General features: G+C 31.4%; 2 protein-coding genes across 2 annotated transcripts; both read left to right on the top strand.

The window, feature by feature from the left end:
• Nucleotides 1–3914: 3914 nt before the first annotated feature.
• LOC137931692 (uncharacterized) lies at nucleotides 3915–90108 on the top strand. The gene is made up of 22 exons (XM_068775175.1): nucleotides 3915–7951; nucleotides 28130–28177; nucleotides 52237–52436; nucleotides 53797–53959; nucleotides 57537–57623; nucleotides 58634–58785; nucleotides 59175–59241; nucleotides 59337–59372; nucleotides 60315–60537; nucleotides 61869–61983; nucleotides 63965–64059; nucleotides 64599–64768; nucleotides 65548–70128; nucleotides 70330–70389; nucleotides 76647–76810; nucleotides 81783–81833; nucleotides 82385–82639; nucleotides 83338–83578; nucleotides 84555–84716; nucleotides 85633–85756; nucleotides 86423–86568; nucleotides 87501–90108. Exons 1-22 carry the CDS (start codon nucleotides 4264–4266, stop codon nucleotides 87521–87523), a joined length of 10851 nt encoding a protein of 3616 aa, XP_068631276.1. The 5' UTR covers nucleotides 3915–4263; the 3' UTR covers nucleotides 87524–90108.
• Nucleotides 90109–91008: 900 nt separating this feature from the next.
• On the top strand, nucleotides 91009–110948 carry Cep290 (Centrosomal protein 290kDa). The gene is given in 32 exon segments (XM_068775347.1): nucleotides 91009–91191; nucleotides 92648–92723; nucleotides 93142–93320; nucleotides 93649–93784; nucleotides 94350–94483; nucleotides 94581–94688; nucleotides 95386–95670; nucleotides 95752–95939; nucleotides 96007–96288; nucleotides 96360–96475; nucleotides 96548–96725; nucleotides 96801–97630; nucleotides 97856–98021; nucleotides 98256–98394; nucleotides 98866–98975; nucleotides 99760–99936; nucleotides 100015–100276; nucleotides 101354–101585; nucleotides 101668–102340; nucleotides 102599–102742; nucleotides 102811–102916; nucleotides 103315–103488; nucleotides 103837–104033; nucleotides 104103–104252; nucleotides 105197–105331; nucleotides 105556–105710; nucleotides 106260–106435; nucleotides 106960–107120; nucleotides 107816–107943; nucleotides 110285–110376; nucleotides 110588–110725; nucleotides 110867–110948. Coding segments are annotated over 32 exon segments (6276 nt in total). The 3' UTR covers nucleotides 110933–110948.
• Nucleotides 110949–116374: the final 5426 nt, after the last annotated feature.

Consider the following 116374-nt stretch of genomic DNA (forward strand, 5'->3'; position numbering starts at 1 on the left):
AGCAATGAGCATTACATTGCTTTCGCATACGTTCTACGCATATTTTGTCACCTTGTTGCATACTTTTTTGTATTTTAATTATATTTATTCAATGCTTAATCTAAAAAAAAGTATTAGCATACGTACATAACAAAAAATGCCATAGCAATTTTGATGGACATTATTCCCAAGTGACAAATTTCACACGAGTATAAGAGAATATGATAAATCGTATCCGTAGGCCATTTTTATTAGCAAGTAAAATTATGTGATTTGATATACAATGGCCTGGTTTCTTTGTGACCCATTCGATGGTCAGGTTATTAAAGTTAGAATACCATGTCAAATAAAATTTGATATTTGTTCATTTTAACATACATCGTGATTAGTAAAGACTATAATGATTGTTTAACTCCCAATACTTCACATTTTTATTTTGTCTTTTGGTTTCAAATATGAAAAGTAGAAAGGATTGAAAAACATCTTTTAGTTTTTACTACTTGTTTACAAATTAAATATTAATTTCACCATTATCTTCGTAATTTTCATAGTACGTGCATTGCTGTATATAGTCTTCCAACTTGGATTTCCAATAGGATCGGTCTAAAGCGGCCTGCTGTAAGCGCCACCTGATTATGTTAACAAGACATTTCAGAATTTTAAGACCTCAGCATTCATCTGTTTTGCGCCATAATTGACTTGCCTACTACCATTTTTTCGTTATTCTAAGGATCTGATTACTGTGTTTATTCCATTAATTTTAAAAAGTATTAAAATTTATTTTTTGTTGATAAATCCTGTTGATTTAAAAATACTATTTAAATAAAATTTTATATACTAAATTATGTATTCACATTTTAATGGTTTTATTTTATGCTTATTATGCCTTATAATTGTTATGCTATAATTTAATGCTATGTTATGTAAATATATCTTTTTTATTGTGAAATTATTGAGAAAAATGTATAAGCATATTACTAAAACTTAACAGAACGCCAAACATAACTAAATTTCAATGAATTAAGAAGGCTTTAAGAGTATCACAAACAAAACCGGAGGACATGATAAAATAACTTTTCCGTCGCACTGAAATACACGTATTACAATTTAATAGTTATTGGTTTTAGATAGGAAAGGTAGAAAGGTTATCATTTAGTATATGACACGTGTTTGTTTCATAAACGTAGATTAATAAAAATAACAGTATTCCCCTTCATAGTCACGCAGTCGTCACGTTCACCTTATAACCCATTGAATAGCTGCCAAAAAACTCGCTGCCGGCGCTATCTACGGCCGCTTTGGCACACTAGCCCGGATCTATGTGGCGATTATGTCATGCGTTACAATACCGTGCATCCGTTTATTTTTCCACGGTCCTCGTGCAAACAAATACCATCAGTTTTATTGTCACGTTAAAAAAGATGCACGATTGAATTTGCGCGATATTTTTGTAAGGTCACCTCTGCAGTTCCCAGTGTTTTACAAAACATATTTATACGGTTTAATGCAGTTATTGCCGGTGTTTATTATGATACGTCATGCGCTGTACTGATTTAAATTCGCTTTGTAGAAAGGCATCTTGACCTATATCTGTTTCAGAGAGCATAATTTATTTTCGCGAAGCTCTGTGAAAATAATTTTAATATTTTTATAAAAGAACATTCAAGCGTAAAAAGAAATCTGTGACTTCATCGTTGTTATCTTTCATCTGAAAGTATTTATAAAAACAAGAATTTATACACGTCATCGTAAGCAACTTGTATATAGATGCGACAACTATATTTGAAGGTTAAAGTTGTATCACGCTTTTAATTCAAAAAAACTGTTTGTATTTTGTTGCAATAAATTACGTATTTCATTTAACTGTTTTAACATAAAATTTAAGTGACTATTGCAGATTTTACGAAAAGTAGCAAAAAAGTGCAAAGTTTATTGATGTATGTACGTTCTTGTAATCTATAGACACGAAAATTTTCTTGTAATAGACCAGGTATATAAAGATAAAATGGAATTAGCGGTATGTACTTGGATTGGCAAGTAGCAGTGGGCAGGCCACTAAGCGTGGAACAGTTGGCCGTTGGGTCTTTGACGACTTGGAATGGAGAACACGGATTGGTAAGCAAATCATGAGACATCCACACACAAGGTGAACAGACGACCTTGTTAAGGTCATCGGAAAAACTGGATACAGGTTCCGGTTTCAACCGGTCTTATCGAAAACTGGAGGAGCCTACTCCCACTAATCGACGTGCAACGGCTGAAATAGTAATGATGATGACGCTGCCTCACAGAATGCTGGACGTGTTTCGAGTGACAACCCAAGCCAAGATACTTTCCCAGAGCCCTTGCTCACATTAATTCCTAGGAGTGTCTGTCTATGCTTTTCATAAGTTTTTCACATTCTAATTCGGTGAAATAAAAGATATAAAAGGGGTCACGGACATCACGCTTTGTTAGCCTCCCGATGTACTAATTCATAAGGTTAAACCTTATTAATAAAACTTTAATTCTATTCTGAAACGATGAATGAAATATGTGTACATATATAGATGGATTTTTTATATTTAATAATTGTGTTTAAGTTGAATTTTAGTTTTATAACATTAAATATTTTTATAGTTTTCTAAAACAAAATTCAACGATGATAAGAGTGTGTACAAGAAAAAATGTTACTTGTTTAGAGACAAACTTTAAAACAACAGTTGCCATGTATTAAGAGAATATTATCTCAGTTTTGCATAAATAAAGTTATATTCTATTAAAAGACAAACTAAAAATGATGAAAGATAGAGTCCACTCGGGACTTTCACAAACGGGGAAAAATCTAATCTCAGCTATTTTTTCTTTTGCGGGCACTTATTTATCAGTATTGTTGACATTAAAAGTTGTAGTTTTAAAAAGAACTTTCCGGTTATTTTTCCGACTTGCGTCTTCAAAACTTAACGAGTCTTAATTTTTTCAGACGATCGTTAAGTTAATACTACTTTCTTTAATAAGCTTATAGTCAGCGGTCTTCATTTAGTATATTTTCTATCTCTGTAGTTCTGTTTAAATTTAATTGAAGAGCTACCTGTTTTTCTTGGCGATCTGAATTTAATTGGTTAGTACCCCGTACCGCTAAGGTTTTTTTTCTCTGTCTAAATCTCGAATAATTTTAAATTTCTTTAATGCTACAATATTCAAACGTCAGGAATATTTTTAGATAGAGAAATTTAAAATACCGGTAACAGTACTTTTTTATTCAGATATATATTATCTACATATATTGTATTTAAAATATTGACCGGTATTCCTCTGTTTCTGACAAATATCTTACATATGTTGTGGCTTTAAAATGAAGTATTTCCCATTTTTATTTTATTTAGAACTGTTATAGTAGAATTATCGTATTTATTTTATATTTAGTGCATTATAATTAATAATGAGTTTCGTATTAATTTTTGATAATAACTGCACTACTTGCTATCATGAAATATTTCGTATTTTATAACTTGAGTAACAACAATGTAATAGTTATTTGTTTGCATATAGAGAGAATTGTTTTGCAAATTCATAACATTTCTAATAAATGTACACACCAACAAAGTAACACTTTTTCACTACTTTGTATTATTTTTAAAGTAAAACTTATTGCGTAATACTTACAAATGTTAAAAATTACCGGCTTAAAAAATATTTTAATGTATTTAAAATTTATTTCACGTAGTTTCCTTTTCCAAATTAGTTTACCTATTGTGTTTCAAGTTCCTCGCCGTTATACAACCCCTAAATGTATTGATAACTATGCGTATGCAATAGTAATCAGCAATAAATCGATTTACGGAGCGTCGACTGATAATATAGACGCTTGTTAGTGTGGAGCGGCCGGTACGGACTCCCCTCACGGCCGAGAGCGGACCGGCGCGAGCGCAGCACTCGCATACACGTCTCCGCGTAAAAATAAAGTCCGCGCCGTGCTCTCGCGTACTTTAACCCATTTATAATTATTAGTAAATCGCAGCACAGGCGCACGACTGCTATTACCGCCGCGCGCTCGCGAAAAACATTTTAACGTTCAACGAACATTGTAACGGTTCATATCACGCTGCTACAAGCCCTTGCGTAATTAAACTAGGAAACGTCACTAAACCTCTAGCGTCAACGTTCATACGGATCGTTTTATTTAAAACCGTGTCTCCTACGTAACAGATGCTGATATCTTGAACATTGAAACAAACTGTCCAAACTTTAATGTGTGCTTTGTGATAGTGTATTTTTGTGTCAGTGTTAATAATCAAGTGAAATATGCCAGAAAAGCCTAAGAAGCGAAAAAATAATAGAAATAAACGTAAAAATAAAAATGGTCGTGGTGAATTCAATTCAAACAACAATACTTCTAGTAACGCTATTGAATCTCAGTCTACTGGAAACATAGATGAGACAGGAAGAAATGATGTTAATTTAAAGGAAGAAACAAGTTTTATAGAAGAACAAATATTTCAAACGACCGCAGACACAGATATGTTTAAAAAACCTGAAAGAAGCACGTCTCATGAAGTTGATGAAAGTGTTCGTTTAGAAATATTAAATGTCGAAAGCAAGGAATGCATCAAAAATAGTAACATGTCACAAATGATACATAAAGAAACCGACATTATTTGTAAATCACCGATAGAAAATATTGAAAGTAGAGGATTAAAACTAAATAGTAACAGTCCAATAGCCGCACATACGAGAACAGTTGAAGACACGTGTAACACATATATCGTAGAATCTCCTGATCAAATAAAAAGAAATAAGACAAAGTTATTAGGCGATAAAAAAAGTAAAAGTGTTGATGATGACGAAACGCCACGAATCATTGAAATAACTGATGAACACTCTTCCGTATCAAATGATTATAACGTGGTCGATGAAAATTCAGTGTTAATATCTGATACTGATTCCGATATAAAGTGGGAAAATACATTTGATATAGAGGAACATAACTTGCCGAAAGTGGAAAATCCTATCATAGGTACATTGTCTGTTTCGAGTATACCCCTTACAGTAGCTAATTGTGAACAAGCCAAATTGTTGAGTGCAGAAGAAGAACTATCGCTTCGACGTTATCTACAAACATTAAATTTATCAACTAATCCCTCAACTTCTTTAGAAATAAAAACCGAAATTGAGCAAATTGTTAACAGTGAAATAAAACACAGGCTACGAAAAAAGGGCTTGACAGATGAGGCTTTTTCACAGAAACTATGCGCTCCTAGAATATTAGATGTAATAGATGAAGAGGTAAGCGGTGAATCTTCTGTGCATTCACGACGACACTCATATTTAAGCGATAAAAAGAGTGATAATGAAGAATTAGAAGACGATGTCTTTGAACAACCTAGTAGCCGTTCCTCTTCGAAAAAGCAAGCGGACAGTTTCTCAAAAAAAAATTTTTCGTCATTGCAAAAACCTCAAAAGTGTGTTTTAGTAGGAGCAAAGCTGAAGGAGCCTGAAATTAGTGAAGCTCGAGGTGGTTGGACAGTACAAACAGTTGAAAAAATGACTGGCGCCGAAATTGTGTATTTGACTGATTCGTCAAGTAGTACTAGTTCCATATATGACGTGGGTGAAGATGCGGAGAATGACCATGATACTGATGTAACAATCCGTATGATAACACCCACCATAGAAGTAACTGACACGGAAAATTTCCTCAAGAAGACATATACTTCGGATAATAGTGACAACTTAAAAGATGTCGATACCGCTGAAAATAATATCTTACTTCCTTTAAAATCCAATGAATCTCCATCAAATAGCGTCGACAAAGTCTGTAGATCTGACGAAATTGAGAAAAGTACACACGAAGTTGTAGTGACTACTACCAGTAATTTAAAAACAAATTTAACTGTTAAGGATATTGATAATGTCAAAAATAATACTGACTGTTTAAATCATGATAAAACTAAACTTGATAATACAACTGGTCCTGCATTAAAGTATGAGCATAAACCTATTTCTTCGCAACATGGTCATGACTATGATTTAGAAATGAAAGTTTTGAAATGCGAATTAAATGATGCCATTAATAATTTAATTAAAGAAGTTAGTGAAGCTGAAAACGTGGATGAAAATTCAAAAGAAACTTTCTCGAGACAAGATTCTTCTAGCAGTATATCATCATCACAATGTACAGCTATTTACAATCCTAATTCTTCACTTGTTGACATAACCAATAACGACGAATCGTGTCAATTTGGTAAAGATTCAAAGGAGGTATTTACAACAAGTCATGTTAATGATGTTATTGAACGTATTACCAATTTACCAGAAAGTCAAAACAATATTGTTCATGACGTTAAACAACCGCAAAATTTGCGAGATATGTGTGTCGAAAAAATTTCATCTTTCCCTTACGGTCTAAAGATATTAGAAGAATTGGCTAATGTTTCATTACGACTACAAAGCGCAAATAATCTTGAAAACGATTTTGTTGAAGACGCAAAGTATTATGAGGTTAATAGAAAAGAAATTAATAGAAAAACAGATGATCAATTGAACGACAATCTGACCAATAGGAAATCTGATTATAACAAAGAGCATTCGGTAAAAATTATGAAAATAGAGAAGTACGCCCCACCTCTTCCACCTCCTCCGATTCCTCCTCCGCCTTTAATACCAAGAAATTCATCTTTAAAAAAAACTCAAGACAGTGATTCAAGTTTTGATACAAAGACTATTGAGAAACCTTACATTTGCTTATCGCCTTCTCAGAAAATGCTAATGGAAAAGACTAATACTGTTTTTAGTGGGCAAAATGTTGCACAAACAGATAGGAGCGAAAAAAATTCAGAGCGTGAAAATATAGAAAATCAAAAGCAAACCGTCAAAAAGCATTTAAAATCTCAAACAGGAAGTCGTTTAATGGCTTTAATACGTGATCCTGCTATTTCCAATACGATAAATACATCTCTGAATAAATTTGACGATAAGCGATTATATTCAGAGCATAAAATTAAAACCGATTGCATTCAAACTTGTAAAAAATACAATGAGCCCACATCGAAATTTTGTACGGACAACTCTAAGCCTATTCCACCACCCAGGCCAAGAAAACTAATAACATCGTTCTATGAAAATGACACAAGCTCTGATTTTGCAGAAAATTCATTTAAATCCATGAAGAAAGAAAAAAAGTTCTTTCATTTTTCTACAGGTAATTTAAGTAAAGAGATAGAAGATGATATCTCCACTATACAAAACTTGCACAGAAATTACATAAACCTGAAAAATCATAAGAATGATGTAAACAGTCCGCGACGTCCGTCATTGCCAAAAGACTTATGCGATCAACAAATGGAATACATTCGAAAGAAAGAAAAAGAAGTAGAGGCTGAAATTCGGCGACTTGAAGGAGAAAAATTAAAAACAAACAATAAAAAGGGACCCAGAGCTCCTATGATAACAGAGAAAGAAATTATGAAAGAAACAGGTCGAAGTCCGAGTCAGAAATTATCTACAAAAGGAATGCTTTGGAATACGCAAATCACAGACAAAACCAAAATTTCTTCTGTATTTAGCAGCAGTCAAGAAGAACTTTTACGAGAAAAAATGTACTCTGAATATTTGAACGAAATCGCAGAAAGAGAACAAAGAAAACATCACAAGGTTATTAAGATTACAAATACGCCCTTACCAACAGACGTTAGGCTAATTTCAAAAAGTATGTCGGCATTGGATGTTGTTGATTCTAGGGTAAATAACAGAATAGAGGAGGAGTTTATATCGAAGGCAAGGGAAAGATGGGACAAGCTCGGAATTAGAGACCCGGAGAGTGAAGACGAAAGAAGTAATGAAATGAGTGTATATAGGGAACCAAAAGTGATTGAACATAAAATAAGAGTTATTGAGGCAGGAAAAGAGAAGGATGTCCATAGATTGCCAACTCATTTGCAAGAATTTGTTACTTTTACTGCTAAAGATAAAGAACAGGATGCCGGGCGGACTGGTGAGTCTAAATCGGAGGAACAATCTACGCATGTTGTGATCCTATGTGCAGTGATGTTATTAGTGTTAGCGATTGGACGCCATATTTTACGTTTGTTGAGAAACGCTTAACTGCAATTAAGTTTGTAATCAGTGTTTATATTGAAACTTGGCTGTGCTACTAACTCATTAGAATTAAATGTTGTGTGTACCAATGCATGTGTGTTCGTTTAAAATTCAATAACCAAATATTCATCAAAACTTTTATAGTTCTGCATATTAGTTGATAAATCACGAATACTACTTATACAGAAGAAAATCTTATTTACCATCCATAGTAAATATATATAAAAGGTAAGTAAATCCCGTAAAACCTTTGTAGTATATTATTATTTAACGATATGAAAATAATATTCCGTCGATAGTAAAAAGTATTGTTAGACAACCAGTAGCATTTTTTTAATTAAAAATGTTTTTGTAATGTTGTTAAGATTGCTCTTTTTAATTCAAAGTGGCCTTGTGCTTCCGGAATTTTCATTTATATTCTTTAAACATCTTAAGTTAACACCTAGATAATAATTTCAACCAATATTTCAATATTTAAGAGTGATTCGTTATTTTTACACAGAGGAATAAACATGTTGGTGCAAATATTCATTAAGTGTTTGTCATTTGTTGACAATACTCGTGCCAATTATTAAACGCGTAGACTTTACATTGTAAGTCAAGCTGCAAACAAGTTTCTTAAGCTTCTCCAATAGGTGTAGTAGGTAAATAGTAGTCAGTCAGATGTTCATAATCAAAAGATCACTTGATAAATTAATCGTCGAGTTGAAAACAAGCGATAAGGCAATGCAGGTGGAGATTATAATTTTGTAAGAATTAGATAAATGAACATGATATGCGGACTATTTGTATAAATTCCTGTTATGAATAAGTTTGTGTGTAGATGAAATTCAGAACTTTATGACCCGGTTCGCGTACATTTCATCCGAATCGTTAAATCCTCGAGGCTCTCCACTTGTGCAAGAGCGTCGTCCGTGAAAATATTTGGACCGTCTATATCCGTAGCAAGAAACATTTGAGTCAAAGTCGTAACTGCATTATATTCATTACTTATTGCTAAAAAAAGTTTACATATTTTAAAAAAGGCACATTTATTTGTACTTAAACAGTTTTGTTTCTACTCGCTATTTTCACGAGGTTATTTGAACGAATAAAATAAACTAGTTAAAAAAAATAATTCCTTTGAGCCGTATGTCCAGTGCGATATTTGTTATGGTACTAAAAATAAACCATTAACTTAAATTGTATTTTATTTAACGAAATCTAGTAATTTATTAAATGAAAGTCTACATACGACGGAATGATGAGAATTTACCTATCGACTACCTGTCTTATTGTCATAACACAGTATCTATATTTTCCACTCGGTCGCAGAAGAATGGCTTAAGAACACAATTAGATAGAAATTAGTATAAAATTTAGCACCTTTATGATGGCATCACATAAAATTACGTGGGTACTAAACACTTTCTGAGCTCAGAAGAGTTCTCAATAATTTTAGACGAAAATTTTTGTGACAATTTTTGGAAACGTTTTTAATATATTATTTAAAGAGGTATATTCTCGAGGTTGGAAATTTATTTACATTATCACTGAAAATTCTTTTCAAAATTCTAGTAGGATTCTTTAAACATTTATCTTTTTTAACATTTTAAACTCTCTCAGTTGTCTGCAAAATAGTTACTGATTATATGAAGACTAGAGAAAGGTTGAAACATGTTTGTCTTTTTTTTCTAGTGCTGACCTTGTGTACATAATGTTATTGATTCTTTAATACAACAATAATACCCGGTGCTGGAATCGAACTCAAGTTGTCGGATTTTAATTTAGAAATTAGTAATTGTACAGAAATAGCCCCAGCCGTCAACAATCGGACACGGTGCACGGTGGCCTGGCGTTGCAAATCCAGTGCCAAAATGTAGGTGTAGTTATACTTGTTCATGACGCTACGTTCAGTCGTTAAGACGGGAGTTGTTGCAAAGAGAAATTTAGCTCGGCCGAATGTGCACAAGCCTATAACTTCCGTTCACGTCAAACCCATCTGGCATATGTATGGATGCGTATTATGTTACATGGTTTTTTATTATTTGCAATGTCAATTTTTTTTTATTTTATCGTTGAAAAAAAAGATTATGGTTCAATAAAAATGGTATACTAGAGTAGGTAGTTTGAGTCAGTGGATATGGGTAATGCCTGGTAGGCATTGAACAGTTTTTTCCCTAACTAAAATACCTTCACCGATCACCGTCAGCGACCCGCTTAACCGGCCATGACGATCGTGATCAGTCAAGCCTCTACAATATTTACCGTTGTTTTCCTTATTATGCTTCCTCTTATTCTCCGTTGTTCCATCGGTAAATTATCGTTCACTTTTAGTGTCAAATCTCTCAACTTTTTAACACTTGACATCATCATATTATTTTACGGTTTTCTTATGTGATGAACAACACTGCTGAACATAGGCCTTCTTCAATGCCTGCAGCATTACGCGGCACTCTATTTTCATCATACATTCACTTCTGCTAATCAAGGTTTTTATGCATCTGGATAGAAACCGTACTATACTTCATTTCATACGCGGCACCCATTCCAAGACTTTCCTAGTACAACTGCTGCCACTTCCACGACTGATACGAAGCAACCCATAACAATTTGTTCATTTTAAATTTTAGTTCTGGGCATAGATTTTAGTTACATAATTTTAATGAATATTAAAATAAGTGAGTAATTTGTATATTTTTTTGTTGGTCTATCAACGAATGCTTACGCAAACTAATAATTATTTTTTTGTTACTAACGATCTAGTCCAAAAGGAACATGTGTTCCATTTGACTAATCATACGCGTCATCCAGGAGATAATTCGACAAATCAGGGAGACAACAAAGAGAGGAACGTCAAAGAGCCCGCGGTCATGCCGGAAGTGATTTGACTGCGGATGTGACGTCATTGTAGGGGGTCGCTTAAACTTGACAGGCGTACGTAACAGTAGTGTGTTTTGCGGGTCATGCATATACACGATGATAATTCCTTGGAATTAAAAATTTCACAATACGGGTTACAATTTTAAAACTTGAATTAATATTTTTATGTGAAATATAAGTCTTTAAGACGTTTCCATATAACCTACACTTATCAAGTTCAATTCGGCGTATCTACGGCTTAATCGAAAATAATGTAGGTGTTGTTCTGTTGACGTGAAAGAAATTATCCTTATCAAAACACACGTTTGCTTACAGAGATATGCACCAAAATTTTTGAAATTAAACAGATAGAAACTAATTGAATCAAACCGCGTGTATCTAAATGATATTACTTACTACAGCGGACTTATCTTGGAGATCTATTGAACATTTACTAAAATCTAATAAAAATAGCTCACATGTAAAATTACGTTAGAGCAACAGTTTTTATAGTATCAGAGATTAAGGATTCGATTCTTGACGGGAGCATGCTTTGTGTAAACTATATAAGATGACCATTAATTATAAATTTTATTTTAAATTATAAAATAATTATGGAAAACATCGTGAAAAAACGGAATTTCTAAAAGTATGCTTATTACTCAACAGTGGAATAATTACTGAGCAAATACTAAAATAATTTCCGTAGTGATTTTGTGTCATCAAATGCTATTACGAATATGAATTTTATTACTTTTATAAACTACATAGTTGTAGTTTATATGTCAAAATACATTTTTGGTATTGCATTGACCAAAAAAGGCTTATAAACTATTTCAGCGTAAACTTATAATTTTTAAAATCTTTAGCGCCATCTATGATTGAACCTAGAAAACTAGTTACTGGTTGTACATGGTCACCGAAAGATGGCCATCGATCTGACCAATGATTATTTTTACGAGTTTTTTAATGTTACGAGTACAATAAGCTCTTCTTAGTGTACTTAACATTATTCTATTAGAATTATATTTTTGTACCTATCAATTTACTTCATTTAATAAATAATAATGATTTATTAAGCATCAATAACAAATTTTTTTGACCACATAAAAAAGATTAAAAATAATGTATAACAATATAAAACCTCGAAAATTCGTTTGAATTGACGAACGTTGTAATAGTTATATTATATAGATCCTTTTTCTCATCATTAATATCGCCATTTTATGTCTAAGTATATATTCTTTGCAAAAAATACTTTTAGGGTTTATGGCCTTGATCGTCACAAAAATAAGATTTCCCTATAATAATAGGAGCCCTCATAAAAAGTTTACAGCTGCAGACCCACGTATCTCCTCTAAATTAGCATATTATTTGAGTATTACGGATATTAAACTCGATTTTTAAAACAATAACGAAACATTTTTCAATGGAGTTTGAAAATATACGAACTTTATACGTCAATACTTAAATAGAAGATTCTTTGAGATTCTCAATTGAAGTCATTTTAACGTATAACGCAAGCGTTATATACATTGCCTTGCTTATTAAATCTGTAGGTAGGTAGTAAGTAGAAGGTAGTAATTGTAGCTTTAAAAAGCATAGCTTAAGTATTATTAAACGTTTTCCAAAAAAAAAAAATTAACTTATGTAACAAACCTATTTTATCTAAGTCCATACATTGCTTACGTATACGTCGTAAGCAAAATTTATTTCGGCATGTAAACAAAAAACTTCGAAGAACTCTCTCTAATTAAAAGAGCAAAGGCAGTTAATGGGCATGTGAATAATTACACCTACATGTGTAAATTAGGCTCTTTAGGTAGCCGGTTCGGACGCCGCAAATCCCGGATAATTAGTTATAAATCCCGGTTTCTAAGTAATAACCCAAATTAATATCGCATGGTCTAAAAGGGATTTATTTACCTAGCATTTGAAGTTATCTAAATATTTTGCCAACATTATTTTATTTATCGATATTAAAAAATAAATATATTCTCGAAACTTACGATCTGTTCATAACTGTCGGTATTATTTCGTACCATGAAACCGTGGCCGTCATAAGATACGCTGTCAATAGGTTAATGACTTCTTGCAATTTGAATTTATAAAAAAAAAACAGAAATATTCGCTGTAATTTACCTAGATAATTTAGAACTATATTGTTTGTATTGTTTCTAAAGATGTCAATGCTGTTAGCCCTAAGGCTTTTACAGCTTCATCGGTACTGAGTTCACGGAGCGGATTTAAATTTTATCGTTTTTATATGCTTTTGTTTTGTAATTTTTTTTAATAAAATATGCCTTTATTATTAAATTTACGAAACTTGATTTAGCTGTATTGCTTTGAAATTAATTACTGTTTATAGCACTAAGTAGTGTAAAGATACTTACTTAATTTATATATTCATCAACCTCTGACATAAATTTTCTACAGGGATGGTTGGTAGAGACCTGCATGCAGCCGTTTCGATAACTTTAAGATCGTCTTTTTACCTTGTGAGTAAACGTCTTACGCTGCGCTTACCGCTCCGTGGTCTCCACTTTAAAATCTAAGAGCTCCAGCGATCGCCGGTTACTTTCGTTTGTCCATAGATCTCATCCCTAATTCGATCTCGTAGAGTAACCTCAAGCATAGCTAGCTCCTATTCGTTGAGCGATTGTGAGCTTGCTAATGGGGCCTAGAATAAGAGACCATATTTCGATATCATAAGTCTTTACAGGTTACACAGATTGGTCAAGTGTTAAGGCTGTGAGATATAGTGGACAAAAAGATGTTTCTTAGTTTCCCACATAAGTATTGGATAAAATTAAATTTTATTAAATTATAATATGCGATGTTTGTTTAATGTTCATTACAAATGTAATTAATTTTTATACAAACAATCTAAAATAGTAATAATAACACGATAACTTTTATGTTATGAACTAATAACTTTCAAAATACAAGTTTGAGGAACTCCGTTGTGCAGACATGTCTGAATAACACTGTATCACTTTAACGAAGTTTAACTCAACACGTGCCGAAGTTTCGGCAATGGGGACGTTGTTACACATAGCGCAAGTTCACACGTGAATTGTTTCTAATAATATATCATTCGTTGCCTTCAGCCGACAGTTGACGCTAGATAACTGGGTTTGAATTGTTGTTAGTATTAAATGTCCAGGCCGCGTATTGGGTCTGTTATTAATCTACCCGGGCCTCTAATTAATGTAACCCGCTGAGGATTCTCCCACGCCCGCTGATTTATCGGACATGGCATCTTAATTTGTATAAAAATGCTTAGATTTTTTTCTTACTAGCATATCTTCTTTCTTTACTTAAATCTGTGGCTAGTTTTTTCAACAGATGTACCACGCCTAATTTCTATTGTAGTGTGACTATGTTTGGTCTATGTATGGCAGTTTCAGTTTCAACAATCTTAGGAATTATGGATTCGGAATACGCTAGCTAAACATATTACCTGAATTATAACTGACGATGATAGAAAAATATCTTGTTTAAACATCCTTATCGATCTAGGATTAAATCTGAAAAAGGACATTTAGATATAACCTTATATAATAGTTTCACTAACTGACAATAACATGAAGTTCTTCAAATATTTTACGATATGTTTCCTCTTTCAAAAATATCTTACCATTAGCTAGAGCAGCAACGATACCTGTGGTTGTGTGTGTGTGACCATAGTAGATCACCATAGTAGTATGAGTATTTGTGTTGGCGTTTTCTTCAAGTATGCCCCTCTTGTAGCTTTTTAGTACATATTATTTTATTTTTACCATTTTATGTCCGATTTTTAGTTTATATTGTTTTCAACAATTTATTTTCATAAATCATTTGAAGTATGGTATATGAGACGCTGTACTTTAAATCGGAATAAATACGAAATTATTTGAAGCTTCATTATAATGTTTTAAAATACGCAGTTAATGTACGACACTTATCAAAACAAATTTATTTTTATGAGGAACTTGTAAGAATAATTTCTACTACACTCTTTTGCTAGTAATAATGTACATAAATGTTTTATTAATTTTATGCGTTTCAAATGATGAAGCCAATGTTTTATTTTTAAGTACTCAAAGTACTTAAATATAAAACATTGAATATTTACTTTATAACAAGCGACTCATCGTTTGAGCCCATATACGCCCACCGCAAGGCTTAAGTCTCCCTTAAAGATATCTATGTCGTCTCACAGGCGAGTTGGCGATTGCAGTTATTATGGCACGCAGGGGACTCTGCTGTCTATTCTCTGGAAACTTGTTTCTGAGCAGTGGCAATCCTACAAAATTAATGCAATAAGTGTGATTTAAATTAGCTTGTGTCCCGGCAATCGAACCTGCGACCTACAATCGCAAGTCTCATTCCTTTACCGCTGGGTTACCACTGCACACTCACGTACACACTACAAAAGCCATTTAGAGAAGAACAATGAAGTACTCCCTTAAGTTTTATGTTATAAAATATTGCATGTTATTGCGAGTGTCCATGATTCCTCAAAATAAAATATAATTACATGTCAATCATAAATAAATAGTTTTCCGAATTCTCTTTTTAATTGTATATTATTAGTTCAAATCGCTGGTTTACGTCTAGAAATCAGTTCTGCGGTAATCCTGTGCCGGATGTCGGAAAAAAAAAACAGTAAACACTCGGGTTCATACTAATAGAGACTGCACTTGCTTAACTACATACTGAGTCTACACTTTGTTGACAACACTTTACCAGAGACTACACATATAAAAACTAAATTTTGAGGACCACATATTTGTAAAGACTTTATTTTTATCTCTACACAACTACTAAGACTACAGTTTATTGACAACACGCTGCCAGTGACTACACTTTGATAACTATATTTATAGAGACTATAATGACAAAATATTACTAGAGACAATACGCTTTGATATTAGCTGAGAAGACTTGTGTACCAAGCTACAGGTAACAAGTGCCCCTTTGACCTCGATATTTCAAATTAGACATACTACTAGACCTTGCTATTAGTAGCCGCGGTTGAAAATACCAACAAACATGTACTTTCAAATGTCCCAGAACTTCCTGTCGCGCTGTTGCAATATAACATCACTATTAAGGTCGCCTTATATCATCGTATAATGTGACCTTTACTTTTTATGCGAAAAAGATTTTTTTATTCACGAAAATATCTTTATAAGCGTTGTTAAAATATACTACCATAGAGGAATATGCCGGCTTGTTGTCTTAATAAAATGAGTTCAATATTTCAACATTCATTCGTGTTTATTATACTTTAGTTTTAAGAAATACCAAACTGTCTATTTGTCAATCTGTAACTATTTTGACAGGACGCAAACATCACGTCGAGTATGCTATCCTGTCCGTAGACATATATTGTGCTAACGCAAATTGAACATGTTTATATGTTGATGACAATCCTTCTTTCGTAAATGACCCAGAGTTAAGGGCTATTTGCTGTAAAGTCTATAGTCTAAAGACATTTACTTTCTTATTATTATCAACTGCTGGACATTGCCCTCTCCCCCCATAGATTTACAGTAGCACTGGTTGGAAGCGGCCTGTATTCGGTCTCTTTTGACAAACTGAACAAGGTCTTCTATCTGATTTTATTTATCCAGACTATTTGGACATAGGCCTGTCTTTACTGTGTAATAATCCGATTATAACAACCGATCGAGCCGTGGTTCGGCCATCTAGGCTGTCCTATAATTAACATTTCTGTTAAAGGCATTTCGAATGACTGCACATGCCCAGATTCCCTTTAGCCCCTGCGCCCAATTACTCCATGAAGCATTCGTGTAATCGACTTAAGAGCATAGGGTCCTCCTAAACCGAGGTTCCTAGTGAGACTATAGCATAGTCATGTAAAGTATAAATAAAATAATAACTTAATACCTTTTCACGTAAGTAATAATACGGTTGTCTTTAGTGTTAGAAATGCTTAGGACTGCAATTAGCCGAGCTTGTTGTGGGTTTAAGTACATACAAATCATTCCGATTTTTAAACCACGATTATCTGATTTTCTCGCCTCGCCGTTTTTGAGTAGTGTTGTTATTTTAAATTCATCTCAAAGTTGGCTGCCGTTTGTGTATCAGAGTCTGTCTACAATCCTAAGATATAATATTCAACTAAAAAACTGTCATTATTAAAAGTACAATTAGAAATGAAAAGAAAATAAAAAATAATGTTTAAATAAGTAATGAACATGGTGTAACCTACAATAATTAATTTATTTTATTTTTCTTGGAAAATATACTCAATGGAACTTGCATTGAAATGTTTCAGTTAGTAATTCCCGAGAAATGAAACGAGAATCCATCCTCCGATGCAATTCAAAGCAAGTAGCCGTGGGCTGGATGCGGGTTTATTTTCAGCTATTTTGTTCCCGTTTATTTTCGGCCCTTCCTGTCTCAGCGGACGACGTGCGAATTTAAGGGCGACGCCAAAATATATTATTAAAACGAAATATTCTACTAATTCCCTCGACGACGGGCCACTTCTTTTCTATTTTTTGTTTCAGATTATTTTTAATTCAATGATTTAAGCTCATCTTTTAGGCACTTACATGTGTTAGTATCGAATGGGCATATTACTTTAGTTTCTCTTAATTGATCAGATCAACTGTTTTACCTGAGATGACTGATGAAAGCTTTCATCTCTACTTTTCATAATGTACCGAAAAAAATAATTTTTTTTCCTGTTAATTAAATGGCAATTCAGAACTATGTCAAGATAGATATGTTGAAACCCTTGGCTGTCCAAGATATTTTAAATGCACATGCTAAATCTCTTTTCTGTTTATTTCGTCCTTCGGGCGCAAAATTATCAAAAGTGAATGAAAAATTTATTACTGAACTAAATTATTTCATAGTTTAAAAATTGTTAACCAATAAGAATAAAAAAGAAGAGTCGTTGTCTGAATTAAGTTTTTAGTGTCACTCCTATAATTACTTAAAACTTTATGTTAAACATTTGTGGCAAGGGAGGTGAAAATATAATAAACCAGTAAGATCTGTGAAATTGGATACGTTTCACTTCAAATAATCCTTTAATTTTCTGATATTTAAACGTTCCAAGTAACGTGCTGTTTCTACTGTTTTCCGTTTACGAATGGGGTGCACGGTATCGCGTCATGCGGCGTTATCACAGGCCCTCTCATCAGTCGAACCGCAGACGTCGAATACAGTGCACGTGGATTTGTCTTTCGCATTTTCCGCGAGTTTCCCGGCTCCCGCGCGGTAATTTTTCTTTTTTTCTCTACGCCTACAAAGAGTGTCGATCAAAATCAGTTGCGGCATAACACTTAAATGGATAACTTAATCGAATTACTGATAATTTAATGGGTGCCTACGCCGAGCCGTGTGTACTCCACGTGATCGGATTACTGAATAAAGGGATACACTGTTGACTCTCTGACGTAAGTAAATACGTTTGGGAATTTGTTAATGAATTAGTCGTTTTTGTTTGATTGGAAGATTAGCCGTTATAGTTAGCGGAGGCGGAATATCGAAGGTCACAACGCGTAATATTTATCTTTTATCGTAATATTTCGAGTCGCATTATCTTTCTCGACCTGTTCTTTTACGATCGTTATGTAGATTTAATAGTACTATGATATTGTACTATAAAAATTATAACAAATATTTTTTCCATACTTAATAATTTATTTACAAGTTTTTAATGGAGATACACTAAGCAATATTAATTTTATATAACGTTACATAGAGTAACACCGGTGACATTTTTATTCATGTTATTAACAACAATATACTAAGGTTACATTGTCCACGTAACATACGTATACTTGCTATAGAAAAATAGTTTATGAGTTAAAATTATTACTGCTTGTTTTATAAGAATATTATTAATAAACATAACCAAAACTTTTATTAAATATTTCAATGTAGACCCCTATACTTTATTTGAATGGATTTAAAATTCCATCGCTAAAAGGCATATTTTATTAATTTACACTTTATGCAACAAAAAAAACATGTAAAACAAAAATTAACAAAGGAATAATAAAAAGTAAACCTTTTTTTCCTGGCAAATTTATTGAAAATCGTCAAGGTCATTTTTAAAATAATTTAAATAGCGGATGTGCTATGTTAAGGATACATGATTTAAAATAGCTATCGGAATCGGGGAGACGTGTGAATTGTTTTTCAGTTAATAATTTTCAATTTATCTTACAAATATGACCTTACGTAAGTTCTGCTCTACTGTACTATTAAATATTTAATAAATATTATATTCATCAGTTTAATGGTAATATTTTTAATGCAGATATTATCTAATTTATTATAAAACCTGACTGTTTTTTATTGTAAGTAACAAATGTTGGTTAATAGATTTAATTTAATGTGTCAATGAAAAATAACGAAGTAGAGAATTTTAATTATATACGTCTTATAAAGTTACAAAGCTCGAATTAAAGGTGAACACGAAACTTTTACGATTACTGTTGTGATACAGGCAGGTTAGGCGTGAGATATCTTACACTTTAGGCGACGGTTAAGCCTGGATGGAAGTGCTTTATTTTATTACACTTCGTAATGTTTTGTGTTTGTGATACTTAAGTTAATAACAAAAACGGTTTTAACAAAAATTCTCGTTCAATTCTTAACACTTGATTTATAAATAGTGTTTCTATTAAGTCTTATTTATGAGTCAAAATTTAATTTTTCATTCGAAAATTGATAAAATTTTGACTCTATGGTATTAGGCAGTTTTCTCTGACATATTAGTACGAACTTACATAAAATTACGTAATAACTATAAATAAAACTTGCTATGCTGATTTCCTAAAAATGACGAGTAATCGATTTTTACATTCAAATATTAACATTTTTATGTGTTAAGGATATTATAAAAGTGACTACAAAAAAACCCACTATGAGTTTGTTGTCTCCTCTCAGATCAGGACGCGTTTGGCTTATAGCTTACGTTAAAAGATACTTAACATTAGTTTAAAAAAAATTATAATACCTTTATATTATTCTATTAAAAATTTTGACATTGGTCTTACGACGTGCGCAAGCGGTCGTTGTAAATTATCCTAACTGTATTATAATACGAATAAGTGTATATATAGAAAAATAATGAATTAGTTTAAAACGGCTATGTAAATAAGTAGACATAGCATTATTTACACTAACCGAATAAAATAACCGGGGGACTTTGGGCGAGGTTATTTGATGGACACACAATGCGGTTGAAGACGATCGTCAGATATCGGGGTCAGGGATAGTGAATCTACTTGTGCCACACCCATTCCCTGCCAGTCTAGATACCACGGTCACGATAATCCCCTATTACGTTTAATTAACATCCGGTGCACCTAACATAATTAATTGGATAACGAATCACCATTTCATATAGGATTTGCGTAATACGTTAATTATTTGTGAGTACATTTACATTTTTGTTATTACAAAATCTCTCTCCGATTAAAAGCATATACGACTATTTGTTTTAATAGTACTTGTTTTAAATTAAATACTTTAAAATGTTTGTATTATTAAATTTGTAAATTTATAAAGATAGTTTTTAAATATAATTAAACTTTAACATTATTATTCACAGCTGACACTATAACATTAGATACATCAATGAATGTAAAAAATATAAAAAGCTTCAGTAGTAGGTATTGCTCAGTGGTTTCTCGTAAATATATTTTTAACCAAAAATTTTACATATTTTTATAATACCTGTAATAACTTTTTGTGATTTTCTGTGCAATTGACAAAGAATGCTGCTGCCCAGCCTCCGTAAACTTCTTTATAAGTAGCAAGTTTTTGAAATTATGGCATAAAGTGTGCATTATACAACATCCTGTCGCGGGAATCGAACCCGCAAGCAATGACCGCAAGTCTTAGTCCTTTATCGTTGGGCTACCATTGCTCGGACTACATAAAATTTAGATCATGTCATAGTCTTTAAAACTGTTGATAAATCAAACCGAGAAGGAACATTCGCTTAATACCAAGTGGGTGAGTGTTTCATAAAATGTTTGGGGTCTGTACCTGTTTTTTGTAATTGCAAGCTAATACTGCAATTCGGATCTTTATGGCACCATCACATTTCAATAACACAAAAATATTTAATACTTAAATTGTAAATAGAAATGTTATTGTAGGTTTTTTTTAATTGTAACAGTTATTAAGGCAACACTAAGTATACAAGGTAATGAGCGTATAGAAAACATGAATGATACGAAAACATTATCTTTAGTAATTCGTTGATTTTAGACTAGCGAATACTGAACTCTAAAACTGTTGTGTTAACTTTGTCTGCTCTGTAATTGCAAAAGTTTTCGAGCTAAACCGTTTCAAATGAACCTATCACACAGACGCGGTAATTTGTTAGGATCCATGCCGTTCTTGGGCCTTGCTAGCTTACGTTGTTATTTTAATGACACGTACAAACTATGATAATAGTTAAACTATATTTTATTTAACTTAATTTGTGATGACACTGGTTAGTATTTTTTATTACATCACTATAATTGAGTAAACATATTCTATCTGTAAAGTTATGGGGATCGTATTAACTCTTAAATATTAGATCCCTATAAAGATATAGTAGAGGTCTACAAAGGAATAAAATGTAAACTATCTCAGCGATGTTTTTGATGACAACACAGGGCCGAAAAAATAACGGGTCAAGAAGAAAATCTACGATTTCTTCCGAAATAGTGTAAACAGTTATAAACAATATGCTACAAGTAGTTATGTTTAAGATACATTTAAAATGAGATTTATTTAAATGAATTATAATTTAAAATTTGCAAAATTATTTAAAGAAACTCCTTTTTTTCACTAGCTTTTAATACGAATAGCTATTTAAGACAATTTCTAAAATGGTCTATATAAATTAGTACAGTATTAAACTGCAGTGAATATTTTACATATATTTTTAAGGGACAAAGTGTTTGTTGACACGTTGTATTACTAATATTTTAATACTTACACATTTTAAGAATTATTTTTACTACTAACTACTATACCGCTAAGTCGTACGCAACTACTTCATAACTACTGTCTTGATATTTGGAAAAAAAAATACCAGCACTGGTTAATATCCATAAAGTTTTTATTAGAGACTTAAATATGTCACACACATAAACATATTCTATGGTGTATAATAAAAAAATCTTTACTATTTATTTTGTGATTTGTATGACCATGTATAAACATCGATACAATAATAAAAGTAGTTGATAATGACCTAAAACGATAAGTAAATTTATTGAATTCATTAAATGTCCATTAGGTGGGTGTAAAAGGTTAGCGTGGTACCCTCTCGGTTCTAAATTGCATTTAATTACCGTTTCCAGGCCTGTACAATGTTTTATGACGGACGTAAAATTAATTTCAATCACTATTTCTAAGAAAAGACTGTCATTATGTAACAAATTCAGTTTGTATACGTCAGCATTTCTACATTAATATTACAGATGGTATCAATATTACAGAAAGGTGATTAAGTACTTAGAACAGAGATCTCTCAAGTGTTTAAATAAGAAAAAATATACTAAGGTATAAACCTATATTTATTGTTAAAGCTTTTTGTATTATATATTTTTAATTAAATATTTTATCGTGTAATTCAAGAATACAGCAAAGAGAAGTCAAAGTTAAAAGAGTCTTAATTCTTAAAATATTATTTATATATTTTTATTATATTGTTTTCGGACAAAAGCGTTTTAAGGTGTATTTCAAAGCATTATTTGATTTATTGATTCAATAAGCAATGATTACATACAAAAGTGTTCTAATTAGTAAGACATCATTTATAATGTTTTTTTTATTATTATTTATTTTCTCATCTGCAATTGGTCATACATTTTTAATAAAATTTAAGAATTTCTTACTCTTTGTACATAAGAATAAGTAATACCATGTACATGATCCTTTTATTATACCCCATCACGTTTTTTTATTTTTGATTGAGAAAAATGTTTGACAATTGGTTTTATAGGGGACAGGTGGTTTGGTTTACTCTGTTTAGTATAGGAAAACATTTATTAATGAAAATTTGATAAAGGAGCCGCATTGGTCGAGACGTTCACAAGTTTTGCGCTTAGCAACACGTTTGGCGAATAATTTTTATTTTTATGCAGATAGATTATGAAAATAATTACAAGGAACGTAACGGCTTCTGTTTAGATAAATTTCAAAGAAACCATTTGATATTAATTATCAAAATCTTATAAAGTAACGTAAATGTTGTTTGTAACTTATTAAGTTTAAAATTCTTTTCTCAACGGAACCATCCATCAGCTGTTAACTGTTTGTGAGTGAACTGCAAAGGAAAATAACCGCAGTGTTCGGAAAGTAGTGTCGGAATATTTGTTTAATTTAACCTAGTTGGTTGATGATTCAGTTTCCATTCATTAAACCGCAGAGTGGGTTACGTAATTGAGTGTTCGTATTCGAACAGTTACGGGTTGATGCAATTTTGTTTATTTATAGTTATTTTTTCCACGGCTTACGAAAGTTTTGGTGGTTAGACTATATAGCTTCTATTTCGGTACCGTTTTATTCACTCTCTGTGTAAGCCGTCACCGGCGATAACGTGGTACCTATAAATACTATGTGTCAATTGTTTCTTATTTATTAATACTATCATAAAATTTTGCCTAATTGGTTAATTATCTGTATATTGAGCGTGAATTTACATATACGTCTTATAATCCCTTCTACCATTATAGTACTTTGAGTATACTTGACATATTAAAAGCATAACTTAATTTAATTTTAGTGAAATCCAATGTTCCTAAGTAAAAACAATCAAAGAAAAAATTATTTCTTGTTAATGTGGTAAATACTTTTTAATAAAGAGTTTGCTTATTCATCGGATAATTAAAATTCATCAAAAACGTCAACCTAATGTAATAAACATGTTCTAATTATTATTTATTATTTTTTTACTTTGCTATTGCAATTATATCAGGATAAAAACAAAAGAAGACCTGGCATTTGCCATCCTATAATAATTAAAATAATTACGTGATAACATTAAATTACTTTAATGAAATTTCTGCAAACTTTTTAGTTTAGAGAATGATAAATAAATGAACAGCAATATAGATCATGTTGAAAAAAAAGAAAAGCTTTTTAACATAATTAAATGAGCACACTTCCTTCCATGTGTGTCATATATTAGAGCGTATTATTTTGATTACATGTGTAACACAAGGCCCGATCGGCATTGTACGTGCCGGACAAATAGAATCGGCTGATTGTCTGTAATGGCGGGCGCGGTCGGTTCTCACACTGCGCAGGATCTGGGCTCTATTTGATGTGCATGCAGTCATGCACGACGACGCGCCCAGACGCGTGGGCACGGATTTGCTTCTCTCAAATACACATTTTTTTTAAATATTAAATATATTCGAGGTATAACATTTTATTAAAAATTAAAAATTCCCGTTATGTAACAAGTCGCTAGCCTCTCTGGGAATTAACTTATCAGAGAAGAAAAGTTTCCGAACATTTAAGTGTCGTGATAATATATATTTTTTTAAACCATACTTAAGACTGCATTTAAAAATTTACGACGTAGTCAATCTAGATTTTAATAGAACGTATAGTATGTAAAGGATGGTCAGTTTTAGGTGCAACGGCTCCAAAGCAAAGAGATTTCAGAAGAAAAAATGTACACCACATTTACTGTCAGCTAATGTATTGTATACACTATCCAAAATCAATGATCTTACAAATAATAAATAACAAAATGATAATAAAGTAAGATGAAGCATTTTCAAAATTCGGCTTACTACATATTAATTAATAAATGTTTGCTATCTGCCCTCTCTTTGTATTATCATAAATCATTAATCGGTATCATTCCAATAGAAAAAAAAATATAATGTAACATTTCAGAGTGATTCATTTTATATATGATGATTGAAAATAGGTATAAAAGTTTAAAAGATTTTTACTGACAATAGTTTTATATATTCATCTTTTCAAAAAATGTACCCAACGACTAATAATCATGTATATATTCCAATAATGTATTTAATCTAAAACTGTGTGGACATTCAAAAATTTATAATAGTTTGACATACTTATAAAATAAATACACAAAACCACTGAAAGCGTGTTATATTTTGTAATTCACTTTTAGAAATATGTAAAAAATTTTAAACATGACTGACACTAACTGCAAGCAACGTCAATTTCTAAACGCTGATATCCCTACAAAAAGACCAAAGCAATAATCGTGCTTAGGTCGGTGTTCCAAAGGTTATAGTAGTGCAAATGACCTCGAATTATATAAATAAAAGAAAAATAAAAAATAATATCATTCATGATGTTGCAACTACTTCAACTTATTTTAAAATTGAACATAAATTACGCGATGTACACATTTTTACAAGAATTTAATATATATAATGTAGAAAATAGCTCTGTAACATCCGACACACGTATACAGATACACAACGATAGATAAAAAGCACATGACAATGGAATAAAAAGTCGCATCTACCCTCTTTTAATCGATCAACGAACGCCAAAGGTCAATACAAAGGTCGGGAACTAAAGTCTAACTTCTATTAGGCACATCGTTGACGTAAAAAGTCGATACTCGGCCTTCGCTTACTCTGTGGACAATTTCGTGAATACGTGCTCTGTATTGTGATATCATGACCAGGCGGCTTCAAGTTTCGTTCCTCTAAATACGATATCGCTTATTTTAGTCCTGACTTTGGGCCAATACAATTCGCAGGCCAACTGATGCCATCGCCAACTGGCAAGCCAGTTTAACTTTGGACACTCCATTTCTTTTTTTGTTTTTTCAATTGATTTAGTTTGTGTTATATGGAATATTCATTATTTCTCAATGCACGTTTACTTTATTATTGTTATACCTATTTTGAAAACAAAACTTGGTAATTTTAGAATTTATTACTATTATATTTTAATGATAGTAATAAATTACATTATCATATTACATTATGTATTATTCTTTTTATTTGGAAACTGTTACTAGTCGCCATGTTATTATTTTTTCTATCTCCCTCTCTTCGTGTAATCTAAACATAAATATGTAAATAAATATTTAGGGTACCCTACAGGGTTTTTAGATTAAATGAGTTCACTCAACTCTCTAGACTCTTCAGAGGGTGATACTGGTCATGGTCACAACAGCAATTTAATTTTTACTTTGTAACATAAGTATTAATAATTGATATTGCTGTTAAATAGTTGTCGTAATGTACGTATATGTAATAAGGATATTTTAAAAATATTTGCTTATTCTTCTGTTTTACATTTTATTTTAAACAACAAAAATGACAACAGTATTAAATGTCTATTATTAAAAACTTATCTTACGTTATTTCTTTTGGAGCTCACAAAATATGTAATTCATAGGTGATTGGAAGGTTCTAGGGCGGTCAATATTTACTTATTAAAAAAATAGAACTAGTGAGTTACATTTATTTGTTTTAAAGTGGGTGGAAAGAGCCCCTGAGAATTTTTTTTTCAAAACCATATGCAACAGGTGTTAACAAATGTGAATTTTAATACACATATCTATTACTATTACGAACGGCTGACCAATTGACTTATCTTTTTTTATTTCGTTAGGACTTCACGGTTTTTATCTCTCGTAGAAAAATGGAAATAATTAAAAACACGTCTTCTTCTATGCCAAACACGTTGTAAACGCATAAGTAACAATCAAAAGTAAAATTTACCGTATTAAGTTAACGAAAATTATTTTAACCTAATTCAATGCAGTGTACAAAATACGGTTAGTTTTGTAAGTAATAGTTGTTTATTATTAAGACAGTAAATCAATAAATTAAGTTATCACACTGAAATAAGTTTTATCGTTTAATTATTTTTGGACTGCGATTAGGATAATAACTTTTGACATTACTAAGACTATCAGGCAGTTAGTGTGTACAAAATAAAGCATAAGGTGGTAAAATTTGCTTCTATTGTCTTGTAGAGACTCTAGTAATGTAAGCCAACAAACAAACAATAAGAAAATGTTAGACAAGTACTCTCTAGCTAAAAGGCAATGCACACTTTCTCCCCAATTATTCCACGTTCGTTAATTCAATATTGGCTTAGCATCGTTATGGGGTGACGCATGAGCGCAAATGACCCACATCCTTCACCTTCAACTGACACCTATACTTCCTTTTCATCACATAGAAGATGCAATTGCACATAGCCATTGTATTTCAAACCTAATGGACCAGGCCTTTGACTTGAAAATAGTTTGCGATGCTTTAATGAAATTTGTTTAAGCGAGCCATAAATATTTTTCACACGTAGTTAGCGTTACAGTTGTAACAGTTTAGGTTGTTTAATTTATCGAGTATGTTACGTATATTTGTGAGTTCTTGTCACATAAATAGCAACAAAGCGGCTACTACTTGGTCTACATTTATAGTAATTTGAAATAATAGAAGTTTCTTTGTTTTTTAATCGCTTTAATTTTCCTATGCTAAGCGGTTTCTTGTAAGCAAAATATAATTTTTTAAGAGGTAAAATCATAGCGCACTATTATTGTTTTATATTATTTGAGACCTTTATCTACCTATATTTCTAAATATATGGAAGTCCTATAGCTAAAATAAAAATTGTGAAATTTCAATGCTGCCAAAATCTTTTCTACTAAAAATATAACAACCTGTTTTAATTAATAAAATTAGTAGTATTATATGACGAAGAGATTCGACCAATTTTAAAGAAAGGAAAAGGAAAATATATGAAAAAAATAACTTTTATACCTATAATAACTAACATGCTTATATAAGATGGTATAATAAAGTTTGATATTTCGTTCATCATAAAAAATGAAAGTGGCTGAAATGATGGTGATGAATGTATCCTTCATCTATTCCGCTGAATATATTTACCGGTGCTTTGTTAATATGAATTAAATATGATATTACAAAACAACGTACAATTCCTTTTACCAATATTATAAAATAACTTTGTGTGATATATTACATTAAAAAGAACCTTAATCGCTTAGATTACTGCACACTGTAACTATTGGTAACAAGTTACAACTCACTCTGGTCGTGATCGGCATTATACGGCATAGATCTGCAGAAGTTATCCTCCAAGGAACAAGTAACATAATCTTTACCTTTAAAACACCGGGCTCAGTGTAACCGCAGCCGCGTTTTATTTATTTATGAATATTTCTTAATATATGTAATGCAACGTACATAAATAATCGGTTAATTTGCAGAAACCGTCATGATAGCGCCGACATTCAAAGCACGGTCGACGTCACCAGGTATGGCAAGTGTGAAGTTTGTCGTTGTCTTCGATATTCATTAAAAATCTCCTCCCATTGTAATATAATATTTCTAACTTTTCTGTACGTATAGGAATTTTAATAAAATATTACAGGGACCGTAAAGTAATGTCACTTTCTTACGTTAAATTCACATGACTACATTTTTAACAAGTTTTGATTTCTGATCAACAATGTGTTCAACTTCTTTATTAAAAACCTGTTGCGATATAGTATACAAATTTTCAACGCGAGAGCGATAAAACTTAATCATTTTTTTTTTGTAAAATGTGCCTTCAGAAACTACATTACTTTCCAGTCCCCCTAATATAATAAATACCTTTTATTATTTACTTTATTCTTGTAATTTGTGTAATGAAAATATAGAATCTGATATTCATTATATTATTTTTATAGATTCGTAATTATGTATTATATTCAAATAATATTTCTTTTTCGGCAAGGATATTGATGTGTTTTCGCGCGGCTCAGTAACTGTCAGTTAAATGTGCGCTCGTGCTTATAACATATTATATATGGGCAATATTTTCAGTTTCCCATGTAACGTTACAAAGTTCAGCAGTAAATTAAAATGTCAGGCTTTGTTACGGCGAAATAAAATACAAATTAGCATTAGAATGCCACAAAGCGAATAGACATTGTTATCTACGTGCGGCAATGTTTACAATATTTACGATTTTATTTTAAAACAATTGTGATAGACGATAGTAGATTTTAATTCGCATAAACGTTTTCTTATCCATATCTAAACAAACATTGGAATGCATATTTTTCAATTGTTTTAACAAAAGTTTTATGCAATAAATTTTCACTAACCGCTATTTAATAATTTAGTTTTTGAATTGTTTGAGTGTGCTGTGTTTTGAAATAAATATTAATTTGAACGTTATTAACATTTATTTTTTATATTTAATAGTGTATTTTATATAAAATGTAAACAATGAAGTTACAGAGAAGAACACATGTATCTGGTTTTTTGTTTAAAATCTTCAGGAACCTCAAACAGAAAAATAAACAATTGTGCTCCACAGTTGTTTATTATTATACTTTTTTTTATCATATAACTTAAGAAAGATATTTTGCTACATTTTAGATGGTTCAAACTATCGATCGGTCACACTTAATGCTTTATAATTCATACTTATCAAAACGCAACACAAAATACAATTTAAAATTTGATAGGTATAAATAATAAATACTTACGTAATAGGTATTACGTTGACGTCTGTAAAGAGCAAAGGATCAACGTTTTGATCGACAAGCGTAAATAATACTCCTAAAAAAATTGTTTTGTGAATTGTAAGTTAGAGTTTTAGATTCTTTTTTACTTTACCCTTGTTTACCTCATTTAAGTATGCAATCTTATTAATATAATGAAAGCTTCTCTTTGAGTTCACATTAGGAATCAAATCCGTAGATGAAAGCAAGTAACCAAGATAGCTCAGCGGATTATTAAGATGAAGTGGAACTTGGCAAATAATATATAAAAGCCACTGCGGCCTTAAGGTTCTAGAGTAAAGACCACGGGTAGGCAAGTGCGGCGTAGTTTCTCCATCCTTGTTAAGGTCGTCAAAAAATGTTAGATGCTGGCCACTGCCAACCGGTGATTTTAAATCAATAGAGGAGGCTTTTTTCCGGCAGTGGGTACCACGGCTGTAATGATGGTGATTATTAAGCTTATTTATGTATTAGCACCAGAAATAAAGCGTCTTTATAAATTATAGCTAGATTTTGTTTTTACAAAAGTAGATAAATCATCTATCGTCGAAAAATAATACAGACTGCAGAACATAAAACACGTTTTATGAAATACTTTATATTATTTAAAACATGTTTCTTTCATTTATTATGTTTACATCCGTCCTGTATATATTTAAAGCTAATAATAGAGTACAAGTAAGTGGCCTCCATTTTGTATATGTAAAACTATTATATCAATAATGGGCAGAGATAAAACTATTATCTGCACTCTTCCTGTGGCTTAGATTATAATCGAGCACAGTTTTATTGTTGTGTAACATAGTTCAAGTACGGAACTATTTACAGAGATGAAATACTGGTAAAGTTAGTTGTTGCATAATACACATTAGTATTTGCTCCTCGATTAAGCTCAATAAAATAATTTTAATACCATTTAGAAATATAGACAAAAACATATATGGAGAGTCTTTTTTATTGAATTATTGAAGCATGATTTTATTTTGTCCATTTTCTGCCAGAAGTTTCATGGGTCATATGGGTTAACAACGTTTGTAGTGTAGGTACTTATAGCCCTACTGGCCGTCATTAATTTTGACAAACCCGTGCTGAATTGTCATTTGGGTGTGGTCTTGCTTCATACACCCATATTATTAAACAGTTGGTGCAATTTATGAAGATTAATCTTTTATATTTCATGTCTCACTAAGGCAATCATTAAAATAGAATAACTTTAAGTTTTTATGCTAACTCTAAGTAACTTTATCGAGGATCACTGCACAGTAAATTATCAGAGCGCGAAGTATACAAAGTTCTCATTCTTCGGACGCATGCATAACTATAACTATAATATATTTCCCGTCGTCAAGATTTACCGAGGTTTTCCTTAATCGCGAAGAAGGCGACACTAATCTTAATAGGTTTGGGTTTAACTCGGAGCTGTTGTCATGAATCGCAAAGTTTTTAATGAATTGGAATATTTATAGTAACACTATGTGTACCTATCCATGCGTTGCTGTATATATGTATGTATGTATGCATACAATTAAAATCTGAACAAAAATACAGTTTTGACCCCAGAAACATAAACTGAAAAAAAAAACGAAAAAAAAATGTCAATTTTTTAGAAACCTTCCCTAGGAAACATTCGTAATTTTTCACGGCGACCGGTTGTATGGTTTTAAATCTATCGTGTACAGCCAGACACTTACAGATTCATTTTTATGTATGTAGATTATAGTCGTCATTGTAAATTACGCATTCCTTCTAAAAGAAAACCACAAATTTGTAGAAAATAAATTATGTTCAGCTGCAGCCAATTAAGTAATGTATACGAATATTGAATTTTCGTACAATAAAAAATATAAACCATTTTTTTTTGTTTAACGTAAACGGAAAATAGAACGAAAGTATATCATCTACATGAGACTATGACGACTATTTATAATCAAATTTAACAGCAAAGAACTGCATCCCTTTTATGAAAAGAGACAATTCTATTTAATAAACAATATTTATCCCTCGACCTCGTACACCTCACGTTTTGCGGTAACAACAATCAAATAATTATATGCCCGAGACCTAGTGACATTGCAACATTACTTGCCTTGAAGTAAACAAGCTCTGCTGTATTAATTAACTAAATATAAATCACGGAACAAACTGTAGTAACTTTTATCATTATATTGGATATTAAAATGTTTTAACTTCTTTCCGGGATTCAGGTGTTACACTTATTCTTTTGATAAGTAAGTGTATATTAAAGGACGAGCAGTTGATAGCCTTGCGGTCAAGGAGTGAGACTTTCAACCGTAAGTCGCGGGTTCGATTCCAGAGATACAGTCTTGTAAATAATTGACTCTTTGTACATGAAGTATTTAGGATTTCCACTACTGCCAAGTTCCTATATGATGAGCAACAGCGTCCTCTGCGTACCATAATAACACACTCAGGTCGCCAATTCGCCTGCCAGGCGTGGCGATTGTGGTATATTACTTTAGGAAAGGCCTTTATCTTGCATAGATGTTCATGTAATAAAACGACGACGATGCCAAAGTATGTAAAGAACTAGATACAGTCTTTAATATGACATGTGAGTTATATAAAAACATGTATAAAATAAAAAATAAATATTGAATAAATTACCTATACCCTTATTAATTATTTATTTTATCTACTTAATAACAGATAGTTGGCTCTGGCGGCAATCGCGTAGTATATTTTGCCCGAATCATTGACATTACGATCTTTTCTGTTAAAATTCAATACTTTTAATTGTACTCATTACATTAGTAGCTGATATACAAGGAACTTTAAATAAAGTCAGAGAAAATAAATTAAAAAATAAGTTATTTTATCGCGATAGTTGAAATAAACGCCCCCATAACTTCATCACTGTACTCTTATTCAATTGTTCAGTGTGGTCTAAACATTTTAAAGAATTACTAGCAAAACAATTTATTCTGATAAATTTTGTTCAATCTTTAAATGAATAGACGACAAGTTTAAAAATATTTTTTCCTTTTAATCTTTAAGCAAACAATGGGCTCCTCAAGCGGAAACCTTTTCCATTTATACGAAATCTGTTCTTAGAGCCCTATTAGGGGGTACGTCGAACCCTTTTACCAAAGCGTTTAAATTGTCAATTAGCACTTCGAATTCGACGTGATTTTAAATGTAAATCCTTGTAGAGCATTACGAGGTTGGCTGTGTTTTATAAATTTAAGTTTTGTTCTATGATTATCTTTATTGTATGAAATCGAATATAATATTTTTACGAACGTATTATACGTAAAAAAATTAGAACTTTTCATCTTTTTAACAGTACAATAATATTAACAAACAAATTCTTCTACAAACAAAAAAGTAAATAGAATATATCTATGTAGTATCTTAAATAGAATTTATGTTATTACATAATGTAAGTCATATTTATTAGGAAATAAACCTGATACATAGTGAAAATGAAAGATAAAAAAAGAAAGTAAATTCTAAGCATTTTAAATATCACATATGCCGATTTAAAAAACAAATAAAGGATTCCAAAAGATATATGTTACTTACAGGTGTATTTAAAGTGTAAATAGTAGTTTGCACTGTGCTTAGAAAGATTCCAGGGCCCTGTGATTGAGGCGAAGTTCGTTAATCTACCTCTGTTTGTTCTGTTACCACCAGTGCGAGCGTCGCTTTGTGGAGTCGAACAATCTCGCTGCTGCCATATTATCAGAGTACTATGTAATAGGGACAGAGCACCCCCCTATTCCACGGTACGTTGACGTTCAACATGTACTTTCGCCACCCTTTCGCAAAATCTCGTATTTCTATACACAATTTGCTTGCTCGATGTGAAAAATGTTTACAGAATCACGAGTTTCAACTGATTAATGTTTATTCTGCGATAACTGATTCGTGTTGGAAATGTTATAGCTTATGTTTAATCTAAATGGATATTCAAAATTTAAACAATGTCGTGATATTAATTCGTTATTATCTTTTTGTAAAATCATTTATTAATAACCCTAAATTGTTCAAATTTCGCTTAGTGATACTTTTTAATGTAAGTGCATTATCGCACAAAAGCTCACTATAGAATATAATATAGAAACCGTTCTACAAACTTCCTAGCGTACGTGCTAACTCAAGTATGTTACAGTCAATATTATTGAACTTTTATAGAGTTCCCTGTGTTGACAACTCGACGGAATATTAATGGTACATAATGCGTTCAGAATACTTGTTACAACTTTTCCCAATACTCCTCGGAGTTACACCGTGAAAAAATATACTTTTAAGGGAATGGAAAGTTGGGAACGAAAGTACAAGTTTCTTGTTTGATGTGAACTCAACAGCGCGTCTCTGACTTGTAAATGCCAATGTGATTATTATGTTGTTATGTGCTAAAAAATGACTTCACCCTTATCGAGTTAAATTTGTCGCTGAAATTTTCAGGATTCAATAAAAATTTCAAAGATTGTTATAAATAAAGAATATTATAAAAGTGTAACAAATTCGTAGATATTCATTTACCGATAATTTAAAATATTGTCTAATGATTACAGACATGAGAAATACTTTTCCGCGTTTAGTTTGCTCGAAAGTAATTAACCCAAATGGTTGTGAGAACGCAATCCGTGATACATTCCCCTTTCTAGACTTTAATCTGCAACTGCAACTATTCCTCGTGTCTCAACCTCTTTTAGGAAGTAGAATGTGACAAAGCGCGCCTACGTCATTGTCATCGTCATTTGATCTTTGCCCCTCGTAATTAAAAGGACTACATCTCGCAAAACAGGAAACTCTTAGACTTTATGTCAGTATTGTGCGCATTTTTCACGTTTACATAACGATATCATGTATCGAACAATATCAAAAGTGATTTCATTCCTATTGATTAATATGTAACAATAATAATTTTAATTGTTATTTAATGGTTTTGAATGATATGTTACTAAACCTACGTACGTAATCAATAAAATATTATCTATTTTACAACGTAAAATTTAATTAGCAAGACATTTTTTAGTGAACGTAACCGTTTGTTAATTTTAAAAAAAATCGTTATGTCGATGTTAACAGGCGAAGTTTTTAGTTAGTTGTTATTAAATTGACATTTCTATTAATTTATTATTTAACTGATATATTTGAATTACATTTTTGTTAAAATGAAATAATACACCGAGAGACATTAAGGTAATTAAATACCGTTCAATGCTAGGGAAACGAAATCCTATATTAGTAATGTACTCCTGAAGGTTATTTGTTAATCGCTAACAAAAGAATCAGTAAGCATACGTAAGGGCTCTATTGTGTGGCTTTTCCCGAGAATGTACGAGCCCATGGAACACTTTTTACTTGTTAGTTAGACACAAAATAAATCGTTAAATATTTTTACCGAAGACAGCCGTAAAACACTTCATAAATTATAATTTAACTACTGGAAAAATTATTTAATGCTGATTATTATATATTATTACAATAAGATTAAAAAAATAAAAATGTTAAGTAGGAACAAATTTCCTATTTTATTAAAAAAAATTACTATCTCGTGAAAAGATTGAAAGTAGAAAATTATATGGATTTGCATTAAATTTCGATGTTTTGCTAGTAAAACGCAAAAATGAGCTAAACTATGTTAAAAAGTAACGTCTTCAAAATTAGTTCAACCGTTTTAACTTTGGGAGTATTGATATTAAAGATTTGTTGATACAATTTGTGGAATAGTTAGGCAAGATCACCGAATTGGTCGTTAAGACATAGCTAAAAACTCTTTTTTTTTTTAAAAAAAAAGGGTGGAAATTTATTTATGGTGTGTTTGTTAATCATAATAATGCCATAACACACACATTAACTATACAGCAAGTATTTAGAGAGCACGATTATAAAATGCATCCACGATATAATCCGATTTTGCACCGGTTTATTTCCATCTTTTGGTATCTTAAACATTATGGCAATGCTAAGTTAATATCGCGAGAGTCATTTATAATCGATTATGTTCACAACTGTCAACTGGATTCCAGGTCTGAAAAACCAAGACAGAACTATCAAAAATGCTGGTCGCAGTTTTTGATTAGTTATAGTTGAGTCTCAAATACTATACAACAATAGAATTATGTCTCTATATACAAAATGACAATTTTTCGAACAAAATACTTAATACATTTTATTATGAAACGTGAATAAATTTCGGTATAATACAAAAATACGGGTTGGTAAAAAAATAATATGTTTTGTCTAGTTAAACAAAATAATTGAAGACTATTTTATAATTGTATAATTTTTTTTTTTTTTACAGAATTTACTGCTTAGTCAAACACGGTGCTCCTTTTTAATAAGTTTTTCGATTAACGAACAAAATACTACGTACATATTATAATGAATTAAAAAAAATAAACGTTGATGTAAAATAATATCAATTTTTACCTCATTAAATTCAAAAATAGGGTATCATATTTATAACACTCTAATATATTTCTTTTGAAGGTTATGGGTATATCGGTCGCGATAAAATCCGTAACATGTGTTCGCTCGCCAGATGCCCTGTGACCTCACGCGGCACACACATCGGTACAAACGAAAAAAAACTTTTAAAGTATCGATTGTCTTTTACGCCTCATTAACTGTGGTTGGCAATGGTAACGATCGTTTGACTCAAATACCTTTGGTTACTGTTGTGTCATTATAATGAATATAACATCTGGGAAAACACGAAGGCTAATGACAAACTATTGTTAGCATGTATAGACTTAATGTTTTTTCTCTTAAATATCCGAGATTTGATGCCTTTAAATAGGAGGCATTAATTTAAAAAAAAAACATTAATCTAATAAAATCTACGAAAAAGTTACGAAATAGGTCAACGATTACGAATTTTTAGTATCATAGTTATGTTTTAAAAATGAGGAGATTTTTAGACGAACAAAAGCAGTGGCCATGGCCCAGCGAATTCCGAAGTTGAAGTAGCAGTAGAAAGGTAGCCTTTCATTGCGCGTAGAACAGGTTGGCGCCGAAACCATAAGGTTCTGGAGCGGAGACCACAGACAAGCAAGCGCAGCGTGATACTTCATCCATAAGATAGTCGGACGGTGCTGTATGCTGGCCGCTTCCAACCGACGTTTTTGAAAATCTATAGGGAATGTCAGTGTCCAGTAGTAAACGTCTTATGGTTGAAATGATGATGATGATCATGTATAATAAGATTACAAAAATTGAACTGATGTTTATTTATAAGCAATTATGGAAGTCCTATATATTAATTAACGTCACTGAGGAATTCAAGACGTTAAGTAAATAGTCCGCTCGTTGTACATGATTAGGCATCTGCCGTCCGAATACCGAATAATCGAAATATCATCGCATGATATCAGTTCGTTATCCGTGTATATAGCCGTTCATTGGCTGTTTCATGTTAATAAATTCCGCGAACCGACCCACCATTCGACTAGTTAATTATTCACGAGCGTTAAATAGTAAACAAGCGGCCATTGTTTCCAATATTCGAAATTAGTTTGTGCTCTCGTAATAAGTATTCACTTGAAGTACAGGTAAAACAAAGGCTCGGCGTGCGATATGTTTTTTTTTTTACAGAAACAAGCGTATATTTCGAAACGCTTGCAAAAGAAACATTTAAAACGATGTACTTATGTGATGGACTTACAAATAAAGACAAGGTAAATTAGCAAAACTCTTTCTTACTGACCACCGTCGCCCACGATTGTTTACAAACACGGAAGAATTATAGTTTGTCGGAAAACAGAAAGATTATCACTATGCATGATTCAATCTTTTTGTGTTCGTTAGTAGCACATAGAGAAAACATGGATTGATAATTATACTTTGCAGAGTTGACATAGAAGGTAGTAAAAAATATTTATAATATAATAACTAAGAAAACTACAATTGATTGCTGCGGGAATATGTAAAAAATACTGAAAGACACTTGTTTTAGATTTTCCTATGATATTACAAGCTATCATAAATCGACATATTTTGTAATTACATAAAAATACAGGACGAAGAAGGCGTTAGTCTAAGTGATACACTGCTCATTACAAGCTTGTGTTACTCAAGACTTTAAAATTATAAATCTAATGCAGTACCATACCGGCGTTCAATGATGACATAGTTGCCAAGTTTTGACAGAAAATAAGAAGAGAATACGTCAAAATTAGCAGTTCTATTTTCTAGCTTCAAAATATTTTTTAAAAATTATTTTTAAACTGGACAGTCTTAAAAACTTTCAATGCCAATAACAATTAATGTAATAATTTAAATTTTAGCTTTTACATTATAAATCTTTCGACGACCTTATTATTGAAAGGGCTCCCATTAAATAAACTATCAATACATTGGTAAATACTATTACATAATCTTAAATCACATTCGATTTGTTGCGTTATATGATCATTGGGCAAGTCGATAGCTGGAAATAACAGTCAACATTTGAAAGTTCGCCATATGTCAACACTGGTATTAATTTGATAAGGTTTTTATTTAGAAACTTTATTTTGTACACTTATACTCAATAACCTCTGAGAATACAATTTTTTTAATTAAAATACCGTTTCAATTTTTGTAGTAATTTAATAATATTATGATTAATATGAAGTTGATTTGTATACACATTTATCATAACAGTATTCTCTATCTATTTTATTCAAGTTAAAAAGATAGAAGAATGATAATAATGAAGGTCATGAAGCGAAACAATAGTCACAGTTTCGTTCTTATTTTAGTATTTTAATGAAAGTGGAGTATCTGTAATGACTCATGGGAAAATGTGTCAACACAACAAGTCTCAAGGGTCAGAACACCTGAGTGTTTGGCTCCGTGACAACTTACGTAATCCACGGCGACGTAAACCCGGGCAACAGGAAATGTGGCCTTATGACTAATACTTACATAAGCTAATTTGGTGCGAACAAAAGCATCATTCAGCTTTCGTGCAATTCGAATGAATGAATTTGAACAGAAAGTTTATTTCATAGACATTCTGCGGTGTGTAAGTGTAAATACAAACTAGTTTAACAAAATCTATTGAATCAAACAAATAGTTATATAACAGCAATAAAAAGGTCATTAAATTTTTCATGTTATGAAATTAATTCCTAACAAGCGGGATCATGAGCGTAAAGGAACAGGCGGAATATGAAAAAAAGGTAAAAAAAAATTGGGTCGCTTCAAAGTTTTTCATAAGAATAATTAAATTTGTTAGTTATACATTGTTTCAAATATGTGTATTAATATTGAGTTTTATTATGTACAAAACTGTGTTATTAAAAACGGAATCATGAATGAAATCAATATAAAAAGAGATTATGAGTCGATAAATTAAGACAGCAATGAAGTTTCCGACTACGTTATTATTTAAAAAATCAGTTGTTATACCTAGAATATTTTATTTTACAAACTCTCTGAGAAAATAATGAATACATAGATAGGCATTTATAAGTATACAGTATATAGAAGCATACAGGGTGATTTGTTATAAATGTAAAAGGTTTAAAATGGTGAACGTGTAGATAGTTTGATGTCAATTAATGAAAGGCACAGATTGTGCTGAGTGTGTCATCGAAATATCTATAAATACAAAAATCATAAATAAGAAAATGATAATGTAGTAAAAAAAAGCGTTCAATAAATTCGTGATAATTACATATTAAATTTATTTACATATTGCGTATGATCTATCCCTGCAGAATTTACTGCCAAAAATGATTGACCAGTCGCATTCCAATAGAGTTTCAAAGTGATCACTTTATACGGGATATAGGGCAAAAGCATCAAAGTTTTTTGCTGACAAATTAAAAATACATTTACTCCTATAAAAATTTTACATCTATAACCAATCTGTATTATTTGTATACCAACATATCTTTTGTATTTAAATTGTATTTTGGTTTAACACGTTGTTGTCCAAGTGAACATAGCGTTCCTATGTTGACAATGTAGATGGACGTTAAACACATTTTCATGCCTAGGTGTCAACTAAAATAAACGTTCTTTGCACGTGACAGTAGATAGTAGACCCTTGTTTTTGCACGCAAAAATATCCGTTACAAAATTTTGTGCACAGAATATTTTCGTGCAATATTTATTATTATTACTGTTTTAGTTAATGGAGCACAGGGAATGCTTTCACACATTTGCTGTTCTGTATGCAATGACCGCCCACGCATACTGTACACACTGTCTTAGGGAATAAGAAATCTCCCCTTTTCCTCCCAAGCAAAGGCATGCGGAAACCTTGTACACCATTCTTCTGAACCTCCCCGCTTAACGCGACAGGCAAAGGTCAAAGAGACTAGGAGAAGGAGTACTATCAAATACAAGCCCTAGTCCACTTTTGGATCTGCCACCAACCAATTTAATTCCGTCATGGAGAATCATAAATTCCCCCCAGACCCACGCTGTGCCACCTAGCTTAGTCACGGGGGGGTAGAGCGGTAAATCTCAACATCGATACTCTCCGCCCTGCTAGATCCCTGTGTAAATAAAGGCAGACGCACCCATCTTTGCTCTGCAGGCCACTTGCTGACCTCAAAACTAAGCTTATTGAGTCCACTCAGAGCAGCCTCCTCAGATCTGCAATGTAGGTGTCTATTTAGCCCTTTTCCTCGCCTCATCTAGGCGGGACACTGGTCGTAGGGGCGTTAGATTGACTAATTCATAAGGAACCTATAATAATTTACATAAATTTATAAAGGTATTAACGTAATAAAACGCAAACAAGATATTTAAAATACGAGTATAAGACACTACTTACTTGTTAAGTAGTAAGAACTTAGTTAAGTAATACAACTTAAATAATTAATTGATACACCCGCTTAATTCGCAGTAAGATTACGTCAAGAAATTAAAACGCTAATACAAACAGTAAATGACTAGAAGCCTAAAATCATACAGTCGTGAAAATTCACTTAACGAATTAAAAGTACCTATTTTATAAAAAAAAATATGTGTATGAACAGCTTGTTAACGTATAAGTACGCCACGTATTTTACAGTTAATTTATTTCATTATTCTTTATAAAACTATATACTTTTTAATACGGCCAATACCTCTCGTTCGTTCGTTCGTTTTCTTAGAAATGCCTGAAAAGGGCTAGTAAAAAAATCGTGTAAAAGTGTTATTATTATTCTTATTGATGAATTGCGTTATTTCATTAGGTGTTTGAAACTCAACTTGACCGTAACAGGAGAGAGGCAGAGTCAGTACGTCCAAACTAACACAATATACCACCAATGTTACTCTGGGTGTTACCGCGCTATATATAACGTGTACGGTAGATTCGAAACTAACATCTGGCAGACAGACTTTAGCACGCATTAAGCTGATTTACGTCTCATAATTTACGATCTCATTAAAACTTGACCTAAGTTTCAGTATATTCTTTAGTACGGATATTTTATACGATTCTATGTAAAACATTTTTCAGACATGTTTATATTAATTCATATAAATAGTTTATACATATTCATATAAATATGAGATTTTTATAGTTATTTTAGAGCATCTACATACGTATCAAGTACACGTATCTTTGAAATAATGGTATACATTTAAATGCGAAATTAATAGCCTTATTTATATTGCAAAGAAATAGTTTACATAAACCCATTCATTAATATCATGCAAAATTAAAAATAATTTTTAAATTATAAAAAAAGTTCTGACTATGCAACCTTATTATTTATAGTAGCGACTTTTAAATTGGGACTAAAATCGTTTATTGGTATATTCTATTCCTTTTAGACTACAAGATAACAAGAGCAATAAAAGAGAAAGTGGTTAATATTAAAATATCAAACTTTTCTTGATTATTATAATTATAACGTGTTTTAAGTATTAAAATCTTTTATATTGAAATCTATCAAAACCATAAGATATCTGTGTTATCTACAATGAAATACTTATTTATTTATTGTAACAGATATACAACAACAGAGATTATTCAAGTCAAGATTATGATTAAGAAACCATTAGATGATATGTCTCTGTTCATTCTGTTTTAAGAAAACCAATAACAAAAGAATGGTTTCGCTAAAAATTTTCAACCGTGAACTATGTAACGAAAACGTGACATGTTTGGAAATTGTTATAACAGTATACTGATAATAAATTCATTTGTGTTCTCGTGTTTGTATCTATTGACAGTCTGAAGCTGACAATTTTGAAGGCATTCGCAAATATACTGAACTAACGCTCTTTAAGAGAGACAATATTATTATTCATTACGCTTCTATAATTAGATATTTCAAGTTATGGTAAAAGTTTTGAAAAATAGGGTGGTACCTCTACAATAAGTTCTCAAATTCTGTCCGTGTATGTTCTGCGAAAAATTAACCTTAATGTTAAGTTTAGATTTGTCTCTAAGTTAGTTCTGACAGAGTTGTTTAATTGTTTAATTGTCTTTCTTTATGTTATAATATAATTTTAGAAACAATTTCTACGGTTGATGAATAACAGTATGAAACCATAATGCTATTTGTTTTATAATTAAATAAAAATAATAATACATTAAATTTTATAACTTCAAAAGCTTAATTTTAAATTAACTAGAATGGTACGCAATAGTTTCTTAAATCTAAATTTGACTCAAAAATCTGTAGTAAGTTGTGGATGACTTATTTATTCATAAAATATAATACATATAGGTTTAAACATTGTTACCCACTTGCTATTTCCTAGTCTTTAAATCTTCATGTTAAAACACAGGAAAAATGTTTCTACGGTCGTAATCAATAACATTTGTTAGTTATATAAAATTGAAAGTTTATTTCATAAGCGTATCAAAAAAAATTCTTTTCGATATTAACGCTTGTGTTAAATGCAAGAGTCGGTTTTAATTTTGGCCTTGCAAACATTTCTGCTTCGTAGGTTTCTTTACATGCCTAACAAGCAAGGAGAAGTCTATCGTCGAAGTTTGTATTTATGCACAGATGACTTGGAGCAGTGAAGCTGATGAGCATACTTTGAAAGAGGAATATTCCTATCTTTTTATTTCACACAGGTTCAGCCAACCCAGGCTTCATTATCGCTTTGAAGGAAATTCAAGTTGAGCAGAAATAAACTCAGGTTTATAAGAACGCATTTCGTTGCGAAGTTTTTAGTTTTCATTTTGTACAAAGATTTATTTTTAAAGCTTATTCTATATCGTTTTATTTTTATTATTAGTGAAATAATAAAATTTTACACATTTCATTTTGAAAAGAGTGCTAAAAAGGTTTTCTGTAATATTTGTCTTCGTATAAATTATTTAAGTTGTAAATTAATTTAAATAGGTACATAGAACATTTGACTAGTTCGATACGGTAAAAATCGAAAGTTATCGGTTTTAATCACTGCTATGAGTCTGCTATGGAAGGACTAGGGAACCCTCCGAGAGTTTTTCCAGAGAATACTCAATGGAATGTTTTAATTTTCAAACAAGGGCGGCGATCCTTACTATGTGACGGATATAATGAGGTCTTGGAGGCAAGGAGGAAAAAATAATTAAATTAAGAAGTATATTGAATTTTTAAAGTAGACATAAAATTGTTAAAACTAACATTAATAAATAACGTCATAATATTTCAAGCTATTTATATTGAATAATAATATAATAAGAATAATAAATTGAATAATAATAATATTTTGTAAAGTTAATGAAATATTTGTATGTTATTATTGTAACAGAGTCCGTATCTTTTACGTTTTCTTTTTGGTTTTACTCTACTTTTTTGATTTCTTAGATGATTGGTGATATGTAATTCCTGGTAATTGAAAACCCTGTGGTAGTTTTCAGTGGTAAGGAGTGACCCAGGACTGCAACTATTTCTATGAGACTTACTCTGGTAGACGAAGAAGAAGCTCTCAATGCTCCCTAACCCGAAGTTGCTCTTCATCATGATCAATCCCTGTTTATGTTAAATATGAAATACCAACAACCCATTATCGTCAACCCAGTATTAGAGTATTGTCGAGACCAGGCATTCATCCTCGCTAGTTGGTTTCGTTTTCGAGCAGTCCGATTCCTCAATAATTCTCTCAGCAGTCTTCTCCTTCCCTCTGTCGTTTTACAAACTAAAGATCAGCTTTCCTCATACGTTTGTCTTCGTTAGTTTATACTTATAACAGTAATAATAGATCTTGAAATTATTGTCTATGTCCTATTGCTCTACGGTACAGTAAATCTCTCTACGGTACGCTTCCGATTCTGTTTATAATCGTCCTGAATTTCACTAAACAATCACATCGTTGTCTCAAAGCAACGTGCGTTTTATTTTGTTACTAAAGATAGGTCAAAACGCGTATACCTGTGTCGCCAGCTCTGCAATTCAAGGGGATGTTCGCCTCAGAGGTCCAATGCTCGCTTGCACTCCTGCCTACGCGTTAAACCCTCCTCAAGGGCCTTACGACTTTCTATATATTGTGGAGCTGGATGTATACCGTTTACGTTTTTAGAAGGAAATGAAAGGGTGGCACACGTAATAGATTATTGGCCGCGAATTTTGAAATTCGTAGATATGGATTCAATATCCTCGTGCGATTCTGTAAAGTACTCAAGAGAAACGCTACAAAGGTATTTTTACATCACGATTTCCATGCTCATTTTTATATATTTTTTTATTATTTTAACCATAATTGTGAAAACCAATCCTTCATTTGCTATGTTATTGTAAACGATAATACAAATTATGAATGAAACACGGCTCGGAAGTATTATCAGGATGTGAAAATATTCATATATATATGATCATTTATAATGTACACAATTGAATAATATATTAGGAAATGTATGACATTATTGGTATATCAGAATTACAATATTGGATTTTAATATGCGGTGAGTTCGATTCGTAAATAGATTGGTATCAAATGAATTGGATATCAGAAAAATGAAAGACCGTTGGTAACGGACAGCGGAAAACATTTCCTGTCATTTTAATACAGAACGCTAAAACCTTCTACTAATAGTTAATTTTTTGTTCTTAATTTTTCTTCGATATTTCGATTAAAAATTATTACATAGAAAAAAAAACAAAAATAAATATTAAAATACTGTTAATATTATAATACAATTTCTCTAAAATCCTTTTCAACCGTCTTATTGAGCTAATTTAATGATTTCATTCTCCATAGAGACTCAAGACATTTTTATTACAACAGCGTATCACAAAATATTCAATCCTATCTTGTCTATTGGGCCATTGCGCAAACACGTGCATTTTTCTTAGCTCTGATTAATAAATACGAACATTAATATACATAAACGAAGTCGAAGTATCAAAAAAAAAGTATATTTAATAACAATTAGAAGACAGCCATTTTCATAATAACATGTCGTGTGAAATAAATGTCAATGCGATGTGTCAGCAATTTTTTCCCATTCACTCTAAGTCATTATAACCTTAATAGATCTCATCCTTGTCTCTACAATCAAATCATCGAGTACTGAAAATGAAAGATACGACAAAAAAAGATACGACAAAAAAATTTTTATGCTGAAGAATGTTTATCATTATATTATGCTAAACGCATCTGCTCTGGGTTTAACCTAGCGCATAATGACTAGAAAAAACCCATTGTCAATGATTTTAAAGGTTCTTACCGATGTTAAACAGTAGCACTTTTTATGACAGCGTATGGCGTTTTCCTGAAAGCAACTATTGCATTGTGCCGACAACCCTGGTTGGACTGTCAGATTTTAGTTCCTATTTTGGTCACTCCGGGATAGAACAGTTTTCTGTAGTAACGCTCTCATTAATTACCGTGTATTTATTACTATATCAATTTATGTAAATGCTCGTTTCATTCCGGCGCTAACACTCCAAGATTAATTGGGACACAGGGATTCCCAAAAGTGCGTAGTTATAGAAAACAGTACGTACTTATTTCGACTTTTAAAAAATACTAAATAATTTATAAAAAAGAGATACTAAATAACAAGTTTGTTACATTTCGTTGACAGGTTCCTAAAACATTGGCTGGAAAAGCTTTGCATTTTATGTATATAATCGACGCTATTCCATAACCTATTTAAATAAAAGCATAAATGTACTGTAAGCTCTTAGTTTTGAATTAGTTTGTTTTATGTGTTGTCAACCTACTTTAACCAAAAATATCGTATTTAGAAAAGCATTATCAATAACTTTAACAATGGTGTATTGATTTAAATAGTGTGTTTATCAAATGTTGTTATCCACTCCACCTTGGTTCATTGATAGTTATTTTTATTTGTATAGTTACTTAGCTCGCAGAATAAATGACAGAATGAAATAAATTAAAGAATGATGACATGGTTCTGTTTTAAAAATACAGGGCAAATAATTCACATTATATGGCTGAATTGATTATTAATCAGTATAATATCAGAAAAGCCCGATTTGATTGAATCTAGAATCAAATTAAGCTTTAATAGTATCCAGCTTAAAATACATGGTAACGAGGGTTCCAATTACGCCAAAATCTAGAGACACGCTTATTTTTTTTTGTTATTCCAGAAATATTCTTAATACAGTTAAATTAATAATTATATGTTATATAATAAATTATAGAAATTTCAATGACAAGTGAAAGAAGTTTAACCTAAACATAATGCTTGCGGGTCACAAATCTCAACTTCTTTAAATATAATGCCCAAACCGTTGTTATGACGAAGGAAAATGTTTATAGGTGCGATTACATTTTGTCTACTAAATAAAAACTTTGTTAGAATGACATCCTCAGTACATACTACTATATATTATTTAATTTCACGAAATGAATACAACCTATTTTTTAAACGTTTCGATTCCTAGTACAAAATATTTAAAAAATATGTAAATCACGATACAGAGGAATAAAATATTAAAAATTTTATATCGATCATTTTCTTTCATGAATATTTATCTTGAATTATATTACGAAAACATTCCAATTACTCTTTTTTTAAGAAATATAGTTAATCATTTCAAAAAAAGCATATCGATCTAGGGTTATAATCCTTATAATGAACAGAAAACTGAATTCGTAATAAAATCAAGTGCAACATATTAATATTACAATTTTAATTAGAAAAATTATCTACCAAAATTATTCCGTGTTGAATCTCATAGTGAATTGGTTGATTACAAAAACCTTTCATTCCATTTTGATTGAACTTATATTCGCATAATTTTAGAATTAGGATCTATGATCGATATGTCGTTTATAGTTGGTTGAACGTACTTACATACCTAATATTCATATCTATTTACTACAGCACACCAGTGTAAAATTAATGTTTATTTAATGTACTGCTTTTTAATGAGGTTTCAGAGAGGTTAAGATGGATGTTAATTATTTATAGATATTTCTTAAGCCAGTTATTAAGCTTACACAGCTAAGAACAGGTTAAATTTCATTTATTTACCTTTACTAAATGGCTTATAAAATTTTTCGCCTAATCAATGTGCGCCGTATTGCCATATCAGCTATGCGAAGAAAAAATTCAATATTTAAAAAAATTACGCTACATATTTTTATCAAGCCTTGTTTACAGTGATACTTAAAATCACACATCGATTTTCTCCAAGTATACTAATAATTTTGAAAAATATTACTTTTTTACGTTTTTTTAGTAAGTAGTTTATTTTTTAGAATGTCTTTTTACTATAACAAGTTTCAATCTGGAAACAATTTAAGCTTATCGTCGTTTCAGATAATCGACGCCTACTATAAAGTTATCTACAAATGTATATATAATCTATGGGGGGACGTACCATAACTGCCGTGTTTCTCAGGCGGTTTGGTCACCGCTGTGTGTTTTTATGGTACTCAGAGGGCTCTGCTTCCTATCCTCTGTAAATTTGTTTGAAAGCAGTGGCAATCCTCTATAATTAAGGAACATAGTGAGATTTAGATAAGATTTTATCCCGGGAATCGAACCTGCAATCCATAGCTTTAGGATACCTCTGCCACTGTCATCAATCAATACAATTTAGATAGATTTATCTACGAACCATGAGTGTTAACAGTGATATATTACATTGAAACGTGGTCTCTCGCGCGTCATTGGCAAGCTCACAGCCGCTCAACGAGCCATGGAGAGGCTATATTGGAGATTTCTCTACGCGATTGAATCAAGAATGAGATTTTTAGATGAATGAATGTACCGTCATAACCCAGCGGATTGGCAAGTTAAAGTGACAGTAGGCAAGCCACACTCCACAATTTGTCACGGACATCAAAAGAATTTATTGTTCACCTGCAAGCTGGCCTTGTTAATGTCGTCGAAATACGCTGAATGCTGGGCCTTCCAATCGGTTTTATTGGAAATCAAAGACTGAAGTGATGATGGATAGATAGATTAAAAGTGCAACAAAATTACAAGTACAAATATATTTAAAATGGTATCTAAAAAACAACATAAAAAGATCATCCTGTAAAGTAGTATTTTTGAAATACGACAGTGTACTATATGTCTCTGTTCAATATTAGTCTTTTAATAAGAAAATTTGTATGTAAACTAGTGATTATGTATAAATATCGAAATCATTGATAAGTGTACTTTGAAAAAAATAGTTGATGTGTAATGTCCTAGAAGTGAATAAAATTATGTAATTAACAATACGTTTGTCGGCGACGCCGTCCTCTTTCCCTAAAATATGAGAAGCCGGGGAGTTTCATAATTAAATTAGGGGGGACACGAGTTAGCCGAGCGGCGCGCGCAGCGAGCTCGCGATTAGAATGCTTAATGTACTGTTTGTGAAAAATACGCGCCCGTTACTGACTCGTGACTACTCCTGTCGGATTCTACGTGATTGTCTTTGTAATGGATGCGCGATGGTGTTGATCATAAAAATATTAGAGCGAGGAAACAAGATACATACGTAATACAATATATTTTTGTTGTAAACTAATCTATAGGTGCGTAAATAAAAATAATCAATTTTATTTGCATATCACTGCAATAAAACTTCGTCATTATCTTTTCAACTGTAGGATATTCGCTGCTGGAGATATGCGTTACCCGCAGAGGTCTAACAAGGTTGGTTGAATGCGGCTTTAATCCAGCGCCTTCCGACGACCTTAACAAGTCATCTATCTATCTTGTGGGCGGACGTTCTCCGCTGCACTTACGAGTTCGTGGTCCATTCTCCAGAATTTTAGGGCCCCTGCACCCATCTGCTTAAAAAAAACCTGATCATTGATAGGCAATACTGAAAGAAGATTAAATAAAGATAAAGATCTAGGTGCAGTCTTTAATACTAAAATTTACAATAGGAAGATCCAAAATCAAGAAAATAACGAAATAGAGAAAAGAAATATGTGAAATATATTGTGAATAAATTTTTTCTAAACTTTTGGCTCCCAAGTTTATTCGTGTCTTTAAATAGTAGTATACGAGTATTACGTTGTTTTGTTTTAACGGATGCTGTAATTATTGATGTTATCGGGCTATGTAATCTATGCAGTTATGGATTCTTATGTCACAATTATATAAATCGTTTCCTTTTATACCATAAGACGACTTTAATATTCCTGGGACTTTGTTCTTAAAAACTTTGTTCTTTAACAACCAAACTTATTTTTCTTGTATCCACAAGCATCTTTAAAAGAAGAAAATTTACCTTTCTTTAAGCTCCCGTTATAGATTTTTTCGGTTTAGACTTTTTAAAATTCTAATATTTTTTGTTACTCATTGAACACTCAATTAAAGGTTTGTTATTAGTCTCCATTTTGACACGCGATAAAAGATTAATTCTTATTTTATTTAGATAAGTAATTTACTAACGTAAAATATTTTTACTTGTTAACACTAGATTATTATTTATAGATCAGTTCATATATAAACGCATGTAGTTTCTTTGGATAACGCCTTACATAATAACTTGGAATACAGTGACCACGTTTTAGCTGGTGCGTTAAGAAGATCAGTGACTCAATAATAAATCAACCACAATTATTGTAATATTCACCTACTCGCGTCACTATCCATAAAGTTAAAAACAACTGAACTATAAAGTATTATAGCTACGTAAACTTATTTATAACGATATCCAATTAGATGAAGTGGCGTATCGATCTAAATGTGGTGTTGTGCGGAACTGAAGTCTTAATGAAAACTTTTGTTGTAATTGATATAAATATTTGCTCAAAATATAGATTTTGAGCAAATATTTATATCAACACAACATCTATATGTTATTTCATCTAAATTTAATGCAGACAGTAATTATTCTTTACCGTGCTATCACGTAGATTATTGTTCTCAGTACTAATGACAGACTGACTATTGGAAAGATTTAAAAAAGATGTACCAGTTAGATCTGTATTTAAGTAAACCTATAAGCAAATGTAACTAAAACATTTAGTTATGTGGTTGTTAAAAATTGTAAAATTTACTGAAAATTTAATTCACGAGCATCCATTTTTTAAAATATAAGAATTAAGGACGATTAAGGAATTTTAAAATCATTATATATTATATTACATAAAGTAGACATGGTTGTAAAGGTATAAAGGACATTAATATCCTCCTTCTATTTTTTTAGTTTTGTTATTAATTGCTGATATCGCATTCCCGTAAAATCTTTTACCAAAAAAAAGACTGAATATCATGTAATATTTATTAAAGAACACAATGTTTAATAACGTTCAAATACCAAAGAATAATTGAAGCTATAAATGTATTAAGCGCGGAGTTTATATCGTTTTACACAATACTCACCACTCGAATACCACTCTCTCTGCTAGCAAAAAACAGGAGATTTTCCTCTACAACGCCTTAATTGAATTCGCTTTAGCTCACTTTTAATTTATTTGCGTTTTCCCGTTTGATGTCGACGCGCGTCGCCATGTTTTTAGATAAATAACCAATTATCCTGATTCAATTTAATCCCAGCCGACGACGGCATGTGATCGGGAATTTAAAATGTGTATTACCGGCTCTCATGGTGGCTTAATAGGCGGTTGTCGCCGCTAACGTGTCAGCTCACACAGGTATCGAGTAATTTACTCGTAATAATGTTTAATCGACGCTGAAACTGTTTTAACTCACTGATAGAACTCTCGGGTATGTTCGTGGTTATTTAGGCGTTTATATACCTCTTTAAGATATTATGTTAAAACAATAAAACGTTTTATTTGTAAACCACGATTAATATAAATTAATTTGGTATATCAAATGTATCTGAAATGTACGGCTGAAAATAAGGCTCCCTCATAAATTTCAAGAAGCAGCCAGCCTGCATACAGTTTATTCCGACGACCCTGACGTCCTTACGGTCTCAGCGACCACCTGTTCTAAGCTCTATGGGCCCTACCCAATGCCATGTGAACTTCTTTTAAGCTGAAAACCATATTGAATTTTATATAATTTGATGACCTGCAGTAGAACAGTTAATAATTTTTAATGTTGTTTTTGTACGTAACCGCAACAAAGTCTACACACTGAGTTCATAATTGTTTTCGGAGCAGGTCTGCATTACTTGAAAATGCAAATTTCGTGTTTAATAACGGAAAGCGGATCAAATTAATTTATTCACGAACTAGTTCATCCGCTGTATCTTTATTGATGTGCGGCGTAATATCGTAGTGCTGGAATGATTGCGTTTCTAATTAAGACGCACAAGTCTATATCGCGTGACGAGTATTGCAAATACGAGTATGTAAAGATCCACAGACAGGCGTCACATCACATCCCTAATAGAGTCGCGATTACGGCAGGGTGCGCCCTCACTAACCCAATTTGTACAAAACGACCGAGTAAACATACTTCGATTCTACGCTTCACGAAGATTTATTGCGTGATCGTAAAATACTCTACTCTGTGTGAAAATTCCCAAATTGATTAGACTACGTATATTGCTCGAAACCTCTCTGCCAAGTTTATTTACTTTCATATAGTTTCGTATCAAATGTTCGTAACTTACGTGTCGAGCTTTTCGCTAAATAAACCTGGTTTAACATTTTTATAATCATTTTTGTAATGTCCTTGACATTCACAGTCTAATTTCGAGTGAGATATTATTAATTTTATCAGAACACAATAATCCTGCGCGCTCAACTTTGTGTACTTTAGAGAATTTAGTAAAACAAATAGAATTTACATTTTAATATATCATTTATATATGTCGACCTTTATATAAATAAACTTGGTCATATAATAAACAGGTCAAAGGAAGAATATGTACAAAGTGCTACCTAGTCTACGATTAAATTTAGACCCAAAGTTACTTTATATAAAATCTTGCTTTTGAATTTTATGTAATGATTTAATTTGATGTACAAATTAATACGTCTTCATTTTCATCACTGTTTTGTCAGAAAAGCTAAATTTTGAAAAGGTTAAGTCATCGGAACTATTTATCGTTATTTTAAATACTAAAAACATTTTACAATCACGATAATTGTGTGTAATCACGAAAATTGTTTTACTGAGACGATCCTCGAATGACAGCCTTTCTTTGATTAGAATAACCGATTATCGTTTTTACGAACCATTACAGTTCTTTAACAAGTAACGAGTAAACTTAATTTAGATTTAGGAGAGAATGCTCTGAGTCACGGGTGAGTGTGTCACTGCATCGGGCGAAGGTATCGTGTTCCTAAGCGCAACATAGACTTAAACCCACAAACAAGTTCGTGAGATGACGCTGAATGCAGACCGCTTCTTGTCACTCTAGAAATCTATGGGGTAGCCCTATGTCACAGCTGTGAACTACGGTTGCAATAATCATCATCATCATGATGTAAGCCGATAGACATCTCCTGCACGGCCTAGGCCTCCCCAAAGATCACCACGTTGACCGATTTTGCGCTGCCAGTATCCAACTACTAATTTTAAGAGTTTGACTTTATAACAATTGGTTTACACTTTGTTTTTTTTGTATTAGCGGTGTGGAGGCCGGGGGCGTCAGCGCAGAGCGGCTCGCCGAGCGAGTCGCCGGGCGCCACGCGCAGCCCCAGCACGCCGCAGCCTCCTCCGCCGCCGCCGCCGCCCGTCTGGACGCCCACCGCTTCTCCACAAACACCACGAAAATCTTTTCGTCCTGTTCACTTCGAGGACACTCCACCCGCCCGACGGAAATTTTCTGTACGTAACGTGCTCGTAGGCACTTCCGTAAATTATATGGCAACACTTAGAAATTCATTAAGATGGCAACCATTGTCATGGGATGTTTAAGGCAGTTCAGAGAGCTAGTCGGAAAACCTCATAAAGCTGATATTTGAAATAAGTCTCAAAAATAATAATTACAATTATAGTGATCTTTTGAATCTGAGAGTGTAGTATTAATGGTAATGTACATATGTTCTTTGTCCATTAACCCACGCATTCTATACGCGCATAGGAATGGACAGAACTTTGAAAGGATGGTTAGGCTCGTCACTACGTGGACCGACGGAATAGTCGCGGGAAGTCGTTCGCATGATTATGATAATGAAATAAAACAATGACATATTCATTTATAAATTTCAATACGTCATCTTATACGGCATCTTAAACATATTAAACATTATGAAATAATACATTAATTTTAAACTAACTATTGTGATGGTCTCAGAACTGGCAAAAGTTCCTGTCGAAGTCCAATAGAAAATATTTTACTATCTTTTTGGAAGCGACCTACGTCTACCTTGTAAACTTCTACGCTGTTCTACGCTTCTAACGGTCTACTGGGCTTGCTGGTCCGTGGTCTTTATTATAGACCTTCAAGGCCCTGCGGCCATCAGCACTGGGTGTTATTAGACCTACCCACCAAGTCGGATCTTCTCATTTTTACCTTATTAGTAACGTATTTCAGAGTAATCACTTTGTTTATCGAATTAATATACTATTCATTAAACAACTATGACAAAAAAGTTTACTGTTTCGTACACAGCGAGACTTTAAATGATGCTTTTTAGCTTTATGACCCACGAAGGCACAAGTTTCTTAATTTACTTTGTGGTTTGTGTGGCGAGGAAAAAGATTGTTTAAATGTTTTCTTCGCAATTTTTCTATATTTTCTCTTCATATCAACCTTCCTCATGCCTTGACAGTGCCAATGAAAAAATAGCCCATTTGGTTGAGCTGTTCTCAAGTTTTTCGCTTAGTTACACATTTGGTGATTGTTATTTTTTTATTGATTGTGATGAATTTTCCGAAATTTCTAAAACTTTTAGTCTTACTAAAAACGTTAAATTAAAACAGTGTTAGCAATTATTTATGGGACAATCACTAAGTGCTAAAAAGGTTACCCTATGTTCTTGTTCTACTATAGCAATCTGCGTATATTTTTACATTAATATTGTATTCGTATACGATTATCATTAGCAGATATGTTAGTATTCGAGTTTTTAATTGATGAAAGTATGCTTTGTTTCACATTAAAATTATTAACCGTAGCTTATACATATATTGCTTATACACAATAATTTAACATATATTACTTTGAAATAAACGCATTTTCTAGGGCACTGAACAGAACGGCTGCACTAGCGGTTCGGAAAGCGAGGGCCGCCTGAAAACCTCCCAGAGCGCACCGGTCACTGGACTTAGTGCATTGGGAGGAACTGGTACAAGCCGTTTGCCAAGGGCTCAGAATCCAACGGTTACGCTGCTGCAGAAAGCAAGAGGTATTTGAATTTTAATCTTAAATTATTTCTAAGCATAATTGTTCAACGAGTTGGTTTTATGGAGACAAAATGATGGATATTAATTAAATTTTTGTACTGCAGAAGAGGACTGTTCATGCAGTCTATTATATTATACTTATATACTAAGACAAAAGTTTGGTGAAGTAAAAAAACATGAAATAAATAGACAAATTCGTCAAGTGAAGATCAGATTATTTCGAATTTTATGAATTAATTTAATCATTGAACACGTTGATTGAAAATGCTTATTTTCAAATTATAGCTCTTACAATTTCATCAAAATATTTTTTTGTACGTTAAAAATTACCAACAATTGCAAGTGCAAGTTTTTCGTGCAATGCGGGCTGGGTTTTACAAAGTGAGTGTCAAAAAGTTAGTATGTACATATATGTATAGACATGTATATGTATGAAAACATTGTTTACTTTAACAAGGATAAAAATATTAAGAACAATGTAGCTATAACAAAAAGAAAAAAAATAGTTATTACGGTAAATTTAAGGATGTCATAATAGGGAAGCACAATTCGATTCTAGTTTCTAGGAAATTGAGCTTTTCAAATTTTTTGTCATGATACACGTTAATGCTCATTATAGATTATTTTTAAATGGGAAAAGAATAAACTTGAGGAATTAACGTATGTCTGTAAATATATGTGTATAATGTGTGTATAATATGTAAATAATGTAATTAAATCTTCGAGAACATATGTTGCTTAAAACACCTAATACTTTTTATATTAGTTGAAGTTCCATAATTTCTTTTACCTTGATATTATATGAACTTACATCCCGCGCATCCACGGTTAGGTGATTTCTCTTGATCTCGTTTATCAATAAAAACAAAATTTTAAACATGTTTGGATGAAGTTCCTATTTAACAATTAATACAAGCTAACTTTTCAAACCTTACAAGTAATGGGCGCTTAACCCACAACTTATTACTTAAATTATACCAAGCATCAATAAAACTGTTATTTTTAGATTTCCCGTGAAGCGAAGATTGTGACAGTGTGACAGTTTATAACATATTTTTTTATATGGAACATTGGTATCCAGATATCTCTATGAACAAATTCAACCATTATAACTATGTTCGTTTATGCCGCATTCCAAATAATTGTACTTATCTATTTAATAGTTTTGCTTATTAATTCATTATCATCATGATAGCCGCTAAATGCCTACTGCAAGGGATCTACGTCCAAGGCACACCCCTACCCTACCTCGCCATGACCACGGGGTCGTGGCCGCCACTCGCCTTTAGGCATTTCGGCTTTAACGGCCATCGGTTGCACAAGCGATTAAATATTCATCCTTAACAAAAAGATTTTATGAAAATTCTGAAAAAACCTTAACTTTATTCAGTATTATTTTCATTTAAGCTCAAAATAAAATTTAACAAAATATTAACAGATTTCTACTATATTACATTGAGGTAAAAATAACAAAATTTAACTAACGAAACATCAAAGGCTTCAAATTTTTATCAACGCAGCACGCATTATTTGAAATTTTATACGGTTAAATTACTGTCAAGGTTTCTTGATAAGAATTGTCGCGAAACGCCGACCGTTGAATCTTAATATTCGCGAATTCCTTACACAACTATGTTTAATATTTATAGCAGACAACGTTTAGCGCTATAACGCTATCTTCATTATACTCGTATACGAAGGTCGACCGACCTCTTCGCATCTCGCTGCAAAAATGTATTCACAGTATCCAACATAAACGTTTAGATAAACTTGCTAAGCTTTTCTTATTCATATTTAGAGGCGTTTATTTGAAAGTAGCTCTAAAAATGGGGTTCTGTCTAAATTATTATATTTCAGAGTATATATCAAATAAAAAATATATTAAAGAAATTTCGTTTCTAACCTTTTAATGTGGAACATATCAAATTAGCACATGAGCAGTGGTAGCCCAGTGATAGAGGACTGAGATTTGGGACCGTAGGTCGGTTTGATTACCGAGATACGATCTTTACCACTGCTCACAAACAATATTCCAAAGGATAGGCAACAGTGTCCTGTGCATACCATAATACCACATTGTTATCGCCAACCCGCCTGCTAAACGTGGCGCTTGTGGTATATCCCCCCGTACATATCTTAAGGGGATGTCTTGCAGTGTGCGTTTCGGGGCTGACGGCGAAGACGTATCAAAAGTAGTTTTATAAAAGAATATTTTAATAAAAAAGACGAAACGAGTAGGTGATGTCACCGATAACAACGCAGTGTCATAATCAATTTTATATGAACAAGACTATGCTCAGAATTTTATCATAATCAACATAAGCTGTAGGTTGGATTATTTTCATATGTTTTATTTTAAAATGCTCTTTACTTGACAGCATTTAGAGTTTAATAGGACTGGATGTGGTTTTGCGCTGATGATTCCTGGTCTAAAACTCCTTGCATTAACCAATTGCAACGACCGAAATAGCGGAGCCGCCAAATTAGATCGCTTAGATGTACGCACCGTGAAGTGACTGAGCGAGTTTAGACTGACAATTGAGATGAATATTCTAGTCCAGTTGCTATCAAAATATCGATTTTTTATTAATCTATATTCCACAGACATTACTGTATTATTGTTTTTACAATTACAATGAATATTTCCGAATTTTATTTTGGCTCTGTTTTTGTATGTCAATGTGTTTACTGAGTCTCCTGCACTATTGACTAAATTAAGTCTAACTATTTAAAACTAAGTTGAAATCATTGGTTTCTTGTTTGTTTTTAAAGACGACCTAAAAATGTCTAATTTTAAAAATTAGGATTTGTGCAACCATTACCTCATGCCTACTCCTAATATATTTCATAAAAAAGCATTTTTGAAACTTTGGATAATATAATCGCATAGTGAGTGTTGTGATGCCAAAACCGCTGTACCGTGCGTTAGGTATGTGCGCAGCGAGACGGGAGGGATGTCGGCCGTTCCATTCTAACATTCCGCCGTCAACGCTTCGCCACGACGTGGTACAAAGGTTTCCGTAGCACTATAGATACTTAACGATATCAACCCCTTTTCATTAATGTGTGACCAAAGACCTTAGATAAAGTTCCATTGTTTTTTTTTTAATATTTTTATTAAACTTCACATACATATTGAATGGACAAGAAACAAAAATAATAACGTTTCAATAAATGGTGACATGGGTCAGACGGATTTTTATATATTGGAAAATAAAACCTTAACGTACCTTTTTTTCCAATAATTCAAAGTATATATATGAACCAGACTCGAGCGATCTCCTTAGCATTATTCGGAAAGGTTGTGAATAGCATTTTTTTTTAATTTTTAAATGTTTTTATGCTGTTTCAATGGAACAATTTGCATTTGAAATATAGAATAAGATTACATGGTTTTGCAAGTACTTTAAACCAGACATTTACTCTATGTATATTATTATAATATATATAGCATTCGCACCTGTAAATTCACAAACTCTTGGGAATTTTATGTAGTTAAAACTATCGAGTCCAATTATTTGAAAGGGTAATTTGAAAATTATTATTACATATTATATGGTTATTTCTTGCAATTTTCAGAAAATCAAATCTCGCGAGCTTCTAATATACAAGAAAGAGATCCTCGACTTCCTCGAGACAGACCTTCTCCACCTGCAGGCGATCCAGGTAGAATATGTTTATTTTTAATCCTATGTTTAGTAAAAATTCATTATATAGCGCCTTATACTGTAATAATAGTGACAATCGCAAAGTACGTGACTTAGGTGCTTACATTTATAGTGTGACATTAATTTTAAACAACGTAATTCTTAATTCACTTTGAATTAACTTAATTGGCGGATTGGCGGCATTTGCTTATAATTTTGACTGCTATCATTGTTTTTACTGATCGTATAAGGCAACAACGAACAACTTGTGTAAGACAAACTGTGCAAGCAACAATTTAAAACTTGACTAAACCATACACTGCGCATTTTCGGGTGTAGAAATATTATGCCAATTTATTGAGTCGATACAGTTCGATGCTTCATTTGGCTGCTACGTTAAGCAATGCTTTCATCAATTGTTTAAACATCTGAAGATATTGATCGATTCTTTAACGGTTTTTATGCGTAGCATTTTTTTACAATTTTGTCAGTTTGTGTCGTACTTTAAATTATAGTACAATGCACATCTTGCCAAAAAACCCAATGTTCTGCCTTCAACTTAATATCTTTATATGTCAAAAAAGTATACAAGTATCAGTGCATTATTATTTTTCTTTCTTTTCTACTTTACATTAATAATTTATGACATATACGCTCGGTTGCAATTATATTGCATATTAGTATCAAGTAACAAAATATACATTATGTAATAAATTCATTTGAACAATCTCGAAATTTTTCAACTATTATCTACAATTTAAATACGTATCGTATATTATACATAAACAATTGTTTCCATAATCGCATTACGCATTTTAATTGTTTAGCTGTTCAATAAGAGACTAAGATTAAATAGATATTAAATGACAAAGAAATTTCTTGTTAACGGACCTAATCGACGTGTTATATTTATTCAAACGATTTTTCTGTCCAAAATAATTTTCAAAGAAGCACAGCAAACGTTTATTCACGATAGGAATCATATTTTTAATTATAGTTTATTTTAAGTTAAACGTATCTGATTTCCAGTACATGCCTTACGAAAAGGATATCTCAGCGAAGGAGAAACCGACAGAAGGGAGTATAGTCACGGCGGCGGCCATAAAATGGCCGATGCCAATAGGAAAGTGGAAGGAATTGGACCCACTACCAAAGAAGGAATGCCGGTTGCACTCAGATCTGTAAGTTTTTAATAACATATTTAAGTTTATTTGGTTTAAGTGTATCGCTTATACTTTAAACAAAGTAAAAAAAATCTGTTCGTTATTAATTATTTATTCTGGATATCTGAGGAAAAGCCAAGAGTTTTCTGCAAAAATTGTAAAAACAGAACAATCATTTGATATTATCTAAAGTAGTATTTATGAATAAAACTAGCTGTGTGTTTATAGAAATTAAGATTGCTCCATGTAGGTGCCTTTGAAAATAAAACATAAATTTTTATTTTCAACCATTTTGATATATTGCTAATAATTTTTGTAAGTATATATATATACTTGAGATTCGATTACCTTTATTAAAAAGCATATAGTTTAAAATAATTGCATTTATCTTAATTTTTTATTTGCAGGAGGTCAAAGACCCCTCGAGATGGTACAAAAAAATGTACGACACGATCCATAAAAACAAATTCGACGGTAAGACATTTAATTTAAATAATGTTTATTTTCATCGCCAACATATATTATTTTTCTCTAGACTCGCACAAATGTTTTATTTTTTTCTTTTTCAGACGATTATGTGACTATTCGATACAAAAATCGTCAAGGTGACTATCGCTCATTTTACAAAATTATCACGTTTGCATTGCTTAACTTCATACTCTCTATTCTTTATACACTTATTTTTGTTCAAATTATTTTAAGGCAATCTTTTGTGAATCAATAATACTTGAAATTTAATACTCAACTGATATGATAATATTATATATTAAAAACTTTATAAACATACTAAATTATAACAATTAATTCCAATCAAATTTCGTTTGAACATTCAGTCTAGAACCACAACAGTAGCTAAATTTGTTTACCGTAACTTTTTTTGGATAATTTTATTTTTGAACAAATTAGAATTTTTGTGATTTTACATTAAAATTAGCGTTTTAAATTGGGAAGACTAAATCGCTTGTCAGAACGTAGAAGGTTTTTGTATTAACATTATATATGAATTTTCTGTTACTTGGTTTTTATTGTACCAAGAATAACAAAGATCATAGAAATTAGTGACAATGACATATGTGTGTGTTTGTTTTGTTTTTGTTGTATATTCTAGTTTCTATTTCCATTTTTCAAATATATCTATTCCTGTATTCTATTAAGAATAATTAATTAAGATAAAGATTCTATTCACAAATGGTTCACGGGGTAATCTGACATAAATATCATGTTATTATAAAATAAATAATACAAAAATGTAATACAAATTTCATCGCATAAATCTTACACTTTTAATTAGTTTCCGTACTGCTTTTACACTATTTTTTTGTAGATATTGGCAACTTATGTTTGTTGAATTTTTCTAGTCGAGATTGAATTAAAATACCTCGACAAAAATATTAAACATTTCGTACATAACTATGACATAACCATTCGTATGTTTTGATCATTTTGCCATGATGATAGTTTATCTTAAAGCTTTATGTGAAATTTTACTAATGCATTAATTACTTTAAAAAAAAACTTTTTAAAAATAAAAATCCATTCCACTTTAGGTCAACCGCCGCTAAGAGTATCGAGCTCCAAATCCCAATACGCGTACTTCGACCCACGATCTGGTTATTTGAGCGAACCCGAAGGCGGACTCAGTCGACTCGGTTCCAGTACTTGGAGTGACGCATACGACAGTGATGCTACCGCTGGGCCAAGAAGACGAACTGCTTCTGTTCAGGAAGACAGAAGAGAAGATTTTTTTTCGCCTTATCTACCTAACAACAAGTAAGCAAGTGCAGCATATACTATGTGTTATATATTATAATGTGTATTGCGACATTATATAAAACTGTTGACATAATCAAGGTCGCGCGAAGTCATTGGATGCAGATGTCCGACCACCGTGGAAATCTTTGGGGGAGGCCTATGCCCTGCTGTGGGCATCTATTGGTTGACCAGATGATGATTATGACAATTTAAAACTAAATTTCTCATATACAGTGACACTACAATTTCACTATACACAAAAAACTATTTAAATTGGTAGTATGTTGCGTATTCTTAAACATACACATGTAAATAACCAATAAAGTAGAGGTAGCCCAGCTATAAAAGATTGAGACTTGCGATTATACACAGGTTCGATTCCCGGGATACAATCTTATATAATTTACAATTTGTGTTTTAATTATAATTAATGGAATCGCAACTTCTCGCAAACTAGTTTCCAGAGGACAGGTGTCCTCTGCATACAATAACTCCAAACTGCGGTCGCCAACCCACCTGACAAGCGTGGCGAGGCGATTGTGGTCTATTTTTATCTGTGATATCTTTGAGGAAAGCCTATGACTTGTATTAGGCATATATTGGCTGAAAGGCCGATATAACTAACAACATCAGAGATAATGTATTTATAAAATTCAAAATTAAAACTTACAACCGTTTATGGTTTTTGTAGACCGTCCCTATGTATTTTGAGCAACAGACCTCTTTTCAAAAAGTACTAATACCTTTGAAACCCACTATCAAATTACTTCATATTATTTTATTAGCCAACTAACAAGTTAGTACACGTCATGGAACTTATACAATATCTCAAAAGTCTTAAATAATAACTTGTGTTGATTACTAAGTATCGATATATAGACCTCAAGTGATTGATATATTTAATATTTTATACTTAATGCTTAATTAAATATTAGATGAAATGTTTAAGTTATGATAATACTCATATTACGAAATGTCTCCTTTTTACCTTTGGGCCCGCTACGAAAAACCTTTACTCTGAATACGCTATAAAAGGTTTGAAAACCTACTAAAAGAGATACCCCACATCAAAATATAATAAACATTATCAAAAATGAATGAATTTAACTATTTAAAACTCAACATTAGTTCTAAAAAATATTTTAGATTTTTTTTTTTGGAGTACGTTATATTTTCGGGGTTTTATATAATTTATTCACTTATTTATTTCATTTATACCAGACATGTTTGACTTTTCGTTCGAGGTATAAAAAACCGGACGAAACCTTAGCTATGTCAGTAAAAGACGAGGAATCTGATAAATTTTTATCATACCCTTTTCATATTATAAATCTTTTGTAAAATTTTAGGTACAGTACATTAGCATCTGCAAGAGCTAGTCAAGAAGTTTATAAAAATCAACCTGGAAAAATAGAAAACTATATGCCCGGAAAGTCCTCAGTTATAGATAAAGAAGCAAAACAGGTAACCTTAAATGCAATACAATTTAACATTTTACTTCAAAATGGTGCTCACGTTTATATAATTACTAACTCATTTCATTATTTATCTAATACGGTACCTATAACAATTTCTAAATTCTATGAATAATTCTCACTTATATTAACAGCTCGTTCCACTTTTGGATTTTACACGTTAAAATACCTTGACCAACAACAAGATTGTTTTTTTTTTCTTTTCTAGTGGTGGGACGAGGTCATGGACATATTTGATGGGGTACGAATCTTTTTAGTATTATTGTGTGTCTCTTTTCGAATTCGTGTATATAACTCTTTTATTCTCTTCCAACTTTTATCCTCGTTTCTCTTACTCTAGCTTCGTTAACTACTATGTATTAAATATATTGTTTAAGGAATAAAATTGAAAAACTTATTTCCATAACCATGCTAACTACAGGATATAAATCATGTCATAATTTTTGTTGCTTTGTAATAACGCACAATGTACAATATTTCATTCTGTTGACTAACGTATAAACGGTGTTTGCGTCGGTGACGGTGGCGTTTGGTGGCGGGACTAACAGTGGCTAGACGACAACTCCCCTCTGCCTCCTTACACCACATTGCTCGCTCGTGCCATCCAGAAAAGTGTAAGGCTTTTAACATGTCTGCCTGTTGTGGTGCTAATAATGTAGGTGTGGACAATAATGGCTGTTTACATTCTATGTATACATATGTATGGATCCATGTTACGATAGTTGATTTCGAAACATAATCAACGGCTTTCCTAGCAAGAATATATTTTTAGTTAATAAATCTTGTACAACCAGATATTAAAAATTGAAAATAATGTTTAGTTTAAATGTTATTGTTATTGCTACTATACTAAATTACTTTTAAGGTTTATGTTATTTATAAAAAGAAATCAAAACCACAGCATCTGTTAATAATTCAGCCATATTTTACAATTTAACATTATGTCATCGAATATAAAAATGTTAAAGATTTATAATTATAATTATTATTGCTAAATGGAACATGTATGATTTTTAATAGCTTAAAATTCTAATTTTTTGTTGCTTTCTTTGTGAAACCTACACGTATGAAAACAAATTGTATGTATGTAATCACATAAACATGGCATAAATGCGTTAATTTAAAAATAACTATAAATACAAACTGTTTCTACTGATTTGATTAACATTTTCGTAGTAAAATTCGATTTGTGAGGAGTCGTTTCACTCGTTATTGTTCCTTTTATAATAAACCTATTAAAATTTTATCATTATATTTTTTTCCTATAAACAATCAATTCTTATCAATTAATATACTTTTCAGCGCGTTAAAGTTGACGTTATTTTATCATCAAAATTTTACAAAATTAAAAAAAACAGCAACTATGTAAATAGTAATTATAAATGCAAAGTGCGTAAAAATACTTAAAAGCTATAAGTCATAAATTAGATTTTTAAAATTAATAGGGGTCTATTTTTAGACCTCGTCGACCTCTAAAGCCAGTTTTTGTTTACGTCAATCCCTGGGAAATATAATCTGGCGTATATAATCAAAGAACTTGTTAATAATGATATAACTTGCATTTCAATCAGTACCATTTTTAAAAAAATATGAACAGTAAAATAATAAATATCTTACTCGTACCTCCTTTTTATTTAAAACATTTTAAAGTTTAAGGATTTTCTTTCTGTAATGTACGATTAATTGAAAGAAATTTTACTGAAAAATAAAATATTTTTGTTGACGACAAAAAATTTTAATTAAAAACTTCCTAGCTTGCTTTAGAATTGAAAAAAAAAATTTAGTCATAAGTAAAAAAAGGCAAACAGCCTTGATTTACTTATGACTAAATTTAAGGTGCATGCAAAATATTTAAATATTTGTTCAGCATGTTGATTAAATAACTACAATGTAAATTAATACACTGAGTTTGTTTCTGCAAACTATTTTTAAATATACCTTTATTCCATTTAATATAATTTTTTTTACAGCAAAATGTTTCGAGTACCACATCACTACCGCAAACGTCGCCCAAAGAAAAGAAAGAAGTTACGTCTATGATACTGTCTAAATCAAATATGGCTAGGTAAGTGAAAAACTGCTACAAGCTGACAGAAACTTTGTATGTTATTCTCCCATTAATTAACCTTGTAGATTTCTTAATGAAAGTATTCCAAGCAATAAGAATACATTAAAATTACTGTAGAAACCATTGAAATACTATATGGTAGTCAACTCGGCAAAAGTTATCCCATACAATAAATTTAAACCATAATTTAAAAATTGACGTTCTTATAGTACCTAAATAAATAATGTTAATGCTTCTTCAACAAAAGAATAGGCTACATGTTGACTATGTAAAGGAAATGGATTTTCAAAATTGACGCTACAAATTTTCAGTTCCGTTGACATTATTTATAGAATAAAACATTTACAAAAACAAACCGCACTGTTATGTGTGATTTTTTTATCGTAATAACCTGCTATAAGGTTTTAAGAAAGTTTACAGCGTTGACTTTTCGCCGGCAGTAGATAAATCATTACCTTTGTTATTAAAATAATAAAAAAACTAACATATGTAAATAAGTAATTGTTTTAATTCTCAAGAATTTCTTTTCTTGTCAGAGCATTAAAAGAATCAGGCTATGAATCGGATTCGACACTAGTCTTTCGTCGTCGAGGAGAGAACGATGCCCCTCTCTCACCAGCAGAAAGACGAGCTGCCTACAAAGATTTGCAAGCGGGCGGTGAACCTCCTCTCAGAGGTTTTCGTTCACCTGCTCCACCGAGACAAGGTAAATTATATTTTAACCTTTAAGTTATCTCTAGTTATGTTAAAAAAAGATAAAATAAAACTGATTTTTCTTAAAAAAAATTCTCATGAAACAAAATATTGGCAGCTTAACAATAATGCGATTTGAAATTATTTTAATTAAACGATTTCGGTAGATAAATTTTTAACATATATTTGGTACATTAACAATTATAGCATGACTATCTTTTAATATAATTTTATTTGGTGTCGGTGACTAAAACCAGTGGAAGTGTTTTTTTTTTAAATTTAACTAAGGACTATACGGGTGCATGTTAAAGTGTTTAAATACGAATTCTGAAACTCGAGGTCAAGATAAGTGCATTTTATGAGTAACTATCATTGACCTGCGAAGTGGACAAAATATTCAATAACGTCAAGGAATATTATTTCCAAAACTGCAACAAATTAGTTAATAGCTTAATCGAATATGCGGTAAGTCTCCATTATTATTTATTAACGCATGCATCATATAAAAATCTACTAACTAAATGCTGAGGAAACACAATTGACTACGTGCAAAGGTAATACTAAAAATTTATGTTGTGCATGATAACAATGAACTCCAAATTTAAACACACAATATTCGACATACACGATATTTCAAACAGCGCACGTTTGTAGAACCACAATTAGAGTAAAAGTAGCAGGCTTGCACACGCATTAGAGGTAGCAAGAGCACCAGAGACACGTGTTGCTCACAGCTAACGAAACGAAAATGTTTTACGATAATTCTGTAAAACACCGATTGGAATTTCGCAGATGAATCGGAAATTGAATATATACCAATTTCCTCCACATTGACGAAGATCCGAGTTCACAAAAAAACACCAAATCTACACGAAGTAATCTGCTATCCAATAACAAACATAGAAACCAGTGGAATAAATGCAACTAAGAGTAGTGGTTATAAACCTAATAGACCCGATGTTATAAATGACTATCCGCCAGCGCCGCCCCGCAGGATATCATCAAAAAACAGCGAAACTCTCAAACTCGTGATATCTTCCCGCAACACTTCAATTTCACCCAACAGGACAACAGCAAAACAAACAAATGTTCGTTTCCTTAAAAATCAACTGAGTAATAAATTAAACAGACAAAATACTCATGTAATTATAAAAAAAGATACTAAGTTAAATAATTGTAAATTATCTACTCCCGTATCTTCGCCAGCCAACAAGAAAAGTGGTCCCACAGGTATAACGACATCTACATCAAAAAATATTAAATGTGCTATCGGAAGAGGTACAAGCAGTTTTTGTTCCCCTAGGAGGACTTTGCAACCCACAGAATATACCTCAAGAAATAAATGTGGAGATTTACATACATCTATAGTAATTGAAAATGGAGCTGGACGAAAAACTCCTATTTCTAACATACTGGACAAAGTTACTTCTTTAGATAAACTGTGGAGCTCGCAGAAAAGAAATGACCAAATAAACACGTCAAAGTACAAAGAAAAATCTAATAACAAAACTTCCATATTACCTTCTGTGAAATCAAACTCAAATAAAATTACTTCGTCTACGGATAACAAAACGTTACCACGGAATGTGACTCATAAAAGCAGAGATATGATTCGAACATCCGAAAAATTACAAAAAATTAAAGTCGCTAATACTTTACATAAACCAAATTCAGCAATAAATGTAAAAAATATATCTAAATATCCTAGGTTAGATACTATTCAGACTACAGCCAACATTTCAAAATCAACTTCTAATATTCCATCAACTATGAGGAAACAGAGTAATGTGAGAACGGCTGTTGTTACAAATCTTAAAAAAAGACGATCTGTAGAAAATGTTATTGTGAGACCAAAAAGCGTACCATGTCATGAAAGTTGCAGCAAAAAACCTAAAGGAGATATGATTAAACGGGAAACCAAATTAAAATCGAACAAAAGAGATCGTATGTCTTACGAGTCAAATTTTGAGTTCCATGAACATTTTAACCATGCATCAGATTATAATAGAAATAAAAGTATGATCCAGAAACCAACTACTACCAAAGAACTTAAAAAGACACACGGAAATGTTTGTACAGATTCTTTTTTTCGCCATCTTTTTCTCGGTGCAACGTCAGCACCAGTAGTTTCAACCATTCAAAAAAACACAATGAATACAGTTCAAGAAAAAGCAAAGCTTTTTCAATCTTTACCACAAATCATCCACCATCCATCAAATTATTTTAATTCGTATTTAATACACAGGAAACCTGTGTCCCTTTCCCGTTTTAAAGCGTGGGATAAACATTATAGTCCAACGCGTATTTCTAGTCCTCGATCAATATCATGGCCAGGCAGAATGGATGGTGAAATACGAAAATTTCAAAGTCTGTCAAAATCTGATAAATTCGGATCAATGTCGTCTTTATCCACAATTAGGAGCAAAAGTGAGCCACCTACTAACAAAATATATTTTTCCCAAACGTCCAGGCCCGTATCCCCCAATGTAGTTTTCTTCAAAAAAGAAAAAGGTGAGGAAAAACCTACGTCTCCGTCTAAAATAATTTATTTACAATCAAAAAAATCAATAGATAAATCAAATGTTTCAGCTATTAATAAAAATATAAAACAAAACGAAAAAACCTTATCGTCAAGTAAAGATGACTTAACTGGAAACACAGAATCTGCACCTTGTCATAACGTACAAATACCGTCAAAAAAAACTAAGACAGATGATCGTAGCCCAGTTACAATTTTTTTTTCACAGACAGCTAGACCGATATCGCCAAAAGTTGTAAAAAATACAATTTCTAAAAGCAGAAGTCAATCGTCTTCTCCGGTGTCATTAAGGTCTCCTTCATACCGACGTATCCATAATGCTCGAATACTTAGTAAGCAAATAAGCTGTTCAATTAAAAACGGCATAAGAACGAGGAGCGTTGACGATAATAAAAAAACTGATTTTTTTACAAATAATACTGTAAGGCCAGGAAGTGATGCAAACTTGTATTGTAACGATCCCGACTATGAAGAATACATTCTAGACATTCGAAATTCCAAGCCTAGAACAGAAAGATTTCGGGAACTTAACAGATACTATGCATATTTAGAAAGAGTAGCAGTACTTGAAAAGGCTACATCTGCTAGTGATTTGCGACTCAGAAGAAAAGACGAAGAAATAATAGACTTTGATCGCTGGAAAAAAATAAGAGCAATAGAAAGAGCGGAAGAAGAACTAAATAACCTTTACAATAAATTAAAAATGGCGCAAAGTGAAAATAATGTGCTGTTTTACCCAAAAGATGTAAATGATTTTCGTTGGGATTCATGTAAAGAAAGAGGCCTTCGGGTTAAAGAAAAATCAGTAGAAGATCTCAAAGAAGAATTTAAACAAAAACCACACTTGGAACAAAATGAATCTAGCCAGACGAAAGATTATTATAAACCATTATGGAGAGGAACTAGTGTAGCAGAAACAGCATTCAACATAAACAGAAAAAATGAATCTAACGACAAAAATTCTTATGTAACAATTAAACCAAAAGTTACAGTGCACCAAGATACTCACTCGTCACTTAGTGAGGTTCAGAAAAAACTAGGACTGGGAAATCGTTTATGGAGTAGTTTATCTAGGGAACAAGTTAGTTCTTTGAAACGTCAACTAAACGCAATCTACAGCAAAGAATTAGAATCTAAAGCAAACAAAGACAATGAAAATTATACTGTTGAAGTAAAACAAACAAAAAATGTTACCAAACCGTCTTTGACCGTTAGATGCAACTCCTTAACTACATCACCTACTACTTTAAAACATACAAATGAACTAAGCAAGTCCGATTCTATAGCTGCCATTACCTGTCCAATAACATCAGAAAAAGAAATAAAAAATAATGTCAATAAAATGCAAATGACTCTCAGTGAAATAGAAAAAAAGAAAATATCTCAATCTTTGAGCAAGGAAGTTTTAAATAGAATAAATAAATATGACGTATCCTTACAAAATTCCTTAAAAAAGGAACAGCGAAACAACATCGACTGTGACAAACGTTTTATTAACAGCGAACTTACAACAAAATCTCAGCCTGATCCAGAAAATAAAACTCCTGATCTGAAGACAGAGTGTAACGTTGATGAAACAAGAAGACACGTAGTTTATCCGGTTGACAACACTGAGACGATATACCAATATTCAACTAGCGAGACAGAAACAGGTAGTTCAGATATATCCAATAAAACAGCTATTTATACTGGTCCAGGAAAGGAAGTATTAAGAAAAGTTGAATATTTTGAATCTGTAAACAACATAATAAAGGAACCAAAATGTATTTCTCAGACAGGGGAAAATTCTAACGAGCATAATATATCATCCCAATTAGCATCCCCTCGTCACGTTAATTGTAATGAACTTGAACAGAAAGTCATTTCTCAGTCCCAGTCCTGCACTAATTTTAGAGAGTTATTTGGCGAAGTTGAAAAAAACAAGTTTTTGTCCCTACCATTAAAACCTGACCTATATTCAAGATCCCCCTCACCTTATTCGGAACTATGTATCAATGATCGGCGCACACCTGACACGCCACGATACTCAAGCGACGAGGCTATATGGCGCAGTCGAACTCCATCGCCCGATCCGGAGAGGTACTGGCGTGCTTACATAAAGCTGGCGCGTGCGGGGGAAGTTCGCCGCATCGCACGACGTTTTGATTCACCCTCGGCTGCCGGTGCAGTATTACGCAAACATCGTAGCGACCCAGAAATTGCACGAAATGTTCTTAATAAGGAATGGTCTTCTGTTGATCGGAACCTTACTCAACGTAAGTGTAGAGCTGTACTACCAGTGGCCCGAGTTCCACTCCGACCGACAAATCGTTTTATGCCCCATATTGATGTTATTTCAAAGCTAGCAGCATTAAGGAAACGTTCATCGCCGAGATCTAGATCTGCTGAAGAAGTTTTAGAGTGTCGACCAGGTGAAGTGGAACGTATAAGAAAACGTTTCGAAACCATATCTCTTCTTGGTCCGATATACTCATCTGTTCCAGACGTTCGAGAACTAGATGATATAGCGCCTTATTTGGCGGGGTCATGGATTGCACATCGTTATCCGAAGCCTAGTGATAATAACAGGACAATAGAAAATCCTACAAAATTTATAAAAGATTGCAAATTACCAAATAAAAAAGAAATAAAGCAAGCAACTTCAAACGATTCAGTTAAACTTAACTCTATTTTAAAAAATGAAGTATTGGCTAAACAACAATTTGATCCTTCGGTACATCGGCCAGCTAGTCGCTATGAGCCTCCTCGAGCACCGCCTCGACCCCCGCCTGCTTCGTGGCCGTTCCGTCTCGCGCCCTTTGTCACGCAATCGCGGCACACCGTGACGTTCCAAGGTTAACTTTAAAATTTACTTTTACAATTTTGTATGTTTAAAATTGGAGTTTTTTTTATTTATTTTTTTGCTTTTTACTCCTTTGTGGTACCAATCTTAAATTAATAATTATTTGCTTTAAATTTAGTCTCCTCTAAAAATAAGCAAAGTCTTATTAAATATTTTATTTGTCCTATACATCATATTTTGTTAATACTGATAGAGAACGACTCGGCGCCCGAGCCACCTCGAAGAATACCGCATGGAAGCTATTCAGATACAGGCAAGTATATTTGCTACAGATATAATAAGATAATAACCTTATATTTATAACAACATAACAAATATTGTCGGACGATTCATACAATTTTGCTAACACTCATTTTCAATATTACATAAAGTCTTGAACAATACACTAACTCACAAAATTACTAAAATAACTTCAACTTTTACATTTGACGCACAGCCAACCAAGACTCAACCCAAGCAGATATAACTAGTTAACATGTGCGAAAAAGAAAACAATAGCCTTTGTTTAAGAGAGCCATCCTCAAAAATTTTAGTTATTTGTCTGGCCTAACTTGTCTTAGACAGACTCAAATTAGATTTAGTTCATCATTTGTACACAATGTACATCACTTCGTGATAACTAACTCTCCACAATATGTTTGCGTCATTCGAGATTACCTCGACTAAAACTTGCTCGCTCAGTTTTTTTCGTGCGTAAATAGTTCGAGAAACTTCCTGTTCACGATCGGTTTGTTGTTGCGTTTATTCTGTTGCAAACAATCCACCCAATCAAGTATTGATAGTAACAAATGTTATCTTAAGTGTTAAGTGATAATATCAACCTTATCTAGTGGCTTCGCTTTAGCATGAGGATCCAATTTGGATAGGACAGTGAATTGTGACAATGTTAATTTAGTTGAAAAAATTATTTAAAATGGAAGAAAATTTTAAAGGCGAATACGAAAATAGTGTTAACGAAAAAAACTATCTTTCAAATTACGACGACGACGGATTTTTTAGTGATGTGCAAATGTCCGGTTCCCTTTCAAGATCTTTAATTGCACTAAATAGTTATGTGAAAAAGAATTTGTTGTACGATAATACCGAACAAGAACTGAATGATTCCGCATTCTTTTCGAAGGAGACAAGCCCTAACGATTCGGTTCAAAAAAATGATTCGGACAGTGGAAAAAGCGTTGAATTATCGGAAAAGATATTAACTCCTTTGCCAGAAACGGATGTGATAATAAATATTATTAAGGTACAATCGGTAAGTGAATCCCCTATCACGATCCAAGCCCAACACGCTGAAGAATTAACCGATGACTATAAATTCAAAAAACTGCACGAAACCTCAAACAGAGAATCTGTTCCAGAATACAAAGAGGAAATAGACGAAACTCATTCCAAGAAAAACGTTATTGTTCTTGACGAAAATCAAAGTCAAATTAAGTCAGAAATCCTTTCGAAATCTTTAGAAAATTTGAACACGATTAATCTTAATAGCAAAGATTTTGAAGAAACAGTTGAAGTTATAACAAGAAACAATAGAAATTATATCACAGACAACTCAAAGCGACATACAGTACATGATACCACAGAATGGATTAATAGAACAAATGTTTATCCAGACGTTTACGCCCCACTTCCTTACAGTAAGCCAGTTTTGATTTGTTCTACATCATTTTATGCGTTTGTTTATATACACATTTTTGTATAATAAATGTTGCAATACATGGTGACATTGTGATATTTTTTTCAACAAAATTTATCTACATGGTAATGGATTATAGGTATAAAAACTTTAAGACGGTGAATTTATAGCTCATTTGCTTCCAATCAATCTACGGTACATGGTATAAAATCAATCAATCAAAATCAACGATTGCAGGAATAACGTAATGAAAATATTGTAAGAAAAAATGTTTTCGAGATACGTATTACTAGATCTTAAAATTATTTAGTATCTGCAAATAGCTTTTGCAGACTTTGTATTGCCAGAAGTTATTGGCCTGTCACATTTGTATAGAAAGGATGAGTTAATGTAACATATTTAAGAGCTATTAAGCTGTTAGCTGACAAACGAGCTATACTTTCTTTCACCCCTGTTCAGCTTTTATAATTAGAGAGAATGGTCTGTCCAACTAGATTTTGTTTTTCGTATTTCATTAAGGTACGCGGAGGGTTCATAAGGAAATAAAAGTAAAATAGTATAAGCAATACTTTCGTCCTTTGTAGTCAAACCGTTAATGTCGGTCAAATTAACAAATCAACAAAAAAATTACTTAGCATGAAGTATTAAAATTGATTTGATCACATTATTCCTAGAGTATCGTGAGTGTACGTAATAGAAAACTTATTTTTATTAAGTAATCGTTGTTCATTATCACAACATTAAATAAATAAAGGGTTTATTCTGGTTTACGTTTCATTTTTAATGCCGCTTTCCAATAATTTTTGAGAGTAAGAAGTCTTTTGGGACACCAAGTGTAAAAATTGTAATTATAAATCGTCACATAAAATAGTGCAAGTGTAATTATTATGTTGGTAAATAAACAAATAATATTCACGTTGTAACTCGGATCGCGCCGAGCGGAAGTCAAACCAGTCGAGTGAAAGAAAGTGCAACTGATCTTAACAGACGTCAGCTGACAAACGTCGCGACCGCGCAGTGAGGCGCAAGTCGCCTCCTCCACGAAGTGCGGTGTTTTACTTATTTGGATTATTTTAAAATTGTTCTAACAGTTGAAGCAAACGTTTTATACACGGTATAGACTGAAATGGGTATTTTGAAACAAATCAAAAAGATGACTACTTATGGTTAGTAATTGATACCGTTTTTCACTAGCAAAACTAAGTTTTTGTAATTTATATTCATTGGAAAATCGTTTTGAACAAATATTTAAGATTTTTGACTTAGAGATTTAAAACAGTGTACGTGGAGGCGTAGTAATTAAGTAAAGAATAGAACAACAATTTTTTACTATTAAATTATACATTATTATCTGTTTCTACATAAAACATGGTAGTACTAATCTGTTATTATAAGGCATTTGGCTGTACGAATTCAAATTACTTAAATTGAAAAACGTTCTTATCGTTATAATAATAATACAGAGTTTTCAATAAATTTGTACAACATGAAATTTTGTTTATATGAATAATTGGAAATTAACAGGTTTTTCATAAGAAAGTTTTTGGCGAAAAACTGGTAAAACATGTTTAAACATAATTGTTTTTACTTCTACAATAAATTTTGTGGTTAATTGGTTTTTGGTCGTAAACAACGACGATACCATTATATTTTTACACAATAATATTTTTTGTTTAAGTTTTTCAATAAATTTCAATACAAAAGTTACAGATGAATTGTTTTTTATCCCCTTTTGGCGCTTTCTAAAAATTAAAAAAATATATCACTGACTGAATGGCATACATTTCGCGCAATTATTGTTAGTGTCACATATCTATTTTAAAGTAACTAATATACAAATGTAATGGATTACGATGAAAATAAGCTTTTTTACATTTTTTTTTATCTGTTTTTTTTTCGCTCACGTTCTTCGACTTTGAAAGTTAAGTTATCTACTTTAAGATATATTTTAGATTGTTTTACGTGAGATCAAGAGTTAAGTAGACTCCTATAGTAGGCACGGAGTAGCATTGCGTGAAGCGTGCCGAGAATACTATTTGTTGTGAAAGTTGGTAGACAAGCAATAAAATACAAAAAAGGGCTTTCGTTTTCGTAAATTTATGTGACCTGTCCAGCATATTCGCAACTGTTCCATTTTCAAATTTAAAGTTTTTGGCGATCTTTTTTTATATTTGCTTGATGTAGTGCGTCTAATAATTATAATTACTTACTGCATTATAATTGTTACTTCATCCTATGAAATGTTGTGTTTAATTAGGTTTTCAATTAGTTTTAAAGTTTACAAGAATTTGTTAAAACGATATTATATTTTAAATAAGTTATAGTATTTTAGATATGGTCGTTTCAACTTAAGCGAATAAACAGAATTGTTGGTAGTTTCTTTTGCAAGAGGTTGTCTAATTGGGTACTACCGTGGGGCACATTTCGTCGTAAGGCAGTAGTGCGCAAGCGTTAGTTTCGGATTAAAAATTCCGTAACTTCATCAGTTACGGAATTTTTTTATGAAATATATCGTTATGGGTTACTAAATAACGGGGCAAAGAACAATATTTTGCTTCAAAAAGGCCTCGGTAAGGTTTAACGTATAACTTACCATAAAGAATATATTATTGTATAAACTATGTTAAACGTTCTGAATATTGCGAGGCCTTACAATTCGACATGACCCCGCAGTCTATATAAGACAACGTAACAGCTTTATGCTCAAAGATCACACAACTACCGCCTCTGCTATCATCTAAATTAAACCATTGATCATTTCAATTAAGTAAACACCAACAATTTATTACTGAAAAATGTTAGCTAAATGTACTGTACAAGCTGCCCCCTGCCCGCTTCAAATTATTCGCACTGTCTTTTATGAGTGTAATGTGAAAATATTATTTTAAGTAATTTTTAATGAGAAAAAAATATGTAAGAGCTGTAGAATTATGCATTATTTTAATGAACGGCTCTTCAACATCCTTTGCACTTAGATTTCACAAACTTCATTTTTAGCTGACAATTACTCGGCAAAAGGAATATTCGTGCCAAATTTGAATTCTCTGAACACTATCATTCCAGAGTTATCGTGATGAATCAGCACGTTGGTAATAAGCTCTTTTACTTAGATTTTGTAAATAGCGTTCTGTCATTTATAACGACGTAACACACTCGAATTTCTTAAATGGTTGTATTTTATTCCATGTTAGAATACTTTAAATAAGATTTGTTCACCGGTCTTAAGATGGTAAAGCATTGAAAGTCCTTACTGTGGACCTGTATACCCAAGGATTCAGAAGAAGTCATGTGTTACCTCTTCGAATTCGTCTGATTCTTCGGCTCGGTACATCACATTTTTTATTTTACCAGATTAGGAAGGCATCAATCTCTTAGGTCGCTTTGACTGAGATATATTTTTTATTTACTCTATGAGACCGTCTCTGCCTGTCGTTAAGTATTTTGTTAATAAGTTTTATTGTAATTCTGAATTTATGTGGTAAAGAACAGAAAGTATTAATATTAATATTACAACACCGATCCGATATGAAAGAGTAAAACTAGTAATAGTGTTTTATAGAGAAGTAAAATTACACTGCCGTCTTCTTGTTACATCACTTAAAATTACTTGACCGCAACGGCTAGTTTTTTTCAGTAATGAATAAATTAAATCGGCGTATCATTGTCTATTATTGCTTCCTTCCGCACTTTTTCATTTGGAATATAGTTGGGTTTATTATTAATTTTCTCTTATTTATTATGTTATTGCAATTAATAGTATGTTTTTTTTTAACCACACTGTTTTTAGACAGAGTACGTCAAAATTAATTTTGTACTTAGATAACTCTTAAATAGCAGAACATATTTTATCATTTCTGAATAAACTTCTACTTTATATATCATGTTTATTATTAGTACTGGAAAACGTTTGTCAAAAAGTAAAACACCTTTCATTCTAATTAATTTACCATTATTATTAATTTGAATTTCAATTAAAATTTAGTAAATCAATTTTGTCATTTACTTTTCATTTGATATTTTTAAAATTAAAAGAAAAAAATCAACACATATTTTTATGTTAACAAGTAACGTCATTTGCGAAGTCATTCGCGATAGTGATAAAACCGGTTCCACTCACTTGTGCCGTGTTACCATTACGCGATAGATAATCAACACCCGAAACGTAAAGCCAATGATCATGTTACGGCATCGATTGACACCATAATGCCTCTAACTGTCGGAACCACTTTCGCTTTACCGATTTACAATCTATTTACACTAATACTATCTTGGTTTTATACTAATTATTTGCATTTGCATTTGTTCGAAAACTTTAACAGTGTTTTTATTCATATTATATATAACAAGACAATACAATAAATTTGTTTTGTAGTTTCAATTGAACAATAATGTATGTTAAGATATCTTAATATACTGTTACTAAGGTTTTTTATGGCGTCGTTTTTGCCACAAAACTAAAACTAATACTGCTCTTTTCGAACATATAAAATATTCTTGATATAATATATAAATGGAAATTTATCAAAATTCTATGTTCAACGTATGCACGGTACAGTAGTTTCAATAGGACTATAAGAGAAAATGTGTTTTCTTATCTCCCATTCATTTAGAAATATGAAACACCCATCAATTTTCAAAATGTATTTAATATATTTGACCGGCGCCATCGTCAAAACACGAAATGAATCACTCGTGAAGAATCATCAACGCCATTCTGTTGACATCAGAATTGACCTGGGTCGTCATAAATGCTATTATTTAATATATATATATAAAACAGCATAATACCAATACGAGTTTACAATAGATCAGTTGAGCGGTTCCTACGATTGTTTGAGGTATTCTAGGTTGATAACTAAACACTATTGTGCGTGCAGAGTCGCCCGGCCGTCGGTACTTGGAGAGCGACGTTAACATCCACTACAGATGCCCGGTACGCCAGGAGCCTCTGCCGCTCGTGCCAGAGCGGGAACTTGCGAGACAGCAGGCCGAGCACATGAAAAGGCTTTATAGGGAACAGAAGAGGAACAAATATTTACAGGTGAGACATGTATTATTATATTTCTTTAAATATTTATGTCATAATCTTATCTCTTCCACATGGTATTTTATCGTTCAAATTACTTGAACACAACGACTAGTTTGAGAATAATGAATAAATAAAATTAGCCTTTCATTCTCTGTTGTTGCTTCTTTATAATATATAGTTAGATGTAGGGGTTTAGTTTTTTTACGCATATTATTATATTTGTAATTTTCAAACAATTAGTTACACATATACAAAAAGGCTTTATTGGGAGCAGATATGGAACAAATAGGCGAAACAATTTTTATTATATTTCTTTAAAGGTTTCGAGTTCCACAATCTCATTTCTTCTATCGTGTAGATATACAAGCCACGTCATAAAAAAACTTGTGCATATTACGTAGCTGCTAAAGTTAATTTAATGATTATTTTTCTTTTCATAGTTGTCTTTATTTTTTAATTTACTGATATACATATAGTTTCAATAAGGACATTTTGCAGTGCCAAATTTAAGTGAAGATGTGCATGTCTGTTATTATCGTATACAATATTTTTGTAATTAGCCGTAATATTTATTTTCAATATTTTTGTTCAAGTTGTTGATGTGCCTTAAAAATAAATTATTAGATTCAAAATAAATCTAAACATATACATAACCATAACGCGTATACAAGAAGAATTTCATAGTTAGGTCAATATATGTAACCCTTGTAATTTAATTTTTTGTTGCAATTTGATTTTACAGCACTAACCCTTAATCAATAAGAATGTCTTAGATATATGCTCTATCAATAATTAGACAAATAAATATGATATTCCTAACGAATACCTAAGTCAGCCGTTATACATACATTGTTTGAGAAATGTATAAATATATAAATTAATTAATATAATGTTCTTGGTAATATCGAAAACTTTAAAATGATATTACCGTCGTCCGATCAAAATTTCCGTGTACAATATCAAAAAAACTTTTTTCACTCTTTTATTACGAATTTTGTAATATTTTTGTAGAACAATTTTTAATTAAATCAAAAGTTTATTACAAAAAAGTTGTAGTTATATTAATCTTTCATAATTCTCGTTAAAAGATGTTTGTTTGTAAATATCTTTTAAGGTTGTAATTCGTTTAAATCTTGTACTAAAGACACGAGCTCGTTCTTATTTTAATTTCCTCCTGAAGTTAGCTTTACACGTGTACTAGCACGAGTATGCGATTAACGCGTCATTCAACGCTAACACTATGAAATTGTTTAATCTAGTTAAGCCGGGCACGAAATTATGGTTTAATCGATAATTCTAATACCTTTAAATAGGAGCAAGAACGTTGATCTGTAATATGTAAATTTCTTTTCATGAATATATAAATCCGTTTTGCCTACTTAATGTTATAAGTCCCGTGGAGTTTATTTTTTTATATTAATAATATTTTGATCTTCTATCAAACTATTTGCCATACCATTTCATATACTATTTAAGTGCGATTATACCAATTTTTAAAACTAGGTGTTTATTTTGAAAAGAAATTATTTTGTACCTCAAATTTCGTGTACGTTCAATCTTACAGCATTTTATTATTTTATCTTATTAGTCTAGAATTTTATAGTCACTATAGTTTTGAATAAATGTCATTCAACTTATGGTCTATTAATTGAATGAAAAATATGCCTCAACAAAAGAGTAAGAAACAATGCAGAATGGCTTCTTGTTTCCGTATCTCATATAGTCATGTAGAGAAACCAGCTTTAAGTTGTTTAAACAAACACGAATGGAAACACAATCTAGGTAAGCGTGGTTTCACTGACTCGTTTTCCATTCAAGTCACACTATTATGCATCCACACTAAATTCATTTAAATAAAACGACTGATACGTACGCGTCTTTGCTTTGTTGTGTTATAGTACTCGAGGAATAATTCCCAATTATATTTAAATTTAGTATTAATCATGATCTCCCCACAGTTAACATTTAATTTGGGTTTGATCTTTATACCAATAATTTTATACTACCAATTTTTAACACGGGTTTATGTTCATAAGGTGTTCATTTTACGTTTCATTGTTTAAAGTAAATGTTTTCTTTAATAAATCTGCTGCATATGATATATTAAAACGTTTCTATAAACATTTCATGACGATAATAAAAACAAAGTGTTGAATTTTATCTAAAATATCGTCGTAATTGAGCTCGCTAAACTTCACGTTCCATTTGTAATTAATTTGATACGTTATTGAAAATTATGTCAAGGAAAATCATTTCGAACTTTGGTTGGTTACAAAGTCAGTAGGTATCATGTAAAGATAAGTAAGCAGTTATTTTAATAATAATATTAGATTATACTCGTATTTTACTAAGAAATCACATTGCGCTTAAATAGCTACATTCTGGTTCGGCATCATAAGCATCATTAACATTGCCGCCACAGGACGTCCGCTTCCAGATATAGATCTCCCTTATATATTTACATTAAGACCCGTTAGAAGCAACTGGCATCCCTCGTCTTCAGACGACATTTACACGGTCGTCTGTCCACTTTGCGGACATCCATCCTTGTTATTTTACCTTGATTTTAATTCAGGGCGTAAACACATTTATCGTCATTACTGAACATTCCACGCAAACACCATTTACTGATGCTCTTAAATCCCTACTAAACCTGAACTCCTTTGCGGTATACGAAAAAATTTTACGTATCGTGTTGGTTCACGGTTACTTTTTTCAGTTAAATTTGTTTTAAACGCAATAGTATTCAAGATAGATTATGAATTATCACTGTTATTAATCCTAACTTGTCATCGCTAAATTTATAGAAATACATGCTTAGTAAAGTCGGCTAGAATCTGTGTACGTATTTAGTAATATTGTATATATAATTAATACGTAGGAATCATTCGTTTCCGATAGTTAATCGCATTGACGTTGTTTACGTAAGTTCTCGTTTATCAAGTCTTGTTTGAGATGGTCGGGGCCCTTAAGTGAAAGCGTGAAGCTGCCAACTGTCACCGCATACTCGCCTACCTGCGAACGACGTCGCTTTTACTTTCATTACGCCTCAATAACTTAGATCTTGTGAAGAAAAACTTTTAACGACACGAATTTATTCTCCAGCTTACAATATCTAATATAGTGATATAACATTCTGTATTCACCCGCGAGAATATAATTAATCTGCGTTAATGATTTTAATTTATAATAACATTGTAATTTCTAGACTGCTGTTATCATTATTTTCTTAACGAAAAAAATGATCATCGATCAATATTATTAATATTCTTTATAAAATTCAATAATAAGACTAGTATCGATTTTTGAAGTAAGTATCCCATGATAAATTAATACCAATTTGTCAGATAAGTACTTCTTCTAACATATGTACAAGCAAATGTAGCAAAAAAATCTATGAAAAATCAGGATATTTTCATATTTTTAATTTCAAGTTTCTCTTAGTGAGTTATTGGTACTTTAGCACATAAGTCTAAGTTCAATTAATAATTTTATGAAATATAAGTAATATTTGACTCCATAGTTTATTTTATTTTTTAATATTAAATTAAACGTAACAGTTGTTCATACAATCTCCGGGTATATCTAGGTAACCTCGTTCAAAACATAATTTCGTCGTATGATTATTGAATGGACTCTTTGTCAGAAGTGTAGTGTGTTACCCCCACGACGATGTTGTTCACCAAGTGTAATAGACAGGGACATTTGTGCAAACAAGATATACCATCATGTCTCAATATGTGCAAGTCAACCGCATTATATTGGATTTTGGGTCAATCAAGTGTAGTAGATATTCTTGTCGACGTAGTTATTGCTTACCGATGAATGTCTAGCGTGTCATATTAAATATTTAAGACTTGTAATATTAAAATATCTGCTGCCTAAATATGCAAACGATACACCTAGTATAAATTCTACCTTTCTAAAAAATTATAATATTTATTACATAAACAGTAATGTGGAACATCGTACTCGAATCCATAATACTGTTTATGTTATTATAGCGCAGATTCTTTGAGAAATTGTACTTAATAATATTTACATTCTTGTTGTGAAATGTAAACGTGGAAGTCATTTCATGTACGTTACTTGAAGGACAGTCAGAAATGATCATGGCCTATTACGATAATATCACTTTTCAAAGCAAAGTAATTAAATATTGTTTGAAATTAATAAGATTGTTAACTCGATCATTACAAAATTTTTTTGTGGCACCAAATAACACTCAACGTTAGGAGAGATAAACAAGGTTTTGTTCAAAATTGATATCCAACATATAAAATAAATAAGTCGTCCTCCGCACACTTTGTTAACATCCCTTCAGCCTGTTGTGGATGGAATTTCGCTAATTTTTTTAAGGCACCTGTTAAAAGAAATCTACCAAATTTCAAGTCTCTAAATATTATGATTTGAGAGGCCGTAATGTCTCTGATTAGATTATAATCTTAAATAGTAGGTAAAATATTAAACAGGTTTTAATCTTTGTAGATACGTATAGCTATGTAGACTTTAAATATTTAAACTTAAAGGAATGTAAAACAATTAGGGTAGTTTTCTTCAATAAACATATTTTTAAATTTAATTAAGGTGTTTTAAACTAAATTCGCATCTAACCAATAATGTATGCGCTGCTATAAATTATACAACTAATTAGTAAAGTAAATTACCTTAGCGGAATACAAGTTTTAAGTTTTATCTATAATACTTTGTTGATATTAATGTGTAATGTATGCCTAACCACTATGTATTTACTCGCATCGTAGCCACAAATGTAGAATCCGACCTTGGTTCTAATACATTCTTAAGACATGACTGAGCCCCATTGACATTATAAAACGCACGTCATCTTTAAACATTAAAATATCCCAGTTTTGATCGAAATTATTTAAAAATACTTATCGTTTGTTAAATTTTTTTTATTTGGACACCGTTTTCTTTTAAACATAGACACTACATTCAGTGAATACACTTGTAAATTTTACAGGAAAAAGACATTCATCTGTTCGACATTGAAGCGTTTGATGCATCAATAAAGGTGATATTTGAAAGATATGTGATTAAATTGTTTGCTTTGACTAGGGCTGCCACTAAGATTTTTATATACGTATTTGGTACACAATCAATTCTCACCTATAAAAATTCTCACTTATCCTTTTAAGCTTGATGGAAATCCCGATTGATAAAAAAGCTTTGAGTATATTCTATTATCGTTTATGATTTAAAAAAAAATTGTCAATTATAAATTCGGTTGGTAGCCCTAGTTACATCTAATATTTACAATGTGTTTTGTTGATTGATGTCAAGGTTCGCCTTTTAACATTATCTTGAACTAATAGATTCATGTATTACTGATTGTAAACATAACAACAAAATCAACTTTAAATTGATATTTTTTTGGCTTTTATTTTGGCTTCGAATGGTAATTAATTGACATTTGTTACTAAAATGTATTAGCAAATTTGATCTTGCCCTTCCTACAGTTTAATCTAAAATTTGGTATATAGACTCTAAACTAAACATACCAAACAACGTAACAGTATTAATAATGAACGTAATTTGTAATAAAAGTGTTTGTTTGATTTACAGGAACTTCAAGACATGCAGAACAGGCGGCATCAAGACAACTTCATGCCATCACAAAAGACTGTTGTTCCTTTGAACCGATACGATGAAGCTGAGAAGTTGGTGGCAAGGGCTCTGTACGCATTTAATGGGCAGACAACGCGAGAACTGAGCTTTAAAAAAGGCGACATGATAAACGTTCGACGACAAATTGACTCGAATTGGTACGAAGGCGAGGTGCATGGCCGGATTGGATTATTTCCTTACAATTATGTTGAGGTAAGAGTACTAACTTCATTGGCCTTACGTGGGGTTAATGTCCAAAGAGATCTAGTATTTTTTTCATTTACCTAATAACAATGTGTCCAGTAACCGTTGTTGTTGTCGCAGTGTTTAGAGAGTTGTTACAGTGTAAATCATATCGGAAAATATTTTTTTTTTCTCGCGATGAAATATGCTTTATCATCCATCTACTACAGGCATGTTAGACTAATCATTTGATGACAACCAAAACCATGAAAAAAAGACATTACAATAGACACTTGATTATATTATTACTGGTCTTGTAACATAAATGGAGAAATTTGCGTTAAATGTTATTAAGAGAGTAAAATTAATAAATAACGTGATCACTGCGAAGCACGTATAATATTATTTTTTACTGGACTACGATAAGCTAATAACTTTTCAGACGGTACGAAGTCTATCGACGGAGTTTTAGTAAAAAAGGAAACAATAAAATCAAGTAAAGTACGTTTCGGGTCTCTCTTCAGGGACACGAAACATAACGTTCACTATTTATTTTTGAAAGTTTTTGCACATGTGTTTGCACTTTTTATAGCAATTGATGTTTCGAATGATAACATAAATATGATTATAAAAAGTATCTTAGTTTAACAGTTCATGTTATTATTTCATTATATAAAATAGTCAATTTTAAAACCTTGAAATAATTCGAACATGCTTTTTATTTATAGATCTTGAAAGGAGATTACGTCAATTCGCCTAAGAAGCCGGTAGTGATGGAAGGCCAAGCTCGAGCCAAATTCGACTTTACTGCGCAAACAAACCTGGAACTGCCACTGAAAAAAGGTGAAATAGTTGTACTGACGCGACGTATCGACCACAATTGGTGGGAGGGAAGAAACGGCACGAAGACTGGAATTTTCCCAGACAGCTACGTTACAGTATTGCAAGAGCCCAGCCAGTCAATTCCATGTAAGTTAAAATGAAAATAATAATGACAAACTATTTTTTTTTTTCGAAAGGTTTAATCAATCTCAATAATCAGCTTCGCGACAATGACCTCGGTAATACAAGCCTTAAAAGTATACCTTTCGCTTACCTAATAAGGTTTTATGTCGTAAATCGTAGGTGATAATATTACTATCTAAGAAACTTAGCTACAAGCTATATAGCAAAGCTTGTATAGCTCTGTAAAATTTATAAGCAACATCAGGCAGCCTTTTGCAAGCAGTAGCTGTTTTCTTTATAACGTAACCTCTAAAATAATCCCAGCCGAATATTATTGAGTTATACTTACTAAAACCGCATTGATGTTCTTGGTCAGCATTTTGAAGGGGATAGAATTTTCCGGGTCTTCAGTTTTAAATCAGAAAGAGAATCTCATCTCCTTAGACATACACCGTGCAAAAACCACTACCAAATTCGTTCTAGTGGACGATTAGAGCCTTCTCACTTAACATTTTCGAAAGCTTTTAGGCGCCTTGTTAATTACTTAAAAACACTTTTATTTACCTTTCTATCGCAAGGAGAAAAACCTAGCCTTATTTAAAAATCTAGTGCTTGTTTAAACAAGCAGTACCGAATAAAAATACATATATTCGACAAATTATATATAATAATAATTTGAACGAATTAAACGATAAACGATATAACAGAATACAAGAAGGTATGTAGGCCATTCGTGTACTCAACCAATAAAGTTAACAATTTTTTTTTCATTTATATTTATCATATATTATTATCCACATAAAATTATTTATATTCACCGCCTGTGTACAACATGGGAAGAATGCCAGCTCCGAATTTAATAGAAACTAGAAGGCTCCTCTATAATAACAGTGATAAAAGACAATGAAATAACAATCACCAAGTGGTTAACTTGACATTAATTAATTTATTTTACAACTTATCAACCCAATATATTGATGTTTTGGATATATTTTTGCAGCGAGTGCACAGCTGTCCGCAATGGACAAGCCGGCAGCGTCGCCAGCTGCACACGGGCTGCTAAACGGCGCCGCTCGGCGCGGGCTGCAGCAGCACAGCTACACGCCGCAGCACAACAGCCCCGCACTCGCCAACGCACCGCCAGCTACGGCACCACTCCCCGGTAACTAAGCTGTCTGTCAAACACTGTCTTAACAAAACCAATAACCGATCCAAGAATCATGAAAAAGGCTGACAGCTCCATATAGCTGGCTACTGCGGCCACGATTCTTCTGTATAAAATTATTCCACCGACCATACACTCGCCTAAATTGTCGTCGCCTTTAACAGGAAACGAAGTATATATAAGTATATATATTAAGTGAATGCCAAATTAACCTTATATTGGATTGTCCATTTTGCGATTTATAACTCTAAAACTTTAGAGCGTTAAAATATTTACACTCTTAAAGAGTAGAGAAGCAAAAACGAAAATCAGTATGAGAACTTCCTTGTCAAACCTACCCGGAGACCAAAAATATCACTAACTCTTCTTATTAAAATTGCCCCATGCATGCAAATTATTTCACCTTTTTCTTCACATTTACAGAGTCACACACGCATACCTTAATACAAATCTTGATAGTTGTCGCACGATAAATGTTGCCTAATTATATTTTATTGATATAATGTTTAAAACAAAAATTATAATTTGATAATTAAAACTATGGTTCAACTTTCTCTCGAATTAGAATGTTGAACGCGTCATGTGTAATGGCTCACGCCTAGACCTCATATCAGTGGTACTTTTACCATCTTCGTACATCGTATAGTGGCCTCCAACTTCGGCGAAACATCGATGTTATGACCCGAACTCAGGCTCCTAAAAGTACTTTCGAACTTAATTATAGTTAAGACGTTAAGGCGCAAACTTTATTAATTCGTAATTATGAAAAAATATTTTACTCCTCTGTAAGACGCTGTATCGAATTCTTCGATTGGAGAGTAGTTCCTTACATGCGGGTTCTCAATGTTCATGTAATATGAAGAGTACGCACTTCATTTGCTGTAGAATTCATTTAATTCAATTAATGACACAGGATACTTGGCGAAGCCTGTACACTCCGCGCTGACGCCGTCCGAGCGCGGGTACGGACCGGCGGCCGGGGGAGACCTCAACAACGCGGAACCACTCTACGTTGACACCAACGCCGAAGCTGTGCCGTAAGTAAAAGTATCTTTTATTAATTAAACACATTTAGAAGTACAACTTGTACAAATTGGTTGGTTATAGATGTTAAAGCCAAAAAGATATAAACGTATCAATTAATGTATTCGTAATAAAATAATCAATACTTCCAAAAATAATAAAAGACCTAATGATTGACTAAGAATAAGCATTTTCAAAATTCGAATTACTACCTTTTAAAATTAATTATCGTTTACTATCTGTCTCTACAGACTTTACTGCCAGAAGTTATTGGCCTGTCGCATTAAAATAGAAAAAAAAATATAATACAGGATAATTGGAATAGGTGTAAAAGCTTTTTGCTGTCCATAACTGTAAACAAATTAAATCATTTCCCAAATCACTCCAGTCACTCTTATTTTATAGAATGTCCTGGTAGTCCGATCATAGACCTATGTTACAGGTAATGAAGATACATGAAAGCACCCATATATTTTAAGACATTAGTATGAATATATTACTAATATAAAATTTTAATGGTGAACTGCTGTATAGGTACAGAACAGAAGTAATTTATTGAAACTAAACTAGTATTGTGGCATTAGCATTGATAGGTTGTATTAGTATTGGCAATTACTTTGAACAACTTTATAGTGTTTTTATTTTGTTTGGATATTAGATTTTGCTTTTCTGTGACGCAGATATCGTGCAATGTATAAGTACCGACCGCAGAATCCAGATGAACTAGAGCTGCAAGAAGGCGACACGGTATATGTCTTGGAGAAATGCGATGACGGCTGGTATGTTGGCTCCAGCCAACGCACCGGACGTTTCGGAACCTTCCCCGGTAACCCATCTTCTCATAATATTTATATATATATATATATATATATATATATATATATATATATATATATATATATAAAGTTCAAGTTATTAGGTGTAACTATATTTTTTCGAAATAAAACTTTTTGAAAATTAGTTTTTTATGTTTGGTAAGCTATATTATCAAACAATGTTGTATGATTTATCATCATCTTGCTTACATTCTATCACTGCTGGACACATGCCTTCTCTAATTACATTCTGTGCGGTCTTCTGAGACCAACGGTCCATCTAGAAGGAAGTCTTCACTTAAAGACATTGTCACCTCATCTGCTGTGACTTTACGAATAGTCCGGCTTACTTCCACTTTGGTTGCAAACTTAGACAAGTTTAGTATTCGTATATACGAACTATATAGTTCTTTTATTGAGTGAGATATATGAATATGAAACTGGGTAGATTAGATAACTTTAATATCTATTGTATATTTCATTATATACAATACTTATGAACAAAGTGAAAGTAGGCCGCTCTATATATTTTCTTCCTGTGGCCTTTTAAGGCCTTTTCTTGCCTTTTAACGACAAAAGTATCCAGCAGTGGGCTGTGTCACTTGGCCTGTCCTCTTCTCTTTTCAAATATTATATTGAAACTATGAGTTGGCAAGTTGAAGTGGCAATGGGCAGACTACATAACGCGCAAGAACCATAGCCACCGCAGCCTTAATGTTCTGGAATGGAAACTTTGGACCGGCAAGCGCAGCGTAGGATGTCTAGCCACGAGATATCCGCCTTGCTAAGGCGGTATTATTGGAAGTATAATGTTGCAGCTTATGTGCAGCAGTGAATGTTTAACGGCTGAAATGATGATGATTATGAAGAGTTACTTCGATAACTTTATTAATTTTGTTTAATGTATTAAAGACTCCATAGTAATGAATTTATTTTCGGCCAGGTAACTACGTGGAGCGCATTTGATAGCGCCAGCCGTCGCTGCTGCGTCGCTTGCGCCGCGCGACCTTCTGCGCTCGTCGCTCACACTGACGCACGCGCACGAACTTACACAAACAAACACTACACGTAGACACCTCAACCCGTAAGACCGTAGTGATAAATATTACATGTAAATCGCGGATAGATTAAATAGGGGTAGCGGACATTTAAACGTGCCAAAGTTATAATATATTTTGTTTCTATCTTTGCACCTATATTTTCGCAATAATCAAGATTATCATACAGGGTGTCTCATAAATCAAATCTTTAAAATATAGCAATTAAAAAATGTAAACTGTCGTTTACAGAATGATTGCTCAGGATAACATGAAAAAAACTAGAGACTTGAAGTTATAGTAATAAAAAACAATAAAGGATCCCATAACATTCATTATTTTTTAAAATGGCAATAAGGTTCAAATTCCAAACAAAGATTTTTATGTTATTTCGTGGGTAAGCCGATTCTCGTTGATATATGGGACAACTTGTGTTTAATATTTATGTGCCTTCAGTGTTTTGTACATTAACTACATTCTTAAATCGCTATCCCTGATAATGTATCCCATAGAACAACCTTCCGGCAGTAACGCATCAAAGTAATCTAAATAAAAATAAATATAGATGTTAGTTTAAATATTCGCGCATCTTATGAAAATAAATTATACTTATATGTTATATTTGTTGGTATGAGATACATTTTCTATTGTATCAAGAAATCACACGCACAATACCTAAATATTTAAACTTAGTATGTGTATTCTATTGCATTAGTGATAGCGTTTATGTATGTATGTATATACAAGCAGGTAATTGCGTGCAATTATATGAAACGCTCCATAAGCAGATCAACTCGTGGGGCACAGATTATAAATAATATCTAATATTTTATGTCTACACAAAGTGTTCTTGCAACTTGGATTGTGAATTCGATTAAAATAAGACGGAATACAATTATAAAAACTAGATGATCTTGTCGAATAACATGGATATATATAACACTGTGTGGTTTTCGATAATTTATTAGATTAAGTCAAACAGTACACGTGTGACAGTTGTAAAAAAAATTACAAATCTTATAACGAATTATATCTAAGGTCATCGTGGACTGTTATAATGATGTTACCAAAACACAACCATGACTTTTTTAATGTTTTATAACTTGGTAATAACGTACGTACGGTAATGGTTATGTACAAATAATATTCATATCTACTGTATACTCAGAAATAATAAAATCTCTTTTCTATTTGTAGTACATATTTTAGAATGATTTCTGCCGGCTATCTAACTAACGCTCTGTCAGTTTAGTGTATCCAAATCCAAAGTTATTATTTACGTCCCAAAGAATATGTTAATTGGATAATTACGGTGTTGTATAATTGTATAAAAAAATAATAAAAATACTTATATACCTGTAAAGTTGTTTGGTAGATATAGTTATTTATTTTAGATGGTCGAAGTGGATGGAGCTCCTCTTTTAAAAGCAAGCCTTTTGAAAGATAGCAGCTGGGCGCGTCATATACTCATTAATAATACTAACAAGTTTTACGCATCACTAATTCTATACCAACTCTATTTCAAAATCATTACGTAACAAAATTAAAAAAGCTTTTTTTTCTTTAAATTATTAGAAAGCCTTATTAAAAAGTTTGTAAAAGTTCATTTGCAAGTATAACACAAGTCTTAGAGTTGGCAAAGAATAAGTAACACATATCAACAAAAGTCAAACTTTGGATCTAACATTAGAAGAGTGACATCAAAGTTTGGATCTTTTGTGAAATTAGGCTTGAACAAGGCGTTATTAATAAGTTAACATATTTAGTGGAAAGTGCATAAACTCATCTGCATTCGGGTTTCCGTCACGGCGCGGTATATCGTAGATATATTATGGAATCTAGATACGTTGCAATCATCGTGAAAAGAGCAGGTTCTTCCCGGGTACCGCATATCTCTAGGACATACCTTGTCTTTTTTAATTTGACAATTACAACGTATTTCGATTTCACATCTACGAAAAGCTAATAAACAGCAGAAGATGCCTCCAACATTAGGGCGAGTATATTTGGCAACGTTTGACAATACAATTTGTATGCTTAATTGACATAAGAAATACATATATTCGAATGTAGCATTATAAGAATCTTTTAAAAAGACTTTATTTCAAGTATATACCGAAATGTCGTTCTATGAATGCGACAGTAATAATATCTAGTCATCGGTTTTTGTATGCATATTTATATAGCGCATTTTACATGGCCATTTTAAAACTTCGATCCTTTCATGTAGACTTCTTTTGTTGCTTATAATCCCGTATGTGGTAAAAATAAACTTTTTTTATGTAAATGAATGTTTGTGTCGTTTTTAAGGATATTGATAAACCAAAGTGAATTGTATCTCTCGCCCTATGTAAATGCTTGGGTTGTCTAGTAGGCGTTAACGTTTCCCTCTTATTATTTTAACATTTTGTTATATTTACTTTTGTTAATTTATTTTTAAATGCACAAATGTTTTATTTTGTTGTTGACACCACGACATGAAATGTAACATTAACTGGCTATTGTTTTATATCATCACACTTAATAAATATAATCTTTTTAATACATTTGTGTTTTATTTTTACCTTAACCCAAAAACTATATTGTACTAAAGACGATAAAAATACCTTTTTAACACGATAAATATATATTTTTTTAATTTCGCATTATTATAATATTTAATTTGTATTTTTATTATAATAATTATTAAGGAATTATGCTGAGAGATACAATAAAAAATTAAAATTCTTAATCCTAATCGTGGATTGCATTACACCCATAATCACTTTTATATAATAAACAGGCTGCTTAGTCTTATGAAGGCAACAGCGGTTTGGAAATGATTTAACAATATCGATATGGCTCTAATACTAAACATTACGGTACATTTTCCATTAGATAAAAACATCTATAAGATATAATTTATTCACCCAAACAACATTGCATTATCTTTAAATGAAACATTAAAATATAACGTGCAATGAAACGAAGAGTCTGTAGGGTCAATAGAATTTAGAGATATTACCTTACGACAATGTCAAATGCATTTTTTTTTCTGTGATAATGGCGTCAATTATTGCCGTCACACCTTCCAACTCGGAGATATAAAACTAGCGTAAAAGAAGAATTAAAACCGTATTAATATATTAATGTTAAAGATAGCCTCTATTGAATGTCAGCAACGACGAAGGTAGCGCAGTAGTCACAGTATGAAATGTTTTTCAGTTTTATTTTCTTCAAATAAAATTTAATTCAAAATTTAACCTTATCTTCCTTGTAATTATATTAATATTGTAACACAGTTGTGGTTAGTCAAAAGCGTTTATGTGAAGTTGCTAAGCAACGCCATTTCCAAAACATTACGGAAGCATTGTTGTAGACGAGGCGTTTCTAAAAAGTAATTATTAACATTTACATTTTAAGTGAAGAAAAGTCATGGCTGAAACAGACTGGAGAGTAATCTTAAGTTTATCTGAAAAAGAATTACTACAAACGGATAAAGAGAAACTATGCGAAAGCTTGGCTTGGATGGAAGCCGATGATATCGAATTAAATTTTTCAGATTTAAAAACTCTGTTTAGGTTAGCTCAAGATATTATCAAGTATAAAAGTGAACAGGTAATTTTATTAAATATTTACAATAATTTCTTGCACACAATGGAAAACTCACTGTTTATTACACAATACCGTCAACTGTGGCAACTATACTTATGTTTTTCACCTACTACTTATGTTTTTCAACCTATGTTTTTCAATATTTTATGAAACTGTCGAAACAAGACATGATTTATCTTTTCCATCATTGCATAATCTGTTGAACTGGACATGTTTCTACATATTAATCAGTAAAATTCTACAAAATAACTAATGGATTGATTGTTAAGTTCAAAATCATATTTTGCGTAAAGTTAACAAGTTTTTGGCAACTTTACCCGTTGTCCAATATTTAATAATTTGAACAAATGCGTGCACTTGTGAATTTATTCTAATTTCTACTTTATGAAGTCATTCTCTTACATGTGAGTAGTAAAAGCACCTACATGGTATCGAGACTGCTTTTGTCTATATTAATTAACTTAATGTACGGTAAAGTTGACTAAAGATTTCCTGACTTTTACGTTATTTTATAGATTAGCTCAGAGCTGTCACTTTCTTTAAAAAATAAAAACAAAAGAATGGTATTATTTTTTAATTATCTAATTAAAACTCAAATATAAAAAGTAAGTAAGAATTGTTAGTAAAACTTGTTAATTCATTTAATTTTGGAAATACTCTTTAAATTCTTCAACTGTTTCTTCTGCACGTGCTTTCGTTAAATTTTGGGTTGACCGCAGTGTAAGTTGGTCCTTGTATCGATGTATAAAATTTCTGATGAAAATTAATTTAAGACATAAGCTGTCTTAGCAATTAAAAACGAAAAATTTGTAATCTAGCCGAATATTATCATGAATATTTATAAAAGTAAATTTAAAAAGGGTTTTAAAAATCAATGCTATTAACCGATTTTTTAAATAAATATTTAATGTTTTGCACATTAGACGAATTTCCTAATTTGACAACCCTACTATTAGGTAAAGATGCCACTAATCATGCTGTGGTATTTTGACCCAACGTTAAATATCATTACCTTTGTTCATTATTACAGAACTAGTTGTTGAAACTGTCTGCACGTTAAATACACAGTAACATGACAATATATCTATTATTATTCAACACGCTCGGTGTTGAATAATACTTATATTCTTATCTTAAGTTCGATTTTTCTTAAAAATTTCAAAAGTTTTCGGGAGCTGCACAAACACAAATTGACCGTTGCGAAGAAAAATGACAATATTTGGACTAATAGCGACGTTACTTGAGTAAAACACTTTTTGGGCTGCCAGAATTTAATCTTTAATCTACCAAAATGCACATAATACAGTTCGTGTAACAAAAAATGGTTTTAAACTAATATTTGTGACCGCGGTCGTCGTAGGTCAAGTTGCCCATATAAAGTAAAGTTGCCACAGTTGACGGTACTAATTCTTTTTTTAAGAAAGTATGTAATTTTCTAATTATATATCCTCTGCAATAGGTCAAAAATTTATGGGGGGAACTTGACTCTATTAAAGGAAGAAATGGTAGAAAGAAATCACCCAAAGGATCAATAGGTAAGTCATGAGGTACAGATGGATAGCAAATCTAAGCTAGTAAACCTTTAGACAATACGAAAGTTTTTACTTTATGCATAATGTTTACGAGATGTATTTTATATTTCTAACGGTCATGATTCACAGAGTCCAACCTGTTTGTACATATTTAATTTTATTTTCTGACGAAAATCATAGAATTCTCTAAAATCTACTAAATTCACTTATACGTTAATTAAACTGAAAACAATTTTATTTTATTTTTTAATCATGTATCGCCCTCTTGAATATAATATCAAATAATTACGTACATTTACAAATTTTGTCTCCATTATAAAATTTAATCAAAAATAAAAATCCCAGACATAAGCTCTTAAAACGCAAAATATTACATCCCTAGATGATGGTCTTATTAACACAGGTAATTTAACACGAATAGATACTGCTAAAGAGGAGGTGGATAATCAAAAAAGGAAGTACAGTGAAGAGAAAAACAAAATAGATAAAGAAAACGAATCAAGTCCAGATCCAATGTCAGAGCTAGATGCTACAGCACAACTTGAGAATGAAATTTTTAGTAAAAATAGGCACATCAGAAAATTACTGGGATATGTAAAGGTAAGCTTATGTAATCCAAATCAGTTAGTTATACTTAAATAGAAATTGATTAAGTAGATTTTCAGTTTTGTGAAAAAAGTGTTACGGTTAATATGATTGATCACCAACCTTTTCACCTTAACTGAAGAACTATGGAAACCAGACAACATAGTTAAGTTGTGATGGATAAACATAAATTGATACATTGGTAATTAAAATTTGAATCGTAGAATCTAATAGTTTCTTATTAGTAATAATGAATAGTGTTTGTGTCTGTACATCAAAAGACACGTAATTTTGGAAATAAACAAATAAAATTAAAATGGATGAAAATCATGTACTGTTTTAGATATTGGAAGAGGATAATTTAAAATTAAAAGATAAAATATCAATGCTTAAAGACAAACTAAAAGAAGCCACCAAGATAATTGAAGATCTAACTGACCAGATGCTAAATGTGAATAAGGAGTACAATCATTTGAAAGGTCCAAAATATTATAATTTTTCTTTTGCTTGTACTGCAACATTTGATTATAAAATGCGAAATATTTAGAGTTTTCTTCTATACAGGTATTAGAGAATTTACTTACGAGTATTATATTTATTTTATGCAATGTATACCTTGTTCGTGACGATAATTTTTTTATTAAGATACTCAATAGTTTAACAGACTTCTAAACAATGTTTAATATATACCTTTGCAGTTGTCCGGTCTCATAAATTACCTGTACTTATTTTATTAACTACTGATTTTATGATCTACAAATGTTATACAATATAAGTTTATTAATATACAACAAAATAAACAAATCATTAATTATGAAGGTTTAAGAACAAAAACAGTTATTTAAACGCTTTACAAAAATGCTTGCTATTCTTGTGTATACGATATAGATCCATTGCCTTTTCACATAAACCCATAAAATACTTTGTGTCGCAAATGTTTTTATAAGTAGTTTGCAATATAGACTTATTAAAAAAAACTTTTATTAATAACACTTTTCAAAATAATACACTAAAATTTCTAACGCTTTTTTTCCCTTATAACAGAAAACTTGGGGTCTTTAGAGCAAACAAAATCTCGTTTATTAGATGAAATAAGTGCATTGAGGCAAGAAATTATTTCCAAAAGCGACGATAGTGAAAATGTACAACATTTTAAAGAAAAAATTCAACATTTAAAGGTTTTGAAACTTTTACTTAAATACTGATATTTGTTATAAAGTCTGTAAATGTGAAAACGACTTATGTTTTTTTAATTTACTGATTTTTTTATTTTAGAATCTTGTTCGAACTCAAAGAATTGAAATAGAAAAGATATCGTCTGAAAATAAGAAACTACAAGGGAATCAAGTTATAGAATATCCTTCGGTTATTTCAGTAGAAAAGGTACTACTATATTTTGTAATGTAAAAATCTAATTATACACGTTATACTGATCGTCGTTTAAAATTAGCATGTTTTCCATTTTTGTTTTTCTCTCTAAGAAGTCGTATTCGTAAATTAATGAGATAGGTTTAAAAGACTGTAGTAATGTTGTAGAAAGAGGCTGCGGATTAGAGAGAGAGAATGCCTGATCTCCTGATGCGCAACCGGAGGTCTATGATGGACGTCCGAGGAAGTTATTACAAGTTCTCTCTCAATCCCCTCAAGCCTTATCGACGGATTCGGCATCATTCGTAGTAGAGTCCTGGCCTCTTTGATAGCGTGCCGCTAATTCTGTTCGCATGTTTATAATAATGGGTAGGAAGCTGCAGCTCTATTCCAAAACGAGGCACTAGGCTACCGCCATTATATCTTTGGTAGTATGCAAAGGCGTTCCCGGTGTTCTAAAAGTTATCAAAGAAGACCGTAAGGTTTTAGCCAAACGGGTATCCCGTTAAGGTATTTTTCTCAAGACGTTAACAAAAGTTTTATTGCATATCAAATATGAAGATACCATAGTTTAGATATACAGAAGAAAGGTCTCATTTTCATATTCAAATAATCATTCTAACATCTACAAATGTATTCAATGTAACTTATTGAGTTAAATTCAGGATTTCTCTCTGATCTTTTTAACTGTTTTTGACATGTCTGAATAAAGAGAGATCACTTAGAAGAGTTAAAAACCAAAGAATTAGGAGAAAAACTTGTAGAAGCTTCGAACGAAATAATGAGATCTGCTAATTTCATAGAACTTCTTAAAGCCGAAAATAAACAATTAAAATTAGTACTTGAAGAAACCCGTAACAGTTTTGAAATTAATGCAAACAATGAAAGTGATGATCGGAAACAATGTACGATCATCAATAGATTAAAGAAAAAAAATCACGGCTTAAGAGCTGCTCTTCAAAATGCTGATGAAATGATCGTCATTAAAGAAAATGAGGTAATTAAGATTCTTTCTTATATTTGTTTAAGAGAAATTTTTATGCAATCTTCGTAAAACATAATAAAGTCATTATTTTAGATATACGAATTATCATCAAAACTCGAACTTCTGCAATTAGATGAAGGTATTGGTAATTTGTTGAAAGACGCAAAAAATAAAAAGATGCAACTGAAAATAAAAGACGAGCAAATCAAATCAACGATAAAAGATATAAATAAACTTAATAGCGTTATTAATGAACTACAACTTGAAAACGAAATAATGAGGTTAGTTTTTTAATTAATCTTTTTATGTCTTTAATCACATAACACAAAATATTCTTTTGTATTTCAGACGAAAATTAAAATTAGACTCGGGTGATAAAATCCCAACTGAAGGGATTTTACTTGAATACCATAACTTAAAAACACAAAATTTAAGTCTTTATAAGGAACTTCAAGCTATGGAAAATGAGCTCGTTGCTTTAGATATTAAAAACAGGGAACAAAAAACACTAATATCCAAATACACAAAAATATTAGGCAAAGCTGCAGTTAAAAATGCACATACTGACCAAAGTGACATGGTCCAAGATGAAGAGCTTAATGAAAGTGTACAACATGAAGAACTATCTCAGTAAATAGACATTGAATTGAAATATTTTTAAAAAGTTATTGCAATTTTTGTAATTAATATTGCCATTACAGGAATAAAAATAGTAAAGAAGCAGTTAACAATACAAATCAAGAATTTAATTACCTTATTGAAGAAAATGAAGGCTTACGCAAGGGATTACAAGAAATTTTTAACATTTTGAAAGAAGGTATTTACCTATTATATTTCTAACAATTGTGCTAACGTGTGAAAATATATATTTACTTAAAATATTTCTCAGGTGTTAATAGTTCGTCAGGTGTTTTTGCGTTGGAAAGTCCTAGTTTAGAAGCTTTATTACATTCATTAGAAGCTAGACACACCGCAGGATGGCTCGCCCCTCACATGGCGACGGTACTTGAACTAAAGGCTGCTCTGGGCGGTAAAGAAGCTCTTTTGTTAGCCCTTAATCAATCTAGGTATTTATAAAGTCATTAAAAAGTAAATGTAAATGAATACCCTTTATAACTTTTGCACTCGTTTAATGTTTGCAGAAAAGAAATTTTTGACTTGATGAAAGAATTATCAAAAGAATCTCAAAAGTGTGTTGAACTGCAAAATAAGTTGCTTCAATCAGAAAATCAATTTAAAGTAAAAGCTGAATCAAGTTCAACAGACAATATTAATTTCAGTGACTTTAATTCGTGGTTAGATGATAATGAAGATGTTAACATCGATCCTTTAAACAAAGGTGAAATCGAAAAATTAATTTCCAAAAGAAATTCTTCATACGAGCGAAAAGTCAGAAATGTCTTATTATATTTTCGAAACAAGTTCAAAATGTTATATGACAAAATGGCTGAAATTTCATTGACTTCTGAAGATGAAAAAAGTAAATGGCTAATTCAAGAAGAAAAGTATAAAGCGCAAATCGAAAACCTGACCGCATTTAAACCTTCTGAGGAAGACGAGGATTCATGCGATATTTCACCAGGTCTAGTTACAATACACGAAACCTCCGTTTTAGAAAGAAAATGCGTGTACCTCGAAGAATCGTATAAAAATATAAGAACGTCTTACGAAAACATTAAGAATGAGCTCCTTGAACACAAAAAGAACAAATTGACATCAAATGCTAATTTTGACATACAAGTTCAAAATCTAATTTTAATAATTATTAATCTCTCGGAAAAAATTAGTCATTTAATACCTGAAGAGGTATTTTGGAAACAGAATAGGATATTAAATGAAACTATTGTCAAAAACCGACAATTAGTAGAGGCCGATATAAGAAAAATTGAGTTCATTGAACTCTTTTCACGTTTAGAAAACAATAAAGCTGAGGCTATTGAATCTATTCTAAAACAACTACGAGGAACTAATTGTAAGTAATAATTTTAATTTTTAATACTTATATTATTAACAGTTAAAGTAAATATGGTCTTTCAACTAAAGTATTCGCTTAACATCAATCTCTCTCAAATTATTTGAAAATTAACAAAATTATTTGCTTTCTTTCTTTTAGTTCACACAAATTTTTCGCCGTAAAAATTAATATTTGCAACAAATGCGACTTAAAGATTTTTACTCGTAATTTTTTTACTTGCAGCTAAAGTTGATGTCGATGAAGAAAAGAGTGTAATTTCATTGGTAGAGAACACTGTTACCCAAAAACAAATGAAAGAGGTTTGTTTAGAATTAGATAGAAAAAATAAACAAATAGAAGAATTACTAAAAAGCAACAAGCTTTTGCAAGAATCTCAAACTAGACTAATGTGAGTAAATCATGAGGATATCCTTAATAATATTTTGAAATCATTTTATATTTTGATATTAATAAACACAAATTATAACATCTCTATTTCATTTTCTTTAGTTCTTTTAAAAACTAAGGATCCAGATTCTATATTGCCAGTCATTGCCACCATTAACTTGGCACTTTAGCTTTAAGAATTTTTACCAAACTTTTAATTTTATTTCATAATTAAAAAAAAACTTTTTATTTTAAGAGACAATAATTTAGCATCTGAAAGCAAAGAAGAAATAAAGACTACGAAAGATAAAGTAATTGAACTAAGTAATGACAATACAATACTAAAAGAGCAATACAAACAACTTCAGTGTCAATTGGATATCCTAAAATTAAAGGTGAGTTAGCCCTGACTGTTTGTAACAATACCAAACGTAGAGTAAAACAAGCTACCGTGAGGATGTCTAAGTAAGTGCTACCTTAGTTTCTAGTACTACAAAATGATGGTACTATTAACATCTGATATGAGGCAAATTGGTAATAAAGATGTAACGTTTTACGGATTACCCCGCTTTGTTACATCAATTGCATTACTTACTATCAGCGAAATTAATTCTTGTATCGTCACTGTTTTAATTCTTAAAATTGTAATTTTTCTTTACGCCAAAGCGTTTAATAAAATAAATAATACTTTTAACATGATTTTCTTAGATATGTTAAAAATTGTAAAGCCTATTTCAAACAAATTTTCTCTTTTTAATATATCAAATATTATTTTCAAATATCAATAATTATGGTATTAATATTGATGATAATTTAGTGTAATTAGTTTAAGAAATATTATTATGAACATTATTTTGCTTTTACAGATAAATGATAATCAATTTAGTCGATTCGAATACGAAACAGAAATAAATATGTTGAAACATCAAATACTTGATCTGCAATCAGTTGGTGATGGCAAAGCTATTATTGCACGGTAATATTAGCATTAAAATTTGATTCGAAGTATAGTCTATTAGAAAATCAAAATCATTCTCGACTTTTTACCGTATAGTATAGTAGCCAGCAAGCTTTTTGTCCAAAAAAAAATGTACGAAAAACAAGATTCAATGCATTTTTTTTTTCACTTGATGACCGTCTGCTTCTTTTTTCCTAATTAACGAATTACATCCAAAAGTATTCTGAAATAAATCATCGTCTGATAAGACGGCCCACTGTATTTCACTGTTTTCCAATATTATCTGATTTATAGTTTATATGTACTGTTGATATACAATAGAGAGAAAAGATATAAGAAGATTGATTCAATTTACCATTTTTTAACGCTAGGTTAGCTTGTAAATACATTATTATTTTATAATATCCAATAGACACCTCTTATAAGACAAAACGTACATCATGTAAATCCTATGGAATTTCTTTAGGTATGAGTTAGGAGTTATCTCAAAGTTATTTACCTTTCACTTTTAAGGTATGTTTTTAAATTATTTTTAGCCTACTCTAAACATTTTGAGATCGAACCGAATATAAGTTTATCGATTCTTGGTCCGGTACATCGAAACACAATAAATTGTTTAAATATAACAACCTCAAAATGTCGAATAAAATTTAAAAGAATAAATAGTTTACTAACATTTTATTCTTGCTATTTTATTTTATTTTGATACTTTAAATAAAAATTGTGATAGTTTGCGTATAACACTAAAACATTATCAAATCTGATTTAAGAAAGCTCATTCCATAATTCATTTACTCCAAAGTTTGAATAACGAGATATTAGTTGCTCATCTACAAATATCTGAAAGTCACAAAGCAATCGAAAACCTTCAACAAACTTTAATGAAAGAAAAAGAGAGAAGGATAGAAGCCGAAGAAGCTTTAAAAACACAACATCGGTTATTCGATATTTTTTCTTTGAAGTATGAAAATAAATTCAGGTAAACAATTTTAATTGTTATTTAAAATTAAATAATAAACTAATATTACGTAATACCATGAATAAATTATAATTTCAGATATATGTACGAAGTTATACAAACATTAAGACTTCAATACCAAGGCACTTTACCATTCACATCAGTTGAAAATTATCTTTATAATTTACACGAATTCAATAATAAAAACAATGTTATTAATAAAAAACTCGTAGAAATTGAAGATTTACGTTACAGTCTTATGACAAAACACAGTGTTTATGACCAAATATTGAAGTTAACAAAAGCAAATTGTACTCAAGATGTAGAGGCTTGTCAACATAAATTGAAGTTAATGGTTATGGTATTTATTGAATACATTTAAATTTCATAAATTAAACATAATTTATTTAAAAATAAGGAAATGTTACAATACAATACCATTTTTGATAAAACCAATAAATTTTGATTACTTTCGAAAATGAAGGTACCATATTATACCATAAATTTCCATATATGGTATATAACAAAATATTCCATATTGCTTGTTAAATGGAAAACTGGAAATAATACGATTAGTATCTAGACCAAAATTAAGTTATCTACCGAGATTGGTTTCTGTAAACATTGTCAGTACATTAAATTTAATCATAAATTTAAATACAAATATTCATGATATATTAATAATCAGTTAATTTTATGACGCTTTTAGACGTTGAATGTTGGCTGCTTCCATCCGGTCCTACCGGAAATATCTGGAGAGACCTATGTTCAGCCTTTAGCGTCTTAATACTAAAGTTATGATGATGATGATGATTCGTTTATGCATCAACGAGTAACATCAGTACCTATATTTTCTATTAAAATTGTTTAAAAAATGTTTTTTTAGATAAGTCAGTATTCTATAAGGTATGCAATATGTCTACTGATGTTGGGTTTTTATTTAATGTAGTACTTTTCTTTAAAATGTGATCAATTTTACTTTACGTCATATTTTTTTGGGTGCTGAAAAAGAAGGTCAAGTACTATGCATTTAGCAGTAAGCTTTGTTCTGTTCAGTCTTGTCAGCCTGTTTTATAAAAAACCTCGTACCTTTTTCCCGTACATCGCTACATATTCTCTTTAAATGAGAATACCAACAACTGAATCGATGAATTATTTTTCCGTGTTCCTAAAAAAGGCAAAAACTATAATTTAATACGACATTATCTTAAATAAGGATCAAGTTTGGGTTTTCTAATTATATCTTTAATCAGTTTGGTTATTAGTTTCTTCAACAAGTTTTCAAACAACTTGGATGTCCAATGATAGTCTTAATTTCTGATTGAATTGGGTGACTATAAATTTTATTATATTATACAGATGTATTTCTATATTCAAAGAAAATATTTAAAAAATATATTGAAATATTTCATCATTAATAAATAATATAAAATCTTAGCTAGGTACGCAGTCAAGAGAGTTAGAACACAGTAAAATAAAAACACGTACGTTACTTGAAGAAAATGAAAAATTGTTAGAACGGTGTAATTATTTAGAGGAAAACTTGGTTTTGATTAATCAAGGATTGCGTGATTCTCTGAATAGTACTAAAGAACATAATGTTTTAAAAACAAGCATTGAGAGCATCAAAGTAGAAGATGTTCAATCTGACACCGATTCAAAAACCAGAGGTTGGTATAAAAGGAAGATAAATATAATTGTAAATCTTTAATACTTCGTCATATTACTTTAAACATAAGTTAATTATTTTAGAAAGTGAAACGTATTCTCTTCCAAAACCACGAACAACACAGTTAAGAAATCAAATAGATTTTAAAGTTGATAAAAAGAAAAATGTGGCAACTTCCACAAACTTTCCGGAGTTACTTCAATTATCGCAAAACCGAAAAACTGAGAATGTTTCAATTCAAACAAACGTGATACATAAACATTTAAATAGCAAACTTATTCAGACAGATAAAGACAATAGATTAAACGAATTAAGTAATCGAGTCGAAAGCCTCGTAGTCAGTAGTAAAGAAAAAGAAGAGAAACTTTCTGAGTATTTCTCAGTAGTCGAAGAACAAACGAAAAGGATTCAGTCACTAAATGAAGAAAACAAAACGATACAGTTAAAAAATAAAAGTCTTTCTGATACAAATTCAAAACTAATTGCATTAAATGAAAAATTAGACAAAACTATCGAATCATTAAGAATTGACCATAATAATTTAAACAGTTCTCATCTTGAACAGTTGAATAAAATAGAGGATGAAGCGAAAGAAAAAATAGAGTCACTACTACTTAAGATCCAAAAAATAGAAAACGAAAAAAACAACGTTGTATTAGAATATAAACAACTATTAGAAAAAGAGAGAGAAGAAAATTACGAAAACGTTAAAAGTCTTCAATTAAAGATTGTAGCGTTACAAACTGAAATGGATAAGTAAGTAAAAAAAGTAATTTTTAACATTGTGGAATACAAATACAGATAGTATTTGTAATAAAAATAAAAAAAAAAGATTTAGGTCTCAAACTCAAAATTTTTAAACTCACAGTAATATGAAAAGTTTTGAGGTTAGTCATGGTAAATTCACAGAACCTATTTTCCATCAATCATATTTTATCCGACATCATAGATAATGACGCGAAAACCTTATCACTTTTAGTTACAGCGAAACTATTTGAGATTTATTACTTGCAGAATGGCAAGTGTCACCAATAGCTCCGATCCAGAAATTATGAAAAACAGTGTTGCTAAATACCGTTTAAAAATAACGGAACTTGAAGATAAGTGTTTTAAATTACAAAATAATTTAGAAGACTATAAAACAGAAATGTGAGTGTAGTAATAATGTCAAATAAATTCTAAGTGTTGCTTAATTACACGACTATTAAAAAAAATATATTTTCTAGTGTTAACTGCCAAAATGAACTGGAACGATGGAAAACTTTAGCTTCAGAAAGACTGGAAAAAATGGAACAAATGAGTACCCAACTAAAAGAACGTCATAAATATGAGGTAAATTAAAAATAGGTTGTAACATAATTACATGGACTTTTATCAACATTATTATTAACCCAGCCACAGGACATAAGCTGCTGGACACGGGCTTCCACCAAAGATTACATGCACTTTATACATCTATAAATCTTCGATGTTCGCGATAATCTTTGGGGCCTGCCCCTAAGCCTTGTAATGGGCGTCTATCAACGGACTGATGATGACGATAATGATATTAGTATACCACTTTCCAATCCTAAATATAAATATTCATTACAATCAATGTTTTAGTCCAATAAATTAACGTAGTTTGAATGTCCGGCTTAGAAACTATAGACCAAATTTAATACCACCCGAACAAAAGCTAACTTCATCTGTATAGGCAAATACTTCATAAGTGTGTTTGCGCGTTTTAGGTGGAATCATATAAAGCAGAAAACAAGCATTGGTTGGAGCATCTTAATGAAACACAACAAGAGCATATAATGTTACGCTCACGTTTAACAGAGGATAAAGCTTTACACGTGAAACAATTGTCCGAAAAGGACGCTCAAATAGATCAACTCCGATCAGATGTGCATAATTTAAAAGTAAGTACCTCTCATTTTTTCTTCTTTAATCTCAACAATTTTGTAACGTCTCAATCTCAGTCTTTATAAACGTGTTTATTTTGTATTTCGATGTTCTTTTTAATGAATTATACGCACGTAAGTTACGATTTTTTAAAGCCCAGTTAGAGTCTTGAGGCAGAATTTACGCATAAGAACGACACGTAATGATTGTTATATATTCTAATTGAAATCAAAAACAGAACATAATAACCTGATCATCACCTCTTCTGAGTCATTAACTCACAAGTAATATATCAGCGTGCTTCGTTTAAAAAGACCATTTAACAAATTTTTGCTTACAACTACAAAAAATTTACATCGTTCCAGACGCAATTATTGAACATGCAAACAATGTTGTCAGTGCATGATCCTAGCTTTGATCTGTCAGCTATTGTAGAAGTGGAAGAAGAAAGCGACGTCTCACAGCAGCGTTTTGATAGATTAGAACTAAATTTTGAAACCGCTGTTGATTTACATGAGATGCACGATGACTTTTCTAGAATGGCTACTTCTACGACTATTTGGTAATTATTTTGTTAACTAGATCAATAGTGATAAACATTAAGAAAAAGATAACACTAGTTTTGTTTTAGGCAAGAGCCTCTAATAGAGCGTTTACGCAGAGAGAAACAGTTATTAAGCAAACAAAATGGAGTGTTACGGCGGCAGATAAAAGCAGTCGCAGCAAGAGAGCGGCGATCTCGCCTTGACGCTCAAAATCTCAAGAATCAAGTATTTCGAATGTAAGTTTGCGATAAGAAAAAAAAATAATAATAATAGCTGCTACAAAAAAAAGTTAAATTTGTTTAGCTTATTACCATGAACATTCAAAACCGTAGAGTTAACCAGTAGCCTTGCACTTTTGCTATAATCTAAAGAGATTACAGTTTCTTTGAAGCGTTTTGAAGAAGTAACTCAAAATATTCCGCAATAATAATCATGCGGTTATGTTAGACTAATGAAAGAGTCAGAAGCAGAACTGTCATTAATACTGCTACTTTATTGAAATACTTCATTGTCTGGTTTACTTTGTCACTTCTGTCTAGCGCCCCGGAATGCCTAAAATTTATCCAAAAATCGATTGCAAGTTGCAGCTTTAAACCGTTTGCCTAATGCACACTACGTTCTATGCTCGTCAAAAGCGTGGTCAAGTAAGCTCTTGTAAACTTTTTGTAAAGACAAATAAACATTTTGAATTTATTCCAGTCGTACTTTACAATGAGTAGCTTCTTCCCTTTTATTCGATAAAGCTTATCTATAAAGACTTTATTTGCAGCACATTTAAATTATTAAAAATAAAAAAGACTTATCATAACAATTGTACTGACTCAGTAAGATTTCTGCACGAAGGATTTGAGCTTCTTTCTATAATATAAAATAAATTCTTCCTGAATTGGAATATTTAAATAAGAACTTAATAATGAAATAAATCAAGACAAATTAACAATATGATCAAGACTGAATGAAATGTGATTAAGCGTTAGTAAAAACGAAAACAATGTTTACATTAGGAGACCACGAATTGGTTTATTTGTAAAATGTATCGATGTGTGGTACAGCTAGAAAAATTCTTGACTGAATATTGACTTTACAGTCAATTTTATCTCATTTCTAACAGTTTCTTACGAAAACAGCTTTAATATTGACTAACAAGTTCTTAGCTTAAAATATATTTATATATTTTCAGAAGTACGTCAGGAAGTAAAGCTGTAAGTGCGGAATCAACGGCGCTCCACAACAAAATCGCTTCCCTCCAGGCACAATTGTTAAGCGCACGGCGTGATGCACATTCATCAGTGGCAATGTGGGATAAATGGAAAAGGTAGGTAAATTATCCGCTAAATTTTATTTAGAAAAAGAGATAAGCTGCGAAGCGAAATTTTGTCAGAAATTAGAAATAAAGATGTCCGTCGACGAACGAAAGTAACCGATTTACCTCATCGGATTAGCAAATAGATTTTATGTATACATAGATAAAATAAAATTTAATCAAATTGTAATAATTCACATATACCATATATGTTGTATTGTTCATATTTATTAAAGAGCGCAACAGTCAGCGGAGCGATGGGAAGCACGGTACAACGAGAAATTCAAAGAAGTTACCAAATTAGAAGCCAACTTGAACTTGGCTAAGTCGGCCGTCACAAGATTAGAGAAAGAAAAACGTGTGCTGTTATCTAGGCTTGATGAGATTAAAGGTGCATTTAATTTTCCATATCCATAAAATCATCAATCATTTTTTTACTAAAATAATATCTAAGGAATCCATTTCATTAAACAAATTTAATAGCTTAAAGTATTTATTGACCTCAGTCGAAATTGGTTGTTTACATCCTCGTCGCTTCTAACAATGGACATATCGTGAATGGACTTTTTAGAAAATTATCACGGTTTTTGAAATCAATCAATATTAACCCAACTTCATCATATTGTCGTTATTATATTTCTTTTAATAAAAGTTCCCTTTTTTCCAGAAGTTTCAAATTAGGAATATACATTCTAATCACACTGTAGTTCTATATTTAAATAAAAGTTTCTAGAGTAGGACGTGTCAAATCATATTTACTTTATTTACTTGAATCAACATAAAAAAGTTTTTTGTTAAAGGCGACGCACAATTTTGTTCAGTTAATTATTATTCAGTGTCACTGAGTACTAGATACGAGTTTTTAACGTATTTATTCTTTAATCTCATTTTGGTAGTGTTTATATGCATTGAAACCGACTGATTTTCAATTTATGTTTAGAAAGAAACCAATGTGTCACAGAAAAACAAATGAATGAAGCATCTGAAAAGCCGCCGCTGGCCCTTAATGAATACGGCGATAACGACTCGCTGGTAGTGCCGGTCTCAGCGCGAGCTCTTCTTGAACGTGTAGAAGCTCAGCAAAGACGCATTGTTGCTCTAGAAGTCGCCGAAAAAGTAAATTTAATTCATTCTTTATATTTTATATATATATATACATACATCCCAGAAAATGTCGCCAATGATTACATGGAACTCAGTTTTTACAATAGCTTTAGGTTATTTAACCTAAACTCTTATACGGTTAAATATTATTAAGAGTAATCGCAATTGTCAGTGCAGTGCCGTCGCTTTAACCTTATTTTTTAAAACATTTTATTTTTGTATATTTTATGCAATTCTTCATTAATTCATTAAATAAAACATGTATTATTTTATAAATTGTAATGTCATGACAACAAACGTTTTTACTAATTTACTATATTATCAAATCATACATAAGATTTACACTCAAAAATTATTTTAAAGAATATCACGCCGAAACTATAAATATCTTTAAATTTTCTAATGAAAATCATACTTTAATTTTTTCTTATTATCGATTATTTTATTGATTTTCATCAATAAAATTATCAAAGATCGTTTCTAAAAATACACTTTTTTTAATAAAAAGTGTCTATATAGAAATTAATAATTTTCAGGGGAATGAACCTCTTGTATCGGAATATGAAAAAGCACTTGCAAAAATAACATCGCTACAGGGTCAGGTCTTGAAGTTGGAGTCTACCCTACTTGAATCGCAAATTCGCTCTCCTCTCAAGGATACAGAAAAGATACAGCCTGAACTCGAATATTGGAAGAGGTATGTAAATATAATCGAGGGAAATGTGTTATTTAGAATTTTATATGTGTACATAAATATATTAAAAAATATGTACACATAAAATTTAACTATACTTAGTGTTACCCATAAGAATAATGAAGGCACCCTAGAGTAATAAAGAAATAATAAAAACACGTACCATAATTAGAACTTTTATTGCATGTTGAGAAGTACCAAGAATTTATTTTAGGAAAAATTACACATTTAAAAGCAAAACGAACTCTGAAAGCTGATGAGGGAAGCCTAGTACATGATATATGTATTATATTATATACATGTTTAGGTTGAATGTTACGTTACCTTTGCTTCCTTTTTTATTTTTAGGCGGTTTTTTATGACAGATAGCAATGTGGACTTGTCAAAAGACGAGAAAAAGGATGAAAATGCATTTTGTTTGTATAAAGCTTTTAAATTAATAAGCCCGTGATTAATCGCCTACAGTTTTAATCTTTGCTTCGTACATATTAGCTGTACATTTGTGTCTAAGATAAAATTCTCAATTTTTTATTTGTGGTTAGGTCACTTTCATACAACGCATCGAAGTTTATTAATAAATTTTTAAACTTTGGGTACAGTTGCGAAAATAAATGCTATTTTAGTGACTTAATTTAAAATCAACTTGTTAACTCTACTACAGTAGCGCATCAAAAATATTAATTTTCTGTTTTTGATAGCTATTGCAACATGCTGAAGGAAGAGAACACTCAACTAACTATCCGCGTGAACGCCCTCGAGAGTATTCCAACTACGGTGAACCAGCATCGGATCAATGACCTTGAACAGACCGTACTTACACTAAGAGGTATAATAATTGATTATAATATAATTGTTAATATATAATTGATAATTAGAATAATGAAACGGCATTCAAAGTTTTTAATATACTTAATCTGGTCATGTAGCATAGTCAATTTTTTACTTTTACAACTACGATTTACATTTATTCTCATTCTTATATAAATATTTAACCTCTTTCTGCTTTTTGCCACAGTTGGTATTAAATATTTTTGTGACATTAAAATAATGAGAGGTGATGAGTAGACCCAGATTGCAGTAATAACATTACACAAAGTATATACGCAAGGCTCCCGCTCTCGGCTGCTTTTTGTAGCGACGCTGTCACAAACAACGCGCGTTAATCGAATTAGCAATGCACTAGAAAAACGATGCCAACGCGCCTCTTCATGAGGAGGTTGGTGGGCAAGATGGGTAGATAGCTAGCGACAGCGTCGGTACAGCCTCGCTCCAATAAGTCGCCGTGAGCGAGGGGCCAAATGGAATTTTTAAACTCTCTATCCTCTTGTGAAATATTTGTGTAACGGGCTATTAATATATACACTGAAACCTTATCCACATATGACAGAGAAAGTTCAGGCCTTCCACGGATTTGTACAAAAAAGGCGATCATAAAGAAAAAAATGCATAGAATTCCGAAAGAAAATGTTTTATCTGAATTAATACAGCATTATCGTAATCTGCAGGATAATGATTTATGGTCAGTTTAAAAAACTGTTGCATGTTTTGTCAGAATTACATGGTTATTTACACATCTGTGAGAATATAATAAAGGATGCCCACCATCGCGTGGCGTATAAGTGACTTGACGTAGCGACGTTTCTTAACGCAGTGTCCTGTTGTTTAGGCGTTATTCATACTTTGTTTGTCAACAAGACGACTGTGCTCTCTTTGTTTAGTGTGTCGTCGGTCGAAACTCGAAAGTTATCATTTGGGCGATTGTTTATAGCTTCCAATATGGCGGCACTTACTCTATTGATAACTGATCTCAACATATCATATAAAACCCAGACGAGATAATTTTGAAAGAGCTTCATATTTTTAATGTTATATCAATGTATAAACTAACAATACAGTAATAAATGATAATTGAAACGTTATGATAACAGTAATAAAAGAGAAAAAAGGATTTGTGTTACATTATTTTTTGGTTCAGCTTATTTATAAGAGAAACGTTACAAACCTAGAAAGGAAATCTGTTTTATCATTTCTCGTTAACTAGGTTAGGTGTTACAAAAATAACAGGATTTTTGATAAACTACGTTTACGGCGAGTCGTGCAGCACGGTTAACTTATTTTAAATAATAATCTTGGTTCAAAAATGATCCGCATTTGTAGTTGTTCCACCAAAATGTAATACCTTGTACTAGAAGTATTCACACAGTGCATAGAAACAAAAAATGCGCAATATCTGTCTAGGTAGAAATTTACAAATGGTGAATTTTTGACACATTATGTAAATACCAGATAACAACGAAAAACAACATTTTTTTTCCATATAATTTCTAACCAAAATTATTCTAAACAAGAATATCTTTAGTTTTGGCGACTAACGTATTCTTTATTATAATTCATAATGATTTTTTTCTTTGAATGCTAATTTAAATAATAATCGGTGGATGTTATAAAAAAACTATATTTATTAAATGTCCTATTCAACAAGGTAATATAAATTAGCAAATTGTAGTATCAGTTATTAAGCTTATGCAATGTAGATACTAAATACCTGGGGTAGACAACCTGCGGCTCGTGACCTACATGCGGCTCATTAAAGAATATTTGTAGCTCTCGATAAATGTACTCGAATTAGTTTTTCATTTTGTGTCATTTTATTTTAAAAGATCATCACCGTTGAAATTCTAATACCGATGAGTATTTCCTAACCAACGTTTGAAAGAATTACTGAGCAGTGCTGTTACAAATTGTTCTCAAAATTTAAAAAAAATATCAATAGAAGTAAAATAAATGTGTTAAATTTTTTATTAGTATGAAAAATTAATTTTAATACTTTTAAAAAATATTATTATCTTTTTAATTTTGTTTATAATTTTAATATAACATTTCTACTTTTAATATCTTTTTACAAATGTTTTAAATTAATATTCAATAACGACGCGATAAATTAAAATTTTTCGAACTGTCTAGGAGCTTGGCCACCCCTGGTACAAATTATATACCTGTATGTTGCTAGAATACTTGGAACTTGGTCAATTTAGACGTTTTGTAACTACTGGTATTTCTGTATGACACCTTACTATTTTGGAATATTGCAAGAAAAGTATTTACTAGTTTTTTTCTCCATACACAAGTTTAGGTCACTCATAATAATATATTTTAATGTTCCATAGGTTTAGTTAGCAAATTGCAAGCTGAGCAAAAATCGTCTGCAATGGTTCAAAAACGTGTTGATTGTATGCCTAACAGTGGAAGCGCAGAAAAGGTAACAAGATTTTTCATAACAGTAATAGAGGCAATATTTCATCACTAAAAATATTCGCCACCAAAATAAAAAAAAAAATTGCTTCCAAATTTAGCGTGTTACTTTTATTATTATGCAACATTATTTAGCTAGTGATAAAAAATCTTAGTAATTTATGAATTTAATATAAGAAAATGTATTAAAAAAATCTATAAATTGGTCACAATTTTAGGTACGAAGTCAACTTGAATCTTGTAAGACAGAAATATCCAATTTAAAAAGAAGCATACAAGAGAAAGACGCTCTACTCGAACGATCCAAAGATATGCTAAGGATTGCTGCTGAGAGGGAAGATGAATTGCTGAGAGAGGTTATTCAATGTCATAAAGATTTTGTTCAAAAATTTGTATTTGATAATTATATTTACACTTTATCTTATTAATATATCATTATTAATTTTGAATGTATTTTGTATCGTTATATTGACGTCGTGTTAATAATTTTTTTTCAGAATTCATTTCTGCGTCATCGGTTGGAGGAAATGAAAGTTAATAATAGAGGTTCGCTTTCGGCTTAGTTTAATTTTTTCATATATGTTAAGAATTATATAATGTAGTTCATAAAGTAAAACATGTAAGATGGAAATAAACATTTTCCACTAATAATTTTTTTTTCCTTCGGGTTATTGTTTTTCGCCAAGGTTCAGAACGTTACGACGAAAGATTCCACATTGCTTCTTCAATTATAATTATTGTCCATTTTACCATTAAAATGTGTTAGATTTGTTTTTTATTTATGTATTTAGGTGAGTAATAAATAAAAAGTTTGAATTTCTAAATCATATTTTATGAACATTTGTACCTGAATTATTACATAATTTCATTATTAAAAACTAATTCTTATAACACATTAAAACTAATAGAATCACATAGTAGTACACAGTAGATGATGTCAGAAACAAAACTCTCTGCATCTTTTTAGTTAATAAGTCAATGTGATTAAAATACATTAATCATTATCTGGGACCGTCTTACTAAAAATTAACGATCTTTTTCTTTGTATACTAATCTTAAGTTTTAAGGCTAAAGTTAAATTTTTGTTATGAAATTGCCAATAATAATGCAAGAACTATTTCCTATATCATTCTATAAATTTTCGGTTTTACGTCCCTAATAATATACATCTTTTATACAAGGATAAAATCTTTGAATGGTAATATAATTCCTAAATAGGTAATTAAACGCATTCGACGACTATATTAAAATGAAAATAACCTTTTTTTGTATTTCAATATTACCAATTTAAATTTCAATGATGCGAATAAAAAAAATCTATTTATAAATAACATTCACAAAACAAAATAGCTATCAGGTTCTTGAGTACAAGCTATGGAGTTCAGAGAATCCGCTGTAAAAAAAACATATGACTGTATTCTCAGAAGGATTGGTTTCTGCAGATACTTTTGCAAATAGAAGACTTAAAAAATTACAGACATAAAAAAATGCCAAATATTCAAACTGGATGATGAAATGTAAAACAATCTTTATATTTTCTTTTTCTTTTCCTTTGCCGTTACGGTCCAATTATCTTGTGGACAGCCGTCCTAATCCTGTTTCCACTCGATGCGTAATTGTATCATTTATAAATTAAGTCCTCTTGTCTTGAATCAGGGTTATAGAAAAGCATCTAAAGATTTTTTAGTTCGTTTTACAGAACCTTGCTGTTGAATATTTTTATCTCTTTAATATATTGTAATATAAACACGAAAATACGTCTATAGCATAAATTACAGAAATGGTCATGACCCCATTGCCCGTTTTGTTGATCGTTATCAACGTCTCGTATCGGTATCGTAACTAGTGAGACCGTTCTTTGCGCATTGCCTTAAGGTCTATGAAATACGCATACCACGCCGAAAACATTTTTTAAATTTATTTATTATAACTAGGATTATGGATTATTGTTTATTAATTATTAAATTTGTTATGAAATAAGCAAAATATTTACGTGTGAGTTATCTCTCCTATCAGTGCAGTTTCAATCTAGTTGTTATCCTCCGAAGATGTAGTGCTCTCTTAATTAAACTTATAGCTTAGGTTTAAATAATTTATCGACTCTTAAAGAATTTATTAAATGTAACTATTTTTAAAACCAAGCGGATAGATACAGTACAGATAAACTAAAGCATGCACACATGTTTTTAAGCTTGTTTTTAAATATTACAATATCGTAAAATTTCTTAGTCAGTGGAATGGTTATTGTACAATTGTATTTCTTCAATCATTATAATTTTCTTTCCGTAGTTTGTACTGACATAAATTAATTGTAGTTTATTTCTGTTTCTTAAATTGTAACTATGCTGTGTTATTGTAAAATTTACCATACAATGAATGGATTTCAATTTAATTTTTTTTTATCGCATTGCACATGTATATCAATTAAAAAAATGAATTATATCAGAAGTTGCTTTTAATTTACTATTTGAGTTTTTTAATACCATTGTGGGGTTGGTATGCAGTAATGGCAGTATTAATGCTTTATTTTATTTTGAGTTCTTTGCAGGAAGTTCAGATTAATAACAACAGCTGATCCAAATTTTGCAACAAGAGAGATGCAATGCATATATGTTTGTAATGGCTCGGACTTTGTCTGGAATACTTTGTTGCTTTTCGCAAAGCCTCTGATATTGAAATAAGTTTCGTTCTGATTGATGACATTTCTCATTTTCTTTGTAATTTAACGTTACGTCGATCCATAATCCGAGGTATTATTCTTGATTTGGACGTTATAAAGTCCAAATGTTCATAATGAGTTGTGTAAAATCATGACTTGGCGGATTGGCAAATTGAAGTGGCTGTGGGCAACTCACATATCTATGGTTGAGACCTACCATCAAACTGTGATTGTCATACGATTGAAATGAAAATGCTGAATTAAAAATTGGAATTTTTAATTCTGCATTATTTAACAAATCGTCTACGTCGCATGCAAAGTAATAATATGTATTTTTATTTATATCTCTTAACACCGACCGTTACATGTTAGTTGTCCTAAATTAAAAATAAGAAACCGCAGAAAAAAAAACATAGAGTTACGCGCGTGAAGTAAGAAGTGATGTTTAACAATAGGGATTTGTAATAAACACTCATAGTAATCTATGTATGTACGTTAATTTTAATTATATTTGTTCATTATCTAGGTTTGTTCAGGTATGTACTTATTATGAAACAGAAATTTAATCTTTATAACTGGGAACGTACAATTTGTTTATTCTTCAAGTCATAGCTTTAGGATGTATCATATACATGCAGTTGTACAGGTATTTTAACTTCTGTGCTAACAAGCTGTAACATCTCATATGTTGAGGTGCAGTACAAAAGAAATGCTGCACGCTATATTGTAATTTAACTCTACGAAGCACAACAGATTATTTAATAATGTCTTAATTGCGCTTTTACTTTTTGATATAAAAATGTATTAGGGGCATCCGGCATTGAAAATTTGTATACTAGATGGCAAAAGGTTGTTAATAACGATGATAAATATATCGTTGATTAGAAATAATAACTTGTTAAAAGTGTAGACGTGTGAATTTAAGGAAAGGAAAGCGACATTACTTTCCGGTCCCCCTAATATACGACTGGGTTGTTTGATAACTCGGTGACTATTGTAATAAAAAAAATTGAGCAAAAAAAAATTATTTTTCAACATAATCTGTTAGATCAAAACATTGAGTCCAGTGTTTTTTTCCAATTTATTATTCATTCCAATTAACATGTTTTCTCGCAGCCCTCAAAATTGGCCTCTATTTCTATTATAACGTCTTTATTCGAATCAATTCTCTTACTTCTTCACTTAACGTATTATACGTTATTGCAATATCCATGTCATTTATTGTTGTATTGTTAAAACGATACAGGGTAATAATTTAAAAAAAATATATTATAATTTTTAAATGATTTATTGTAACACTAAACACATTGTAAAACATCAAGCATTATTTAACATATACTTTAGACAATTATATACGTTCACTTTTTTTAGGCCGATGTATTTCAGATATTATTTATCAATATGTCAGTCTAAACATATAATCTTCAAGTTTATAAATAAATATATAAATAATACTTCTTTCACAAAAGAATTAATAAAAAATTTTAATTTATTGTAAAGAAACAATGATAAACCTGCTGGCAGTTATTAAATCAATATTATGTAGGGAGTAACCACTTAAGTAATTTAAAATGACTATTGTAGACGTTTATGCAACTTATTAAAACAGAATAACCACAAAAAATATGTAGATTCTTTATTTTTGACAGAATATCAGTTTTCGCCTTATCCACTAAAGAAGCATAACCTAAGTTTAATTATAGAATCTAAGCTGGAAGACTTTTTTTGGTAAGCTCGGCTCGATTCATCTAATTAGATATTTCACTGGATTTGAGCACCGCCGAGCTCTGAGATTGCTTGGGCGGACGCTAATCCAATTGTCTGCGATCAGTAAGAGCGAAAAAACATATTGTAAACAAAATACTCTAGCGATACAAATTACAATTATTAAAAAAACGTCGTTTAGTATTTCAAATCGAGTGTGCCCGAAAAGGGTCAAACCCGTGCTTGTTCCAATGGTCCAAAAAATCCAATGATTCTTCTCAAAAAAGTAAAAGTGCCTATTCAAATTATACTTACTTATCACGAAAAATTCGACGTCTTTGTTATAGATTTAATCACATCACATTGGCAATGTTACGTGTTGAAACAAATTTTGATATACACTATCTTTTCATACGTGTTTTTGTGTCAATGAAAAATAGTTTCTTAATTAGATAAACGCTAATATAATTTATATTAGAACAAAAAGTAATTTTCGACTGTCTTTTAAATCTGTAGTAAAAACGTTATGCGCTTTCCGTGTATTACTTTTTTATTAAATATTTTGTTTAATTATGAGTTATTCATATGTATTAATGCGTTTTGTTCCGTCGCAATGATAACAAAATAAAAAAAATCTAAAGTGAAACAAAAGAAACGAAGATTTTCTAATAAAATGTTTAATGGTCACTATTTATTTGATTACATTCTATTAACAAATAAATATAAATTATATAGTCCAATTTAGCATTAAAATAAATTACAGTGATAAAATTAGTTTTGTGTAGGCAAAGTTAGGAAGCGACAGATGAGTTACATTCGTCATAAAAAAAACCTATTCGCAATTAAATTGCTATTTACATGATATAGCTGATATGTATAAGCTTGATACGCAATAATCGCAACATTTTTTAAATTATAACACTGTTGTTAGTATAGTCCACCGTAGTCCCGTAACTTATTCACAGCTATGATTTTTATACGATACGTGATCGTAGAGCTAGAATATAGAACAAATGTTTTACAGAACGAGAAATAATGGTATAACATGAATTGGATTTAAGCCAAAAAGAAATTCATGTGTGCTGTGATTTTTTGCAAATATCGACAATCTGAGCTCATTTTCTTTTACTTTCACCCAAAGCGACGGAAAGATGTTATCTTTAACCTCATTGAAACCGAAAAAAATAAGTACACTTGGAAACGATAGAAAACGAACATTATTCTAATTAAAACATTAAGAAGTGTATAATTAAAGTTAACAAAATAAAAAAATTCTACTAAGTAGTTGTATTAAGAAGATTGATAATAGTGACAACCAAGAGTCGGCATGTATAGGCCCCCTTTTGGTAGACTTACACCGTAGTCAAGGTCGCAGGGGGCGCAAAACCGGTCATCAGGGCGATCTTTGGGGAAAATCTTGGACATGATGTTCATGATAACACAGTGATACACCGCATTTGTTTGACAAGGTCCCAACATTTTTACCAGCAAATAATAAATGTCATTAACGAAACAATATATGCAGAAAAGAATGATCCTCCAAATTTTACTTAGTTAAATATACTTTTAGCTTAGCTAATAGTATTTAATATACATGAAAATAAACTCTGAATTTTTAAATCGACATGCTAAGTATGATTAA

The sequence above is a fragment of the Battus philenor genome, unplaced genomic scaffold (genome assembly GCF_028537555.1).
Source record: "Battus philenor isolate CCGP_79_NKW_IND1 unplaced genomic scaffold, ilBatPhil1.0.hap1 SCAF_8, whole genome shotgun sequence".
Classification (NCBI taxonomy): domain Eukaryota; kingdom Metazoa; phylum Arthropoda; class Insecta; order Lepidoptera; family Papilionidae; genus Battus; species Battus philenor.

Bases quoted from the DNA above. Each gene is read 5' to 3' on its own strand.
- LOC137931692 (XM_068775175.1), top strand. From the start codon at position 4,264: ATGCCAGAAAAGCCTAAGAAGCGAAAAAATAATAGAAATAAACGTAAA. The intron at 64,769-65,547 runs GTAAATTATATT...GGAATTTCGCAG, and splicing joins ACCTGCTCCACCGAGACAAG to ATGAATCGGAAATTGAATAT. The intron at 82,640-83,337 runs GTAAGAGTACTA...TTTTATTTATAG, and splicing joins TTCCTTACAATTATGTTGAG to ATCTTGAAAGGAGATTACGT.